We start from the raw sequence: 139,192 nt of genomic DNA, 5'->3' as shown, positions 1-139,192 counted from the left end.
ACAGTCCAGGATCTTGGGTTTACGGTTGTGTGCGTTGTACCTCTGGTAGCAGATCTTGCACTCCAGCTCGTCGCTGGTGGACTTGGCCTCGCAAACAGAGTGGTTGCAGCTCATTGTGGCTTCAGGCCCTGCGTAAGAAGGTAGGGAAACTTCAACAATCAAGAGCGATTTATAAAAAGTCCACATTTTAAATAGTGCAACATTAGAAACATCAACATCCAAACAGCCTAACAAATTATTAATTTTATTGTACTCTTTAGGTTTTTTTTTTTTTTTTTCGTGCACAGTGAGCTGGGGGAGTTTTTTGTCTCTCTTTCTCTATCTTTGCAGTTACTTTTCACATTTCCAGCCTTCCACTGTTTGAGGCTCTTTATCTTATTTTCAAAGCAGTGAAAATATGTAACTGAATTGCAGTTTTCCAGTATATTTTCCAACATGAGCAGCCACCTCTAATAATTGAACAGGTCATGTAATATGAATCAAGCCTTAAAATCATGTCATCCCTGAAGCTTTTCCTAGCAACTGTGTGCTCTGTGGATATGGAAATGTAATAAGAGGCTTTACTGCCCTCAGGGAGTCTGAGCCACTGAGGACTCCAACAGCCCCATGGCTGCTTCTGACAGTTGTCTCATCCAATTGTGCAGATGCAGACATATTCATCATGCATCCTAAATGTGGAGCTCTTCTGAGCCAGCAGCAGCTCTCTGACAAGCTCATCTGGAGACTGGAGGAGGTTCTGGAGCAACTTCAGCGCTTCCCCGTTTCAATGCAGGCACCCGAATGCAAAGCTTTGGTTCTAACTTTGCTTCTCAAAAAGCACTTGTGGTACGAGTCGTGTTCATTCCGTTGATGTTGTCCAGCTGTGCAGGATGTCTTGCCTTTAGCAAGGTCTTTGTGACCCACCTCTGTTGCTGGGCTTTTTCCAGACTGGCTGAGCCCCTCCAGATTCTGTGGTGCATTTATTGTTTGTTTAGTGGGCTGAGAACACGACGTCAGAATGGTAAACCCTGCATGATTACTATTTCTGATCATGCCTTCCTTTTTGCTTTAAAGATACAACTGGAATACATAGAGAGCAGCAAATCCCTTCTCCTAGAAATCGGATTTAGCGCTTTCTGCCCCCCCCCGCAGTCCTCAGCAGTCACTGTAATACAAAAACCAAATCATAAAATTATGCAGATTTTCATGGGTGGTGTTTTGTAAATGGAAGGTGTTTTCGCATTGAAAGAATAAAATAATGACCCAAACGTATTTCCACATAGATGTGTGTAAACCGCTACAGCGTAACTGTGTGCAAAACAGAGAGGAGAGAAATTATATGGCAGAATGCATTTCCTTTCCCTGTAACCCTGCTGCTTCTCACCACAAGTGTGTTTTCCATTGAATTTTCTCATCTGACTAGTGGGTTTGAACCTCAGTTCTGTGCTCCACTTGCAACAGATGTGAAGCACAGATATTTTCATCTGGAAAAAATGCTTGTGCATTTGGAAAATGGGCTAAAAAAAAAAAAAAAAAGAAACTGATTCCGTTTTATTTTACACGCACGCATTTTCTGAAACCGCTTGTCCCATGCGGGGTCCCGGGGAGCCGGAGCCTAACCCGGCAACTCACGGCAGAAAGGACACACCCAGGATGGGACGCCAGTTCATCACAAGGCACCCCAAGCAGGACTCAAACCCCAGACCCCCCGGAGAGCAGGACCCAGCCAAACCCACTGCACCACCACATCCCCCTAGTTTTGTTTTAATATTCTGACATATAATATTAATGCATTTAATATTTTAATTTTTGATTTTAATTCTTCCTCAGTCATTTCAGTATACAAAATGTGTGTTTTGGGTAAATAACATAGCCATCCTGAGGGCACCTATCCACTCTTTGGTTTCTGCCATACATTCTGGATCACCTTAATCCAGTTCTGTAAGCCCCTGGTACTGCCATCGAGGAGTTATGGTTTATTACTGCAGTTTCGTTTACCCTGAGCTGCCTGTTGCTTTTTAAGGGGAGCACCTTCCGAATGCATAAATGTAAATACGAATGTGAGGGGCACGCATAAATAGATACGAAATTCAAAACCTTTGAAACGGCTTTGTTATGTTTTTCAATAATAATGTGCCACTGTTGTGGCGGAGTTGCTATACGTGAAAAATGGTGAGTAATAATGGTAATGATGTGTAGTTTACAAGAGACAACCTCAACCCCCTGTGTGCATCACAGACACCTACGGATTTAGATGTCGTTTGTCATGCTTTACCTTGCATACTTTTTGCTGTAAGAAAAACGTGTTTGGAGTCACTTGTAAATGTCGTCCATTAGGTGTCATGATGACTGATACCGTGTGTGTGTTTGTGTGTGTGTGCGCCACTTATCTTGCCCCTGACCTGCTCCCTCCATGCCTCTCCCAGAGCCTCAGATCAGTGACGAACAGTTTTGCGGGATGCAGTCCTGGTGAATGCCAGTCACTGATTTTTTTCTTAGGCTGAATGTTTCTTAGGGGGGATGGTGATGAAGTGGCACAGTGGGTTTGGCCAGGTCCTGCTTTCCGGTGGGTCTGGGGTTCGAGTCCTGCTGGGGGTGCCTTGCGACAGCCTGGCGTCCTGTCCCGGGTGTTTCCCCTCCACCTCCAGCCTTACGCTCTGGAGCTCTGTGACCCTGGATGGAACAAGCGGTTCAGATTGTGTGTGTGTGTGTGTAAGCCCGTCACAGGTACTGTCTTTATCATGTCCAAAAAGACACTTAATTCAAGAGCAAGTGAATAACTCCGTCTCTGTTTCCCTGTCCTTTAAGTCGTAACGTACTCAGGTGTTGGGGTTATAGCCATGCCGCTGTAACGTGCACAGGGAGAGAAGTGCGCACGCCATGTGAAGGTCCTTGATTGAACAAGTCGCCGCTCTCCGTTGTTGACCTTTACATTCCTTTTGTCTGAGCCGGGTGCGAGGCTGCGGTTTGAAACAATCAGATCGGTTCAGATGCGTCTGGAAGTGAGGACAAAGTGTTGGGGTTAGACATCCACAGGTGTCCAAGATCCAGGTATCGCCGTTGTGCGCGAGCAAGCGAGCTGTCCTTGTGGAAAGAGTGTTGTAAGTTCTTGCTGCCATTTGCGTACAGGCGGCGGTACGGCGTTCTGTTTCTCAAAGCCGCAGAGGCGACCTGCTTTCGGTCATGCGGGACTGGAAACGGCAGCATCGCGCGACGTGTCTTCCGCGCGCTCTGCAGCCGTACTGGACTCGGGCTCACCTGGACGCAGCGATCGCCAGGAAAATCACAGGGAGGTAGTGCATTCTGAAAGATCCAGAGGGGATCTCGTAATGTGCTTATACTTACTGTGTGTAGTCACACAAAAACTGTCTTATTGCACCGACCGTTTCTCGGAGTGCGGCGGTTTGTGATCTTGCTCGCTGCTATGTGTAGTCTTCGTGCTCCTTGTTCAACCCTCAGGGACTGTCATGCTATTCCCCCGGCGCGGTTGCGTCGGACCCAAGTGCGGGGCACAGGAAGCTTGGTCGAAGGGCGGTTCAGTAGACATTGTCAGGGGACAGGCAAAGGGTCACCGATGTACAAGCAGAATCCAAAGGGGCAAATCCAAGAACCGTAATCCAAGAAACAGGCGAGTGATCAGGCAAACCAGTGAGTCGAAGACGAGGAGCAGGGCGAGGACGAGGATCGAGGAGCAGGGCGAAGAACGAGGAATGAGGATCGAGGAGCAGGGCGAGGAACGAGGATCGAGGAGCAGGGCGAAGAACAAGGAATGAGGATTGAGGAGCAGGGCGAGGAACGAGGAACCAGGATCATGGAGCAGGGCGAGGAACGAGGATCAAGGAGCAGGGCAAAGAACGAGGAATGAGGATCGAGGAGCAGGGCGAGGAACGAGGAACCAGGATCATGGAGCAGGGCGAGGAACGAGGATCAAGGAGCAGGGCGAAGAACGAGGAATGAGGATCGAGGAGCAGGGCGAGGAACGAGGAACCAGGATCATGGAGCAGGGCGAGGAACGAGGATCAAGACGAGGAGCACAAGTGATCAATAAGGCTGAACAAGATTTCGCATCGGGCTGTGTTCCGCAGCCCCTTTTTAAGCTTGTGCTTGTTAATTTGACGCAGGTGTTCCTTGTTGCGCAGCCGTGTGGGGGTGAGACAGGGACACCCCACAGAGAGTCGTATCTATAGCGGTAAGAGCACATAGCGCTCCGCTGCCCGACCCTATGGGGCCCGATAAATGGCAGTGCCGGTGTATATGATATATTTCACACTTTTGCTCCCCTCGAGACATCAGGGACACCCGTGTCGCATCCACAACAAAGAAGCAGCGCAGTCTGAGCATCAAGCTTTGGGTCACCGTGCTTCTCAGCCGTATCTGAAGGGCAGTTGGTTTCCTCCAGTTTTGTCGATGTCCAGTTCAACCGAGGAGCCGTTCTTGGGTTTTGATTTCTCAGTGGCCCTTTTTCTCTCCCTCCTGAGACGGTGTTGCTGTGTATGTCACGTACATGGTCGTTCCATATTGTTCGGTGCTCTTTTGCCCTAAATTAGCCTTTTCCGCCAGTAAAATTAGCTTTACCTCAATTCCTGCTTATTTTATTTCTGACGTGCAAAATTGAATTTTTTTTCCTTTTTCTCTCTATGCAACATTCTTCCCTTTTTTCTGAGCATTTCAAGTGGACAGTGTTTAACCTTGATGTGTGCCCTTGTTAGGTACTTAGTGACGCGTCACGAGTCCCCGTGAACTTCCCCGAAGGAGAACAGAGGAGGTGCTGGATGAAGAGCCCATCAGAAGTCTTGTTTATCCCCACATCAGCAACGTGGCAAGACAATCGCAAGTGAAAACAAGAAGTAGCTTTTAGTAACACACAGTCGTTCCAGTCTCTTTATAAACCTCTTGTAGCACTTTACATATATTTGCATACTCATTTGCATCGAGAAGACATAAAGACTACGGGATGTGCCGAGGCACAAGATCAGAGGGGTAAAGGCTCCCCGAAGCTGATCTGAAGGCAGAAGTGGAACCTTCAGCCATCGGCAGTTTTGAAACCCAAACCTGAGAGAATGCAGAACGGAGGCCCCGAATGAATCAGTCCCAAAGGACCCAACGGACCTCGGGAACCTGGCGTCCGGAACCAGTCGACTGGATTCTGATTCTCTGAGCGTCCACTTGTGCAAAACCATGGTAAGAGGAAGGAGGAGCAGCTGGGAGGAGAGAAGGGTGATGGCTCAGCCGTGTAGGAGAGCAGCAAAAGCAGAACATGATCCAGTTGAAGTCCTCAGCTGGAGAATCCTGCCTTCTAGCTTTCTGCCTGTTGGACAGCGCTGAGCGGTGTTGGGTAGCGTTGGGCGGTGGGGCGGGACAGGCTCTCCTTTGAATAAGAGACCCACCGAGTCTGGTGTTCATTAGCCCGTTCTCAAATGTGGGGGGCTGACATTCAACGTTCAGCCTCAGTGCCCTGGGAGCCAAAGGGCTTCTCTGTTGGGTGTCAGCGAGGGAGATGCTGATGTTTAGGAGTGCGGTCCTGCACGCCGTGTGGGCCGTGTGCTCCGCTGCGACGAACGTGACCTTTCTGGGAGAGACAGGCGACACCATCGTCACACGACAGCAAAGTATGGCTGAAAATCGCCTTCTGCAGCGACTCGGAGCCCTGCTGTTCGTTCCCCGCAGAGCCAGCAGCTGTCAGGACCTCCCATTCTGCACCACCCAAACACGCTGATTGACGTAACGCGTACGTGCGCTGTGCACCCGAGTCCGAACCGCAGCTTTCCCGTTACGTCGGAAGTGGGACTGAATGGCTCGGGGTGCTCCGTAACCACAAGGCGTCATGCAGTGTAGCGTGCGCAGCGTCACTTACCGACAGGATCCTACCTGTTGAACCCGTTTCTGTGCTGCCAGAGAGCTGCTGCACATATCTGTCCTTTTTCGAAATGTGATTTCATATATTTCTAACATATATATCGTCATGTACGGGGAAGCAGGTTTGATAATGAAATGTCACCGAAGGCAGCTGAATGACTGTTCATAAAACACAGCTGTCGGAACTGCCGCGTTTTATCCATCTACGAAAGGAAGTCAGTCATACTCTAAGCGCCGGTACATATACGCTGTGTATTATTATTTTTTTAATAAAAGGCCACCTCCGGAGGATGTGCACAGAGCCACCGCAGAGCTGCGCCTCCAGCCAGCGGACGTTCACACGTCCTGTGTCTCCCGGGGCGTGTCGCTCACACCGCACCCTCGTGGGATGCTGTCGATTCCAGGACCATCTGTCCTTCATACATAATTAAAGGTCCTGGAGGTCCGGCAGATCCTGTGCCGCACCACGGGATAATCTATAGATTCTGCTGAAGAAAGTGGAAAATTGTAGCTTGATACACTTTTCCTTAGTGCAGGTGGGCGTGGATACGAACGCACGGGTACGCGCACTGCCTCCGACACGTACGGAGCTGTAGTGCAGACGGATGGGCGGGCGGACAGGTGGATCTGAAGACCGATAAGAGAGCCGGAAAGTTCCGGATGGTGCCAAAACACCACCTCGTTAGAGCCGTTTCGGAGCGCGTTAACTTCGGCGGCACCTCTCACCGGCCCGTTTACCGGTGTAATCGCAAGCCGTCACGGGATCAAGAGCAGTAAATCCTCCTCATTACAGCCCACTGCGAAGGAGGAAGCGAACGCCTCCCGTAAATCGTCTTCCTGAGGAACGCATGATGCGTGTAGCACTCGGAGAAGGACCTGTTTTCAGTTCGGGTGTTGGCCGGGAGATGCCTCTAGTCAGTCCATAAGGAAAGGCAACAAGTAGCGGGCGCTGATACACATTGAAGCAGGTGTTGTCGGCATGGTGCGGGGTACGTGGGTCAGTCACACGTCGAGCGTGTGCTTTTCGCGCAGCGTGTGCACGAGTATCTTCAGACCTGACACATTCAACATTATACTCATCTTATATGAAAATGTTTCAGATTCGAGAAAAATTACAGACTCTCTGCTGCTGATTAATTTGTTATTTTAGGGTTTCAGGAAATTGTTCTGCTTTTTTTTTTCATTTTAAAAAATCCTTTGAGCGTATTTCAAGGGCATGAAACTGATGAAGTTTGTAACATGCAACCTGACATATCCCTCTGTGCGTGTGTGTGTGTGTGTGTGTGTGTGTGTCCATCGCTGATCATCTCTCAACACCTGTCAGTACATAAGCACACAGCCACCAGCGTTCTGTGCGAGTCCGCTCACGTTTGCATCCTACCTCACGGCTCCGTGCTGCAGGTCTTCCCGGGTCCCCCGCCGCCCTCAGTGTTCTCCACTGTGCCCCCGTCCCGTAGATGCCATGTCACACGGGTGTCGAGTCGCAGCGCGGCCGTGCACACGGTGGCGGCCCGGGACCCTAGGGACGGCCCGGCGCGCTGCAGCGGGGGAGGAAAGCAGCCAGACGCGGGCAAAACAAGCCAATTAGAGGGGAGCCGGTGGGGGTAGGGGGTGGAGACACAGACTCTCTCTCTCTCTCTCTCTCGCCCGCCCGCCCGCTCTCTCTCTCTCTCTCTCTCTCTCTCACAGTGATGCCCTCTCTCCTCCCCACCTCCCCAGCCTCCCTCGCTTTCCTTCCCCTCCTGTCTGTCTCCTCATTCTCCTGTGTCTTCATTCCCCTTTTCTTACATGAACTAGTCCACCTCTTCCTCCCATTGTCTGCACTGCCTGTTTAATCCATTGCTCTGATGAGCACCTTGAAAATAAGAATGAAAGCAGTCAGATCTTGTGCTTTTTTTTTTTTGATTATATGAACATCTTTATATTAAATGGAAAATAAAAGCTATTCTTGACCACTTAATTTTCTGCATGTCCTCTCCGTTTACATCTGTACCTAACAGGCATTTTTTACATATACAATTGCTCTGTGTGCAACTTCATGTTTTCAAATATCCACTAGTTTAGTGTCTTCTCTTCCTTAATTTTGCATTCAAAACTCAAGTCTCATAAAACAATAAAGAGCGACTGATCATTCAAGATAATGGGAAGAAACCCATTAAGTGGGATATTGAGACATCAATTACGGGCTGAGCAACACACACACACACTTTCTGAACCGCTTGTCCCATTCAGGGTCACAGGGAACTGGAGCCTAACCCAGCAACTCAGGGCATAAGGCCAGAAGGGGAAGGGGACACACCCAGGACAGGATGCCAGTCTGCCACAAGGCACCCCAAATGGGACTTGAACCCCAGACCCACTGGAGAGCAGGACTGTGGTCCAACCCACTACGCCACCACACCCTCCACAGGCTGAGTAACCGATACTGTGAAATGTAAACACTGATTACATATCATAACTGTCCCTTTTTTGCTGTTGAAATTACTAAATTATGAGGCTGGCATGATACTACCCTAACCCTAAACAAACTCACAGCCTAAAACAGCAGCTTTGTGATTCAAACCTCCTGTAAACCTGCGGCAGCTGCTAGTGTAATAGTTAGAGCTGCTGTCTTTGGACCCAAAAGGTTGCAGGTTTCAATCTCACTGCTATCTAAGTACCTTTGAACAATGTGCTTACCCTAAATTGCTCCGATACAGTTGATCAGCTGTGTACATGGGTAAACAATGGCACAGCGAGTTGTGCTGCCGTCTCACAGCACCTGGGTGGTGTGAAAGGACATGGGTTTGATCCCCACTTGGTCTGTGTGGAGTTTGCATGTTCTCCCCATGTCTGTGTGGTTTTCCTCCCACAGTCCGAAGACATGCTGTTCAGGTTCCCACATAGTGTGTGAGTGACACAGAGAGAGTATGTTCCATTGATGTATGGATGAGTGACCCAGTGTAAGTTGTGTATCTAGCAGTGTAAATCACATTGATGAATATGGTGTGTGGGCTGATAACACTACATAGAGTTCACTGGAAGTTGCTTTGGGAAAAAAAGCAACACTGGGTAAACAGTTCTAAGTAGCTTAGAGTATCTAGCTTCTTAAGAGAATAGCATAATCTAAATAACAATTACATAATTTCATTTAGCAGACACCTTTTTCCAAAGCGACTTCCAATTAACTCTATGTAATGATACCAGCCCACACCTTATTCACCAAGGTGACTTACACTGCTAGATACACTACTTACAGTGGGTCACTCATCCATACATGAGTGGAACACACTCTCTCTGTCACTCACACACTATGGGGAACCTGAACAGCATGTCTTTGGACTGTGGGAGGAAACCAGAGCACCCAGAGGAAACCCACACAGACATGGGGAGAACATATAAACTCCACCTAGCATGAGCAGGGATTGAACCCACCTCCTTTCATACCACCCAGGAGCTATGAGAGCGCTCACCTCCAAGACTCTCTCTCTCTCCGTGCTCTTGGAGGAACTCGGTGCTGCTGACGCAGTGCTTGTCTTTCACACAAAGCTCATCTCTCCTCCTCACTCCTCCTATTTATATGACACGTGGAGACTGAGCAGAGAGCATCCACAGCACACTTGGAGCTCATGTCTTATTTATTTTCAGTCCCATCCATGCGTCAGGAAGGACTGTGCCACGTCACCCGAGTGCCTTGCTCTTTGATATTTTATTACTGTCTTTTTTTGCTTGAAACATGCAGCTAAAGAAAGACACAAGGCTGCCTGCATAATGACGTTGTCCCATCCGGTTCCTTCATCACTGTGCTCCCGGAGACATCCCCGCCCCCCCGCCTTCGGACCTTCAACACCTGCTGCACCAGGCACAATGCAGTGCGTGTTTCTGTAATGCAACATTCATAATCAATATTATGGATATGCTGGGCACCCTGCTAGTGACCCCGGGGACCGGCGGAGCCGCTGACTCGTGTGATTGGTTCCGACAATTCTCCTGCTTGACAGGATCCCTGCTCCACAGACTATAAATAGTGCGTTTTACCTGTTCGGCCTGTGCTCTGTGCTCTCCACATCCACCCCAACACGGCAGTGTTTTCCACTGTGTCACGGTCACCATCATACTGGGGTGGAAGTGCAGCAGCTGCTCAGAGGGCAGCTTTTTCCCACACTCTACACGACGATCCCTCGACATCACGCATCGCATCATTTGCCATCTTTTTAGGAAATATAGGCTCATTGTAACAGAGACTAAACTCCATCTGACACATCTTTGCTGTAAGGTATGATAGCAGGTGACGTTATGACCTCCTTCATGAGTTTTGGGAGGAAAGTGATGGCTTTCTACTAATGCGAGAGCTGTTCTGCTGTACACGCGAAGTAAACATGAAATTGCTTGCAGAGCTTGTGGAGTGGAAGCAGTTATCAGAAACGGTTCAGTAAGATCACGCTTTTGAAAAAGTTCATGGGCATCTGCACCAAGGTGGAGTGGCTGCATATTCCTGCATCGCCTCATACACTTTATCCTCAACGTGATGACCGTGACAGGGTTCTGATGTCACACACCTGTATCCTGCCTTCTCCCGCTGAGTGCACCGCTCACCATTTCATATCCAGCGACAGTCAGTGTTAAATGTCAGCAACAAACATTGGAATGATAGTTTTAATCAGGTGTCTTCCTATCGCTTCCATCAACAAACCAAATTGAGCACGTGTTTTCAAAATCGTTCTTCAAGCTGTTCCCGTAATATCATTGCTGGAGTGTTAAGGGGAGGTTCCACGTGCTCAATTACAGCCCCCTGTTCTCAAGGGTCATTCATTGTTGCCCTTCTTTTGGGGTCATTGCAGATGGAACCAATCAACCAACATCTACAACCGCTCGTCCCGAGTGGAGTATAACCCGGCAACACAGGACGTAAGGCTGGAAGGGGAGGGGGCACAGCCGGGACGGGACACCAGTTCGTTGCAAGGCACCCCAAGCGGGACTCGAACCCCAGACCCGCCACCCAGTGGGCACTAGCCAAACCCTCCGCCGGTTTTAATTTATGGCCCTGTAAAGCACAACGGCGACTGCCATGGTAGCAGCGGCTGTGACACATGTGTGTTTCTTAGATTGACCTGAAGGACTGAGGTTCATGGTCCAAAGCCAAATTATCATTAATTGTCTTTAGCCAACAAGCCAAGAGGACCTGTTATTACAAGTATCAGCTCAGTAAATTAAATACTGGCATTTTAACTTCTGTTTTTCAACTGTATCTGCAACAGAGAGATTTTATTTGATTTAAGACAAATATGTATTGATATGACAAACTTTAAAGTAATGTTGTAGTAAGAAGTTCAGATTACAATTACATAAATTAAGTAACGTAAAATTGCCTGAATAACTAATGCATATTTTCCAAAATTGCTCTTTTATTCAATAAAGGCAGCCAGTTATATTTATTCATTGCTATGTCTTTCACTTAATAGGAATTTGGTGAACACTATTTTCAACTAGTTTTCAAGTACTTTCATTTGATTTTAATAGTTTTTAATTAATTAGATTTAATTAATAGTTTTCAACTACTTTCATTTTGCCTTCTAGTAACTAATAAATACTTTGGCAATAGTTATATGCTTATCATAGCTGCAGTGCTGTGACTATATACAGTACACTGACTTTTTCAGTTCGGTATGTCTTTTCTCAAACCATCAAAGGGCAACAGAGCATCACGGTTTTTTGTTTCAAACCTCTCTGCTCCAGCTCGTCTTCATCTGCTTGCATTTGTTTATGTTGATCCGCTCGTCCTGTAACTGAACTATTCAGTTGATATTGCTATAAAGGAACAGGACAAGGATCTGCAGGAGAGAAAAAATACTGTATGCATTATTAATGATTAAATAGTTTTCACAATATACACCATGAGTGGGAAATATGCTGTAGGTGGCTTTACTCCTGTGGCATTTGTGTCATATTGGGCTTATGTTGCATGGCAGAGCATTTGTAAGGATGTTAAAATGTTTTCTCCTGTTTTCTCCGTCGTCCACCTGCTTTCTTGCTACCACAGTGCCTCCCTCAGGTGACGATGCCGTTCCGACAGACTGTGCGGTTGCGCCCTTTAATGGCACTCACTCCTTGATGAATCTAATGTGACTCAATGATTCAACAGCCAGAGGAGCTTCCAGATAAAGCCATGTTTTGCGCAGGGGTTCCAGGAACATCGTGCTGCCATGTGAATGGAAAAGGTACCATGAGAGCACTTCTGAGTTTCTTGAAGAATGCAGCGTTTGTCTTTCCACTTTTTTGAAGCTTAACCAGTTCTCACTTTGGAATAATGAAGCAGGCAGACACAGCAAGTGGACCCCGCTTTTCAGGTCACGGTCATGGCACCTTGGGGTCAGGGTTGGAGTTAGATTTGGGTGGTACATGCCACATAACCTGATTTTGTATTTCAGTGTTTTACAACTTCCTTGCTAATCACCTAAACTCCTATTTCCTATTATTTCTATAATTTTTCCAAAATTTTTTTCTATTACGTTTTTCCCTGTTACATATTAAATATCAAACAACAACTGGAAAGTACCCTGGTTTCCTCCCACTGGGATAAACTCTAAAATTTTACATTTTACTGAGGAACAGTGAAATTGCAGCTCTTCATGTTATTCTGACTTTTATATCTGATTTCTCCCTGGTGAGGCTAGGAAGAAGATAAAAACCAGGGTTTCAGCAGATGTTCTATGGCAAATGCTGGCCAGAAGTGTACTGATGAAGCGGTGCTTGTGACCTCGGATGAAGGCTGCAGTTGATTGTTGCGTGAGCGTCCCCATCTTCTCCTGTGGTCTCACTGCCCAGGTAGCATCCAAAAGAACGTAACCGCAAGGACAAGTGCAAGTGAGGTCCCTCTGCGGGGCTACACACCTGTGACAGGGTGCGAAGCCCAGTGATGAAGTACCCTCTTGGAGAAGAGTCATTACTCATCCGCTGTATCGCATCTTGCTGGAGGTACGTGGCGCTGTCCACTGGGAGGAGGCACCAGGGAAGAATCACAGTGTGCTGAAAAAATCTGGGCCTGTTACTGTGGGAATGGAAGTATGTGCACCTTGGACTCTTGCCTCTGTAACCCTCACCAGTATAAGCAGGCTGAAAATGTATGGATGGGACGTTGGTTGGTTGGTTGGTTGGCTGGGTGGTTGGTTGGATGGATGGATGGATGGAAGGATGGATGGATGGATGGATGGATGAAGCTTGACAAGACAGGTTGATATTGAAGCATGTTCCACATTCCGGTTGTTTAGACTATGATTTGTCTCTAGGAGCATCAGATCAAATGTAGAGCTGGAGGCAGAGGCTCAGTTTGGAGAATAACAGTGTTCACTACTCATGGTGGTGGAACAAGAGTTTAGGAACACAGTCATCATTCTGAAGAGTCTCGGTGCAGCTTCTTGGAGCACGTTATTGTTCACATTTTTCGAAAGAGCCCAACATTTTGGTTTAAGGACATGATTTGGATAAGAAACATAGAATAGAATAATAGAATAGGATATACTTTATTGTCCCATTTCTGGGAAATTTGTCTTGGACAACCATGACATGGCCAGTGCACAACTTTGGACTCACATAAAACAATACATGCCATAACATACAATAAAAAAGAAATGAAGCAACAATCAAAACATATTAAAAACCTACTGCATACCAATCTAAAATCTCAGTTTTGGAATTCTTCATTCAATAATTTAACTGCAGCTGGCACAAAAGAATTCTTATAACGATTTGATTTACACATCAAAATTCTAAATCGTCTCCCTGAGGGTAACATGTTAAAGTTCTCATGTAGAATATGTGTGTCATCAGCAGCAATTTTTTTTACTTGTTTTAAAATAGAAACCTCGTACAACTCCTGTATGGGTTGTTTCTCTTCCCACCCTAAAATTTTTAGAGCAGTATGTACTAGACGTGCAAGTTTCGAAACATAACAGCAATTCCAGCGAATTTCGATGTTTGATTACTTTTTGGACTAGAACACTATTAGGGACTTAATGTGTTAACAGAACAGACTGAGAATTTGGTTCAATGAATTTGCGATGCATAAACCTACAAAACCATTCACATATCACTAGCTGAGGACACAAAGTAAATGAATGAAGAGTGTGTGTGTGTGTGTGTGTGTGTGTGTGTGTGTGTGTGTGTGTGTGTGTGTCAAAGGAACAACTCTCACAGGTCACTCACACAGCACTTGACAAGGAAGATTGATCAGCTGCTCTGAAGCTGTTGCTGCTGCTTCATGCAACACTGATCAAGTCACACAAGATACAGTAAGAGGCTTATGGCTGGGAGGTATGTTCTTTTCAGTGTTAATCACCTACGGTTGGTTAATGATTAACAGGTAATATATGTACTCTATAGCTGGGTTTCAGTACATATCAACAAGTTAAATCATATAGACCTGCTTATTGTCTTTAAAGTAAATACAATGCAAAATGCATTGGTGCGTTGGTAGATGTGCAATATGTCTTCAATAGGCATATACATAATTTCGTTGCCATACATTTGGATTTCATATTCATACAGCAGAGAAGGAAGGTGGAATTAGGAGAGTTCGAAAGTCACTGGTCAACACAAGGGTCAAGAGTACATAACACACTTTGTTCTCCTGTGTTATTACTGCAACAAGAAGAGTACAAGTCAGTAAGAGTACAAGCAAAAGTACAAGTAAGAGTACAAGTCTTCAACAAGAGTAAACACACTTATGTTCGCTGTTTTATTACTGCAACAAGAGTGAGAAAGGTGTGAGTGGAGGGAAGCATAAACTACACAGACCTTTACTGGTGAAGCCATGCCTGCTCTCCCATTTGTGTATGGGCGTGCGTGTGTGCGCGTTTGCATGCACATTGGTCTAGGGAGGAACACTAATTATTAATAATTAAATAATTTTCATGATCAATCATTTTGAAGTTAGATTATACACATACAGTCTACAACCGCTTGTCCCAAGCAGGGTTGCGGCAAACTGGAGCCTAACCTGGCAACACAGGGCGCAAGGCTAGAGGGGGGAGAGGACACACCCAGGATGGGACACCAGTCCGTCACAAGGCAACCCAAGCGGGATTCGAACCCCAGACCCACCACATAGCAGGGTCTTGTCAAACCCGCTGCACCACCACACCCCCTAAAATTAGATTAATAGATCCAATTTTATAATTGTTTATTATTAGCATCATCAGTACTGCTTTTGACTGATTCAAAATACTGGAAACATATTGAAGGTCTAACAATGTGTCATGTAAATATGTTAGATGTGTGACAATGGCAGCCAGTGACAGTTTACATGAAGTGAAAGCCACAGTGGTTTTTTTTTTTTTTTTGCCAGTGTAGTAAAATTTGCACAGTATATTAATGAGTAAATTCTGGCACTAAGCGAATAGGGTGCTGTGAACAGCGGATGCCATTCAAATTTCTATGGCGAAAGAGGCGGACAAAAAGGCAGTGTGTATTGGAGACCACCAGATGGAGTATCTTTGCTGATTTAAAATGAATCAGTAGATAAACAGTTTTGTGCTGGACTGCATTATTGAGTGGTCATCCGAGATAACATTTTAATGATGTGCATCGTTTGGATCCCCAGCAACTGAAATTTGAACAACCTAAGCACTGGTATCTGGGGACTGTCATCCTCAGTCAGTTCACTAATATCACTACATTTGTTCATTCAGCTGATGTTTTTCTCCAAAGCGATCTACAACGTTAGGCCTAGGCTTCTTACTGTTATTTACCTATTTATACAGCAGAGTAACTTTACTGGAACAATTTATGGTAAGTACCTTGCTCAAGGGATCTATAGCTGGAAGGGGGGATTGAATCCACGACCTTTGGGTCCAAAGGCAGAAACTCTAACTACTGCTCTACCAGACGTTCATTCGAACTGTCTGTTCTAACTTAAGACCACAAGAACATTTTATGTAATTGCATTAATGTTTTACTATTAATGGACTTGTGGTGAACAGATTAATCACCTTACCTTCCTCAGCAGTTAAAATAGGAGACCCAACCTATTCAGGACATTCTTAACTTCTCACTAATACAGACTTGAAAAGTAGGCTATAATCTTCACAAGACCAGTCTTAATAAAAGAAATCATTTTCACTCACTATACTTTCAGTTTACCTGATCTTGACATGCCCTGACCCCCCACTGTCATAAATGTGGGATATATGGAAGCAAGTCAACATGGAAAGCATATGATCTGGGAAAGGAGGAAGAAGCTCAGCAACTCTGTGGCACAAGCAAAGCATGTGATGGAGGATGTGAAGGCAACTGTCCTACAGAAGGAGGTAAGCATGGGCATCACTGTTGTTTGAGGGATGTTCTCATGATGCATCATGGAAAATTATGACATGTTTTTTGATGAACTTATATAGGACTGAATGACCACCTGGGGGTGCGGTGGCGCAGTGGGTTGGACCGCAGTCCTGCTCTCTGGTAGGTTTGGGGTTCGAGTCCCGCTTGGGGTGCCTTGCGACGGACTGGTGTCCTGTCCTGGGTGTGTCCCCTCCCCCTCCGGCCTTACGCCCTGTGTTACCGGGTAGGCTCTGGTTCCCCGTGACCCTGTATGGGACAAGCGGTTCTGAAGATGTGTGTGTGTGTGTGTGTGTGTGTGTGTGTGTGTGTGTGTGTGTGTGTGTGAATGACCACCCCTGTTAAGTATTGCAGCCCTTGAGTCGTATTATGTACCAGAATGTATTTGCTTTTGCTCAGTATATTGACTCGGTCTCTATATGGTTGTGTCCTGGTCCTCTCGCTAATCAAAAAAGTTTCGGGGGGCCCAAGAAATCAACAGGTTTGTAGTCAGACCTGCCCTGAAAAATGAAAGAAGGGTATGACTGATGGAGATGATTGCAGAAATTACATCAACCAACCAACCAACTAATGTCAACGACCGCTTGTCCCGAGTTGGCTCGCGGCGAGCCGGAGCCTACCCTGCGACAGAGGGTCCAAGGCCGAAGGGGGAGGGGACACAGTCCGTCGCAAGGCACCCCAAGCAGGACTTGAACCTCAGACCTGCCACACAGTGGGCACCAGCCAAACCCGCCACGCGAAATTACATCAGCAATTCTTTAAAAGGCAGATGACAGAACACTGAGTGAATAACACCGGACTGACAATAATAAATGTTACATACAGTATGTCCAATATGTTATGTTAGACTTGAATTATGTTGTTCCATGAGATAAGTGTTGTGTGTGCAACAGGTGGGCCTGATTAGCGCAGTCTGTGTGACCATGGGAACGGTGATCGGCTCCAGGATCTTCATCTCCCCGAAAGCCATGCTGGCCGACTCTCCCTGTGCATCTGTGCTGCCTATGGCATTGTGTCCACTCTGGGTGAGCTGAGTGCAGAAGCAGCAAGGACCACCGGCATGGACATGTACCGATTGCTGCTTCAGGGCCCTGCTCATTGTGTGTGTGTGTGTGTGCGCTTCCAGGAGCTCTTTGTGATGCAGAGTTTGGCACCATGACTACGCGGTCTGGGGGGAGTACTACTGCCTGATGGAATCCTATGGGCCTATCATGGCCTACATGTTCTGCTTGAGTTCCATCATAGTTCTGAGGCTGTATTCATTTGCCATCATTTGCCTTACGTCTGGAGAGTACGCCGCAGTCCCTTTCTACCCAGGATGCGGCCCTCCAGAGTTTGTTGTGAAATGTCTATTGGCGTTAGCCATCTGTGAGTAAGCACTACAAACTTTCAGCTCTCCAAATGGTGTCCTTAAGATGCAGTGGTCTCAAAACATTTGTCCTAGGTACAAGGAATGAGTGGTTTGGTCTCAACAAACCTCATCCTGAACATTCTAGAAAAAAAAGGGGACAGTGTCCAAACATGATGTTATTTTGCACAGTGCTCTTACTCCTAGTGAACTGCATGAGTGTCAGGTTGGCCAGCTACATGCAGAACTTCTTCACTGTGACCAAGCTCCTCGTCATCTTCATCATTGCTGTCACTGGGATTGTGCTGGTGGCACAAGGTATGCTTAGCTAGTCTGTAAGCATATAAAATGAGTGAAAATAAAAAGGTAAAAATAGAGGTTCTGTGCCGATGATGTGGTTACATGTTAATTTAAACCCATGTAGAGCTAAATTTAAGCATTGTTTGATTTTATCTCACTTTAAATTTTTCTACATTTCAGCTAATGTCAGAACAACTTGCTAAAGAAAAACTTATAACTGACATTAATAGAATAATTCAAAATAATATTGCACTGCTGTGCTCTTAAGGAGTGTGTCTTATTACACACACACACATTGTCAGAACTGCTTGTCCTATACAGGGTCGCGGGGAACTGGAGCCTACCCAGTAACACAGGGCATAAGGCTGGAGGGGGAGGGGACACACCCAGGACGAGACGCCAGTCCGTCGCAAGGCACCCTTAGCAGGACTCGAACCCCAGACCCACCGGAGAGCAGGACTGTGGTCCAACCCACTGCGTCACCGCACCCCCATTGGCTTATTACAGGAAACACAAAATCTAGCTAATGCAGCTGAAGGTGTATCAACTTCTTTTGGGAATCTTGGATTTGCATTTTATAATGGTTTCTGGGCATATGACGGGTGGTAAGCGAAGCTTTTCTTTAATTTCTGACTGTGAATGATAAATTCTTCAGAAATACCACACGGTTAGATAATGTCCTACAGTTATTCTAGCACTTGAATACTCATGTTGCTTGACCTGTACTCGTGATGTTTCTCTCTTTAAGGAATCAGTTGAACTACATAACAGAGGAGCTCAAGAACCCATACAGGTACATTTGTTGTGTAATGGAGTACGGTGAACAGTGTTTGCGGTTTCATATTCTAAATGGAAATGCTTAATGTTAATAAATGACCTTTCTGTAATAAATAATCTCTCTGTTTTATGCCACAGTTTATGTTAAGTAAAGGACCATGGACTCTCTTTATGTCAGAAATGTGCCACTGGCCATCATTGTAGGAATCCCCCTGGTGTCCATCTGCTATGTTCTAGTCAACATTGCTTACCTCAAGGTTATGACCCCCACTGAGCTGCTGCAGGTTCCAGCCATTTTCATGGACCATCCCTTTCTTTGTGGCCTCTTCTGCTTTTGGAGCTGCCAATGGCAGCTGCATAACTCGTAGCAGGTGAGAAGATCTCAGAAAGCCTGCATTCAGCAGTGTCCTAAAAGCAGAAATCTTGTATATGTTTGGTGTCTAGTCATTTTCCACTGACACATTCATTCCAAATGAAAAATTGAACAGCAAAAATACTGAAAATCAGAAATCGGGAAAATGCTAAATATTAAAACAACACTTAAAATTTGTGTAGTATTACCATGTTTGATGCTTTTGCTTCTTATTTCAGCCAGTCATTTGTCTCATTTCCCATTTTATCCCTACAGGACCCATTACCATGAATCTCCAGCTATTAATAGAAGTAGTTCCTTTAGAGGAAGCTTAATGACACAGAAAAAATAGCTCACATCTGTGCAGACAGTACTGCCATTGGATATAACTTTTGTAGCAGTGCTCAAAGGAAGAACAGTGCTCATGTCATAGAAAGAAAATGCGGTATGCTGGTAACACTGAAATCCATACTCATGTGACCATGGCTCATGTTTGCTAATGTGAATTTTCTTCCAAAACATGCCGTCCACATCCAAAAAAGTATTATTCAACGAGCTCATCTTTTTAGTAAGCCCATGCATGATACAGTACCTGCCTTGTGCCCCCACCTGCCTGGCAGCTACAGCAGTTCTAAACTGTCATCATCATTGATCCCTGAAGGATGTATGTTTGATTTGAAGGCATCCATAGATCAGCTGGCATTTGTGCTGGGGTATGGTCATGGATGCAGTGCAACATAACACTTTTTTGTTTTGTCAAGCAGTGTGGTAGTGGGATACACAAGTTACAAGTGACTTAAGCTTTGGAAAGAATTCAAAGGTATACCAAGGTCTACAACAATGATTTGTGCTCCTGGGAGCTGCTCAAACTACAGAATGACTGAGCATTGAAAATTAAAATGTTCTTGTTCCTCTTCCAAGGTATGCTGAACATAAGCACACACAGCTATAACCAGTGTTTGCAGAAGATGTGGTAAACTGTGATTACATTAAATTCAATTTTTTTGGACTCAATTAGATCTGTTGTTCACTTGTGTTGAGTTGATATTGGCTCTTAGTGACTACAAAGTGTATATAGATTGGCCTGTACTATACAGTCCTCCACTTGTGTTTTTGAACATGAAAGGGGGAGCATCCATTGTAGCTCTGTTGAAGTGCATCCACCTGGCTGCTGGTTCTTCTCTTTTCTCAAACAAGACTTTATAACAATATACATTTTTAAATTGACTACGAATGAGGCTTAATCACCTGACAATAATGGAACGTTATTACTTCCCTATACAACTTAAAGGTGTTGAAATGTTTTAGAGTACTTTACAACTTCAAACAGAAACTACTTCTAGTGAGAACACAACAGAAGTAGTACAGCATTTTATAAATTCTTAATATTCAAATGAAAACAGTGAATTTCAGCTTGATCAGAAGAAAGTTTTGTAGAGCTGAAGCATGGAAGTGCAGCAGCAGTATCAGAACCAGATCATAAACCAATTGTTTCTGGTTCGAATCAATTCTTTGGGGAGTTGGCATGTTCTCCCAGTGTTTGCGTGGGTTTCTTTTAGGTATTCTGAATTCTGATGAGTGCATTGCAGAATGCCCTGTCCTCTGGATTGACTCTGGATGTCTGTCATCCTGATTTAAAAAATAAATATAGGAAGTTAATGGATAGACTTTGTCATCGAAGTCAAGCTCATCAAAAAGAGCATGCAAACCCATTTTCACACATCTGACTGAAAATGTTTACATCTGGTAGTTCAACTTAATTAAAAAATTCTCTCACATTGGTTCATTAGCTAGTGCCATATATACTCCATTTTACTGAAAGGGTTCAGTACTACCTTAATTGAAATTTAAGCACTGTCTGTCAATCTTAAACAGATTTTTGCTGTCTTGTACCATGCCAACTGGAATTTTAGTATGTTCAGTACAATCTTAATAGAATTTTTTAAGTCAAAACCCACACACACACGTTGACTGAAGCCGCTTGTCCCAAGCGGGGTTGTGAAGAACCGGAGCCTAACGTGGCAACGCAGGGCTGGAGGGGACACACCCAGGACAGGACGCCAGACCATCTCAAGGTACCACAAGCAGGACTCAAACCCCAGACCCACCAGAGAGCAGGCATACGCCAAACCCACCATGCCACTACGTCCCCCTCAAGTCAGATCACATCTTCCCTATATTTTTATTATGCCCAGTTGTACAGTGACTCCTTTTTTTCCAGTACTGTGATGATTTTTCAATTGTGTTGAAAGGCATTTTACTGGGGGGGGGAGCGTGGTGGTGCAGCAGGTTTGGCCGTCTGGGGTTCGAGACCTTCCGCGGCCTGGTGTCCCATCCTGGGCGTGTCCCCTCCCCTCTCGGCCTGGTCAGGCTCCGGCTCCCCACAGCCCTGCTCGACGATTTATCTTTTGATGGCATTTTACTGAAAATTTGGATGTTTTAACACACACCTCAGCTGAGTGTCTTTGTGACTTTGTACCAAAAATTATCACAATGTCATTGTTATTAAAGTGGCAATATTTGTGGAGACAACTAAAAGTTTAGTAGAAGCCACCTGTGACCTGGCTTGGTCAGGACTGACAGAATTTCATCTGGCAATTGTAGGCATATAACAATAGCGATATATAAGTATTTATATGGCCTCTTTAACCTGCGCTAGATATACATTATTTGACACTACTACTATGTTAGAGCTGCATTATTTTCTTTTTAATTTTTGAAAAAGCTACTGTTAAATTCATTTAAAAATTGAAGGGATTCCAGGTAACATCAGACAACCAATGAAAACGCCAGAAGGTCAAAACGTGTATTTGCATAAGACCACCTTATCATTCTGATTGGATGAATTTTACGCACAAGCGCGTGTACTGTGAACGGCACGTCCCGCGTCGGCGATCCTTGACAAGAGAAGCAATTTCCGCTGAGGGCAAAAACGTGACGTATGTACATACTTTTCATTCTTATTCTCATTTGTATTGTGATGGATATCGGAAAATTTTAACTTAACCTTTCTGTTACAGCTGGACGGTGGCGACCTTGCTCTGGACAGGCGCTTATTGATAGTGAGTGGATTCCTAATTGATCCGCTTGGCGATCGCGCGCTTCCCTCTGTGAACCGTACGATCTGAATTCGTGAGGAACAATAGTCTAGAAAATAGAAATAACTACTGAATAGAATAAGTGAGCAGTGGTGAAAAAGCAAGATGTTTCCATCTTTTGAAATCGCTGCGTAACGTAAAATGCATAAGTGTTGAGGAGAGGACGGATTTTGTGGCGGTGTTTGACATCGTTCGTTTCCTTTACAACTTATTTCGACGGAAATAGACTAGTGACTGTCGCCGTTTCTTCGCAAATGAAGTGCGCGCGACTCGTTCACGTGGAGGAGAAAGACGGACGCTCAATGAGTCCGTTCCTTCGGTGAGCCGAACAGCAGCAATTATTATTTAATTATATAAGATAAGGTGCCATGGCATACGCGTTACCCAGTGCACCACTGAACTGAACTTAAAAAAAAAAAAAAAGAAATATAGCGACCCGTTGTTTCCTTTTGGTTTTTTTGTAGAAAAAAGTCGAATTTTGACCGGCTACGCCTACGGTGTCAGTCAGTTTTGTAACCGAAAAACACCTGAGGTGTCGTCACTTGGAAAAATATCTAGATTTTTTTTTTTTTTATTATTATTTTTATATAACCATGGCATTGATTGGTTTGTTCGGCAGAAATTATGCTTGTATTATCTATATTCTTTAGTGGTTTTGTTGTGTCTGTCCGCCCGCAGTCTTTTTACACCGAACAACACCTAGTATGTATTATGTATACACACCCACGCAAACTGTAATGGTAATAATGGAAGTGGTTTTAAATAATCAGAAGTCTGCTTTTCCTATACTAGTGTAAAACATGAAGATTACATAACAAGGTAGAGATTGAAACAAATTTTTGACTGACGGAATTTTTTAGGTGACACTGGAGGAGACGACAAGATCAAGATGCTGGAACTATGCATTCTGAAGGTGCGTTTTTATGATATATAGTGTATTCTTGAATTTCAGGACGAATTTCTTAATTTTTTGTGACGGTGAGGAAGGTTTCTGTCCTGCTGCCTGTGTCCCTGCTGCGCAGGTCGACGACCCCGGCTGCTTCTGGGGCCGGATCGTGAAAGGTGCCGGCGTGTGTGTCGAAGACCCAAAGGAGTATGAGGAGTTGCATATCCAGATGAACCTCTTCTACCATAAGGTCAACTTGGATATTGAGAAAATGAGACTGCCATCCCTGGAGGAAGGCCAGGTACTGCGGCTAATGGCCTTTCACCATGGCAGACCGCTCAAAGAGCGTATGATCTCATTGCTGTTGTTGTCGAAAGTGAACTGCAGCGTTTCGCTTATTTGTACAGCAGCGTATTCTTACTGGAGTAATTCGGGGTAAATACCTTGACCAGTGGTGGGTGTAGGTTTTGAATCGGCGATATTCAAGTTACGAGTCCATGTCCTTAACGCCTATGCCGTCGTCTGATCGTTATGTAGAAACTGTGAGGATGACTGCAGCCTCTGTTGAGCTTCAGAGGTTTCTTGCTTGGCGATCAGCTTAGTTGATAGAACTAAGTTCTGTGCAGCTACTTGTGTGATGAATGTTGGTGCATGTGGTGGAGGAAACTACTTAAGTCACACATCTGCAGCTATGTCTCTTTCTCCTGATGTAATGCACAAATTGTATTTTTTATGGGTTGTACGTCGCTTTGGAGAGAAGCGTCTGCTAAATGAATAAGTGTAATGTAACTTAGTCATATTGAGCTGTATATTTTAGACCCTGAATGTGGCCTTGATGTCCCCCACAGGTCTGTGTAGTCTACTCCGGTGCTCTGAAGAGCTGGTGCAGGGCGGTTTTGGAGTCCCTGTTTCAGGGTGCAGATGGCTGCCAGGCTCTGTGCTTTCTGGTGGACCACGCTAAGCGCATATCTGTAAACGCGGATAAGTATGTAGTCATAGGAGTTTGTCATACTGTCAAATATCAGATACCGATAATGCTGGCTACTGCTCGATTGTTCCAGGTGTTGCCCTTCCAGTTAAACAGAGCTTCTTGAAAGTATGTAAACCTTGTAGGGATGGTCATTGTTTTTATACAAAATATTAAAATGAAAAAATGATTGATTTACATGCCCGATTCTACTTACCTGCCTGGTTTAGTCAATGCACCTTGGGGTTCACTTATTTTTGTAGCTGCGCTACTTCCCTTTTTCTACTACACAGGATTTCCTCTAAACTAACATATGGAATTAGTCATTACACACCTGTTATGTCAGATGAGAAAGACTGCTTCCCATTCATTAACCATTTTTGGGTAAGACTAATGCATGTAAGGGGTTCACATACTTTCAAGCAGCACTATATATTGTGCATTTGTCATTCAGCTGTGACAGCAACTTTTTTTGAATTCAGAGTACTAGCTCCTCTGGAGAAGTTTTTGCAGTTACCCTTCTGGGTGAGAAAGTTCCAGCTTTCTGGCATCCACCCCATGACGCTTCAGGTGTCTGACAGCTTGGAGAAGGCTGAACTCGTGTAAGAACTCCCCGTTTCAAATGCGCAGCGATTAAAGGTGCAAAATTAAACACTCAAGACTGTTTGCTGACTTTTTCCTCTTAGGCCATCCAGCCACTGGGACACCTCTGCCACAAGGTACTTTCGCAACCTTTTGCAAGGTAAATAATGGTGTATGCTGCTTAGCTTTTGATATATTTTGTAGTAAAAACAGTAATGGGTAAGCTTTACTGGGATTGCCTTGGTATTTATTTTTTCCAAAAATCATGCTGAATGGAATGTGGTAAAACTGGGTTTTGGTGTAGCTTCTACTCTGATGGAGGCTGTGCTGTGTGACGAGCAGGCTGAATCAACAGCTGTTGAGCTGTATTTGACCATCGAAAATATGAAGGTACTGTAACAAACTTTGTGTTCTGTTATTTTGGCCTGTGAAAGTAGAATAGAGGTATGTAACTCTACTGACATTAATATGGTCTGTGCTATTTCCTTCAGTGTATTAGGTATTGAACCACAAATGTAATTGCAGTAATTGAATAACACAAGCCTCTCTTTTCAGATCTCTGTTAACGATGAGCTGGTAATTAAGAAGTTTGCGTGCTTCTCAAGCAAAACAGGCCTGACCTGCCTAAACGGTACAGGCAGAGGCTTCTTTCCGGACATCTCAGCCTGCGACATCTTCTCCAGTCCCGGAAAGTTTCTGTTGAATGATTGTGGCAAACGGTCCACATTGCCTTCCATCTCACCAAGAACAGATAGCAGGGATGTTGAACCTGGTGAGCATCCATAGAATCCCAAGAATATTACACTCAACATTTTTTTTTTTTTTTTCCTCCCTCCCTCTCTGTCCAGTGATGGAAAATTCTAATGTTGGAAACTAATGTTCAATGCAGAGGCAGTTCAGGAAACAGATGTAACTCGTGCCCTGGCAAAGCAAGAGGTTTACCATGCAGGCCAAGAAGAATATGGCCTGAGTCTTCGTGCTCATTGTCCCAAGTTGGAGGTGGCATTTGCAGCAGTATGCTATAACAACAAATAACATGCTAATAAAAATGAATGAACTTCTGCAAAATTTTTTTTTTTTTTCTTTCCCCTTTTATATCAGAGTGTACAGAATGGAAGGGAGAAGAGTGAGAAAACAGAGGCAGAGACAGCTTTGTCAGCTGGGGATTTTAATAAGGCAATGGAGAGGTAAAACATGTCCTGTAATCAAGTTTATTAACTTGAACTAGTACTTTTTAGCTGTAATTTGTTTCTTGCAAGTTATAGAGGTAATTTCACTCTGAACAAAAATATTCGTTTGAGTTTATTCACAAGTTGCTTAACTGCTTTACAGCTTGGAAAGACTACCTTTTAAAGTGAGTGTATATCATAGATTTACAGTGGTACTCTGGTAAACCATTAGTGTCATGTTTTCTTTTAGTTGTAATGAAAGGATTCCAGGGACATCATCAACAGAGCAACTTTCCCAAGACTTAAACTTAAGGTAAATGTTTGATTTATTGAGATAGGGAAATAATTTATAAGTGGTGATTTGTGCACCTTATATTTTATATGTAATTGAAAATAATTCATTACATATCATTCGGATACATCATATGGATATTAGTTCTGAGTCTTGCAACTCTGCACTATTGGGAACTCTAGCAATTTGGATATTATTGCCATCTTAGATCACTATATATTTTATTAATTCATTGTGTATGTTTAACAGGTTCAGGAAGTTTTTGAATCCTTTGCTAGACAAATTTGTTTCGAAGGTGAGTTACTTTCTTGGAAAGTAGTGATTGAAAGTGACATCTATTTTCACGTTAAACATATTATTCCTTGCAAAAGTATTCTGACCCTTGTCCAATACCTGTTTTTTTTTAATCAGAAATGGTATGCTGCTGTCTTTTTTTTCATTTTTGTCATTTTATCTCTAAATCCTGAAAGTCAAACTTAATTAAGGTGACATTTTTTTGTGTTTAAAAAATATTTTTTAGAAAATGATTGAAATGTCTTGTTTGCATGAGTATTTAGTCCCTGTGCAATGATACTTTTAAGAGCCACCTGTAGCCATAATAATGGGTTTAACTTGTGATTGGGCCCATTCTTCTTGGAAGAGGTTGTTCATGTTAATCAGGTGATGCTTGTTAACCACAGTTTTCAGTTAGTGTTATTGATTCAGTAGCACTGAAATTAAGGCTTTGAAACACTGTAGGGCATTCAGTTTATTCTTCTTAAGTCATTGTGATGTTCAACCATTGTACTGCTGAAAAGTGAACTTTCCAGTTTTTTTCTTGTTTCAGCCAACTGAAGCGTTTCAGTTTTTTCATGCTTTATATGTGCTGAATGTTAGGTGAGCTTTGAGGAGAATATCCTTGAGGCTGCAGGTGAAGAAGCAGAGAACAATGTTTCTCCACTGGCCAAGCAAAGCTCTGCACTGCTACCAGAGGAAGTGTGGTATGGATGTGTCAAACGCAGGGCAAATGGTTGTACTAATCACATGGTCTGCAAACTGTGGAACAGTTGATGTTTCCTTTATCAGTTGCATAGCGATTTTCTGTTGTTGTTGTTGTTGTTGTTGTTGTTGTTGTAGTACCCTTAAACAAGGTACTTATTCCTTGCTGCCTAAATGGGTAGAAAAATTTAGGTAGCTTAATTTTTTTTCAAAGGGACTGACTATTATCAGCTAAATGAATAAATGTAAATTGATCTTCCATTATAGAGGTAGTCTGGTGTATTTACATTGATATAGTCAGACTCCCCCTCCTCCTTGCAGAGATGTCTTAGAATTATTCTTTGAAATGTTTTCTTTAATTGTGTGATATGGAGTATTATTTTACTAAAATTTGTTAAAATTGAATATCCCTAGATGTTCACATAGAAATGGTGGTACGGTCATAAAATGGTGGCTTACTCAGGTGTATGTCCTGGCCACATCCCTAACAGTGCTGTTGCTGGAGATCAGAGTAAGTGGGCAGCTTTTCCAGATCCTCGAAGGATACAGGAGGAGGTAATCTGTGGAAGGTCTGTGCATCAGTTTTTTGTTTTTGTGTGATCTGCCTTTGGGATTAGCAACAGCAGCTGTGTGATCATCACCATTCAAGTTTTATGAAAGAACCTTAGACATGTCTTCGTTGTTTAAATCTTTTTGTTGCTGCAAACATTTTTCTCATCTAAAAGCACTCCTTGCAAATTAACAATGTCATTTTTCCCTTGTCTTCTGATGTATGATCTTGCAGGAAATCTATCATTGATCTGAACACTGATTAAACATAGTTTTTATTTTTTATTGAATAGGTTGTTGCAGTTTCTTCATCCTGCTCCTCTAGTTCTTGACTCTGAATCGTCAGCTCTCACTGTAAGAACTTGCACAGATCCAAAAAAAAGTGTAATGACTTTAGCTATCAGTGTTTTGTTTTTTTTTTTTTTCGGGGGCGGGGGCTGGGGTATGTGTTGTTTGCAATACATGCCCTTCTGTATACTACATTACTGAGAGCACACCCTGTTCCACTGACAGTTCGGTGAGGAGCCCAGGATGGATGTTTTAATACACTCTGCTATAGACATCCAGCCGTGCAACAGCCTGGCCTCTGCCCCTCTTACGGAAGATGTCCAGAAGGTAGTTGCCTCACATCTCCCTTACAGTCTGGTTTAGCAGGTGGTGTTTTCTTTAATTGTATGTCACAATGACCCAGTGTTTGTTTGTAGTGATAATAATGAATGTTTATGATATATAAACAGTTATACTGCATATTATGTTATACCTTTTGTGTTTGTATAAATATATACAGTATAATTACACAGACATATATATATATATATATAACTGAGGTAATGGAGGTATTACTGCCTGGTGCTGAGGTTGTATTGAAGATGACTTTAAGTGCTTGTGAAAATGAATCAAGTCATACCCATTGTGTTTGGTCCCAGGCTCTGAGTCAGTGGAGCTACAGCAGGCCAGGGGTGACAGAGTGTTACTGCTGGCCAATGGTGGCCCGTGGCTGTGACACTCTGATTGTCTCCAGCAATGGCGATGATCCCTTGAGCTACCTCCCACCTTTCCTGACCCATCTGACCCACCTGATGCTGAGTTCTGTTTACAGCACTCTCACCTCACATACTGGAGTGAGCCGTTTTCCCACTGTATTTGGCATTTAGTACAAAATAGGTATTTTATTTCACAAGGAACTTTTTGAGATTCCCTCTTTGCCCTCTTTAGTGTTCTTACCTCTGATGTTGTCACAATGATTTCATAATGAAGCACCATCATTGGATTGTTATGCTTATTGAGAAAAATAAAAAATAACGAGCAGGTTATAATAAAGATGCGCTTTATCCACTCCATTTATTATGATGTCAAATTTGCTGAAAGACTGAACTTGTTGGGGAAAAAATAGCTGATCATTGCTATGCGCTGATAGTGATGCTGTTTCTCATGTGTCTTACATAGCCCATAGCCGTGATCCTTTGTCCAGGGTGGAAGAAATCACAGCATCTGTCTGACATGCTGGAGATCTCTGCTGCACGGTCACTCAATCCATTGACCATTCTGGTTGGACACAGGAGAGAGGAGGCCAAGTCTGTCAAAATTAAGAACTGTGAGATATTTTTAAATTCCTGTTTTATTTAAATTGAGCTTCATATAAATATATCTGTGAGTCTTTGGAACATATACAGGTGAATTGATTAAATATGAATTGCATGCCTTGTGTGTTCATACCTAGTCCTAATCCTTCATTGTTTAGTGCTTAATCATATTTAGTTTCTCATTAGTTTAACCAGTGGATTCCTTTTGCATTATCAATGGTTAGCAGTAATAGTAATTTTATCTTGTCTTTGCTTTTGTTTTTTTCTTCACTGATGTGCACTACCTAGTGTTTCTTTAATCCTGCTGTTACCTGGAAAATTTGAATTGCTCTGATGCTCAAAATTTTATGAAACAGGCCAGCTCCTGGTGACAACCCCTTTCAGTCTTGTGCGACTGCTTGTTTTCCACACCTTTCTCTTCCTGAGACTGTGCCACCTGGTTCTGGATGAGGTGGATGTGCTTTACACTCGAGCCCCCGAGGAGGTCAGCTCTGTCCTTTTCTTGTTAGAGATGCATGCCAGTACTGTTTGTCATTTCAAGAATGTGCTTGATTTCAATGAACACTGGTCCCTGAACTTAGTCACAGGTCTGACTTTAAGGCTGTGTGTAACTCAGTTTGTTGGTTAAGTTCAGAGTTGCTTTTACTACTTTGCAATTAATAAAAGCTGAAAGATGCACAGCTACATCCAGTACTTAATAGGTTAGGGTGTGAGAACAGCATACAGCCTCTGGAAGTGACAGAGGTACATTGTAGTATAACACCTGTTTTTATTTTTTATTTCAATGTGCACTGAAATTATTGAAAGTAAAACTGGGTAATCTGTACAGCCTCCCATTTCATACTGTCAACGAGTTTATAATGTAAGCATTTATGGTGTTTGTTGTGTTAAGTTGACTGATGTTCCTTGATTTATTTATTGGTAAGGTTATGTAAGAATTTGGTATATAATAACAAAAGTGAATAAAAATTCTTTTGTAAGATTAACATTTATTAACTTTGACCTGCATTAAAACTAAAATTAATGAAAATAAAACAGTTTTGTGTAAAATAATTATTCATATTCATCTGATACCAAGGAACACGAGATTCAAGCTGTAAAACTGCAGTTACATCTGTTTTTTCCCCTCTCTTCCCCGAGTGAATTTCGGTGCCAACTAATGGCTCCATATGGAAATGCAGGTCATTCTTATTCTGCAACACAAATTTTAGAAAATGGAATGGTGAGGAAAAGAAAATACTGCTTAAACTGGAAAAATTGTACCTTTTGAAAAAACCATAACTTGAGCAATTGTAATACTAGGAACCAATGTTTAACTTGTTTGGCAGATGTCCACCATCCTGCAGCACTTTGAAAAGGTGGCAGCTAGTGAGGAGCGGACTTCAATGCCCAGGCAGATTATCGCTGCAGGCAGGCGCTGGAGCCATCACGCTGAGACCCTGCTGACGGAACACATGAGAGACCCATGTGTAATCATCACAGCCCCAGAGGAGGCTGCCCTCTATGGCAAAGTGCACCAGGTGGGGTGGGGGCATTGTATGCTGGGGTGATACAACAATGCTAGATGGCAAAGTCCTGACTTGCAGGTTAACATGAGAAACAAATGATGCAATTTTGGTGTTGCCCATGGTTCACGTACAATATATTTTTGCGTATGGGTGACTGTGTAAAAACGATCATGATTTTATGTTTCTTTTATGAGAAATAACTTAATGCTTTGAATTTGCTGCTAATTATTTGTTGCATGGGGGGTGCGGTGGCATAGTGGGTTGGACCACAGTCCTGCTTTCTGGTGGGTCTGGGGTTCGAGTCCCGCTTGGGGTGCCTTGCGGCGGACTGGCGTCCCGTCCTGGGTGTGTCCCCTCCCCCTCCGGCCTTACGCCCTGTGTTGCCGGGTAGGCTCCGGTTCCCCGCGACCCCGTATGGGACAAGCAGTTGTGAAAGTGTGTGTGTGTGTGTGTGTGTGTGTGTGTATTTGTTGCATCAAAATTATTGTGGTACTAGCTATCATAGATAGTCACTGAGGATCCCCCATTAAAAGTTGTCATGTATGATACTGTTCCTCCGCAGATTGTCCTGTTATGTCTAGACGACACAAAGATATCTACATTACCTCTTTGCCTTAACTTCGCTTCAGATGTGGCACAGAAGACTCTCATTATCACTAACTCTATGGATGAAGTGGAACAGGTTTTTACGGTAACACGAGCAACTGAGCCTTCAAGCCAGTGCAGTCACCTTAATGATTCATTTTTAAATGTGTCTGTACTTTATAGTTTTCAGACTTATCAGTTGGTATTTATGAGTTAGTTTTAAGATACTATTTTAGTTTTGTTTTAATAAATTTTTAGTAGTACACATTTAAAAAGTTGTTTTCACTGTTGTAATGTCTTTCATATATTCATAAAAAGTGAAAAAGGAGCATATTTCATGGCAAGGAAATTCCTCCAGAGTACTTTTTTTTTTCTCTGCATTTCCAACAGCTAGCTTTCTGTAACATGAGCAGTAAAGCTAGCAGGAGGTTAGTTCCGTTGAGTTAAAGCATTGCCAGGTAAATGTCTTAAAGTTCAGAATTTCTTCTTCATGCTCCTCCACTTTAATTTTAATTGATGGAAGTGTTAGAGTATGTCTCTTAGTGCTCAGCCTTCGGCATAAGTACAAATAATGTAACATCTTATCCTGTGTATATTAAATGTATCTGATGAGTTCTTTACAGAACCTAACCCCTGGATAAGTGGAGAGGCATTTGTTATTTAGCTGTTACAAAGGGTCTTTGGCGTTATGAACAAATTGAGTTACCGCGAGACACATGGTGTCTATTGTTTTTATTTGTTTTATTGCTTAAAATTTGGTAGAGAAATTTTGTCAGTCAGAAAAATATACTCTTACATGTGTCCCTGATCAGAAAAACATCTTGGCAAATTGTGTGGCTTTGTGGACTTTTCACCCAGACATTAATGGCTTATTTTCAGTGTCTGAGTACCTGACCACTACCATGGTTGCACCCACAACCAGATAATGAGCTGCTGACCCCTGACTTCAAAAATCTCCTCTTTCTGTAGCATTAAGACTCCCCTTGTCTGTCATTCAGAGGTGTTGCATCGGTTTCCTCTGAAACAGTTATGACACTGTGCATGTGGGTTTTTGTTGTCGTTCCCCCCCCCCCCCCCCACCACCACCTTTTTAAACTGTGCCATTTAGTGACTTCTGTCATCTTGAATGATCTTGCTCTGACAGGATATCATAAAAGCCATTACAGCTGCGATTGCTTTTCTCCTAAGAAATGACTCTAAAGACATTTATTTTATTTGTTTTTCCACTGCTTGCTCAGCACACTATCCTGGAGTGGGTGTCAGTTTCTAAAAATATATAGGTGTAACCCATGTTTACTGCACGTGAAGCAGAGTTCCATCAAGTTTGGGGTTGCGGTGGGGTGGAATACTGAATCAATGTACTGAAGTTTTGATATACAACGATCAGAAGTGAAATTTGTGCAGTCTGGGTACTGTAGGTAATTTTTGTTGTTTGCTGGTGGGGGTGCTGCCATCCTCTACATACTCCGGCACTCTCCTTGTCAGTTGCCAGCATTCTTGAGGTTTAGTTTGAACGTGTGTTAAGCCTGGTATCTTTACAAATAGTGGTTTGCTTGTGTCATGACGCATTTAACTTTGCTTCTTTCAGGCAGTGAGCAGCAGAGGACTGTTCGCCTGGAAGCTTCATGAGAAGCTCATTTACCAGTTTGACGTTATCATAGATCAGTGGAGGAAAGTAAATGATCCAGGCACTCATATTGTTTTGGGTAATTACATTCAAGCATTTGTTACTCTTGGGAAAATACAACTTTGGTTGCTTAGATATTTTGGCACTTTTTTTTTTATACAAGTGTTTTATGCTTTCTCAATCTGTGAATTTTTCAGTAAAGCTGGAAGGATGTATTTGTATGTATTCCTCTAACTCTACTTACCAGTTACCACCAATCACTGTGTGAAGGCACTTGACATTCAGGATGCGACCTGCATTGTGCATTATGGTTTTCCAAGCACCCCCAAGCAGTTTGGACAACGTCTTTTCTACATGTCAAAGAACTTCGGGAATCTGTCAGACAAGGTGCAGTAAACCAGATATTGAACAAGTTCTAGGACTTCCCAGTGGATATTTTATCTACAGGTTTTGACAGCATCTTAAAGCCCTCTGCTGCTTTTGCTGCTGGCTGCTTTACTCTGTGTAGATTTGGCTCACTTTAACTTGCTGATGGCAGGACCGTGCAGAGAAGTTGTCCCACTCGGCCAAGTCTGTGCTGTTGCTTTCGGAATACAACGCCAGTCACATCAACGGGATCCTGCGCTACATGGAACGCGCAAATGCCGTTATACCCCATGAGCTCCAGGATTTTGCCAAGGGTGTAATGCAAGCCAAGGAGAAGCAGAAGGCACAACGACCACTCTGTAGCCACCTCAAGAGCTTTGGGTTCTGCAGGTGGAGTTCTGGTGCAATATGGTGCAGATCCTGCAATGAAAAGAAACTGCGAATGAGATGTTTGAAGGGGTCTTTCAAAAAGACTTGAGGCTGAATATAAGTATATAAACTGTTGAAAGAGAGTAACACAGACTCAGTATGTAAACAGCAATATGCAGAATTCTCAAGTTAGGCAGTAGGATGTGCATTTTAAGTTTGTGCAGTACATTTTCCCCCCCAAGCAGCAGTGTCTTATATCTTGGTTTTAGAAAAATCTTCACCCTTCAGTCAGTTGGCATCCACTTTTCGAGTTAGTCATTAGTCATTCTGTATTACAGAGATTGCAGAGTATGTCCAGACCGACACACCGTTGACCCTGTGCAGGATGCTCCACAGCACATTAACTCCAGAACCATAACGGTGAGCCATTATGAGTTCACTTTATCAGCATTTTCATTGTACAGCCTTTCAGTCTCTCAACCAAACAAGAGGTCAGTATAGATTTAGAAAGTCTGTGAAGGTGTTGAACTATAGGTTTAGGATTTAAAGGAAAAGTAACCATCTGTCCTGATTTAACCCAATGTTTACAGATCCTACCACTCTACATCAAGAATGCTTCTTGTTATTATGGCCGCTTAGTTAGTGGAAAAAAAGACGGGTACAACAGCCTTGCAGCGCAGATGGCTGAGCACTATGCCATTGAGAGGCTTCATGCCACCAAAGTTGTAGAGGGAGGGATTTATGCATTACAGGAAGAGGATGTCTATCACAGGTAAATAGCTTTTATGCAGAATATGGATGTTGGCTGTCCACTATTTAAGGTACAGAAGTAAACTATTACTTTTCTTTTTAGTCATAAATATACATTAACCCTAAGTATACATTAAATAACCTTAAAGATACTGTTTGATTTGTGGTGCAGAAACTATTTCTACTCTTTCATGTTCAGTATTTCTTGGAACAGTTTGACCCATCCTTTGGACTGGTTGAGAATTAATGCCATTATGTTTGTATGAATATTCTCAGACTGTTCTATTCTCTAATTTTGCTGAGGAAAACATTTTATTGCTCATGTATGAAATGTTTTTTCTCTGAAAGAAGTGTATTTGAATGTTTCTCTATAGACTTGTCTTTTTGTTCATCTGTGTGTATGTGGCACTGATATTTATTGAACATTTTCAATACTTCAGTGGCCCTGCTGGCATGGTTATTTCTTTTCTTATCTGGAGAATGTTACTGCAATGCTGTGCACCCTGTCCTGGCAGGGTTCGGGTGCAGGCTGTGATGGAGAGGGGAGAGAGGCTCTTCTACAGCGTGCTTGTCTGCTTTTTGGATGAGGGCCACCAGAAAGAGGTGAAAGCCCACCAGTTGCTAATTCTGCCCAGCCAATTCCAGATCCTGCCACCACAGGCTGTGGAAATCATTGTGTGCAGAGTCCAGCCTATCGATGGAGAGGTGGACTGGAATCCTAAGGTCTCTATGTGACTAATACCATTATACTGTACACAAAGGCCATGTCATGTGAACACGTCATTGGGAAAGGACTGAATTGTGAGTTGTAATGCTGAATTGTTGTAAAAATTAATTTAGCCATGATATATTTATACTCTGAACAGGTCAGCTGGCACATCAGTCAGAAAATTAAAGGTGTGCAACATCAAGGCAAAATTGTGCTTTGTCTGGGGAACACAGTCTGGGTGGATCCCATGGTAGGCTGCAGTCTGTGCTGCGCTTGAAATGTACAATTTTTTTTCTCAAGTTCTTGTTTCTTTAAAAATAGGAAAGAACTGAACCTTAATTATAAAACGGAGTGAGGTGATATTCCTATCCACACCTTATTTCTGGACTTTGTTCCCATCTGATAAAAGGTGCGAATCACCTCTATGCCTGGACTGAAGACCACCATCAATGAATATGACATCCACTCAGAGATACTGGCCACAGGGATGGGCACTAACAACCCTCAACATGTGGTGCTGCTGAGAGAACTCTGTCAGAGGGCTGATGTGGAGAAGATCCCTTGTACGATGTGAGTCATAGGCACTCTGTCCTTATCTCTCAGTTCTTGGAACCAGTATTTCAGCACCTGATTCTGGTTGACACTTCAGTAAACGTGTTTTTTTTTTTTTTTTTAAATCTAATTTTTAAATGGATTCAGTTTTCATTGAATTGTGAAAAATATTAATTTAGATGTAGTCGATGCTGATATTTCTCTTCAGCCGTTTAACTCAACCTCTGCAATGCAGGATTATTTATGGGCTGTCCATTATCAATAACCTCTTGTCCAGCGCAGGGTTGTGGTTGCCTAGAGCCTATCCCAGAAATACAGGATGTGAGGCAGGGTACACCCTGCACAGAATGCCATTCCATCACAGAGCAATGACACACACACACACACATTCTCACTCGAACTCGAAGGACAGTTTAGTTGCCAGTCCACTTGAAACACATCTTTGGGCTTTTTGAGGAAACTAGAGCACCTGGAGGACAGCCATGTGATCACAAGGAGAATGTGCAAACTGCACATGAACCAAGCTGCGTGTTATGTCACAGTGCTATTCTGTGCCACTGCTGTATACAAGTAGTCTAATGGTAAATCTAATAATACATAAACTGGTTATTGTGGATTCCTATTCATGTCCCCCTTTTGAGAGATGCCTTTGTCCAAAATGATAAACAATATGCAGAGAAATATAACGTGTGATTTTCTGAGTACAGAGAGCAGAGACACTGGGGGGGAACCCTTGTACTCTCTGTACTGCCATTCCTCATGACAACTTTGAGTCACTATGTAATGATATCAAAGCACTTCTTTTGTAAGTTTGATCATGTTTTACAGCAATTTTTGTTATATCTATTATTCAGTAGGCCCAAGGCCCTTGAGCAAATTCTGGAAATAAGGGTGAAGGCAGAAGATGAAGGCCTGGCAGACCAGGTGGTTTCTGCAAAGAACTTTCAGTCCAGACAGGAGACAGCTGCACAAATTTTGAGAGATGAGTGGGAAAATGCAGCTGTGGAAGAAAAAGGTTGTCTTGTCCCATCAGAAGCCCCAGAGAAGGATCTGCATGCTAGTTTGTCCAGTAAGGATACAGCCATCACTGTCCTTAGTGGTTTTAGAGACACTCTACAGAGCAGGCCACATCCTCTTCCCGAGAAGATGGTGGAGACCGAAATTGAATACCTTGAAGCATCTGTGAAGGATGAGCTGGCAGTACAGTCATCTGTCCATTCTGTAGCCATCCACATGAAAGAGGAGCATGCACAGGTTCTAGGGTAAGTGTGCAGACCACTGCTGAAAAGAAATAATTGTAAAGATTCTATAATACATATATCAGTGTTTTCCTGCCTGTTTTGTTCAGAATGTTTTGCAGTTTTCTATCTGGTAGTGCCAGTAATATGTGCTGACAAATTGCATTTTCACATTGGTGCTGAGAATTAGTATAAATCAAGTTCTGCCTTCATACAGGCTTTTGCCACTGAAGTACTGCACGTCAGATGGTCACGGTATGTCTCTGAAAATGCTCCTGTACTCTGCAAATTTTGTCAGTTTATGAATTAAATCTGATTGCTCTCTCACTGTCATTAGGCTCCATTGCTGTTAATGATGTTTTTACACAAAGGTATGTCCTTTTTTTTTTTGTTTTGTTACTAAGATGGGTGCCATTAAAATAATAAAATGGATTTTTTTATGCTTTGCTCCTGTGTAGTCTTAGATATTGATTTGACCAATCATAAGTACTGAACTGAAACCAATTTTCATTCTCCTCCAGGTTCCACCCTCTGATAAAATGGTTTCAAAGAGAAGATTCTGTTACATTGACCATCAAACTTGTTGACCCTGTGGGACAGACATGTGAATTTTTCCCTCACAGAGTTCTGTATAGGTATGTTTGAAGTGTTGAAATAGGCTTCACCTTTTTTTTTCTCTTCAATATCAGGAAATGGTTTAGAAATACTGGAAACTGAAATATAAACAGGTTTTTATGTGGGCAGTTGGGGTGCTTATGAGAGCACTTGATCCATTTTGGTCAATAAAGGACCATAATGGTTTAGTCTTCTTTTCTTCCATATTTGCCTTTGTACTGTGAGAGGAAACCCATGTGAACTTCATAGACTGAGCTAGATTGAGGATCTCTAAGGGATAAGCACTACCCTCTGCTTCTCCATGTACTCATATGCTTGTGGAAGCACATGTAGTTCATCTCAAGCACCTCTGTATGTACAGACCTAATGAGTCATCACTACTGCCATTGTGGACCAAAGAAACTGAATAATCTTCTGAATAATTGTGCTGGGAGTTGAGGTTAAATCATGGTGTCAAAGTTAACTGCTGCTGACTCCTTTTGCAGCGGCACAGTTAATGACAGGCATTACCACGCAGACCTGGAGCTGCATAACGGGATCATTCCAGAGAAGTCCACCTGGAGCATGAAGTGCAGCACGCCAGTGATAAAGTTGATGAAAGCCGAGAAAGGCTTTTGGAAAATGCTGCTTAAGCAAAAGGTGACAGTCCTGTTCTCCCGCTGCTTTGGAGGATATTTATTTTCCTTTTATGTTTTAACCTTTAGCTCATTTATAGAATAACTGGAGACTAGTTCAGATTTTTTTTTAAAATCCCTAAGCTATATGTACTACTTTTGAGATGTATGCATTTGTAATTTTGTTGAAAAGTGCTGTATGACTAAATTCTACATTTTTCAATACCTTCTCTTTTAATTTACTTCTTTAGAGTGTATTTGTGAGCTTGGACTTTGACCACCTTGAGGAAGAAGCTGAAAACCCTGGCAGTGGTATGACATGGCAATGTGGATGTCATTTATGTTGTATGTTTATGTCCTTCCCACAAGCATTCAAACTGCATTCCATTTGATATGTCACAGCAGTTGTGAGTAACATGTCTATAATTTATTAAAGCGATGGTGAATAATGTAGCAGGGGGCTAAGGGTGCTGTGTTGTTTAGGTCTCTGCTTCTTGGAAGACCCTGGAGAGGAGGGACGCTACAGTATCCCTGGGAGTGAGAGTGCTTCTGACAGCGACAGCGACTCTTAATTCCTTGGTATTTCAGAGTTTCGTTTTTTCCTTGTCTAACTTCTCGGTGTGACTGGCACACAAAATGCGTTCTATCATCTCCCTTCAGCAGATTTCCTATTGCATAAAGTTTGAAATTATGTTGTATCCTAAATTTAAGTTTTGAATTGCCACCAGTTTAATACCTTCATGAAAATGTAGTGCTTGCCACTTAGAAGTAAATATTTTACCTGTGAATAAAGTTGGGAATCTAGCCCAGCCTTTCCTATTTGTTTATTAACCATCGTTATTAACCACATGCTTCCTGATGTTTTTCCTCCAAAAACATTTGATGTGCGCTTTAGATGGTCTTAACCAGCAATAGGTTGTGCTGAATTCTTTTTGGTTGTATCATTAAAATGTACACTTGTATTTTAATACTTTACCTATTATGGTCTGGGGTTCAAGCCCAGCTTGGGGTGCCTTGCGGCGGATTGATGTCCCGTCCGGGATGTGTCCCCTCCCTATTCAGTCTTGCGCCCTGTGTTGCTGGGTAAGGCTCCGGCTCACCGCGACCCCCCTCAGGACAAGCGGTTGTAGGCAGTTGGTTGGTTGGTTTCCTATTTTGCTTAGTCGTATTACCAGCAGTCTATTACTGGTTATGTCAGTAACCCATATTTGTAAACATTTAACTACTCTGTTCTGTGCACATGGTTTTTGATTGGTCTGTGGTTCCTTTTTAGTTTAATACTGAGATGCAGATTACTTTCAGGATAAGTAATGTCAAAATGTAAGTGCTGAAAGTGAGCAGTCTGAGAAAATACAAGTTTTTCTTCAGGAAATCCCTGTATAGTTGTGTTATCGGAGAGGGGAAATGAGCATTTACCTTTGTTCAATGTATTGTATTCTGCATAATTGTCAAAACTGTATGGCTGTAAATAGTCATTGCTGTATAGAAACATTTGCAGTATGTGTTTGTACTCATATAAATGTCCGAGGTTGTTGTATTTAACTACAACACGATTGTTGCAAAATTGTGCTGTAGCATATATTTAACATTAATGTTATGTAAAAATCATAAGGGACAATTCAGAATTTTCTTCCCCCAAGATTTCATATGGTTCTGAAACAAATTGTACTGAAAGAGCGATGTTCAAAGTTCATCTCCTGTGTTCTGAGATCTTGTCAACTTTTTGCAACTTTTATTAATATCGCACAAAAAGGTGGTCATCCTAGCACATAACCATTCTGTATTATAATCATCAGTTTACTCATTTCAAACAAATAATTATAAGGCTGGAGAAATGCTCATTGGAATCTACTGGACTGAGAATTTAAGAACTTATTTTTTGCTAAATAAATGGTTTGGTTCCATACAGCAGCAAATATATAGAACCATATTGTATATCGCAGATTAAGTGTCAATGAAGACAAGTTATGGCTTTTGTTGCCAGCGGAGAGCATGACAGCACATTATTTGCTAAAAGTTTGTATTGGTGCTTAAGTTGTACAATTCAAAAACAAAATAAAGTAATGTTAAACATTTTATGCTACATTTAATGGCGTGAAACGATGGTTATTGCAACAGGTTCTTATCCTTCCAGGTGGTTTGGAATTTTAACATAACTAATAGTTTGTTCACATATGCTTCTGCCTCTGATGAATTGCATACATTTTGATATGTATATACCCTTTCCCCAGTCCCCTTACGCTGGTAATTATTAAGAAATTGCTCAGTATCGTATGCGGTAATTTCTGTAGACACTTTGGATGGTAACCATGGCAGTGCAGATGAAAATGCATTGCATGCTACCTACTTAAGAGCTAATGACCATCTGCCTCCTGAGCAGAAACACATGAATACAGCAGCTTAGGCCAGGAGTGTGTGTCACAGAGGGTCTTCATTTAAAGGTTTGTCTAATTTCACCTTGTTTTTGTTTATTGGAGTCATGAAAGCCAGTGGGAATGCTTTGTCTCTGGGGTTTTCAACCCTGCATATTTTGACTTTTTCCAGCTGAGCTTCTAATTAAATGTGCTCAAATGAACGATTAAATGACTCTCATCATAGAAGTATTAAAGTGACCTCAGCTGAGGGATTTCTGTAGTTCCTGTGTTTTATAGCAACAACAGTGACTTGTTTGGCTTACATTGTTGATTACACTAGTCATTCATTCACTGTAAATCCCAGCATATCCCAGCTTGAAAAACTTCTACACAAAATTTTATTGAACAGTAAACTAATTTTGAGGTGTTTGCCTGGTCACTCTAGCACATTTTCAATGATAACATGTATGAATGCTGAGATTGCCATTTGTTAACTACTTGTCTGATGTAGGGTTGCAGTGTTCCAGAGACTATGCTGCTGACATAGAGCATGAGGCAGGGTACACCCAGGACAGAATACGAATACATCCTGACATACACGACAATTTTGGAGTCCCCACTCCACCTGAAACGTGTCTTTGTACTGTGGGAGGAAACCTACATGAGCATGGGGAGAACCTTCAAACTGCCCACAGACTGAGCTGGATTCAAATCTATGTCTGAACCTTCAGTCCAGGCACTGTGAGGCACCAGTGCTACCTGCTGTGTAGCCATGCTGCTAAGTGCCAAGATCTGTTTTAAGTGAATTCATTGCATTTATCAGTATCTGACACTTTTCACCGTGTCAGAAGCACAGCTGCTGTATTTTGACTTTTGTTTAGCAAGAAACTTATACAAATATCATGTCACTTTCAAAGGGGAAGGTGTGGATGTCAGCAGAAAAAGGTACCATTTGCTTCAGAATTGTCTTTTTCCTGCATCCCTCCAACCCCCCCCCCCCCCCGAAGTCAACTCCGGATCAGGGCTGGACAGACGCTGATGTAGTACGTGTGCTGGGAAGGTTGCAGCACTGCACCATGCATTGAATGTGCTTCCCTTCTGGCAGCAGTCAGCTGATGAAAACAAGGTGTTGATGATGGAAGACAAATGTGCATATAGCCAAAGTGCCACTGCAGAGCGTGAATATTTTACAGCGCTCAGCATGCTTTTCAATATCCTTACGTTTACCTCATTGGTTACAAATAAGGAAACGTAAAACTAAACTACCTGGGGCAGCGATTGGAGTCGACACCTAATTAAAGAGCATGGGTTCAAATCCTCCCTCCTGCTGTAGTACCATTGACGAAGGAAGGCACTAACCCTGAATTGATACAGTAAGTATTACCCTTCTGTATAAATAGGTAAAGCACTGTAAATACCTTACGGTGTAAACATACTCTTTTAAGCCAATGTGGAGAGAAGTAATGATTTAAAGAATGAAAAAGTGAATTTGTTCATTGATGGGACAGTGGTAGTGGTTAAAGCTGCTACCTTTGGACCCAAGGGTTACAGGTTCAAATCTCACCTCTGGCTGTAGCACTCTTGAGCAAAGTAGTCACCCTAAAATTGCTCCAGTAAAAACTACCCAGCTACACAAATGGATAAATAATTGTAGGTATCCTAACATTGTAAGGCGGTTTGGAGAAAAGCATAAGCTAAATGAATGTGTTCAAACTGAACAATGACATCAGTCTTGCAACAATTTAAATTATGTGCATGTTGGATTGATACTGAGCAACTTCTCTCTCCTGGCTCTGACTGCAGCCACTGTGGTAGCTGATCTGCCTGAACATGTGTGGAAAAGAGGGAAGGAAATCTCTGGCCTTTTATGGCAGTCCACCTGCATGGACAGGCATCACCTTGGCAGCGTTGTCTCGGCTATCTCTGTCCCTTCAGGCGGGATCAGCCGATGCCTGTTTGACAGCCTCTCGCTTGACCTTTTGGCTTCTTGAGTTTTTCTTTACCCTCTTACATCTTCTCTGTGGTAAGCCTGCGATAGGAGTTGGATGGGAGGCTGTTGCACGTCCTGCCTCCTGTCCTTATTCTAACCCTTTAAGTACCACAATGTCCTAATCCCTACCTTAGCAGACCGACAGGTGATCACGCTTGAACACAAGCATATGGAGAAGTAAGTGCCAGTTGACATTTTTATTGAGATTTATGGTTATGCCGAGTGTGACATGGACATACGAGGCAAAGTTCAGAAGAAGACTTTAAATTCATTTGTGTTAAGTCCCAGTAGTTACATAATAGCATGCCTTCTAACCATGCATATTTCATGTTGGTCCATTGCTTTAAAATATTTTCCGCTTCCTAATGCACAGTTATCTCCTCCACTGCCTTTTCCTGTTCTTAGGACAGTCAAACCCACATGCTGATTCAAGCCAAGAGATCCTTATGTTTACGATTAAACTGTTGTATACATAAGTATATTTATCATAATAAATAGTGAAAATAAGGATAAGCTTTATATGAGTGAAAATCCTCTTCGGAGTTCTTAGTGCGCACAAACATTGTGTACAACTTGCATAACAGCACACTGCAAGCTCTTGGGTGCATATGGCTGTCAAGTGATGGTCCCTGTTACACTGGTACTCTTGAAATGTAAAGAAGCTGTAAAATTATAAAAGGTACAACAACTGACATGTCTTTTTGGCTAATAAATTCAATACTGCAACAGGCAACGATGACAATCTATGGTGTACTATCCTCTGTCACAACCTCTTCCCAACACAGATGAATCCCTACAGGCACACCACCATTCCCAGCCTCCACTAAAGGAGCCAAAGCAGCAACCTGGCTCAACTTATCCATCATCAGCAGTGCAGCAGCTGGTGTGTTTAGGGTTGTCACCTTGCAATCTGACTGTCCCAGGGTTGAACCCCCTTCTGCTGTAGTACCCTCGATTAAGGTACTTACCCTGAACCGATACAGTAAAAATTACCCCCCTATATAATTGGGTAGATCAGTGTAAGTTTAACACTTCAAGTCACCTTGGACAAAGGCATCAGCTAAATAAAGAATGATAATCTGGGTGTTTAAAGAAAATGCAGACACTAATCTGATCATTCCCCGCATTACATGTTTGCAAAAGAAACAACAGCATTTGGGAAACAGCTATAGGCTACATGCTAGAGTGTATTTAATTCTTCTTACCTAGAATAACTGAAAGCCCTTTATGCTCCTTTGAGGAGCAAACACCATGGCATGAACACACAGTAAGTAAATGCCCTCAGTCTGTAGGAAAGAGCACTGGAGTGAGTGTGGTTCCAGTGCATGCAGCTCATGATCTATGAATCCTGCACTGCACACTGTCAGTTACAACGCAGCTGAATGGACTGGGATGCAATTGGGTGGCAAACTAAGCTCAGGAAAGTTTAATGACACAAAAGGCTAGAATTCCTGCCATGAGAATGATGGCTGTGAAAATGATCCCTGCAAAGACCTTCTTGAGGCCAGCTTCACTGTCCATTTCCTTAGGCTCTTCTTCACAGATTGAAATCACACCGACAGAAGAATTGCCCACGCTGACTGTGGACTTGAGCTCAGCTCCTGCCTCCTGCTTGGCCTCCACAGCCCACGGCGCCACCTGGACCTTCATCTCCATTTCTTCCATCATCTGAACAACTTGGGCTATTTCAGCCTCCAGCTCCTTCAGGTCGGCCGTGTCGATGTTGCTGTCAGCCTCGTACTTCATGTTCTGCACACTCATGGCCCGGGCGGCAACAGTTGTGGTGCTCCCGCTCATGCCGGTCTGGATGAGGTGGCGGGTCGGCACCTGCAATGGGAAATCCTGCCCTATTTCTAGGGACCTCTTCATATCCACATCCAGGAGCTCCATGCTGCTGGTGAAGAGCACCCATAGGCGCTCGTACTCAGAACGGTCCTCCTTGCTGATGCTCTTGTCCTTGAGCAGAGCCGTCAGCTTGGTCCGGTTGGCTGCCGCCAGTTCCTGGGCTTTCTTACGGGTCTTTCTCAGCTCTTCGCGCAAGTTCTGCGAGTCTGAGGTGCTGCCCAGGGTGATGACTAGATGCCTGTAACAGGCAGTCACCCTGTTCAGCGCATCTAACATGGTCTTACATTCCTCTTTCCCCATGTTTTCCTCTTTCTGTTGCTTTGTACCTCCAAAAACTGATGAGATGTTTGAGAGGATGGGTGAGATGCACAACCCGGTGGGCTCGGCCTCTCTCGTTCCGGATCACCGTCTTTACATCCAGGTGCCCCTACATTCGAAAGCAGCTCACCTCGGTGGATCCCTGTCCACCCAGCCTCCCCGTGCAGCTTGGCTTAGTCCCGAATGGCCCCAGTAACCTGCTTTACTCGCTCGGGTTCCCCTTCCAGATTAGTCGGGATGAAAGCATGCCGCCATCAGATGAATTAAATGCCAGATGAAATCACTGCTGCTAGTCTGTATCAGAAAGCATGCAGCATACCTGTCAACATGTCCATCAGTGCACTGACAGGCAGGTGTTGGCCAGAGCCCCTCCAAAGTGGTAGCTGTACTGATTCCTTACCCCACGGTGCTGGAAAATCTGCAGCACAATTTCTTGATTGTGTGCTTCCCCCCCGCAGGATTTAATCCGATTGTAGGGTGATGAAACGGTCCTTTTTTTACCGCGCTGCGCAGAGCAGGATTGTTTGTGCGAAGACGAACCCACTGATGTGAATGAGGTGATGGCTGCTGGAGAAGGAAGAGGACGTGCTGCCGCCTCTCTCCAGCCAGAAGGACCATCCGCTCGAGATGCTCCAACATGGGGTTTAAATAGCGCCGAGCGCTCCGGCGCACTCACATGCGCACACAAAGCGGGGAGAAAAGCGCACATCTCCCCTGTCAATCGTATGGGAGGGAGGATTACACCTTCTTCTGGTTGGTAGATATCACGATACTAATTTGAATGTCGGATTCCATTGGCTGTCTTTACGTCACTCTGGCGCAATCCCCGCCCCTTTCATAGTCGCTCTGGAAGTGTAGGGCGCCGCCGCGGAATGGAGGCGCCTCGAAGCTCGCTCGATTTCGGCGGAGGGAAGCAGTGCGCGGTGCGCGACACGTCTCCGGCGCGCGCGGCCACACGGGTGAGTGTCCAGAGCGCGGGCTTTTTTTTTCCCCCCACTCAGTGCAGACGGTGCAGGTGGTGCCTGAGGCCCGGCGTCGGTTGTTCACTTACAGATACGACCTTCAGACTCTTCTCCAACTTTGTTTCTTGTGTTAAAGAGTGCAAGTTTAACTGTCAAGCGGCGGGCAGGTTTAGTGCAGTGAATTTACACACACAGCGGCGCTCGAGTCGAATGTGTTAAAACTGACGTGTTAATACCACTCTTCAGGAACGCGAGCTTTCCAAATTCCATTATAACACCTCATCCTTTCCTACGAAATTGTTATTATTGTTATTAGTTTGCAGAAATTGCTCCTCAGGTGTGTTTGTGTGAGTGTGTGATAGAGAAAGTGCATAAAGTATAAAACTAAATCATGACTTCCAGCCAGTCCAGTGTCACTCACTGACTTAATTTTTTCAAAAGTAAAAAAGTAAGAATATGAATATTTAAACTAAGCTGTGCACAGTTGAACTGTCTTTAAAACATTCCTGTGTAAATAAGTGTTTTTCTACTAAATTACTTTTATCTTTATCCTCTCAATTTTGTCTAATTGGTACAAGTTACCCACAGCGTTACAGTAAGTAAGTAATGCTGCGCTACTCAATTTGCTGGACCGAGGCTTGTTTACCACGTTGTACTTTGTTGCAGGGGTCGTGCTCTATGTAAGATCTGGCAGAAATGCTGTAATAATGAGATTTGGTTCGCAGAGGAACACATGACCCTTGTTTTGAGATGCTCTGATCTAGGAGACACGTGTTTTCTTTACTGGGCCACCAACTTTGCCCACTACTTCATGTTACTTTTCTACAGTAATTGACACAGCAGGGTATTCTTACACTGACCCTTGAGTTGCTGTATGTACCTTGACTGAGGGTATTACAGCATCATCTGGGATTTGAACCAGGAACCTATTTCAAAGATCATTACGGAGACAAATGGGGGGAGGGGATCTTAATCTAACCACCTAGCAGTGAGAATCATTCATCTGTGATGAAAATGTAGAAATGTTGCAGCGGTTTTGTTGCTAGGGAACCAGGATGCCCTTTGGCAGCGCATGGCGACTGTGGCTTGTCCTTCGCTCCGGCTGACCGCACACGGTGGCACCTCCCGCTCTGTCTGATCGCATGAGGCCGGCAGTCGCCACACGTCCGCGTTCGCAGAGGTGTAGCTTGGAACAAAATCGGTTTTATCTTGGCCGCAAAGCTTTTCGGAAAAGGCTGAATGCTGCTTTGATGTTGACCTCTTTGCTGTGAAACATTACTCATATTTTAAAAATTTATTTTAGACATTGTGCAATACAGAAACCACAGTGCATGACCTCATATTATACAAAAACCATCCCCAACCCTCCTGCCCCCCGATGAAGGAATTGAAATAGATAGCTAGGTAGATGAACAAAGAAATAAATAAAATGGAGTAACAATTAATAAGAAACACTGGAAAATTCTGCAGAGGAGCCCTGCAATATGTGTCTTGTCCAGTTTTGAAAATTGTTGCATCAGGTCTCTGACCCAGTGGGCATAGGAAAGGGGGGCACTATATTTCCAACATTTTAAAATTAGGTGACAAGCCAGTAAAGATGCAAAGGTGCTTAGGTTATGGTGACTATTCGTCACCGTCATCCCTTCAGGAGGTGACGAATAGTCACCATAAAGTGTGTGAAATGCTTAGGACCAAAAGAAGGTTTATTCAGGACAGGCTCAGAAAGTATGCCCTGGAGAGGCCAGGATTTGGTTGCATCTGTCACATGAAGAGTCTAGATCTGGGTGAATCCTAGCCAGTTGGGCTGTAGCCATGTGCAGGCAGTGCACCACCTTGAACTGGATCAATTTATGATGCCCACAGGTAGAGGAGATATGTATCCGACTGAGAGCAGCTGACCAGTCTTGATTCGAGAGGGTAAATTGGAGACCTTCTTACCAGGCAACTCCAAAAACAGTGAAGGAGGGCATGTGTAATGTGTGTGAGTCATTGTATATTACAGAAATGGCTCCATTCCTAGTAGAGTCTAATGCAAAAACAAAATCAAACAGAACCGCATGAGGAGCCGTAGGAAAGTGGGGGGGGGGGTAAATTCTTAACGAAATGTTACAGTTCCAAGCACTGGTTAAAATGGCATTTTTAGATGGTAAATTTGCCAGATAGCTGATCGAAGGAGGCAAAACAAGAGTCAGTAAACAAATTGCTGAGAGACCTCAGTCCCCTAAGATGCCAGGTATAAAATGTGGATTCTAAGAAACAAGAGGGAAAGGTGGTGTTCATAGCAACTGGAAAATGTGGGGAAAATGACTGGAAACTGAATTATCTTCTGAACTGAGCCCAAATTTTAAGGATGGCAGTTAGTGCTGGGTTGGAGCTGTAATGGACAGTTGATAGAGCAAGAGGGGCACATGCCAGTGCCAGAATGACATTTGTTTACAGCTTCAACAAGCTTCGGGATTCACCCAGGGTGGCCCAGGTTCTTGTAGATGGTTCTTGCTCCAGCAGCTAATGCAGTGAATATTCACAGTCCGATAGTAAAACCGAAGGTTTGGTAGTGCCAAAGCTATTATGTGTTTTGGTCTTTGAAGAAATGATCTACATTTTTGAAGGACTTTTTTGCTCCAAACGAAGGAAGAAATCAGGGTTGAATAGCAGCAAAAAAATTAATCTAAATAAACAGCGGACTTTGGAAGAAATATTCGATTTCAGGTCATTGATGCGAGCTGACCATCAGCAATGGAACATTCAACCATCGTTTCAAGTCTTGCTTCACCTGTCTACCAGGTCTGAGATGAATAGCGAAAAAGATTCTTACGGCTGTTGTTCGTGTTTTAATACATGTTCCCAGGCGTACACTTGTAACATTTACATTTGTTAGTTCTAATGAAATGGAAATTTTCCTTCTCCCTGAAGAATTTAGGTCTCCAGTAACTGTAAAGTGATATAATAGGTTGATTAAAATCTAGTAGACCCTTTTTGTCCAAAGTGACATAAAGTCGGTAAAGAAAAGTGCATAAGTAACAGAGAAATGCATCTACAGACAGGCGATTGTCAGTCACTGTCACTACAGTCACTGTAGTCCAGCAGCACTGTTTCTGCCTGCACACATTACAAGGACAGCTGTATACACATTGGATGAGGAATATTTTTTGAGCAGAAAATGTGAATGTTTATGGAGCTGACAGGAGATCGAGAGAGAAGTGAGTCGGAAAGAGGTGTATTTTGAGACCTTTCTGGAATGTTGAGAGGGATTCAGCAGTTCTTGGTGAGACTGGGAGATTTTTCTGCCGCATCCGAATCAGAACCGAGAAGCTTCGGGCTTTTGATTTTGGACCTTTTGAACAAAGGTGGAGCAGAGCGGCAGATGAGCTGGAGCGGTAATGTGAAAATCTCTTCCTGCTTTGCCTGCTGTCTCGCTGTAACAGTTTGAGTTTTGAAAAACTGTACAGAAAAAAATGAAGATTCTTAATTGCCTTTTCTTTGTCTGGATAAAAAGGATTTCTGTCTGTGGCCTGTGGTGCATCAGCTGCTTTCCTGAAAAATGATTTCACAGATAAAATTTGCTGTGGGCTGACCCACACACACACACAAGTCATGAGTGTGAGGACCCCGGACTGCTCTGCCCTTAGCAGCTGTCTCACATCACATGGTGCATTCCCAAGGGCTGCAGTCAAACATCCCCCTGACAGCCGTGAGGGAAGGCTGGACGGGCGGTGTCTCGTGCCTTGCTTTGCTGGGAGTGGGGGGTCCTTCCAGTGGCGCAGCAGTATTTCAGTGCAAGCAAATTGTGTTCCCCATCCAGTCTTGAAAGTGATTTTTGATTCTGTGAAATTATATTATTGTGAACATACCTAATCCTCTTGAGTCAGCTACAACAAGTGAGTAAATACTGTAAAAATACAGTGCATTTTTAAAGTGTACGTGTGCGAGTCTGCCGCTGTCCGCATTGATTTTCAGTTATTGCTTTAGGACTTTAAAGCTCTCAAATTCTTCTAATCTTTCAACTTTGAACAATACTGTTGTGTTTGGTAAGTTCCTGCCTATTACTCCATTTGTGAAATATGTAAGAAATGTGAGGAAAACGCATCGAGCGTTTCTGCTTGACATCCTGCTGTGGCCTAAGGTGACAGTTATGATAAGATATGACGGAACACACCCCACATGTGAGCGGCAGAAATTTCAGCATGTGACACCAGTTTGATTCAAATGCTTGGTTTCAGTCATTGTGTGGAACAGCGATCTTTAGGCCTTTCGCCTGGGGCCTCTTCGCACCTGAGTTCAGTAAGCTGTCTGGACTCATAAACACATTTTCTGCTTGTTGGCTGAATTTTTTTTTTTTTTTTTGCACCCTGAATTTTTGTGTTTGCGAACACATCAGGAGAGGCTTTGTTATGCCTGAATCCCACTGGGGGAGCAGATGGTTCCACGGTTTTCCCAACTGTCCCCTCTCAGGGCTGGATGTTTGAATCCCACCTGTTTGCATCTGTTTGTTTAGGAGGCACTTTTTCTTCAGAACAATCTGCGGTGTGACCTTTGTACACTAAGCTGCTTTCAGTGCTTACCCACAGCGTGGTAATTTGTACTCTATCAGTTTTGGGTAAGTACTTTGTTCAACTGTATTACAGCAGCAGACATGAGTCCGCTGAGTGCAAAGTAACAGCTCAAACCGCTACGTCACCTGATGTCTGCTTACTGTGAGTACCTCGAGTAAAAATTAGTTGTACAAGTCAGTAAATAGTTGTAAGCAAAAGTGTCAGCGAAATGATTAAATAATAATGACAGCTGTCCTCTGCAGTACGAACTGCAGCACTGTAAGTGCAAATTTTAAGAACAGAATATGCTTTTCGGTTGAATTTCTTGAGTGTGTGTTTCTGCATGTCGGGAAAGCAGTGCAGCAGGAGTGCAGGAGGCTGGGTTCACTCATTCTGTTTTCCCACGTTCTGGCTTGGGTCGTCTTTTATCTACAAGGGACGTGACCCCATATCATGCCCAGGTAGAGCAGATTCTCCCTCCCTTACTTTTCTTATTGTCACAAGTTGCTTGGCCCCTCTCTTTCATCTTACTTGTTAGTTGTTTGTTGTGTGTGTGTGTGTGTGTGTGTGTGTGTGTGTGTGTGAGAGAGAGAGAGAACCTTACCTCTTTCCTTTCCTGTTGAGCTCAGATCCTATTAGATATGTCTGCAGTAATCCGCAAACCATTAGTTCAGTTAGTATGACCTGTTCGCTTCTGAAACGTGTATAAAATTAAACACTTTTGACAGCAAGGGAAGGCTGTAACAGATCTTGCTGCCACTGAGATGATGTGTAAGGACTGTGTGTTTGTTGTCTGAATATGTGTATGTCCACATTGCAGGAGCATCAGTCCCTGTTTCACATGGCTCTGTATGATGAAGACGTCCTGAAGAACCCTTTCTACCTCTCCCTGGGGAAACAGAGGCCAGACTTGTGCTCCTGGGTTGCAGAACGTAATGGCATTGTAAGCAGAAATAACAAAAGCTGTTTATTATTTTTCTATTTGTTTAGATTTTTTAAAAATTACATTTACAAACAGTGCTCGGTTGCAGCAGGAGAGGCGAAAGCTGTACACCGAGGAATCTAAATACAATATATTCACATACGTAAAACGAAGGCTGAAAGTCAAGTGGTTACAATATTTCAGAGGCACGAGAGCAGCTGAGATCTCGTTCAAAATGACCTGATGTGCACGGTGCTGTACTTAATGTGTTTATTCTGAAGACACTTGTCATCAAAGTAACCTGGGGTGATACCCAGTTGTACAGTGCAGCACTGCTGCCCTTTTGGGTTCGGCTTTGGCAGTTCCTGCCCAGGGTTTCAAGCTTCGACCTGTTGGTCCACTGTCATAACTACCAGCTCAGTGACCCAGGCTCGACAGTGAGCAGATGACATGAAGGAGGGTCAGGCTGAACCAACACCCTGTCCTCCACAGCACATCTGTGGCTCTCAGGACTTCAGGAAGACCTGCAGTGAGGAGCACAGCACATGGCACTTCCCTGGGCCTTGTGCTTGAACCTGTACGGTGCACACTGCTCTTACAGCTGACTGTAGACCCTGCGGCGCTCAACAGGTTCATCACAATGCTGTAATACACCTACTGTACACGAGGATCTGTTCTGCAGAGTGCTCCTGAGGTTCCACAAGCCGCTAGTGGAGCTCAGACATTGTGAGAAGGAGCTCTTTCAGTATTTAGTAGAGTTGATGGTGTTGCTCCTTGGACCGTCCCTGCAAGAAAAACCACTGGGCACAGAAGCCTCTAGCAGGCACATTTTGCATCACAAACACTGTATAATATAAAGCTGTGAGGATAGTGGAGGTTTTGTGAAGTTAATTTCCTTTTTTTCTTTACATAGCTGAGATAATACAAGTGCCATTGGACGAAGGATGATTTTTGAAGAGCCCACTGGTTCTGGACTTGATAACTCTCAGTAACTTGTGCGATTGAGTGTTTTCCAGCAAAAGCCGGACTTGTCTTGGTGTGACACTGCGTGGCCCACGGTTTCACATACACGCAGTTACAGGGCAGACCGCTGCTTGCCTGAACATTATCTGTCCGTTCCAGAGAGTCTCCTCGTTTTTCAACACCCCATCATTGTGTATCATCAACCGCTTTGGTAACGCATCCATGCTTGGGCATGATTCGCTGTCATACTCCGCCACTGTTTGGAAGATATACACTGTAAGAATTCACTTTTCTTTTTAGTGAACACACCCTAATACACTTAATACAGCTCATATTCATCCCTGTTGGCGTGTGTACGTGAAGCAAAATATTATGAAGATTATTCATGCAAAAGGTTGCTGTCACACAAGCAACAGGCGTAAATGTCTCCCTCGGCCATGGAAATTTCAATCTAGTAATGTCAGCGTTGTTTAATTATTATGACTGGGATTTGTAATTATTTTTAATAACATTTGTTTTTGTTAAAATGACCACTAAAGGTTGTAATAAATTACCCATGGAGCTTGATTCTAATACTATAAAGTCCCTTTAAAGAGAAGTTATTTAGTTATTTTATTTCTTATTCTAGGGAACAGCAACATGAGAAACCAGACACCTTGAAATAGCAGTCAAGCTTATTGGTAAACAACATGTGAAGGCAACGTTACAAAGTGATACAGCGAGCGCAGCTTATTCTCTGTTCATTTGTTCCAGTTCTGCTCCTTATAGCGGGAGGTTCTATTCCCTGTGGCTCTGCTTTGTGCATTTGATACACACGTACAAGCTTTGCTCTCTCCAACTGATACACACTTCACGTGCTTTGCTGCCGTAGTTCTGTTGGGAGACGTCACATGTCCCGCTTGCGGCTGACAGCTCCTGGAGCGCCATGAGCAAAGCACCAGTCGGTAATGTTTGTAAGCATTAATAACTGTTGTGCCGCATCGCGCTGTCACCCTCGCACGCAAGCAGACGCACTGTCCTTTTCCGAGGTAGATGCTGCAGTTGTGTCGATTGGCAGTTTTATCCATCTGTTGCCCGTCATGTGTCCCACTACAGGTCCTTGTGCCACGATGTGGGAGTCTTCACACGCGCTGCTTCCCACCAGGCTGCTTTGAGGACCACATCCTGCAGGCAGTAGATGGCGGCTACAGGACCTGCTGTGGGAAGGTGAGTTAAAGTGGCAAGTATTTGCATCTCTCTCTCCGCACTGCTGACTTTTATCATCTGAGCAAAGTCACCCATTGTAGAAGAAAAGACCAAGCTAGCAAAGAGAACAGGAAAATGTTGCACATGCCATGTTCACCAGTTTCTGCTTAAACATGGTAATCAGCTCAGCTTCTGATGCTGCGTTTGTTAGGGGGAGTCGGGATGTTGTATAATCGGCTCTTTCACCATTTACACATATCAGCAAATTTACCGCTTTATGCAATTGCTTTGTTTTGTCCCGCATTGTTGAACGTTTCTTCAAATGGCTGTTAAAGAACTTTAATTTAACTAACTAAACTTTCTGTAGGAAGTTCTCATTGAGGACCGTCTAGTTAAGCTGGGAGAGGGCTTCCCGGTGCCTGCCGCAGTGCCCGTTCTCTTTGAGGAGACCTTCTACAACGAGAGGGAACAGAGCTACAGCATCCTTTGTATAGCTGGACCCATCAGCACCGTCCACAGCGGAGTCAATCTAGTGGGACGTTTCTCCCAAAGTCCTGCAACCCCTTATTACGGGCCAGTTTTGTCGAGCCCGACAAGGGTCAGCCACCCCACAGCGCAGCCCGCCCTGGTCAGCATGGTATGCCGCCTCAAAGATGCTGAGGATGTCAGGGACTTTCTGGGGCAGCATGCCGAAAAACTGGACGAGTTGATTGGTGCTTTTTGTCGTGCCTTCAGGGAACAGGAGAAGAAAGGTCTTCAGTACCATATTGTAAGTCAAAAGGACTCTGTATGAATGTACTTGTGTACAACCCAGTCCCTGTGGCTGACCTATAGTTGTGCAGCTTTTGCAGCTTGGTTGTTATTTTAAGAGCTGATCCATCCAAAGTTCAAGTAGCAGGTCTTAGCACCATGGTAGCTATGAGCTCCCATGTGTCTGACGCAGTGGAACCGTTTCCTTTCTCATCCAGATTCTGAATTTAGACTATTAAACCACATTAAAGGCAATGCATTGTGGGAGTCCAATGAACTAACTGAAAGGGCTTTGCAGCTCTGGCACCCATCCCATGTCGGGTGGCTGAGGGCTCCTGGCTGGGGTGCGGGGAGGTCAAACCCACTTCCATTCATAGAGCCCAGGCTCCCTGCTGTGCCACCAGTGAGCACGATCTCTGAAACCGCTTGTCCCAAGCGGGGTCTCGGCAAGTCGGAGCCTAACACGGCAGAGGGGGAGGGGACACACCAAGGACGAGACGCCAGTCCGTCACTAGGCATCCCAAGCAGGACTTGAACCCCAGACCCACCAGAGAGCAGGAGCCGTCCAAACCCGCTGCGCCCCCTGCATGAGCGCAAATAGAATTATTATATATATGAAAGATGAGCATTTGTGCTGGACACATTCAAATTCTTACAAAATTCAGAATACAGCATTGTTATCTTTGAACCCATGATGTATTTATAGTGTATAAAAGCCGAGAACTGAAGTCCGGTTTAGAACTTCCGTTTCAGCATTTTTGAGCTGTCTTCTTGCTCTGCGTAACCAGAAGAAGTGATGCCGTATGGGGTGTGTCTAAGCTGTGCAGCTGTCATCTCCCCGCAGGACTCGGTGAGCACGCTGTACAGGAGGTGTCTCCAGTACCTGCTGAGGGACTCGTCCCGCCTGGTGAGTTGTGTGTATGTATGTGTATGGCTGCCAGCTGTGTGCTGTCCTGAGCGCTCGTGACAAGCCCTGACGCTCTGCTGGTCCATGTGTTTCAGAGAGCGTTGGCCAAGCAGGAGCTCCAGATGATGCTGCTGAAGCAAGCTGTCGAGGTGGGAACTCCTCGGTCACCACCCACTGTTTCCCGTTTCCCATGGAGCTTCTCCACATGACACTTCACTGGTTAATTTCATGAATCCACGACTCTCTACTGAATTGAAACTGTCAGTCTGCGTGTTATGGTTGTTACTAGAGAGCCTCCAGCTCTCTGTAGGATAGTTCAAGGATGCACTTTACCCTGTAATCAGCAGTCGTATATGTTGTCACAGTGTCCTGATATGCAGTCCTGATTTGATGCTGAGTGCATATTCTGCTTTTCTTCTGTAACTAGATATACGTACATCACGGAATCCATGACTTCATCTTTCAGTACGTAGGAACCACTGAAGCAAGTCAGGTATGTGATGCTTCTGTAACTCTTCATTTTACCATTTTGCCATTGTGTGTGAAGAGCATGCGTGTGCTTTTATGTGTACAGGATGCAGTGTTCAACAAAACCACAAGAAGTCTGCAGGATCTGCAGCAAAAAGACTTGGGTATTAAATCCGAATTCAGGTCAGATTTCTTTTAATTGGGCTAAATCCCGCCTTTGCTTTGTTTCCCATGAGCTGTCACCATTGGTAACACCATTTTTGTGTGGCTACCCAATTGTTTCTTATTTAAAAAGGGATTTGTGTCACTGATCCGCTTATTTTCAACATGAAAACCCCCCACAGATTTCTTTTCACTGAACATAAACAATGAAAATGACTCAGACGCACAAAGACAGTGTCTGTGCGGGTAAACTGTAACTGGCTGCTTATACGTATGAGTGTGTCTATGCGTACTTGTCCCTCTCTCTGCAAGTGTGTATGTGTGTTAGAAGCACCAAGAGGCCCCTCTGTGCTGATGTAGACCTGTGTTCCTCTGTGACATGCAGCGCTAACATCCCGCGAGCCAAGCGAGAGCTCAGCCAGTTGAACCATTGCACCTCCCCACTGCAAAAGCTGCTGTGTCTGCGCAAGGTGGCCCTCGTGGTCATGCAACCCCCCAGCGGCACAGGTGTCCTCCCAACCCTGGGCGCCGTGCCCTCGTCCTGCGGAAGTTCCTACATCCTACTGTCATACCAGATCACAGTATCAGATAAATGAATAAATGTGATGTAGTAGTAAAGCCATCCTGGTATTGAAATAGTCAGATGTGTTCGTAGGCACGTTAGTGTACGAAACAACTGGGTATCTGTTGTGGTCAGTGCCCCCTTCACCAGGCTGCCCTCTGAGAAGTTCTGCACTTCCCATTAGACCCTGTAGCCCCAGCACCTTGGGTCTATTAAGAAGGGAAAAAATTTAAAAATAAGGAGGAAGATTGTGAGACAGAAATTTAATGGAACAAGAATTTCAGATTTTCGTTTGAAAAACATAATTCCAGAATTTCCAGGCGTTTAAGAAAGTTTCTTTCTTCAGCTTCTCCATTAGTCCATCTCCCATAAGATTTAGCATTAGAATAAAGTGTATCCTGCTAGTCGACATAATACAATTGACATATACCATCTTTTTGCAAATTTAGAGTGAAAGCTCCTGGGCCTAAGGCAACTCAAAAATCCGGCCCTGCCTCCGATGGTAGTGTGTGTGACACCATAGCCTCTAATGGAATAAACTGTGAACAAGTAGGAGAACAATCCAGTGATTGTTCACCAGTATTATGTTCTGCCTTTGATTAATGAGCTCTATCTTCATCTTCTATCTGCCTGAACAACATCCCCCTCTGTGTGGAACGAGTTAAAATCTTTCTATAAATTTTTGTTTATCCATTTACTCATGAAGATGGTGACTCAGTCGATTATGGCTGAAGTCTCCATGTCCTTACAGCTCCCTTTGCAGGCTGTTAGAAGGGCTTCAGTCTTAAAAGTGATGCTTTCTTATGCCGAGATTCCTCTTCTGTTTGTCCACAGTGAACCTGGGGGCCATGTGTGCAGATGACCTTCTCTCAGTCCTGCTGTATTTGTTGTTGAAAACAGAAATACCAAACTGGTGAGTGAAACCAGCAGCATAAGAAAGAAGCTTCAACTAATGTATTGAAATGTGGTATATCATTTTCGTGCAGTGCTAAATTTTTGACGGATATTTGCATGGGGAACTCTTTCAGGGTGGCCAACCTCAGCTATATCAAGAACTTCCATTTATTTCACTCAGCCGAGGAGGAGCTCAGCTACTGCCTGACGTCGTTTGAAGCTGCGGTGGAGTACATCAGCCAAGGCCACCTCAACCAAGCTCTCATGGTGAGAGCTTACTGGCCAGCGTACCCCATCAGCAGGTCACCGATGAGCCTTTCATGATGTTAATGAATGCCAACGCATTATAATTAGCATGAGAAATAACACTTAATTGTTTTGCGAAATTGCAGCATGACTCCTTTTGCACTTGTGTTACATCAGGGTTTTCATTGCTGTGCCTTAAATCACTTGTAGCCATTGCATGGCTGTACCGAACATCCTCACTTTTCCAGATATATTTTACGTTTGGTCATCTTTTCTGGGGTGCAAGATGGGCTCCAGTTCCTGTTCGGTTCAGAGGAAGACAGTAATCAGTTCTTCACTGAATTGCTCCTGTCTCTCTGCTGGCTGTCCTCGCCACAGTAATGGCAGTAACCGGCCACCAACGATGCGCTCGACATCCCGATACACAGTGAGCACCAGGAGCTGAATTAATTACAGCCACATTTGCTGTCTTGTTTTTCCTCTTTGTTAGAAGCGTTGAGGTGATTTTCTCCAATAACGTTGGCATTACTTGGAAAGAGAGACGCACATTTTCCCTGTAAATCAGATTTGAATTGTGCAAGCCTGGGCGCTGGTGCCGCAGTAAGCCACTTTCGCTGAGAGCCTCCGAACAAGATGGCCATTTCCAAAGAGCAGAATCAGGATCAAACTCGTATAACTCCTGGTCTGTTTTGTAAGTAAATACTGTGCTTTTGTAATGTAGGAGTAATAGAGCACGGTTTTTTTTTCAACACACACTTATTCGTTTAGCTGACACTTCTCCCAAGCAACTTACAATTATTTACCCATTTATGAAAGTGGGTAATTTTACTGGAGCATTTCAGGGTAATTACCTTGAGAAATGGGGGCACAGTGGGTTTGCTGGTGCCTTGCTGCATGGCAGGTCTGGGGTTCAAGTCCTGCTTGGGGTGCGGTGGCCCTGTCTTTCTCCCTGTGTTCGCCTCCCCCACCATGCAGAAGGAGGACCTGGCAACCCACCTCTGTTTCCTCCGTTGACTTGCCAAACCACGTGAGAGGTCGCTACGGGTCGGCTTCAACTCCACACTTACCGTACCATACCACACCACACCACACCTTGCGTAATGGCACTACAGCTGGAGCTGAGACTCAAACCTGCGAGCTTCAGGTCCAAAGGCAGCAGCTCTAACCACTACACTACCAGCTGCCCTACCTCTGTGCTCTATTGGTTCAGTTTAACTGAGTAAGCCAAGGGCAAGTCTAGTAGCACAGACACCGAAACACTCTTGACCACCCTGATAAAAGAGGAAGTCACACTGATTTTCTTCTGTTTTCCCCCCCCATTTTATTTTTATTTATTTAATAATTAGTTAAATAATGGTGCTTTGTTGCCTTCATTACTTGCCTGTTGTCTTCAGTTACAGGACTCTGGAGAGCTGGAGCACAGGGCATTTTTCAGACCCTACATGAGCTTGGTGTCTCACAGTGCATCTAGTCCACTTGACTGTCTGTTTGAGGTGAGCCGCTGCCCTGAAGCCTGTCCAACTTCATTCACAGAGAAGGATCCCTACAGGAAGGGGTGAACCTAAAATTATTATATAAACTTCAAATTATTTCAATTAATTTTCTGAGAATATCTTTTACAGATAAACTGCTGCACATTGTTTGTTCTTTTCTATTCAAATGGTGCCTTGGGGGTATGGGTGTTTCTCTGTGTCATTGGTCCTGTGTGTTTCTGTGTGTGTCACACATGCACCGCTGCAGCACATTGCCCGTGGGAATGAGGCAGAGGTGCGGCGTTTGCTGAGCAAGGCTGAAGCCAGTGACGGTGCGCTGAGGATGTGCCACCCGCTGTGCTCCTGTGAGCGCTGTGAGCACTGGCTCTCTGGGTGAGTTCCCTGTCATGCCTGCTAACCTCTTTATGCTCCTTCACACCACCCTCCTCTGGCAGCAAGCTTTTACATTCTGTGTTTTACTTTCTTTAACCGACTGCATTTACCTGGTCTGGAGATGTTGGAGCTAGACCTGAAACACCAAACACCTGCAGATGTTGCTGATATAAAGCAGTTCTGCATGAAGGAGTGGGAAAGAATTCCAATGTGACACCTTGGCCAACAGCTGCAAAAAACATTTCATTGCAGTCATTACAGCTAAAGGTGACACAGCCAGTTACTGACTGTGAAGAGGCACTTACTTCTTCAAACTTATCATTGCTCATTTCATTATTTTCTGCACCAAGGAAATGGCATAAAAACTACACTGCTGTCACATTTTACCTCTCAGGCTCGTGAACCATTTGTGTACTACTGGGGCTGACAAAAAGTTCTGACCAAATTTCGTGTCACAGAGCTGCGAAAAAGAGAACACTCTAAAAGAGGTTAATAGTTTTTCACAGCACTGTAATTTGATTCTCTCACCATAGGACTTTACCTTATGGGGTGACTTCACACAATGAGTTTACTCCATTGTGTGAGCGGCCGGTGTACATGTTGTCTGTATGTCACAATTGTTCCTGCACTGGGTGAATGTCCTTTCTTAATGTCATCAAGCTGTTTTTCTACCTGCAGCAGATCCAGTGACCCATCTGTAGTCACACCGTCCTCCCAGGATGACAGGGGGTACACGCCTTTGCATGTGGCTGCGGTTTGTGGTATGTGCTGTGTGTGTGTATTGTTGTGCTATGTTGTATTGGTTTAACCTTTAATTTTGGGTTCATTTGGTATGTGTCGGATGAAAAATTGTTCCTCTACCTAGGTCAGCCGCTACTGATCGACCTGCTGATCTCCAAGGGAGCGCAGATCAATGCCACTGATTACCATGGCCTCACTCCCCTACACCTATCCTGCCAGAAGGGTTTCCAAGATGTGACGGTAATCACAGGGTGTGTGAGACCCAGGCTTGTTGTAGAGATGTCGCACAAGAGCCACTGGTAACCTCTCTGTGAATGTGTCCCAGCTGCTGCTGCTCCACCACAAAGCTGACAGAGACGTGCAGGATAGCAATGGAAACACTCCTCTGCACTTTGCATGTGTCCATGGCCATGAGGACGTAAGTCACCCTAGATGCAGGACCAGCTCAGAAGTTCACTTCCAGAAATTTTTGTTTTGCTTTCATTTTTCCCCCTCCACACTTCATAGTCACATTTGCTGCTAAGGCTTGCTGGCAGTCTGCTATACAATTTCGGTGAAAATGTCCTGTTGTTTTTTTTTTTTTTTTTTTTTTTTTTTAAAAAAAAAAAAACCCTCTTTCCAAACTTGGTTATATCTGTGCTTTTCAGTGGTACTGTTTTGTGGTAAATGACGTATCCTGAGAAGTAACTTGGCTTCTGTGTTAGGTGAATGTGTCCTCTAAACTCATGTTCATATTCATATATTATGTCTACAGTTCTAGGAATATTTTCTGTTGTGGCTTGCTTGCTTGACTCAAAGACATGGTGTATTAGTTACTGTAGTAATGAACAGGTCATGGGGGGGTATTACCATTGTTTCTTTCTTCCACTCTCAGTGTGTGAAGGCCCTGGTGCACTATGACCTGCCCTCAAGTCGTCTCGAAATCCAGAATGACAAGGGGGACACCCCCCTTCACATTGCGGCCCGTTGGGGCTATGATGCCATCATCAAGGTACTCCTGGAGAATGGGGCAAACACTGCGGCACAGAACAAGGCCAAGGACACACCTCTCAAATGCGCGCTCAACTCCAAGGTCAGCTGCAGGACCTCTTTCCAACAAACACTCAGACCTTGAAAGAGTGTAGATGTTGACCTTGAACATTCTCTTCTTCTAAACTTCTTCTGATTCCAGTGTGTAATATTGCTTTGCATTGAAGATTATTAAAATTCTTTTAATGGCAAGTACGTTACGTTCCACTGCTCCTCACAGTTTTCCAGTGTACTGCGCTGTGTTATCTATGTGAAGGGTGTGTTTGTTCCAGATCTCAGCCCTGCTGGAGCTCAGCTACCACACATCGTCCAGACGGGATAGCAGCAGTGAGGTAGGACACACAGCTGTCTCGCATTCTGGAGAAGAAGGAACTCAAGCAGCAGCACACCAAGATGGCACTGATGCTGTGTTAGGGGTAGGGTTTGGGTTAGGGTTACATCTCCCACATCCACTCACTTTGTACTGGTGGGTGCACCTTAGGAAACGGGTGGGAATAATCCCTGAATACATAGGAATTGTGTGCTGTACTTTTCAGATACAATACTATGCAAAAGTCATAGGCACTTAGATGTTTCACAGAAATATTTATTTTAGACGGTTATTTAATGTCTTCTACATTAGTGTCAGTGGGAAAAAGTATATTTTAGATTTCCAAGCATTCCTTTTGCTAAAGTTACAGTATTACAGTAAAGGTTTTGTATGGTGGCACAGCATGTAGCGCTGCTGTCTCACAGCACCTGGGTGGTGTAACAGAACGTGGGTTTGATCCCCGCTCAGTCTGTGTGGAATTTGCATGTTCTCCCCGTGTCTACGTGGGTTTCCTCTGGGTGCTCCGGTTTCCTCCCACAGTCCAAAGACATGCTGTTCAGATTCCCCCATAGTGTGTGAGTGACAGAGAGAGTGTGTTCCACTGATTCCACTGATGTATGGATGAGTGACGCAGTGTAAGTAGTGTATCTAGCAGTGTAAGTCACCTTGGTGAATAAGGTATGTGGGCTCATAACATTGCATAGAGTTCATTGGAAGTCGCTCTGGAGAAAATCGTCTGCTAAGTGAATAAATGTATGTTGTTAAAGAAAGAAAGTACACACACACACAGAGTCTGAAACCGCTTACCCCAACCAGAGCCTAACCCTGCAACTCAGGGCGCTAGGCTGGAGGGGGAGGGGACACACCCAGGACGGGACACCAGTCCGTCGCAAGGCACCCTAAGCAGGACTTGAACCCCAGACCCGCCAGAGAGTGGTCAAGCCCACCGCAACTCCGCTAGGGACAAGCATTTGTTGACTATGGATGGTTACTAAGCTTTGTAAGAAGCTTAGTAATTAAGAGCATTATTTTTAGAAGCATTCTCACTTAACAGCTTTTTTCCCCAACCAAGTGCCTAAAACTTTTGCATATTACTGTACATAGTAGTATTGGTTACTTACAGTTATACCAAGTAGCACAGGGTTTTGTTTGTGGTGTACACAAACACAGTGATGTACAGTATCTGAGCTTGGCGGCTGGTGGAAATTGACCATCATTTCTTGTACCCCATCCTCCATCTTCTGCCCATACCCAACTCCTCCAGTGCAGGTCTTCACAATCCTCTGGTGACTCCAGAAGTCGGCATTCCTCCTTTTCGAGCACCTCCTCACTCATCAGTGACGCAAGGCCTGAGAGCAGCATGGTTCGCAATAAAGAGGTGCAAATCACAGAGATGTGACCCTCTTACTGCCTGATTGACTGCAGCACAACAAGCTCTCACGCTGAACAATAAAGTCCTGAGATGGACAGAGTAGAAGTAAATAGTGCACCATTTAATGCAAATCTGCATGTCCTTTTAGCCTCGGTGTAGCTCGTGTTTATGGTAACGGACATCATGAAAGAAATGTCCCTTCTACTGATTTGTCATATGCAAACACATATGCACCTATAACTTTCACATTAATCTCTTGGCAAGTATGTAATATAACCCCTCTGAAGGGTTGTGAGCTCAGGGTCCAGGTCAGGTTTGGGTTCACAACACCTCCATGCTGCTTTTTGTGCTGCTGTGAGAGTGTGAACACTGCCACCCAGCTGGACGCTTCCAGAGGGATACAGAGAGCTCCCTCAACCTCGGCTGATCTGCTCCCCCTCTAATCCGGATTAGGAGGCTCGCGAAAGGGCCTTAGATTAGCAGCGTAATGCTCCTTAACGCTGCGTTCTTTCTTTCCTGTCCCGCCGCCCTTAGGTGGAGAGGCTGCACCGGGCCGTGGCGGATGGAGACGTGCAGATGGTGAGCCACTTTTGTTGTGTACGCCGCCTCGTGAACAGCAACGACCTTCGTGCAAACATATGATACCCACATGTTTGATGTTCTACCAATGAAAATACACCTCTAGAACTATATGGTGAAACTCGCTATGCAAACTATGGTGAGCTCGCTGTTGCTGTTACACAGTCAATCTCAGAGTAGTTGGGGGTGCAGCTGGTAGCTTAGTACTTAGCGCTGCTACCTTTGGACTCAAAGGTTGCAGGTTTGAATCCCACCTCGAGCTGTAGTATGCTACAGCGAGGTACTGACCCAAAATTGTTCCAGTAAAAATTGACCAGCTATATAAATAAATAATTGTAGGTACCTTAACATTGTAAATTGCTTTTGGTGAGAAGTGTCAGCTAGGTGAATAAATGTAGCGTAAATTAGAAGGAAAAGCTAATTTCAGCTAAAGATTAAATTAATTTGCTTTTGGTCAGTTGTTGAACTCCTGTAACATTTGTGCTGCTGTTTGGGTATTGCAAGCAGAGCAAAACGGATTTTATGCCAGTAATGAGACGTATGAAAATATGGAGGATTTTTTTTCCCTCTTTGCTTGTATTACTGCTTAATACAAGCACACCGGTGCTGCGTACGGTGGGTGTGTATAACAGACGGGATGTGTGTGAAAGGATAAGATGCACTAAGTGCACAGTAAGAAGGTTAATGGGCATTGGCGCAGGCTGTCTAGCAGCCCCCTACATAACATGAAGCCGTTAAGTGGGCTATTCTGAGCTCACTGCTGCTCCATCTGCTGAGGCCACCAGGTCTTTCAGCCATCACATTTCACCTCGGCCCTGCTTTTACCGGCAGCATGTGGAAATAATTTTAAATGGACACAGTGCAGAGGGTGAAAAGCACGACGGAGGATCGAGCGAGGCGAAAGCGGCGCATTGGCCAAAATTACTGATGTATTTCCATTCGTGTGCGAGACTCCAGCCCTTTATGGGAGGAGCCATGACCCTACCCCTGCCCGGTGTCATCCACAGGGATTTGCAACAGAGATGGGCGTGCTGACCCTGCTTAGGCAAATGCGAAGAGTGTGAATACGAAGAATGAACAAAAAAAAGTGACTCTAGCCTTCGTTGTTTCAGAAAATTATATTTATGGTGTGTTTACATACAGAGGGCAGCCGCTGTTTAAAAGTGCAACTTTCAGCCGTTCTCGCTGTAAGCCTCTTTTGGCAAACGACGAGCTAAAGCGAGATAATCCGAAAGAACCACTGCGTCTGCCGTAATCTCATCCTGCATGCAGCAGCCTGCTGGCGGACAGCGAAAGTTCAGATCCTACTGGAAACACTGCTGTGTCCTGGTCACACCGTCTCTACCTAGCGCTGGCACGTGTGTAAGACCCCCCACAGCTGTGTTGTGGGGCTCTTCCACTTCACTGGAATGACACCTGCCAAACATGTCAGTGTTAGTTACAGGCCAAAGACGTCGCAGTCTGCTTTGCTCACTACCGGTTTTGCCTTACTTCTCTCATAGCTGTCGGCAGAAAGCTTTTCAGCTGCCCTCTCCCCTTTTTATGTACAAATCCCCTCGGAAACGCTGGGCTCGGATTTGCCGAGGCAGAGAGAAAAGAGCAGGGATTATATTAGACTCTCGCAGATTTTGGATCGTTTACCATGCTACGGTCATAACCTGCGAGGCCCCTGTTGAGCTGTGCTAACATTGGTTCATCCGGGGGACCAAGGTGACGCTGTTATTTAGGTTCCGATTGTCCTTCACCGCATGCTTCCAACACCATGCTGGAGAAGAACACTTGCATTGTGACCAAATGTGCCCCCCGGTGACACAGCCCCTTTCCAATTCCCCTCCCCTCATTAAACTGACCTTACTTACGTGAGTTGAGATAAATGATACACGTTTGACAGAACCTTTTCGCTTTCCCTCTGTGTGTGCGTGCATGTGCGCGCGCTGTAGGTACGGTACCTGCTGGAGTGGATGGACGAGGAGTCTGGGGACGAGGAGCCTCCGCAGCCGCAGTCTGATCTGTGCCACCCGCTGTGCCAGTGCCCACACTGCCACCCTACGCAGAAGGTGTGCACACACATCGCTCACACACTTGCACAGCCTCTGGAGCTATACTTGCCCTTTTTTCTCAACATTGCAGGACAGGAGAGGATGAGCCAGTGCTCCAGCACTGGAACACCACTCCCCAGACCCTTGAATCCTTGGTAACTACAGTGCACAAATAGTCACACCAAACACTTTACACCAGAGGTTCTTCTTGCACTGGACCCCAGTGAGCAGCTGTTTGACCATTATTGTGTGCGTGTGCACGCATGCACGCGCGCGCGCACTGGCACGATGACTGGCCAGGCTGTGGTGTTCCTAATAACGACCTCTCCACTTCTTCATGATCCATTGTTCTTCTGCAGCCTCTGAGACACTGCTCCACATCTGGTCTGCGCCTCACTGCAACCCGTATTATTGCAGTGCAGCGACAAAGTATTCAAACCCATGAGCCAAGTTCTGGCCGACACTTTAAATCTAGTTGATCAACGGTTTGAAGGTTAGAAAAGGTGGAGGGAGAGCTTTCCCAGGAAAGCAGCCCTTTTGGCAGTATAGCATGCAGAAATATGAACATCAGTAATATTTCTGGTGTACTGTGTTACGTTTATATACAGCCTACAGTGTTTAAATGCCTGCGTGTATATGCAGAAACGGCAGGCTCTTTTGTGCATTTGTTTCTGACAGCCAATAGAGGATGTTGGGTTGGGATGTTCAAACCCCTGTGTTTTGCGAGCTTTGCAGGAACATGACCTTTCCTGGTGGACGCACACCATGGTTAATATGGTTAATGCTATCCTAAATCCCGAGTCGAACGTTACAGAATAAACCAGCATGTTTCATAAGTTTCTGTATCCAAAGGCAAACACACAGCCGCTTGTATCTGGTGCTGGAGGGATTGTCTGTTGTCTTCACTGTTATATACCTGCTGCGATTACCTGTGCGTGTGTGTCTGTGTGTCGTCTGTGCGTTCTGCAGCCAGCCAGCTTGCCGGGGGGTGGGCTGGATGTGAACAGCAGCAATCCTGACGGTGTCACCCCGCTCCATGTGGCAGCCCAACACGGTCATGCCTCGTTGGTGCGCCTGCTTGCCCAGCGCGGTGCCGGTGTCAATGCCCGTAATAGCCAGAGCGCCACCCCGCTGCACCTCGCCTGCCAGAACGGCCATTGTCAGGTGGGTGTGTCTCCAGCTCACAGTCCCCGACCACAACTCCGTGCTTGTTTCCACAGCAACCCATCGTCTGTGTTATTATGGACACTTTAAATTATTTATCTGGCAAATGCTTTCATTGAGAGCAACCTTCACAAAAATGATATGGCATTTTCTAAGAATAACTTGCAAAACATCACAGTAAGGAGGTAAAACTCTTTTGTTTACAGTTACATTTATTCACATAGCAGAGGAAACAAAAGGACATTTTATAACCGACAGATAAATATGCAGACACGAGATTCTCGAAGTACAGCCGATTAACCATGTTTTACTCTCTTCATGTAATGTCCGTAGGTGTTAACGAGTTTGTTTCTTTCGCTCCAGCAAAGCAAGACATTTCCTAGTCTTTCGCTGTGGCTCACGTTGTGCACTCTGACGGTGTTCTGTGCACATTGTATGTGCCGTGTTACTTGCAGAGCGGTGCTCTTCCTACTTTGAAGCACTGTTACTGACAGACATTACAGTTGTCCATGGTCGTCACATTTGCAGTGCAATTTCTCCCTCACAACAGTGACAATTTCCTGTCACATTCTGATGATGACGCCACAGGAGCTGATAGTAATTTTCGGGTAATATCGGTTCTGGACATAGTGAAACGTGTGTCTGTGACAGGTTGTGACATCATTGCTGGAATTCAACCCCAAGTTGAACACGAAAGACCAGCATGGCAATACAGCCCTGATGTTCGCCTGTTTAAGGGGACACATGGATGCTGTGGCCATCCTGCTGCAGGTAAGTGCTCATCCCTAGATTAACACAGGGTCGTGCCAGGTCAGCTGGCTTGTTCCACTCGCGGCGCCAGCTCGCCTATATAAATGTGCCTTTATAAATACCGCTGAGCAGCTGAAGAGCAGTATGTAATGCCATTATAAATATTGCTAAACGTGGAAGAGCTCGAGTACTATTTATACATTCTGTACGATTGTTTCCGTGTGCCACAGGGTGGAGCTGCAGTCAACACTGCAAACAACCAGGGAAACACAGCTCTGCACCTGGCAGTTGAGGGTGGCCACAGAGGTCTGGTGGACAGACTGCTGCAGGCTGGGGCCTCCGTCCACCTGAGGAACAGCAGGAACAGGACTCCCCTGGACCAGGCGCAGGAGATGGACGGAAAGGTGGCCAAGGCATTGCAACTGACCTTCAGTAACTGAACAAGAAACTGTGTCATGAACCAATTATTGTGTGCCCTGCAGCCCCTTTCCTCCCACTCTGTGGGAACATTTTCCACCCTTTTAAGGAAAGAGATCTGTCTCAGCTTACAGTACAACAAAGGAGTACAAATACATGTTTGACAGCATCATACATTTTACTGTTTTCACGTGAATGAATCCAAAAACAAAAGCACAGCTAAACTAATTGTATCCATATTTCGTATAAGTGTCATCTTAACTAACATTTGACAGATCCATGAGCTACATGATCACCTAGGAGATGCAAGTTGGTAACTAAATGAATAAGTTGTATGGCCTTTATTGTCAAAAAGGTAGCGCTTAACATTTACTTTGCAGCTTGGAGACCACAACACTTATTTCAGTGATAATGATTCATGTATAATCATTTGTATTACGTGTTTAATTCAATTTATTGCTTCTGTTTTATGACAAATGGTAGCCTCTATAAAGCAATTTGCAGGAGCTATTTTTGCACAATTCTCTACACTCTGTGCAAGAAGAAAGAAGAGTTCTGTGTTAGTCAGAAGAGGCAGAATTGACCAGGGAGCAATGAGCAGTGGACACATCCCTGGTGCCACTGGTTTACAAGTTCACGTTGTGAAGTATTAGGACCTTTACAAAAAACAGCAGTTTCCATTGATGAAATGTCTGTAAAACAATGCTGTGTGTTGCTGTAATTTAATTTGCTTCACTTTGCTTTAGAAATTTGTACAACTTGCAAGCTGAATGAGTGTAGAAAACAAACACACTCGTGTGTGTGTGTGTGTGTGTGTGTGTGTGTGTGTGTGTGTGGGTGTGTGTGTTTGTGTGTGTTTGTGTCCACTGAGGGATGGACAGGACTTTTTCTCCACTTCAGCCTTTAATCTGCTTTAGTGGATTGTGGTGGAGCTTTTAAAGTGGGTATCTCAAATTGGACAGAAATCAGGGCACTAACACTGTAAGCACGTGCGTTCTCTCTCTCTCTCTCTCTCACAGACAGACAGACAGACAGACAGACACACACACACACACACACACACAGGGTTACTTGTTCTCATGGTCTTTTCCAACAGGACAAGGCTGGCTAGCAGGTTGTTGCATTTTAAATCACACACTTCATTGTATTTTTTCTCTCCCCAGAATGGAGAGATGGTGAGACTTATCCAGGTTGCAGTGGGCTGCTCTCCTGCAGGTGGTGGCGTTGTGCCTGTTTTTGAGCCCCAGGTGACCCTGCCAGACAGTGAGTATCTGTCCCCGACTTGCTTTCTTGTGCAGCTCTTCAGACCCAGTGAAGATGCTGTCTGTCTGTCTGTCTGTCTGTCTGTCTGTCTGTCTGTCTGTCTGTCTGTCTGTCTGTCTGCCTGCCTGCCTGCCTGCCTGCCTGCCTGCCTGCCTGCTTAAGAGTGCACAGAGAAGTCCAATTTACGCACCAAAGGCACTGTCACTGCTCGAATGTCTGTTTGCCACCTGTTCTGTGCTCAAAATGTGTGGTTTTCTTAGGAAATGTTGAAATGAGATGATGTGGAACTCATCTTAAAATGCATTATCTTAAAATACATAGCTCTGTATAAAGTGTGGGCAGCACCTGGGAAACAGCTGTATGGGAGGAACTGAACAGGGGAGTGGAAGCAAAGCAACACCCAGGTGTTCTGCATGTGTACGAAGTGCTTATTCACCAAACTGAATTTGAATAAAACCTTGTTTCCAGTAAACGTACCCCCAATTTACCCTGCTACTGTAATTATACATATATGAGCACAGTGTGTTCTCTATCTCTGACATCAGCAATGGTGTTGTCTGTTTTAGTGCAAGCATCAGCTCAGACAGCAAAAACACTGGATAGTCCCCACTGCGGGCAGCAGGAAGCTCTGGAGCCAGGACACCGGTAACATCTCATCTTCTGCCTCAGAACATGAGAATCTCAGTGTGACATTAGGTCTCTTTCTCACAGCAGGACTGAGGATGTACGGCTCTGTGGTGTTATTTAATGTTCTGTAATGTGCTCGGGTTGCATTACCTATTGTTTTTCTTGTTGCTGTTCTAAATGGATAAGGGGGCGCGGTGGCGCAGTGGCGCAGTGGGTCGGACCGGGTCCTACTCTCCGGTGGGTCTGGGGTTCGAGTCCCGCTTGGGGTGCCTTGCGGCGGACTGGTGTCCCGTCTTGGGTGTGTCCCCTCCCCCTCTGGCCTTACGCCCTGTGTTGCCGGGTAGGCTCCAGTTCCCCGCGACCCTGTATGGGACAAGCGGTTCAGAAAATGTGTGTGTGTGTGTGTGTGTGTGTGTGTGTGTGTGTGTGTGTGTGTGTGTTCTGAATGGATGTAAATTTGAATAGTATTAAACAGCTTAATAGCGCCACTCTCTGGAAGAAACCATACCACTGCAATAAGAAGCAGCAATCCCTCGATTTACAAAATTAATCATCAGTTTGTGAAAACAGCGAGGATGTTGAAACTTTGAGTACTGAAAGCTTATTTCCCATTATTTTAAATGGGAAAAATAATAATCTATTCCCAGCCCATTCACAAACCCTAAACCAATTTTCCCAAATATCAGTAAAATACTGTAAAAGACCTATATGACTATCAAGTGCTGATTTCAGCATGATTTTAAACACTTTGTGATTATCAGACACTTAATGAGGTAATTAATGGGTGTGTTTCCAGGTGGTATGTTTGGAAACAAATTGTTTTCCTTATCAAGTAAATGGTGAAAGAGCAACAAACATTGAATAATGAAAATTAATATTTTTAGAAAAGTGCAGACAATTTAAGGTAAACAAGGCAATTTACTTTAATGAACTTACTGTAACGACTGAGTGAAGAGAAGAACAGTTCATTGTGAATTTTGGTGGGTGGAGAAGGGAGGAGACTTAGCAGTCATTCTTGCACAGTCACTGCACAAGTGTGTCAAACCAAAGAGAACACATAACGGGAAACTAAAAGGAAAAAGCTAATGGTACCCTAGTGTCAACTACAGTACATTAATGCACTTCTGCTTCACAGCCCAAATTTTTTTGGACACAATTCACATAAATTTTGTTTTCATTTTATTCTGGAAATCGAAAATTTGGTATCAAAAGCCAAGAGCTGTTACACTGAAATTTTGGTACTGAAAGTTTGTAAATCGATGGATTCCTGTATATTCATCCACCCACCCATCCATGCATTATCAATAAGTGCTTGTCGGATAGGACCCAGCTTGTCCAGAGCCTATATATGAAAGGTCATTGAAAACCACGTTCCAGACCTTGTGCACATTATTTCAGTAGCTCCTGAAATAACTCTATGAATACACATGCTGATGTTATTGTTTTATGAAATTATGTAGGGGCGAACAGGAGAAACATTCCAGTGTCCATAATTTCAAGACAGCTATCACCAGGAACAACAGTGTCTCTTCTGCTGATCCAGCGAAGCAGGTAATGTTTTAAGCCTATTTTTCACACAGTATCTTTGTAATATTCATATGATCCTTCGTGTTTTATTAAATGTTGTCCACATAAAATTATCAAATTCTAATACAACATCTTAATTCATTGGTGAAGAATGTGATGGCAAACTTTGTGTGTTGATCCAGTAAAAGCAGCAAGTTTTGTGCTTTATTCCTTATGTCTCTCTATAAATTGGGTGGAGCAAAGTTTTGTCTGCTGTATTTCTGTTATCCCATTTGACTGAATTTCTCTTCTGTCTTTTACTGTATGTAGCTCACTTCCCAAACACGGTCTGAACTGCACAGTTGGTATTGATCAGACCCTGGGGGCACCACACTCCTTTATATTATGGAGTGGTATAGGGTTTCAGGACTGTATACCACAGCTCCAGGTTTCAGTGATGCTGTCTGTGTTTTAACCAGCTGTCCCTGAGACGGCACTGGAGAAGGACACTGCAGAGAGGAGAGACACTGCGAGCCAGTGATCCATCCACTTCACTGCAAGACCCAACAGATGGAACAGAAATAAGAAGCCCAGAGCTGCAGACAGTTCCTTCAAGTACACTGAGAAGACAGGCCAGGTGGGCAACCATCGGCTAACTCAACAGGACGTGTGTGTGATATCTCAGCTCTCACCAGATTAGGGTCTGCATTGAGAGTAAAACTCTGAGCGGCAGGCTGAGCAGCTCAAGATCTTCCACTAGAGCTGAAGACAGGGGGGATATGGAGACATTCAGATACCAAGAGCATCTCTCTGGTTTTTTCTGAAGGTACTGCTCCAGGACACTTCCTAAACCTTACCCTATCAGGCCTTAAAAAGGGATTATACAACTTGTAAAAGCTCTCACTGTGGCCCTTTTTGTTTTCATAATGCTGTGACTTGGAGGAGTTTACACACTGCCTTAGAACACTCAGAATCCCTCTCTCTCTCTCTTCCATAAATTCAACTGAAACAGTAAAAATTACTCAGCTGTGTAAATGGGTAAATTGTTGTAAAGTATCTTGAGATTCCTTTGCAGGAAAAGTGTCAGCTAAATGAACGACTCAGTAGTAATCACACTACTAATACTACTAATTATAAAATAAAGGAACACTGTTTATTATCAGTTCTAATGAAATGCTAAAATTTTTAACTCTCCCTGAACAAATTTTCAGTTCTGATTTGTAAGCGGACAGTGTGTCTGTCGTCAGCGTTTCTGTAGTCCAGCTCTCTAAGCGAAGAGGCCTTATGGTTCATCTGCTTTCCTCATGCATCGCATCCCACTCGCACCTCTAGTACCTTCCCTCAAACCACATCCCCTGCCATGGGTGCATGCACTTCGCAGACACCTTACTCATACTAAATGTCTTTCCCATCATGATTAAAACTGTTCTGTTCAAATGTATTTTAGCAGTAATACTGAAAAATGTGCAGAATTATTCAAAGGACAATTTTCAGATTGTTATAATCATGAGATGCCAGCAATTACTGAAGTGCAGACTGAGTGATTTTTTTTTTTTTTTTGGTAACATGTTTATTCAAGTGCTGATTATTATATCATAGTTTTATATCATATTTTCCTGTATCTTAATTTGAGACTCTAAGATATACAAATAGTTTTTAAAATAAAATATAATTCCCAAATGAGAACTGATTTGGTACTCTTTACCAAGGTACGTAGTCTGAATTCCTGTGGCAAATCAATAACAATACACTGGGTCTTCAAGTTATGAACATAATTTGGACCAGAAGTCTGCTTTTAACTCTCTTTGTTCATAAATCAGACCACTACATCACAATCCATAAAAACTTAATATATTATATTCCTTGATTTATTCAAGTCTAAGCTTTGTAAAAGCCTCAAATAAAGCTATAATGAATTCAGAATTTGCTGTGGCACTTTGTTTATTCCATTTTCCTCAACCACAGGATTGCTGTGTTTGAGAGCCTATCCTGCATACATACTGAGTGAAGCAGGTTGACTGATCCATCGCATGCAATGTTCCTCAGCATTTGGCCCTTTCCGTTTTGTTTTACTTATAACATCAGTAAGAGAATAATAATCGAAACCTCCTCATTTTCTGGGTATGTTCTGTAAAAGTCTTGAATATAGCTCCACTATGCCATAAAGTGTTCACTCTGGCTTTGGGACCAGCTGGTAATATTGCGGCTACAGCTATATCCTTGCAATTTGACTCTCCCAGGTTCAAATATCACTGTTGCTGTAGTGCCCTTAATCAAGACACTTACCCTGAACTGATGCAGTAAAAATTATGCAGCTGTATAAATGGGTACTGTAAGTTACTTTAGACAAAAGTGTCAGCTCAGTAAAGGTTAATACTGTGAACACTAATATGTACTTGTATGTAATGTCATGTAAGTAAATTTTAAGTGTAAGATTTGTGTACCAAGCAGTGCCTTTACTTGCCTAAAATATAACCTAAGGGAGTTATTACAGCCTTAATGGGTTATTTTCTCTCGTAACATCTTTAAACAATAGAAGTGCTATATGAATTTGTAACATTACACATGATAAATGTGTCATTTGCAAGTTAATGAATGTACTGGATGAACTTTGAAAAGGTTTTGCAGAGACATGGATTGAGGATATGTACACCTTGCGTTCGTGTTTCATTTGGCCCTGTTTTGGTGTAAATGTATAAGAATGAGTATTTCTGTACTTTTGACCTGATGTTTATCACTGGGCCGTGTGTAATCCAAGCAGTTTGCTAGATGGATATGTACAAAGTCAATGCCACATTCACTATGTTCATAACCGATTTGTTTGTAATATAGCGGCTGGACTTACAATCAATATAAGCTTAATAATACAGTCTAGTCTATGACCCACTGTTCAGTTTTACAGCACATTTTTCCAGAACCCAGATTGGCTGTTTTACCTCCAAGTGCTGGAGGTGTTGGAGCACAGATGATTTTTAAATAGCCAGATGCCCTTCATGACATCAACCCTCACCATTTTACCTGGGTTTGGGACCAGCACTGCCAACCACTGACTTGGCCTATGGGTAATTCAGCATCACCGGTTCACCAGCTAGTGGGAGGGAACAAGAGTACACCGATGTGAATGTGGGCAGAACACGCAAACACACAGACTGAGCAAGGGAGTGAACCCACGTTCTCTGGCATAGGACCCACTTACCACATAAACAAGTGCAACATTCAGCAGCATCTTAGACCTGTCAGTTTGCTTTATCTAGAACAAAAAGCATAGACACATCTCAATCTATCCATCATTAATACATTCTGTAAAAGTCTTGGATATAGCCATAATGTGTGAAATATACACTGTAAGACATAGCATTTCCATTGATTTCTAATAATTGCTGTACACACTGTAAACCCAGTTAGAAATGTGTACCCCACCAGTACAAACAGCATTTATTAGCATTATTTTAAGTAATTCTGCTGTTAAAATGCTGTTCATATGATAATTCGGTTAATTTGCATGTTTCTACTGTTTCTCTCTAAAAGTTGGTATCGGTCTACCATAATAAAATCACAGCGTTACCGAGAGAAAGAAGTCTTGTTGCTCTCATTCTCAGTAATCCTGGTGTGTGGGTGTGTGACACGTTTTCCCAAGCCGTTGTAGCCGTTTTTCAGCGTACGGGAAACCCGGCCGTTATACGAGGAAAAGGTGTCGCGCGCGTTCGTTCTTTCCTTCCTTCCTTCGTGCGCGCGCGCCGCTCCGCCCCGTAGCCAGACACTGGAACCCGGAAGTGCTGTTCGGTCTCTCTCTCTCTCTCGCTCGCTCTCTCTCGCACCCCAGTGACACCGCAGCGGACCCCATGGAGGGCTTCGCAGCACCGCTCGGGAGCTCTACTTGAACAAGGGAACCACGGTAAGGACAATGTTGAATGTCGCGGAAACACCTTTCTTTCATTAAGCGTTCGCGTGTAGCGTTCATGTGTGCCCGCGCGCCGCGGCAGAGTTTGTAGCACGGGTTTCCTTGCCGTGTGTGCAACTTAGTCTTAGCGGCACCGGCGACCGCGCGTCTCGCGCCGACTGTGTTTCTCTCTCTCTCTCTCTCTCTCTCTCTCTCTCTCTCCCCCGCCGAGCGACGGCGCCACCCGCTGCCCGGTCGGTAGCGAAGAAAAGGAGCGCGAGGATATATGCGGTGCAGCCAGGCGCGCGCAGTCTCAGTCTGTGTGTCGGAGCAGATTGGCTGCAGAAACGAGCTGCGAAAGTCGTGCGAGCGATCGCTGTGTATGAGCTCGTGCTCACCGGTTCCGCTGCGGGTCCTCAGCGTCACACACTGAACGTGCGGCGCAGCACCGGCTTCACGCTTGTCAAGTGTGTCCTGTGTCGCTGCGCTACGCTACGACCTGCTGTGTGACTGTCCTGCGATCCGGCAGCTGCTCCTCTGAACTCCTTCGGCGAGGGATGCAGTGGCGCCCCCCGGAGGCGCGAGGCGCCAGCTGCTGCCACCTCTGCTGCTGCCCAATGGCCTCGTGCGGCCGGGAGGAACCTCTGCGGTTCCCCTCTCAGAGAGCGGTGTGTGAGCAGCCAGCCCTGTGTGCGAAGCGCAGGGTTTGTAGGGTACGCAGGTGCTTCGCTGCGGTCGCCTCCCGCGCACCTCTTTGGGTTGCGAACCCAGGGGGGGGGACGTGCGGCCTCCGCGAGCCGCGTTCGAACCTGCGCCCGAGCTCGGCCGCTGTTGGGCACCAGCGCTACCCGCTGTGCGCTCTGACCCTCTGAGGGTCGAGAGAGAGAGATCTGAGAAGTGCAGGTACGCTGGCACCGTGTGTGTCCGTCCGCACCTGGTCGCTGTCGCTTCGCTGCGGTGACACGCCTTCCCTTCCCCCGCCTGCTCGGACGACAGCGGGAGGCGGCCCTGCGAGGAACGCGGACGCACCTGGGGGAGGAGTCACGGCGAAGGTGATTAACGGCAGAAAGAATGATCACCATGCGGCTCCCTGCCGTTCTGCTCCGTCCTTGTTCTGTGTACTCTGCTTTCACCGCACTCCATGGTATTCCGCACTCTGATTGGTGCGGCGCTGGACAGCATGCGCGGCGGTATGGAGTGGAGCGAAACGCGGTTAAAGCCCTGCCGTGGCCGAGCCCAGCCCCTCGTATTGACACCCTCCTCGACACACAGAGTAGCGGAGGTGGAAACGGCTCCATTTGCCCGCTCTGCTCTCTGTGGGACCAGCGGTGTCACTGCCTGCGTGAAGTTTACATGTTTACATTTGCGTTCGTTTAACTGATGCTCTTTTCCTAAAGTACTTTGTTATTTACCCATTTATACAGCTGGGTAATTTTACTGCAGCAATTTAGGGTAAATGCCTTGTTCAGGGGTACAACAGCAGGAGGTGAGACTCGATCCTGCGACCTTTGGGTCCAAAGGCGGCTGCTCTTCCTAACACTTGACACTCAACTCTTCCTAAATCCAGCCCTCAGGGATCAGCAATCGGTGCGGTGTTGGGTCACGGTGGTCTGGAGCCTGTTACTGAAACACAGGACACGAAGTAGGGTACGCCCTGGATGGGATGTCAGTCCATCGCAGGGTGATCTCTCTCACACAGACTGAACTGGGTTCGAACCTACCTCCAAAAACCCCAGCCGTGAGCCGAGAGTCACCATCGTCACCCGCTGCTGTGCCCCCCATTAAGGGTCACATTTTGTGTCCCGTGAGTTTGTGTCCTCCCTGCAGTGAAAAGTCACTTCAATGTATTGGGGACAGCTGGTCATGCAGTGGTTAGAGCTCCTGTCTTTGGACCCAAAGGTCACAGGTTCGATTCCCGCCTGCGACTGTAGTCCCCTTAAGCAAGGTACTTACCCTGAATTGCTCCAGTAAAATTACCCAGCTGTATAAATGGGTAAATAATTCTAAGTACCTTAACAATGTAAATTGCTTTGGAGAAAAGTGTCAGATAAATGAGTAAAAGTGAATATTTCTGCCACGCAAGAAGCCAAAGAAAACCAGATAATTGCCATAAGAGAAATCGTTCTTAGGCCGTGTTTCATGTTTGATACTGTATACTTTGTAATGAAAGTGTCCTTCACACAGCCAAGGGTGGTCTCTTAGACTGCTGTCAACTCCAGGGAGCGAAACGGGCCGAGCCGGCCAATTACCGTGCTCCCCTAACGAGATGGGCTCTGAACACACCCGTTACGGCGTGTCTGTCCAGGAAGCGCACTCCGCGGTCCTGGATCCTGTCTTTGGAAAGGTTACGGGGCAGGAAGTGCTGTCCAGACTTTGACCTTCAGCAGTTCTCGTCCCGCGTTCAAGAAGGTGTCCTGCGCTCGCCGCTCGGCACGTCCAGCGTTCTAGGAAACGGGGTTAAACGAGTTGTGATTAAATCGGACCGTTTTTTTGCGAAGTTTTCAGAAGGGTGAAAGCAAATGGCAAAGTGGCACTGGGCAGATACAAGGCACATGGTGCAGTGCTCGGAGATATTAAATTAAGAAAGATTTTTCTAGAAAGCATGAACTAAAAATCACACGAAGAATACCGTACTCTCCAGGGTTTCACGGATGAGGGTGGGATGACTTTTGGTCTTGGTCCGCAGCGAACGGAAATGAACGGATTGCAAAATTTGAACATTTTAGCATTACCCCGCTTGGGGACTGCCGTGGTGGTCATTGGAGTGCTGCTTCCTGAGTTTTACACAAAGTCTCGCAGAGAATTTAAATTTGCTTCCCCTGGCAAGAGATATCAGAGAGTTGGAGCTGCACGGAGGATGACATCTCTACTGTTCCTCCCCTCTGTGCTCCTCCATCCCCCAGGGAAGAATGCAGTCTTCAGCGCACCGCCTGCGGGATGTGGAGCAGCACCACCCCCTGCTTGGGCCGGAGGACGAGCTGGACGGGACGTCCCCGGAGGACGGAGAGCGCATCTGGTTCATCCAGGACAGCTGCGGCATGATCTGCGCTGTCATGACCTGGCTGCTGGTGCTCTACGCCGACTTCGTGGTCACCTTCGTCATCCTGCTGCCCTCCAAGAACTTCTGGTACGCCCTGGTCAACGGGGTGACCTTCAACGGCCTGGCCGTGCTGGCTCTGGCCTCGCACCTGCGCACCATGCTGACGGACCCGGTGAGCGGGCAGGAGGGCTGCGCGGGGGCGTGGGGGTCTCGGGCTTCGGACGCTCCGTCGCTTACGGGACCCTGACTTCCCTAAACAGGGGGCCGTGCCCAAGGGCAACGCCACGAAGGAGCACATGGAAAGTCTCCAGCTGAAGCCTGGTGAGGTCATCTACAAGTGTCCCAAGTGCTGCAGCATCAAGCCTGAGAGAGCCCACCACTGCAGGTGGGAGTCGAACTCGCGCCGCACCGCCAGCTGCCTTCACCTGGGGCTACTGGGAGGGTTCTCCATGTCTTCCTTGTGAACACAGTGATAGTGACAATGCATTTTTAAAAAATATATTTGTTGTTGGGAAGCATATTCTATACGCTTTACAGGGTGAGCTGGTCACACGCAACTGTCGTCCTTCCCCTCCATAAGTTGCTGCTCCCCTCTACAGTAAAGCGGGCGGTGAAAGTGGACACATTCCCTGCAGGGGCCTCTGTGCCAGCGTGTGCCAGCTGCTCGCCGTGGCATCGATTCCTCGGGTCCGAGTGACGGATCCTGTGTCGGTTTCGGGCCCCCCGGCTGATACGGCACATCTCTCTTTAGCTGAATTTGGACTTTGGAAACATAATGACAGCTTGTTAACCGCGTTCCTCTGCTGAGCTAGCAGTGCGGTCAGAGGTCAAAGTGGGCAGCTGGCTCGCGTTCAAAAAGTGGAGGACGCAGCGAAGGACAGAGCGGGTTTGTGTCGTCGGAGATGCGCTGTGGTGCCCTGATGCCCTTGGTGTTTTTTTTTTTTTTTTTTTTTAAAAACTCCAGTTCCCTCTCGAGGGAAGCTCCTCTGTAGCGCTGCGGTGAACAACTTTTCCCGTGCTGTGTAATTCGTACCAGTCGGACACCGACAGCTTGTCGGAGCACATTTATAAGGTGCTGTCTCGCCTGACAGCGCTGTGCTGACTTTTCTGCTTATGCCCTCCCCCCCCCCCACTCCTTCTCCAGCATTTGCAAAAGATGCATCCGGAAGATGGATCACCACTGTCCCTGGGTCAACAACTGCGTGGGAGAGAACAACCAGAGGTTCTTTGTCCTCTTCACAGTGAGTGCAATCGAACCCTGCAGCCAGCATGTGCGTAGAAGAACACGTCTGGTTATTTACTCCACTTACCGGTTAGCGGAGGCTGTGCAGAGCCTGGAGGGGTGTGTCTCATGTTACTGGCACATAGTGAAGAGAACACAATTACTTTCATTTTTTTTACTCTGCTCTTGACACGACACCAGGCAGTTCAGCGGGACAAGAGGCAGCGGGTAAAGCAGCAATTACTAAAGTGATGGTTGCTGGCTCAAATCTCTGCTTTAGTGCCTTTTAGCTGAATTGTTCCAGTGAAATGTCCAGATGTTTAAAACTTCTTTACGGTTACCCTTTGTTTATCTTTACATTTATTAATTTATCAGATGCTTTTCTCCAAAGCGACTTCCAATGATCTCCATGTAGGGTTATCAGCCCACACACCTTATTCATCACCGTGACTTACACTGCTAGATACACGACTTGCACAGGGTCACTCATCCATACATCAGTGGAACACACACACTCTGTCACTCACACACTATGGGTGAACCTGAACAGCATGTCTTTCGACTGTGGGAGGAAACCAGAGCACCCAGCAGAAACCCACGTAGACACAGGGAGAACGTACAAACTCCACACAGACTGAGTGGGGATCGAACCTATATCCTCTCGCACCACCCAGGCGCTGTGAGACAGCAGCGCTACTCGCTGTGCCACCGTGCCGCCCTGTTTAGCTGAGAGGGCTACTTAAAATGTTAGACAAGCAGCTTTTTCGACGATTCACCCATGTACATGGCAGTGTTTTACTGTATCCCTTCAGGGCAAGTACGTTTGGTCATGGTCAAGAGATTCTAACCAGGAACCTTCAGCTGTCAGTATAACAGACCTAAACACGATGCCACCTACTGCCCCATAAATACTTCTGAACAAAAGCATGAAAACATAATGGCATTCCTAAAAATTTGGCATTGGGAACCTGTTTTCTCAGTTTTCCTGCAAGGAATTTTATGTGTGTGTGCATGTGTGTATGTGTATGCACACAGAATGAGCACGAGTGTGTCAGCCTTCGTCCTGATGCCTCTCTCTCTCTTTTCTCTCACGAGCTCCTGCTCTCGTCTCTCTCGCACAGTCTCTTCTTTTCCAACACGCAGTCCTTCCGATCTCTCTTTGGTCCTAGAATATGGAAACACCCCTCAGTAACTCCGATTCTGGAAACAACGGGAGAAATATTGGGTCCCTTCCTCTCTTCCGAAGGTTGCTGCACATGTTACCTGCTCATTCCTGCTTGGCTTTTCTGGCTCTGACAGATGGACTTGTTCTGGGAGGGAATGCGGAGGAGCAGGACGGATCGGCGCGGAAGAGGCCGTGAGAATAACTGCTCCGTGTCGTTCCCTTTTCCTCCTCTCTCTGTCCACAGATGTATATCGCTCTGATCTCCAGCCATGCCCTCACTCTCAGTGGCTTCCAGTTCTTCACCTGTGTCAAAGTGCAGTGGAACGGTGGGTGTCCCTCATCGCTCCCGCACTCCTACACGGGGTTTGCCGCTGTTGTGCCCTGAAGCGCGGAGCTTAACCCCCGGTTATCGTGTTTCCTCCCGAACCCCCAGAGTGCAGCGACTTCTCACCGCCCGTCGCCGTCATGCTCATGGTCTTCCTGTGCCTGGAGGGGCTGCTCTTCCTCACCTTCACGGCCGTCATGTTCGGCACACAGATCCACTCCATCTGCAATGACGAAACGGTGAGCTCTGCTCGACACGCGCACACCCGCGACGCGGCTCGGTAAGCGCCGGGGCCTCGTCGGTCGAACCCCTGTTGCTGCGCTGGGAAGTCAGAAAAGCAGTCGGGGTCGTGCGTCATCGCGCACGAAAATCGGGAGCTTTTCGCAGACGTGCTTTAACGAGGTCTGCCATGGAGTGGTGAAACGTAACGGCTCTTTCAAGTAGTTGAGTCTTATTGATCACCGGATGGAATTTCAGTCATTGCAGGACTCTAGGCAATGGTGGTGAGTCACCGCTGGGATCTCGCGGCGATATCGGAACGGCTCTTTCTCCGTCTCTAAGAAGCGCGGCGAGTGTCACGGGAAGAAGTACGTCTCTGGGACACAAATGGCAAATTCCAGGGTGGTAGTTAGAGTGATTCTGTTGAACCTGAAGTCCTTGGGTTCAAACCCCGCCTCCTGCTGTAGGACCCTTGATCGAGGTTTTTACCCTGAACTGATGCAGTGAAAAAGAGCCAACTGTATATCTGTATTGGCAGTGCAGCCTCTCTCAACTGGGCCGTTTGTGTGCTGAAGTACAGGAAATGGAAAAGGCTCTGAGAGCCTCCTCTTGCACTTAAATACAGCAGTGTGTCTAAAGGAAAGTTGCTCCACAAGAATGACAGGGTGGGAGCAGTTGGCACTACATGTGGCACACCCAACAACGGGCATTTCCTGCGAGGCCCTGGGAGGCCAGCAGGAGCCCTGCCCTTTGGCCCTCTGCCATACTGCCGCCAACACCTCTGCTTTGGCTCCCTTGGCACCCAGGCACGATGTCGCACGATAATGGTGATAATCCCACATATAAGCAAGATGACAGAAGGTTTGCAAGTTGGTTTAAAATCTGTATTTTGTGTTTTCATCTGTGTTTCTCCACTGTAAGTGATTTCTCGCAGGGCTGATCGTAAGTGCCATTTCCTCTCAGGATTAGGCTTGGTGAAATCACTTCTCCCCATTACTGGAGGTGTAGTCATCACCCAGCTACTTTGGCAGTTTTGGAGGAACTGGAACAGGAATTGGAGGAACGCAGGCTGACCCCTCTGTGTTTCCTCTCTGCAGGAGATTGAGCGGCTCAAGAACGAGAAGCCCAGGTGGGAGCGGCGCATGCGCTGGGAGGGCATGAAGAACGTGTTTGGGGGGCAGCCCTCCCTGCTGTGGATCAACCCCTTCGCAGGACTGGACCTGCGGCGCTTGCCGGCTTTACGCTCGCGCCGAGGCGGGCCCGAGTTCTCCGTGTGAGCGGCGGCCCGTCCTCCGCTCGACTGCGGCTCACCAGCCTCGCTCCCCTCCACCCGCTCCCCTACCGTCTCGCCAAGACACCTTGGCTCCCCTTGTGTGGGCGCACCGCAGGGGGCGCTGCCAGGGGGACTTGCACCTAGGACTGCTTGACGCGGGCAGCTGGATCTTGTACCAGACGCCCTCTACGTCATACACCTGCGGATGTGCGCGTGAACATATGCACGGACGCTTTGTTCAGTTTTTGGAAGAGCTACAGTGCAGTGCTGAAAACGCACCGACACCTGTATGAACCTCAGACTGTGGACCTTTATGGCATTAATGTGATGTAAAGGGGACAGATGCAGTATTCTTGCAGGGGAGAGGGATGAAATGTGGCTCACGGGAGGCTGGCTCATTTGACTTTTACCTTGTATTACGTCGGCCGGCCCTCATCCTGGTGATGATCGGGTTCCGCGCACTTCTGTCGCAGCCTCGTTGGCTGCGCAGTTGGGCATTTAAACCACTTTCGGCACAAATGGATTGTAATCAACGCAGTACTACGACGCTGCAGCGGCTTTCTCGCGGGATGTGAAATTACACTGCGATCTGGAGCAAAAGCGAGTATCTGCTGAGTTAAGCGCTGAGGCTGAAATGCTGTCACCGCTGTCCCAAAGGTTACACGGCAGCGTGCGACTGCTGCTCGGCCCACCTTTTAGGAGATTAACCACTATACTTATGTCCTGGGACAGTCGCTGCGGTGGACGACGCGCTCTCTTTGTTAACGCCGTCCTGTTTTTGTTACACCGTATTTCCTTTTTCTTCAAGTTAATGCAGGAGAGTAGCGTTTAGATCCTCACATAATTCAGAGAAAAGCCTTCCGCTGGTGTGTTAAAGCTCTGTCTTGCGTTTCGTGTTTAGGCGAAGAAGAGCGTGAATAGCAGTTGGCAGCTAACAGCACCTCGCCGTTAGGTGGTAAGGCTGCTTGGCTGCTGCCGGCAAAACTGGGCTTCCCCGCCGCTGTTAACGGGACCACTTGAGCGCACAGCGCTGCATTTGGCAGCCTTCGGGAGGTGCTTCTGAAAATCTTCTTCCGGGAGCCTTTAAGTAGAGAAATGCTGCAGAAGAGTTTTGGAAACAAGGCCAAAAGCCTCGGGTCACAGACGTAGCGCCGAGAGGCGCGGCTCCATGCAGGAGTTTCCCCGAAGAGATGCTGCACGTCTGCATAGCTTCCCCGGTCTCACGCCTGGTCTTTGTAACCTCACCGTCCAAGATCGCAGACGGAGCAGCACCTGTCACGCGGCCTTAACGCGCACCGCGGACACCGCGTTGCGTCAGGAGCTGTTTCTGTCCCACAATCCGCATCCGCGGTTGGGTCGAGCGAGGTCGCTACGAGGCATCCTGAAATATACGGGATGGGCGAATAAATAGGTTCGTTGGCAGTTGGCGCTCGGCAGATGACAGGATGGTGCACAAGTGGAGTCGTGGCTCGGAGCTCTGCTAGCTGAAGCCGCTGAAGTGTGGAGCAATCGGTGGCATCAGTCCTGCTTCTGGTTTTGGCGAAAGAGCCAAATGTAAAAGTACTAATGCGTCCCTGCCGTATGTATATGAATTTTAGGGAACTATTTACTTACCAAGGCCAAACCTGTCTTTCGGTCATTTAACTGCTTCTTGCACCAGTTTGGGTGCGAAGCAGCTGTTTTTATTTTGTATCTTTGCCTCTGAACAAATTCCCATGTCTTCTGGGTTTTTATGGCTTCTATCACTCGAGTAATGAAAAACTTTATAGATATTACGCAATATAGATTCCTTGGAGGTAGTTTAACTGAATTGTTGGAATGAGAATGTATGCCATGATCTGGAATGTATTATCAGTGACATCTAAACACGCAGGGAAACGTCTGTTTTAACAATCATGATATAAGCAGTAACTAAGTTTTCTGACCAGAACAGTGTAAGCTACTCGTTGCTGTGCTTGCCGTGTCATTGAAAAGTGCGTTACTGGGAACAGATGCCGGTCCTTTGGAAGGCGGCTCTTCAGATGCAGTTCTGCGTGGCCTCCTGTCCGCGGAAGGAGGACGCACATCTGAGCCAAACCACGTGCTTCGCGGATGGGGGAAACGGCAGGATTCGTACAGCGGTTATGATGGCCAATCCCGCATAGCGACAGAATGTCAAATATATGCCATATCAAGCTCTTTCATCAGAGCTGGAATCTGGGTTCTTTAAGTGTTACCTAAAATGTGGTTTAGCTGAAGATTTTTTTTAAAGAATGTATATAATAAATGGTCTGTAAATGCTACGATCGGTATGGGAACAAGAGTCATCGTATACTTCTTTCCGTTAAGGCTTAGTACAGCTCTAGTATAGCATTCAATGTGCCTGTCCTTTATCGTACTGCTCCAGGGTAACCCCCATCAATCAGTCAGCAGTATCTTTCCTCAGGGCACTCGCCCTCCTTTGACACCTGAATGTGGAATACTCTGAAAAATAAAAATCAGCTTTTTTGAAATGTTTTTTTTTTTTTTTGGTCTTTGCAGTATTTTCGTTGTTTCACGTCTCTGTGTTCGATGGGAAGGATGAAAGGAACCTCGCGATGGTTCGACTGCCCGAGCCCCGTCTCTGCGGTGCTGGTGTAGCCTTCCTATCCTCCTATCCTCCCCCCGTGACTCAAAGACAGCAGCACCTCGGGGCCTCGACCCAACCGGCCCAGTTCCATGTCACCGAAAACTTACCTGCGTGAGCGGTTCTGAACAATGGGTGGAAAATAACACTTTGAGGAAAGGTAGTAACATCGCTACTTGCAAGACGTAAAGAGTTGGTGTTTCCCTAAAACACTGATTCAGGTAAGAACTAGGAAAAAAGAAAAGAACCACCAACACCTTTTTTGTGCACTTTATTATTGCCCCACTGTAGGGCAGGTCCAGGGTTGTCGTTCTTCTTGGGCTGCCTTGCAATGGATTGGCGTCCCATCCAGGGTGTTTCTCCTCCCCCTTCAGCCTTGTACCCTGGGTTTTCGGGATAGGCTTCGGCTCGCCACGACCCCACTCGGGACAAGCGGTTGTTGACAGTGGTTGGTTTTATATTCCCAATCTCAACATTTTTACCAATCCACTGTGTCACATAAAAACATAACTACTTGCACCTTTCTTAATTTGTGTTTTCAGTTTGTGTCTCTTCTACTTTTAATGGCAACGTGAGTAATAGGAAGGTGTAACGCTGCCGTGTTCTACTCAAGAACATGCCAGGCCTCTTCACTTTTGGCTAAAAGCCATTCTTCAGACATCCCACTCCATACCTGACATCGTGTAACAGAAATAACAGTATTTAAGGGAAACATAGATTCTGAGTGTTCCGTCTCATGCTATCACAATTTCATAAGCTGGACACTAAAACAATGAGACACCTAATAAACCATTAAGGAAGACATTGTACATTTCCAAGTAATCCTATGGTAAGTATAGAACCTTAACCTGAAAAAAGACAAAGTGCTTGGTGGAAGCGGGGGTAGTGCAGTGTGGAGCCTACGGAGCCATGGATAAGGTGAGAGTGAGGAGATGATGATCATCATCATTCTGATAATCCTGAGAAGTCAGACTTTGCACGAAATGTGGTGACAGCTGGATGGCTGTGGCTCATTCTTAAAACTGAATTTTTTTTCTGTTGCTCTCATGTGACGTTGTCTTGTTTCCTTCAAGACGCTTCTTCCAAGCTTTTCCTGAACTTTCCTTTTCCGTTCAGCACAAGGAAGTTTATCGCATGCTTGTTACCCATACTTGAGTCTGAAGTTGAGACGCTGTATTCAGTAAAAGAAAAAAAAAAAATCACATCATCAGGCAGAACCGCGCAGTCAACGCACGTCGGCAGAGCAAAGCACGTGATCAAACGGATTCGGCTGCAGCACGAAGCGCTTATGAGCGCGTGTCGCGTTCACCTGTTACAGTGCGGCGCAGGCATAACAGCGTTTCATAAACACGCGTTGCAGAACAACAGACTGCACTACGCTGCCTGTTGGTGAAGCGCATGCGCAGTTCTTCTACGTCTATAGAGCAGAACCCTTCAGTGCGGCGCTGGAGGACATGACATTGTTGACCTTCCCAAAATGGCCGCCAGCGTCGTTCAAAGCGGAAGTTTTTTTTTTTTTTCTTCCCCGCGCGCTGCGTTAGTAATCATGGCGGTAAATGAGAGGGATTTTGATGCGAACAGAAACGAGAAGAGCTGTAATTCACATCTGGAGTGTATAGTGAACCGCTGGAACGTGGACTATTATGTTTATTGCGCGCTGGAATCTTTCAGGGATGGACAGTACACGGATTTTTGTCAAATTAGGGACATACTGCAAAGTAAGTGTCGTTAGCTAACAAGTTAGCAGCCAAGAAGTTTACGAATTTGTGCTGTGGAGTTTCGCCTGGGAGGTGTGACCGCGGTACACACACCTCATCGCTCCTAGGGCTTCGTTCAGCAGAGGCCACTGTACTCAGTCTTCCATATACTAGAGAGAGAGTGAGAGACGACTCTGGAACCAGCAGCACTTGTCAAGAAGAGCTGTGTGTGTGTGAGAGAGAGATTACCCTGATGGACTGCTGTCTGGCGTCCGGGGTCTACACTGAGTGCTATTACACCCTGAATTTCCAGTATACGTTCCAGACCACAGTGACCTGGCAGGTGGTTACTAATAATTCATCGATGGGTTTTGACTTCTCTCAAACATTTTATTTACATTCTCTGAAACTCACTTTTTTGTGGCTTCATCTGAGAGGGACGGATTACCTTGGCAGCACAGATTAACAGGCCGCTCTCTTCCGATTTCTTGTTCGACTGCAGACTACTGTTTACATTTACGTTTATTCACTTAGCAGATGCTTTTCTCCAAAGCGACTTCCAGTGAACTCTGTGTAGTGTTATGAGCCCACACACCTTATTGACCAAGGTGACTTAGACTGTTCGACACACTACTTACACTGGGTCACTCATCCATACATCAGTGGAACACACACTGTGGATGAACTTGAACAGCATGTCTTTGGAGTGTGGGAGGAAACCAGAGCACTTGGAGGAAACCCACATAGACGCGGGGAGAACATGCAAACTCCACAGAGGCTGAGCAGGGATCGAACCCACGTTAGTGTACGTGTTAATGGTGATGCTTCTGCTCTGCCCCAGGTCTCATGGCTCGTCCCCTGGAAATGACAGATCAGCTCAGCAGGAAGTTGCGCGTGATGCAGTTCCTTTCCCGTATTAATGAAGGAAACACACTGGGTGAGAAAATCTTATTTTGCTTTATGGCCTGCAGATGAGTCCCGCTACAGAAGGACCTGAGCCGCGTGCTACGTTATTGGAAGAACACTGTTCGGGATTGAAACGCCACTGTTATGAACAGTTCTTGTTTTCATGTACAGTTTGTGATGCTCTTCTGTTGCTCCACAGACTGCACCTTTGAATCGCAGGGCTCCGCGACACCTCTGGAGTCGGCTCTGACTGTGCTGGAGTCCCTCAGCCAGGAAACGCAGATTCCACAGGAGGACGTGGAGAGGGTGCATACGTCGCTTCGGGAAATGGTGAGATGCGGTGTTTAGCTTGTCATGGACACATAGAGGTAGAGACGGAGAGCCGAAATTATGGAACACTTGGGTGATGTGAATGTTTATGAAGTTAAACCAAATGCCTTGAGACATCAGCCTAACGTTTCACGTTTTGCTCTTTGGTTGCACTGCGGTAGGAGCTGGTCATGCGGTTCTTGATTTCACAGTTTCACACCAAGACATATTTCAGCCATGCTAATTATAATGAAAACAATGTTGTGACACTGGATGGCTAATGCACAATAAGTTCCCACACACCCTCATTATATAAGCAAAATACACATGTAGTTTTTTTCTTTTTAGCAAATACAGGTGGTCCCCGATTTACGATGGGGTTGCGTTCCGTGAAACCCGTCATAGGTCGAAAATAGTGTGGGTCGAAAATGCATTTAATACACCTAATACACAGCTCTAGTGACAGACTGGGAGGTGCAGATCGCTGCCCAGCATCGTGAGAGAGTATCGCATCGCATATCGTTTGCCAGGGGAAAAAAATCAAAATTCCACATTGGAAGTACGATTTCTACTGAATGTCTGTCACCAGCTCACCATTGTAAAGTCTAAAAAAATCCTAAGTCAAACCATCATAAATCGGGGACCAACTGTATATTATAAATATGAGTAGCGTAGCTATGGTATATGAACCTCTTCAAATCAAACACCTCTCCACAAATGACAGTGACATTTCCTGACATTCGCATATTAAACAGTGAGTTTATACAAAAATCGTTATTCGCATCTTGATTTGAGTATGTGATATGAATGAAATGTTAGATGTCATCCCTTTATTTGAATGTAAAGATGAAAGGTACATATGATTGGCCACTGGTATCTCTCAGCTTTCTAAATCCTTTTTTGATTGCAGCTGGTGGTAACTTGCATTAAGAGCGGGGAGTTTGAGAAAGCCAAGAAAATGCTAAACAAATATTTTCCGAAGGCCTTGTCTGGTGAGGTGAGTCCATGAATTACAGACGGCAAAGACATGTGAGAAGGACCATCCACAAAAAGACAAGAAATGTTTGATTTATTTTATTTATTTACTTTTTTTTGGCCGTGTTTAATGTGCCGGTCCAGTTTGCTGTAGATGGCTGTCGGCTCTGACCCACATTCATTGTGCCCTTTGGCTTCCCACAGAGACGAGTGTTGATGAGCCTGGCACAGCAGAAGTGCTCCTCCCATGCAGCCCTGGAGGAGGTCACCTATGAGGAGTTCAGGAAAGAGATGCTGCATTTCTCAGAGAGCCTGTTGCCCAGCTCTGAGCCCTTCCTTTTCAAGGTACACAGCTGAGCATCTTCTAAGTTTTTATTTCTTTGCTTTGAGGCAAAACTGAGGTGTTTTCACTGAATAAAATTGCATGTATTCTGCTGGAGAGGATGGCGCTGAGGCTCAGAGCTGCGCTGTCTCACCTGTGGCGGTGCACATTGTAAGAATTAAATGTGTCCCAGGATACTGTGGTTTCCTTCCAAAATCACAACTCAAAGAAGTGTTTCTATTGTACATTAGTGACACCAAACTGCGGTATCTGCGGTACAGTGGCATGGCGAGTAGCATTACTGTGTCATGGCACCTAGGTGGTGTGAGAGCAGGTGTATTTGATCCCCACTCAGTCTGTATAGAGTTTGTATGTCCCGTGTTTGTGTGCGTTTCCTCCCACAATCCAAAGACTTGCTGTTCAGGTTGGTTGGTGACTCTAAATAACCCATGGTGTGTGTGTGTGTGTGTGTGTGTGTCTGTGTGTGTGTGTGTGTGTGTGACAGGAAGTGTTTCACTGGTAGATGCATTGTAAGTTGTGGGCTTTTCCTAGACGGCACGGAAGCTCGTCTCTCTGAGGCCAGCTGTAGAGGAGAGCAGCACAACAAACCCAGAACCAGAAGATGGAGACTCTGAGCTCTTGCAGCCTGCAGAACCTGCAGAGGCTGAAGAACCTGCTGGACACAGGTACACCACTGTGTGTTGTTCTCCCTTCATTTTTAGTACATTCAGTCATCATCCACAGAATTAAAACTGAAAAGTTTTGACATTTTGAAGATTTGTTCATTACTGACTTCTGTCAACGGCAGTCCATATCGTGAGATTAGAACTTGTCCCTTTTCGGGACCAGGCCTAACAGTTATCGTAACTGTGTTCAACTGGCTCTGCTTGCTCTGATTCCACCTGTGTGCAGAAGGACTGTGTCAGGCCAAGCACAGTTGAAGCACAGTCTGCTGAAGGCGGCCTACTGGGAGCTGGCAAAGGAACAAGGGCTCAGCACAACCTTTGCCGAGCTGGAGGAAGAGGTCTATCAGGATGTGCTGCCTCCAGAGCCCCTGTCTCAGAGCCTCTCCACCCCGTTGGCCCTCTCCCAGGCGGGCTCTGGGAGCCCCCGAGAGGCTGCTCAGGCAGAAATGGGCCAAGAGAGACTGCACACCATTGCCAGGCTTGTTATGGAAGAGGACAGCCAGCAGGATGAGCCAGAGTCGTCGGCCAGCCAGGAAGAACCTGTGACTAGGAGTGCTCCCCAGAATTGCTCGCTGGGAGAAGGACCTCAGCTACACAGCGGGAGGAATTCGCCATTAACGGGGGATGAACAACCTTCAGAGAGCTGCGAGGAGGCCATGAGCCCTCAGGCGCTCTGCTCCCTGCCCCTTAGGCGTCACAGGAGTCGGCATGCACACCACACGTTATACCGGTGAGATGAACCAGCAACATTTGTTCCAAATACAGTATTTTAAAACAGTCCTGCCAAAAGCATTGCTTTTTAAGTAAAACCATCACAAATGCTTAAATCTTTTAGGGTAAGAATGTCTGTATTTATGTTTGTTTTTATTGGTCATTCCTTTCCCCCCCCCCCCCAGACGTTTCCCAGACAGTGATGAAGACACTTCGGACTCAAATACCCCAGAAGGCCTGGACCAGGCTAATAACCCAAAAAATTCACCATCTCCAAGGAAATGGTCAGTCAGATGTGGCTCAGCCTTATGGCTTTTATGACTTTAGTTCCAGCGATGGCTTTTCACCCAGGGCCTGTGCACATCCTCTGTTTTTCACTGTAGGCCCAGAATGTTCAAAGTTGTTCAAGAAGTGAAGGACGACTGGAGTGATGAAGAGTCCTTATTCAACTACCCCGCAAAAACTGGTAATGTTGCTTTAAGGGGCTTTGGCAAAGGGAGGTTCTCTTGCCCGAAAGGTCATTTTTCTTTGATGGAAATGAATGACTTTCACATTTTTTTTACCCTGATTTACTTCAAATAGACTCCAGACAACATGGGAGCAGTGACAGCAGTACAGGGCAAAGCCTGAAGAAGGTAAGGGATGATCTGTGGTATCAGCTAGCAAGATATCATAGATCGTTTTAGTTTTAATTTCATATAAAATGTTGCAAAGCAGTTTGTTTTACCGGAAGATAAATCAGATGATATGCAGTCTGAAGTTTGATTCTCAGTGGTGGTTGGCACCAGTAACATGCCCTTTACTTGTGCATGTGGTCAGCAGGAACATCAGTTTGATAGCATATAACCAGAAGAAACCCTCACAGTGTGTTTGGGATTGATGGTGTCCTCTTTTGTTGTTTCAGAAGTGGACAGTGGAGGAGAGTGAGTGGTTGAAGCAGGGTGTGGCAAAGTTTGGCGAAGGCAACTGGACACGCATCAAGAACAGCTACCCCTTTGTGGGTCGCACCCCCGTTAACCTGAAGGACAGGTGGAGGACCATGAAAAAGCTGAAAATGGTGTGATTAGGAAGGCGAGCACCCTTCAGGCATGCAGGGTACAGATCTTTCCAGGAAAGACTGTCACATGGATTCCAGAGAGGCTCAGGACAGCATCTAAACAAACCCTGGTGCAAGAGGTCTTTGGTTTGACAGTTTTGGTTTGTTCTCATTTGGTCTTCTTTAGTGTAACCCAGCTTTGCCAGGTGATCACTGAGTGTTAATCTGTGCAAGTCAACGCTTTGTATATATACCCTGAACATGATGCTTTTTTGAAATTGATACGTTTGGTACCCATTTCATTAAACCGTCTTCTCTTTAAATTAACTGCAAAAAATTTTGAACAGGATTGCTTTTTACTGATTTAAAAAAAAGATGTAGATATTATTCTGAGGGTTAAAAACACTTTTTGCTCTCAGTTTTTAAAAACAATAAAGATAAACTTGTATAAAATTTTTATGGAGCATGCGTTTTTGGCAAATTAAAACCACATAATAGCCTGTGGATGTGTTATTCGGTTTTTCCATATTCATGGCCACATATATTTTACATTTAGATATTCTTTCAAGGTAAGATCACTTTCCTGCAGTTTCCTCTGCTCTGTGTTGGAATAGAGGCAGGATCAGCCTTCTCTGCCCTTTTTCTGTTCCACCCCTTGCTCTGCAGGCAGGGAGGACACCGCTTGTGAATTTCCCACACCCTGCGCTGCGAACATGTACAGCGGTGTCTCTGGCCAAGGCTGAGAGGAGTTAATATTTTCCCAGCTGTATGTCTCCTCAGTCCAGGGGGATGCGATTGTGAGTGAACGTCATGCTGAGCACGATCTGCTGCTGTGTGCTCCCGCTGTTGGTGCTTCTGGGCCCTGCACATGGGGGTCCTGGAGTTGCCGACGTCAGGGCCTGGCTCATCGAGAACGAGAACACCCTGTGGGGTGCGGACCAGTACGACTTTGCCATTGTGCTGCCGGCCTCGGGAACGGAGTGTATCTGGCATTTTGCCCATCGTGGAGGACGCTTCTACCTAAATTACATGGTGAGGAGCTGCTGCATGCGCAGTGAAATGCAGCAAACGCGGAGCTCCGGGGCCTGAGGTGCACATGTGTAGATACCCATGCGAACCACGTAAGAAGTTGTACTCGGATATGCTTCACAGCTGTTTGTGGGACGTGTGCTCTTGTTTGTTCATTTTCATTATGGAACTGTTAAAATCATTTGGTTCTTGACGCATACAATCACATAGAAATGATTTATGAGGAAATATGTGAAAAATGTGCAGAATATGGAAATATATGAATATACTGCACAGTAACTGGAAAATGTTTTGAGAAGAATCCGAGAAAGGCATGTAAAGGCAATGCATGATTGTGGAAAGTAAGCATCTGGTCTGCAACCGTGTGTCAGCTCGCCTCGCTCACTGGCTTCTTCGCCTTGGCCAGTACAGAATTTCACTGGATATAATCTAACTTCTGGCCAAGAGCTGGTGCACCGCCAGCCTCAATTCCACCTTTATGTCTACAGAGAATAAATTACAGAATAATTCTGTGCTAATGAAGATTTCTTGTTTCGGTAACACCCCCCTCCCCCCGTTCGGAGGAGAATACGTAACATTTGGTAAGATGGCGGCTGCTGGCGCTTACTGTGTTTGTGTGCGCAGGTGCAGTGGGTGACGGGGGTGGCCAATGACAGGCAGCTGTCTGTTACTGTGAACGCTCCTTCGGGCCTCCTGGTTTCCACGGCCGATGATGCCACCAAACAAATAAACTTCCAGGCTCAGGAGAGCGGTAAAACCCCAGCTCTGCTACTGCCAGTTTTCATCTCCGGAGAGCGCTTGTCAAATATCAGCAATACCACACATAATACTGTACTGCACCCATACTGATGGCACTTTTAAAACAGAAACATTTAAAAATCATGGTTGCTGTCTTTTTTCGGTGCCTTAAAAATTAGTTTCCTAATTGAGGATCCATTGTGCTACATCTACATATAAGTATGAAAATCACCCTCTTCCTCTCAATCAAAAGTTCAGCGGATTCCCTTTGCTTTGTCATTCCGGAATGTAGGTTTTTACCAGATGTGTTTCAGCAACTTCCACAATCGCTTTGGGAGCATGCAGATCTTCCTCAACTTTGGCGTGTACTATGAGGGCAAAGAGGAGCAGCAGAAGCAGAAGGAGGAGCAGCAGAAACAGCTGAACGACACGCTGTCCACCATCGAGGTACGAGCTCCCCCATCGGGAGCGGCACAGGCTCGGTGCGCAGCGCTCTGAGCACTTTAAACACCATTGATGCAATTCTCATTCTTGGACACACAGTGTTACTGGCAGCCAAAATGGATCCTCTTTTCTAGGGCAGCTCCAAAAGGCTGCAGCTCTATGTGTTCCACATGTGGCGATTCTACAACTTTGCCCGCATGAGCAAAGGGAAGGACTACTACGTGCTTCTGGCCAACTGGCGCTACGTGACCTGGTGGTCCGCTGCTCAGAGCGTGGTCATCCTGGCGGCCGGATACCTGCAGCTCTTCTTCCTCAAGAGGCTCTTCCACAGCCGGACAGGCGCGAAGGACAGCAGGCCCTGCTGCTGAACCACCTCCAGGGTTATGTATGTGAGCAGTCTTGGGTGCCTCCCATCGGTTGAAGTCAGTTTTCCAAAATTCCCCTTTTAAATACTGCCTCTGAATGGGATGTTTCACAGCTACTACCTGCAAAGAATTGGTGGAACTGACAAACAGAGCTTGGAAAATGTCCCAGTATGAAAAACAAACAAAAGGACAGAGGAAAGAAGTTGTAATTGTAAATGTAATTCTCCACTATATGTGAAATACTGCCCATCCTGTCCATACTTTAGCGCTTGGTACAGTAGAAATGCTCTTTTAAACACGGATGGAGAGGCATATTAACTCTTCTGGGTCCAAATGAATACTGGCCGTTGGGAAAAATAATTACCAGCTGATGCTAATTTGCAACGTCTGTCTGGAAGGGGTTAAAAATAGAAATAATGAGTCAAAATAAATGTTTTCTTGAACTGGCACTCCTGTCTGTTTTCTGTTTCCTTTGTGAAAGCGGTGACTGCTGCAGCGTGAAGCGATCAGCGCTAAAGGGCTTCACGCCAGGAGCGGTTAATGATTAATGAAATGGGCTGTGAGAGGGGCTCTGACACTGTCTCCCCCACGGGACTCTGTGTGTGTGTCTGTGCATGAGACCGGCACGCCATGCTCGGCACCCTGTGCTGCTCTCTGCTCCTGCAACTCGCTCTGCTCCTGGGGGCCCATGGGGGACTGAAGACGGAGCCACAGCTCGACGTCCAGGAACAAGGCCTCTTTCGGGGATCCGACCAGTACGACTTCGCCGTCGCTCTGTCCGCCTCGGAGCTGCGCTGCTTCTGGCACTTTGCGCACCAGGATGGCCGCTTCTACCTGACTTACATGGTGAGTGCGAGCGCTGCGTGGAACAGGAGAGGTGCCAGGTGAGACCTCCTTGTGTTCCTTTTGACAGCAGAAGCCCAGTTTTACCGGAGCTAGAGGGCGAGCTGTTTAAAGACGCCCCAATTCTCACGGGACAGTGTGTTCAGACTGGATAATGCTGAGCTGCTGCTGAGCCCTGTCCTCATTATAAACAGTTTGACATGTTTATTTAAATGACTTTGGTGTTTGGGAGAGGATGTCAGGTATTTGTGGGATCTTTGTGAATGCTGCAGTTTTTGTGGGGGGGGGGGGGGGGGGAATCTTAATTTCTGTCAATAATGTAAAATAAGCAGTAAGCATAAGATTTAAGAAAGGTGGAAGATTCATTAAAATCCAGTGTTCCTTGCACTGGCCATTTACAGTATGCTCAAGAACCATGTTCTCCTTGGTCCCGCTTTGAGTAGAGGTCATACTGTGCATTTATCGTATCTTCCGTCGCTAATGTGTTGACATAAATTATTTGACACAAACATTATTTGTTCACTACTTCACCGGAGCAGTTCTAGCCAAGTCCTGGCTTCAGGGTCCTACGGCAGGGCCCCAGGGCGCCGCTGGCCTTTCTAATGGAACTTGATACGCATGTTTATAGGAAAAGCTACTATTCAGACAGAGTTAACCATCTGAGAAGTCTGTTTTTAACCTTCTCATTCTCTTTATACCCATTTGCAGGATATTGACTTTGAAATAATAATTGGACATGAATGACTGAGCATTCCCCATTTCTCCTGCAGATCCAGAGGATGAGCGGTTTTGCCAGCGATAGACGGGTCTTGGTCACTGTCCTCACACCTAAGGGGTTCCTGGTGACCTCATCAAATGACGCTGTACAGCAAATAAACTTCCAAACCCAGGAGACAGGTTAAGAACAGAGCATACAACCACCCCAGAACTACAGCCCAACAGAATATATTGCATTGCATATAGTATTGAACACCTCACTAATCTCGCTCCATAGATACTGTTTTACTTCCTAGGGCAAGATGTGCAGATATGTGTTTACCAGTTTACTGAAGCAGTGTGGAGAGTCTTGCCTCTATCCAAGTATATCTTTTTACAGACAGGGTTACAGCATCATCAGAAAGGATTGTTTGGATTTATCCTACCAGTCACACGATCTTTGCTTTTACATTACTTCATTTAGCAGATGCTTTTCTCCAGAGACTTCCAACTGTAGTGTTATCAGGCCACACCTTATTCACCCAAGGTGACTTACACTGCTAGATACACTACTTACAATCTATACCCCAGTGAAACACACACTGTTACTCATACACTTAGTCACCGATCCACCTGAACCGTATGTCTTTGGACTGTGGGAGGAAACCAGAGCAGCCAGAGGAAGCCCACACAGAGGTGGGGAGAACATGTAAACTCCACGCAGACTGAGTGGGGATTGAACTCGTCTTTTCGCACCACCCAGGGCTGTGAGACAGCAGCGCTACTCGCTGTGCCACCATGCTTGAATTTATACCAGATATACTTTTAGTCCTCACACCAACTTTGAACCGTCATTTACCAACATTTAACACAGACTTCTCTCTTCATTCAATTCTCTTGATGTAGGTTTTTATCAGATGTGCTTCACGAATATCTACAACAGCTTTGGCAGCATTCAAGTCTTCCTGAATTTTGGGGTGTACTACAAGGGAGTGGGACGGGTGCAGCAAAAGAACAGTGGAAAGGACTACACTGACACACTGCACAGCATCGCGGTAAGACCCAACAGAAAGAAACCACACGTACTAACTATAAGAACTATTTATCCATGCAGGTAACATGAAAGATGGGCTATCTCAAACATGCTACTGTAGTTACTGTAAAATAGAGCAGCTTTACATGCAGACAGTATTTTAATTTCTGATGAATGCAAAACACTGCACAGATTAAATGAATCTTAAAATTCCTTTTGGCTAAATCCTTCCAGATATATTTTCTAGAGCATTAAAGTTGTTCATCAGGTGTAAATGGAACAGCAGTCATTCAAAATTGGTTTAGCATGAAGCCAGTTGAAGAGTCATGCTACTGAAATACACATTTTTAATTTGTACTTTATTTCAAGGGTAGGTGGAAAGGCTCGGAAATCATATCACATTCGTTTAGGTGTTGCTTTTCTCCAAAGCAACTTAAAATGTTAATGTACTTGCAATTATTTACCAATGTATACAGTTGGGTACTTTTACGGGAGCAATTTTAGGATAAGTACCTTGCTCAAGGGTACTAAAGCTGGAGGTGGGGATCGAATCTGTGATCTTTGGATCCAAAGGCAGTAACTCTAACCACTATATTGTACTGTAATGATCGGAATGAAAGTAAGGTCCTGAGGATTTATGTAAAGTTGCCTTTTCATGAGCCTTGTTTTGCAGGACACCTCCATCAGACTGCACGGCTTGGTGTTCCACATGTGGCGCCACTACAACTTTGCCCGCATGAAGAGAGGCACGGACTATTACGTGCTCCTGGCCAACTGGCGCTACGTGACCTGGTGGTCCGCCGCTCAGAGCGTGCTCATCATTTTGGCCGGATACCTGCAGCTCTTCTTCCTCAAGAGGCTCATCCACAACAGGATGAGCAAAGTGACCAATAAGCCCCGATGCTAATATATATTATATACTGTAACGACTTGCATTACTGTTGTAGGAGGGAAGCATGTGTAATGTTAATAGTTGCATTGTGGGAAAATGTGAAGTGTGGGTGTGCAACCGCCGGGGGCGCTTCTGGGGAAAATTATGGGGTGTCTGTGTTTAGGATTGCATTGGAAGAGAGTCGAGGAGCGTTAAACAGGATGGAAACGATGGCTAGGGACCGAGAGTATCATTTCCCTGGTGCTGGTGTTCAAATAAATTGTTCGTGACGAGCGCTGTCTCTGTGTCTTCCTTCGCCCCCTCCAAACCCAATGGTGCTGCATGCCACAATACATGTGTGTGTGGTGTATATATCAATGGCATTGACAGAAGCCAGCAGCCAAGGTTTTTTCTTTCCACTTGCGAAATGTACAGTGCCAGTGGGAACCTTTAGTACACTTGCTGTTTTTTGTCTTTTACATCGTACACATTTCTGTACATTCTTGAAACGCATATGTCGTATTCCTCTGGAGAGCCAAGTGTCAAGTGCGCTGCGAGGTGAACGGATCTGAGCAGGTGTCCCGTCCGCTCCTCACCGTCTCTCGGGCTTCACGAAACACAAACGCTCCCTCATCTCGATGTGATGTTTGCAACTTCCTAAAAAAAACTACAAATTAAAGAAGACGGTGTTGAACCAGGATGTAGAGTTTGCTTAATTTCTTTGTGTCTGGTTAAGGATAATTACACGCCGCAGTAAATTAAGACAAAAGCAACATTCATTCTCAGTAATAACAGCAGACTTTGACTAGTATGTGAAGAGAACCGAGCTCGAGGACAGCAGAGACGTCGCTCTCACTCTCGCCTTCCCGCCATTTCCAATTCCGATTCTACAGCGCAAAATGTGGCCTTTTAACGACAGGTGCCTGAAATACACAGACGAAAACACGTTACTCCATTTATCCTTCAGTCAGCTTTTTTTTATAATGTAACCGAAACACGACTAGCAAACTTTGAGGTGTCACTCGTGTGCTGTTCGGAAGTGGCGCTTTTTGATGACGTAGCACTTGTTGTTTTCGTCGCTGCCGCCGCCGCCGCCGCCGCCTCGCCGCATTGTGGGCAAAATGGCGGCGCGCTGGAGCAGCGAGAATGTTGTGGTGGAGTTCAGGGACTCCCAGGTACTTGGGCGGGACAGGGAGAATGGGCACGACTGCGAACCAGCCGGGGCAAAGTTTCAGCGCATGGCAGGAGCTAAGTGCAGGAACTGTCATGATGAGATATCCACGGCGTACATCAATGCCTTTTCACATCATTGATGATGATCATCTCATGATCTCTTCAGAAACGCTGTGTGACTTCTCCAGTTTGTTTTTGTTTTATATTTTTGGCGATGTAATGTTCTGCGCTGTTTGAAATAATTTTTTAAAAATGCCAGTACTTGCAATAATCCCCACTACACAGGCTAGTATAAAACGAAGCATTTAGATTTACTCACTCAGGAGGCGAAATGAAGTTTGAGTCTATGCCTCCCTGATGTCTCCTAAATACCCTGGAACTCTGCTTTTAGATCTTCTTTTGTCAGCTATTCCCTAATATGAAGTCACTGATAGTTTGAGATGGCAGCTATAAATTAATGACCATTTCCTTTCTTTAAGTAAGTTTTGTATGGATGACAAATATAGGATTTTCATTAATTTACTTGAACTAGACACTCTCTAACAGTGGAAGTAATGGGCAGCTGTGACCATGGTTGTGTTGGGGGGGGGGACCACCAGGTTCGTACAAGGAGGTGTTTTTGCGTCTCTAACGTCAGTGCTTTGCTTCTGCAGGCGACCGCCATGTCTGTGGACAGCCTGGGGCGCCACGCGGTTCTCTCCGGGTGAGCCCTGCGCTCGAACGCTGCGTTGCACTGTTTGTCCTGTCAGTGCGTCATGCTTCTTCGTAACGGAAACACGCCACGGTGCCTGTGAACAAAAAATTGTTCAAAGCGCATCATACTCCGGGGCCTTAAGCCATAGCACCTTTACAAGGCATTACATTTGTGTATCTCCGTGTGCCGATCTGTCCTTTTTCTTTGCCCCGGTCATTCCTCATGGTCTTATGAAAAGTGACTCGCAGTGTTAGACAAGCAACTTCACAACTAGGTGCCTGTGTATACAGCAGGGAATTTTTTTTTTCTTTTACTGTGTCAGTCCAAGGTTGGAACATTGATCAAGGGCACTGCAGCAAGAGTCAGATCGGGGATCTTCAGGTTGCAGGACAACAGCAAAAACCAGTGCACCGCTCTCTCTTCGTTTGGTTTTCTCGCTTTTCCAGGCGGCGCTTCCTCTACGTCGTGAACCTTGAAACCCCTTCTGAGGCCTTAAGAAAAATAGCCCGACAGAGCAAGTGGGACGTGGGGACGGTGCAGTGGAACCCTCACGAGTCAGGGGCCCACCTGTTTGCTGCCTCTGTGAGTCTCTGGCAAAAATGTGTGCAGAATGTGTCTGTTAGAGACATTGCATTTAGGTGCTGTACGGCTGTTGCTTCGGCAAGAAAGAGTTGTTTTGCGGAAGGAGGAGTAGTCGATTAGTACTGAATTGTTTTCGCGTGCAGTGATCCGAAGGAACAAAACAGCACGTCCCAAATAATGGACAGAGTTCTACGATAGGATAATACTGTTTTTGTTTAACCTTGTTCTTGCCGTTACTGCAGAGTAACCAACGTGTGGACTTGTACAAGTGGCAAGATGGGGCTGGGGAGATCCACACATCCCTGCAAGGACACACTCGTGTCATCAGGTGATCCTCAGTGGTTACTCTGAAGCTGCCTCATACAATTACTGCCACATTTAGTTTTTTTAAACAAGTCTGAGCTGTATAAAGTACGTCACCGTGGGTAATGCATTCAGCCGCTTCAAATAAGCGGACATACTGCACTCACATGTCTTGCTGCTTATGCCACACCTCTAAACGTGACTTGTTCTTCCTCACTTTTCGCACAGTGACCTGGATTGGTCCTGGTTTGAGCCGGAATTTCTTGTCACTAGCTCTGTCGACACGTACATCTATATCTGGGACACTAGGTAAGGCTTTGCTTAAAAATTGTCTCGTGTGACACAGTTGCACACCTCAGTAGCAGATCAGAATCCTCTTACATCTGCAGAGCAACTCATAAATCACACATATATGTTGTGTTTTTCAGAGATACTCGAAAACCTACTATAGCTCTGTCTGCTGTTGGTAAGTGTGAGTTTCTGAATCTCAGATTATGGTATCTTGGTGCAGTGGGGCCAACAGCATAGTCAGCACTCAAAATATGTGATGAATTTATAACACAACTGTGGTGAACTGGATTTTTAAATCAGAAACTACTGATTTCAAGGTTGTAAAACAAAGTTATAGTTAATTGTGGATATGAGGAAAAATACTTGAGTGCATGTTCTCTGAAAACTCATGGAAACTCTAGGGTTTGTGTACAGCTGGTAATGTAGTGGTTAGAGATGCTGCCTTCAGACCCATAGGTCACAGGTTTAAATGCTACTTCCAGCTGTATTCCCCTTGAACAAGATACTTACTTGTAATTTCTAGCGTAAGATTACACAGCTATATAAATGGGTAAATAATTGTAAGTAACTTAACATTGTAAGTTGCTCTGGAGAAAAGCATCAGCTAAACGAATAAATTTAAATGTGTACGCCCAGAAATTGGTTATTTTCAGATTATTTAGATGTTTTCTTCCATGCGGTTCTCCAAATCAGTGTTTTCTTTAAAAAACCTGAAGTGGATATGCAGACCTCAGATTTTGGGTGTAAACTTAAAGACAAAATGTACCTGTTAAGTTATGGTATTGTGCCAAATTGTGATCTGTTGTCAGATGGAAGAAATAACAGAATTTACAGTTTTTTTTATGCGTAGTTTAAAGCCCTAGATTAATGTGTTGTAGACCAAATAGTCAGAAATGTTCTTGAATAAATTTGAGCGAATAGCTTTTTCTTTTAATGAAGGAATTTTGTTTATTTTAACCAAGTCTGAGGAATTACTTGCTTCATTTTCTGTGGTTGTAGCTGCAGTCAGAATATGGTTGCACACCTGGTTACTTGTACACATGGTACTTTGTGTATTGTATATAGTGTAACATATACTGTATTGGTCAGTTTGGGAGACCTGACATCTTCTTGTCTGTTTGTCTGGTGCAGCGGGAGCCTCTCAGGTGAAGTGGAATAAGCGCAGCCCCTTCTGCCTTGCTTCTAGCCACGATGGGGATGTTCGCATTTGGGACAAGAGGGTAACCGGCGCTTTTGCTGTGGCAGTCCTTGAGTGTTCCGCTGCCCGGTTGCCTTGTCATCATGTAGTGTCCCGTCTGCTGCCCAGAAACCCAGCACAGCAGTGGAGTATGTGGCAGCCCATTTGTCGAAAATACACGGCTTGGACTGGCACCCGGACAATGAGTTCATCCTTGCCACATCCAGTCAGGACAACTCAGTGCGGGTGAGCTGATTTAATGAACATCGACTCCTAAATTATTTGCTGTTGTCATTCTGTTGATAATGATATGAACTTGGACTTTCTCTGTGTCTAGTTTTGGGACTACAGACAGCCAAGGAAGTATCTTAACATTCTGCCATGCCAGGTGCCCGTGTGGAAGGCTCGATATACAGTTAGTATCTCCACAGCAGACCGTATGAGCGTGAACCATTTCCTCTTCTCGAGACCCTGCAGGGAATGAGTGGTATCTGTGTTCCCATGCAGCCCTTCTCCAACGGTATGGTGACGGTCATGGTGCCCCAGCTGCGGCGCGAGAACAGCCTGCTGCTCTGGAGCACCTTGGAGCTCAACAGCCCAGTGCACGCTTTTGTCGGCCATGACGATGTTGTGCTGGAGTTCCAGTGGCGGCGGCAGAAAGAGGGTGAGTTTTTTACAATGTGATGCAAGCTCCGTCCCCATATGCTGCAGTTTTGTCAGCTGTTATGCATGTGCTTGCTCCAAAGCCGAATTGCTGCTGTGGCGAACACAAGAACTTGCTAGTCCTGCTGCAGTTGTGATGTGGAATTTAGCTACAGGAAAGCATTTCTCCTGTTTGCTATGCTTCTCTGAGGAAATGGCAATTTGTTGGCTAGGGTCAAAGGACTACCAGCTGGTGACCTGGTCCCGGGATCAGACCCTTAGAATATGGCGTGTGGATCAGCAGTTGCAGAAGGCAAGCACTGTGGGGGGAAACTGGGCTTTGTTTCTAGTCTGACAGCGAAAAAAGTTTTTTCTTTGAGAGGGTCTTCAGTTTTTCTGAGTGGAAAATGCCCATAGTAGATGAGTTTACATTTTAAATGTTTACATTTTAAACTGCTATAATTACATCATGTCGGTTGCTCTTTTGTAATCAATCCGTCAATGTGTCCTGCAGCTGTGTTCCAATGACATCATGGAGACAGTGGATGAACTGGAGGGGATGCTGCTCACCCCAGAGTTGGAGAAAAACCTGCAGCCTCAGGTCCCAGAGTCACAGCAGAGCCCTGAACACGTAGCAGAAGAGCCAGACTGTGAGTAGCAGGGGTTTGTGGGCGGTGATAGCGTCAGTGTGATTGATTCTGATTCCCATCATTCCCGAGAGAGGAAATACTCATCAAATACTCCTCCTGTCATTACATAATAAACACTGAGATGCTTTTTCATAAATGGAAAATTTCATTGTAAATTTGAAATATAGCCTTTTTTGGTACATATGGATTGCTCTGCAGTAATAATGATCACGGACCACTTAGCTGAAAGATGCTATTGTTTGTATAGAGAATGAACTAATGCTTTTTGTAACATTGTGTTGGAGATGCTCCAGTTTTGCTCTAAGTGAAAATGATGGCAAAAGCAACATTAATTCTTACTTGATTATTTTAAGCTGGGTCAATAAATCTTTCTCCTGTCTCCGTTCATTACAGTAGATTAAAAGCATGACTTCCATCTACTGAGAGAAGGTTTTGACAGTTTGTGGGAATCTGAGATCTGTAAAGAGTTAAGTGTCTGAACAGAAGGAGTGGAATCTGCTTGTTGCATGAGCTCTAACTGATGAGGAAATGCACTGTTTCTTTTGTTGTTAATTGGTCCCAGACCAACTAGACAGCCTGCAACCGGTCCACACATCAAACAGTAAGCAGGAGCCACCCGGCCTCCCACAGACCCTTCAGCAGGAGTTCTCTCTGGTCAATCTGCAGATTCGCAACGTCAACTTGGAGGTGAGGTGAAGCGCTGTGTCCCCTCATCACCAGCAGCTAGAGAGTCATGAATCTGTATCCCTTTTTTAATTGTCAGGTAAATCTATTGCAGCAGATGTGTGCGGTAAGCAAATGAATTCCATGAAAATGCCATTTCCATTGGGATTAATAAAGTTTCTGTGTCCGTCTGTCTAAAATAGTGTCACTATTGTCTGTCACTTGTGTGATGAACTGTTACATGGAGGTCATCACTTGCTTTTACCAGCGCTTTACTGTATTCTGTGATCCATGATCTGTGTAAACAGAGAATGAGATGCTCGTGTGGCTTGACAGGCCTTGTGAGACGAGGCACACTGCAGTTAATGCCGCTGTGTCTGTGTACAGATGGACGCTGTGAACCGCAGCTGCTTTGTGACAGCCCGCTGTGGCCCCAACCGCGTCCGCCTTGTGGTCAAGTTCCCAGCTCAGTACCCAAACAATGCTGCCCCTTCCTTCCAGTTTGTGAGCCCTACCACCATCCAACCTTCTGTCAAGAGTAAGATTCAGAAGGTAAAGATGTTCCTTATCATCACTGAGAAGGGGGGTGTGTGAGAACTTAGATGAAAATTACTTTAGTTTAACATTTAAAGCATCTTATTTCTCTACTTGCTGAATATTCTGTTAATCTGCAGTACCAGGATAAAGTGAAGAGTCTGCATGCTGGAAACAAGTCCTCCCCCCCCCCCCCCCCCCCCCCCCGCCAACATTCAGTGTTAGGGGACCAAATGTGATGAAGACATGTCGCTCTGTGTCTTTGCAGCTGTTATCCAGCGCTTCACATACATGCAAGACACCTGTGCGTTGCTTTGTTTCCACTCCCTTGTCCAGTTCTTCTCCTACAGATGTTTCCTAAGTGTTGCTTAGGTGTTGCTCACACTTTACTCTGGTACTGCATGTCTTGGCATTTCTCTTTTACTCTTTTACCTGTCTGGGCTTGGTAAGGATATATTGAACTCTTATGATGTCATCTAGCCTTAATCCTTTTCTACATCACAGATCGTGATGTTGGCTTGGAAGCTGGGATACAGTTTTATGCAGAAGAACTTAGCAGTGCACACAGTTTAACTTGCAAACACTGCAGTGCTCTCTGTCTTGACCAGTGGTAATGCTTTGTTTCCCCATCAGATCCTGACTGACACGTCCCTGCAGAAGGTGAAGAGGAATCAGAATTGCCTGGAGCCATGTGTGAGGAAGCTGGTGTCCTGCCTGGAGTCTTATATAGTGAGGGAACTCTTCTGGCTGCCCTCTGTTGTCATTCTCGCACAACTGCCCTTGTGAAAACACTCCCCAAACACTGTGACCATCACATAGCCGCTGGTTATCAATGAATATCTACACCTGACAGTGATGAAAAAGTGTAGTCTATAATGAGCCGTTCCATCCCAGCTGTTGCCTTCATTTGCTGATGTCCACAGCCGTATGGGTGCAGGAGTTTAGCATGGTTAAGAAAACACAAGAGTTTGTTTCCACGTAGGGCACATGGCATAACAATGCTTACATCTGTCATGTATCCAGCGGTTTACTACTGTTCTTTTTACAAACCCTAACCCTTACAGAAATTTCCTCAAGTTCATATGCTGAAGTTACACTAAAGTTCTGCTGGTGATTCTATATGTGCATGTATATTTAAGCCTCTGTTCTTGTATTGGTCTATTTTAGCAGTTTTATCATAACACAAGAATAAAGGCTGCAGTGTGTGGTGTTTGATTTTTACAGGCTCAGGAGGACGGCAGCTCGGTGAACCCATATGTGCCAGTGACCCCACCACCTCTGCAGGCCTTCTCTACGTACACATATGGCTCCTACCAGGATGCAAACATCCCCTTCCCTCGCACCTCGGGGGCTCGCTTCTGTGGCACAGGTGGGTAGAAATCCACACTTCAGCACCTGGAGTAAGACACAGCTTAAGCCTTCTGACATCAGGTAGCATTAATGTTTAATTAAAATCTCTTATTATAATTCACTGTAAAAGGGTACCAAAAATTGACGCTTGCAACCAAATGCCAAACAGAGTGAGGTCACAGCAAGGCTTTAACCCATGTTTGACACTGATTATATGAATTAGAAAAACTTAGGACAAATCTGTGTGTATCTGCACAGGCTGTCTGGTGTACTTCACAAGACCAATCACAATGCACCGCTCAGTGTCACCAACGGAGCCCACGCCCAGGTGAGCTGTCCTCTCTGATGGGGCCGCTGTAGTCACTACCTCTCTTCCGCTTCACCTCGGGGAGTACACCTGATCCTTGACGGCTCTTTTTAAATGCCCGAGGAGTATCTGTGCACGTGTGTCTGTGTGTGTGTGACCTTGAGCAGCAGTGTTGTCCCTGTGCCCCCAGGTCCCTGTCAGCCCTGTCAGCCTACCATAGCGGGGTGATGACCCCCATGAAGATGCGCAGTGAATCCCAGAGCACCCTGCGGTTATACAGTGGCAGCCCCACACGCTCCGACAAGGAGCAAGTGTCCATCTCGTCCTTCTACTACAAAGAGCGGGTATGAGTGGCGAGGTGGTCCTCTGCTCTTTCCCATGTGTTGGCAGTCTGTGTATTTTAACTTTGTTTTTATTTGTAAGTAGACTGATGATGAGTGTTGTCCCTGTATTATGTGTTTCCTTATGTCCAGTGGCTGCGGTCTTTAACCATAGTTTTTCTGTGTATATTTTAAATTTCTGTGAGTGTCCTGTTCTGTCTCTATGCTGGTGTACTCCAGCTGTTCCCCACCCTCCATTCCTTCCTTCTTCTGCATGTTGCTCAGGTCTTTTTTGTCCTGATCAGAAGCAGCCGCTGTGTGGCCCTCGCCGCTGGTCCGTTCAGACCATTCACGACTGTCTGGTACCGGCTCCACTCCCTCACTGTCCTGCTCCTCCAGTTTTTCTTTTTTTCAAATCCATGGCAACAGTTAACTTTGATTCCAGCTACAGGTGCACTCTGCACAACTGATATTGCACACAGTGTTTCTTGAGATGGGCTCATTGTGTTGCATGCGCCACACAGTGTTGTGATCACCACAGCTTTACAGGCAGTTGCTAATTGGCAGCCCTTTCGGTGCTCTGTGTCACACACTCAGTTGTTGTTACTTTTTCAAGACCTTGCAGTGCCTGCAGCTTGTGCTCATTCCCTCTTTGACTGGCTTTGTGCTTCTTTCTGTGCTCAATCCTCTCAGCATATTGCCTCTGCTGAACTAATTTAGATTTGATAGCCACTTGCCTCTGATGTTCTTTACCATGGTAAAAGAAAGGGTTGGTCCACCTCTGCTTTTATCGACATATTTAAAGTCACAAATTCTAAATATATAATACAAAGTTTCATCAAAGGGTGAATGCGCCAAAGACAAAGGAAATAAAGGGAGACATTGTTCCAAGTGCTTAAATGTACTTCTCTTTCCTAGCTGTCAGAAGACACTAATTGGAGCGCTGATCAATCCCTCTGGTTTCAATTCTGTTCCTTCTCTGTATTAGAAATCACGGCGCTGGAAAAATAAGCGTGAAGGAGGAGACGCTGCCAAAGGGCCCATAAAGTTGGCTGGCAAGGTCATCATTCAGGAAATCTCCCGGCTGCTGCCTGTGCACAAAACACTGGGGGAGACCTACATGTGCGTGCCTCCATGCTCCCGCCTGCTGTTACCTTCCCTCCACAAATATTTGATGTGCAGATTGGTTATTTTTCATTGGGGTTACTTATCTGTGGGGGGAGAATCATTTTTTCACATTTATTTAGCTGGTCATTGACTGTAGTGCAGGATATTTTACACAAAGCAGTTCAACATGTGGATTTTGATGGTTCTGCCTTTTTGCCACCTTTTATTTCAGCTCATTTTCTAAACACCACCTGCCTCTTTGAGTGTGTAGCTGCATCTTCTTTTTAGTGCACTGGCTCCTCTACACAAACACAGTTCAGACTGGAAGTGTCTTCGTAACTCCATAGTTACTCAGACCGCTAATTCACAAACATTAAATAATCACTCCATTTATTAAAACGTTGGATTCTGTAGAAATCTGGAAATAAAAATACGTCATCGCCACAAACTCCTGTTCAGTGTTGACTGTGGCTGTAAACGGGCAGTGTTTCTCAGAAACACAGGACAGGACCTGTAAACATTGTGGAAGCGAATTGATAATGGAGTCTCACTCCTATTTCGTTTGATCAGTGTGAGTCTATTCTATTGCGTACTAATGGCTAGATACAGAAACGCAAGCTGTTTTTGCTGTACAACAGGTGTATTTTGGAAAACAGAATGGTGAAGAAAATGCAAATAAACTAAAATGTGATCCAGCAAACTTTTTCCAGTTTGTTGCTGCTCTCCACGTGGGCATCCAGGGCTGTCTGCTGGTCCCATTTTGTACGTGTGCCCTGAATCGGCCCTGCCTGGTGCGTAATCGGTTTATGCACTCCCAGCAATGTTGGTGTAGCTGGCTTCCAGGCGGTTCAGAGGATGACACTGGGATGAATCTGTGTAGCCATGAGTTGCCTGTCTTTGTCCATTGCTTTTGCCACTCAGCTTCCGCCCAGGCTTTCGGTGATAGTAAGAGAGTTCATCCTCTTTCATCCCTGTGTGTCAGGCTTATCAGTTGGGGATGGGATGGACTGAATGTCAGTGCTCTTCCTGACATTCTGCCTGTCACTCTGATTTCAGCCTCAATGTGAATGACATCCAGGAGACGTGTCACAGGAACGCCAGCGCAGCCCTAGCTGTAGGCCGTCGGGACCTTGCCAAGGTATGTCCTCACAGAGGTGTCTGCACTGCCCGTTCTGCTAGTGGACTATGCTGATGCTGGTCAACCTGGTGCTGTGCCAGCTGCTCCCGCACACGCTGCTGCTACAGCTGCCATTTCCCTGTCGTAGGTGTGGGCCCTAGCATCTGCTGCAACAGGCTGCGACCTCAGCCCCAATGCAGACCCTGACGCAGACACTCCCTGGGCGAGACACCCCTTTGGGCGCCTTCTGCTTGGGACGTTGTGAGTGCCGACAACATGTGTGCAAGCTCATGGGACGTTGCTTTGCACGCACAAAGTGTTTTCCTAATTCTTGCCTTCTTTTCTAGGCTTGACTACTACAGTAAGATGAGTGATATCCAGACTCTGGCTATGCTGTGCTGTGTGTTCGAGGCACAGGGAAGCCCCCAGGATGGCTATTCTCTCTTGACACAGCAGCTTCAGCGCTCCTCCATCTTCAACCTGAACCACTTCCGCTTTGTGAGTCTTCTGTGACCTGAACACCGAAGGCAAATGCAGTGATCGTCAAGCATAGTTCCTCTTTAACTGTCTCCCTTTGTGCCCCATAGCCTAGCTGCACTTCTGGCTCTGTCACATCTGGAACAGGCTCCAGTGCCTCGGACTCGGGGCTTAACATCAGTGCCTGGAATGTTGGTGAGCAAAGGAGCAGCTGAGGAACGTGCTACACTGGGTCACACCTGTGTTCACAGAGTTCAGTTCTTCACCCTTTGAAGCAGAAAGAAGGTTATTCTGTACTGTGGTTAAAAATCCTGCTGGTAAAACACTTTTATGTGCATCCAAGGGCTGAGACAGTGTTGACTGAACAGTTTTTGTGATGCAAGGGAGCTGGAGTGAACTAAACCTTTTGGTCACACTTGTTTGTTGTGAAAAGATGTACTTAGACACTTTCTGTGCTATGGGAAAACCCCAGAAACTCTGCTGGAGAATCTTCTAGGAAGCTTACAACCAAAGTTCTTTCTTCACCTTGTCTTCATCTTTCCAGAACACACACACCTGGGCCTTATCTGAAAACAGTATCTGTGCTTTCTCAATAGGCCGGGACCCGGAGCACACCGCACCCTGGGGAGAGTCCTCTCCTGACGAGTATCGCTATGGCAACCAGGGCTACACAGACCCACGAGAGCGAGAAAAAGAACAGCACGAAATGAATCAAAGGTAAAAATGTCAGCCGTGAATGCGAATTGATGTGGTTCACGTTCATGGGAGCCACTCTGTCAAACCCCCCATGCAGGTGTTCGCTATCAGCCTAGCTGCTGATTTTTTTTGTTTCAGGCTCCTTGACCCAGCAAAAGTCATGCAGTTTGATGACTTTAAGAAGTGCTACGGTGAGATTTTGTACCGCTGGGGGTTGCGGGAAAAGCGAGCCGAGGTCCTTAAATTTAGCTCCTGTCCTCCAGAACCACACAAAGGCATCGGTGAGTCAGCCGCCCCACAGAGGGAGGAGATGTGGGATACGGGTAGTTCAGATTCTGTTCAGCGAATACAGAAATCCATCCTTTGCCTAGTTTGTAGCATAAGACATTTTTGAGAACTTCTTATGAATGAAAACCTTATAAGGTGGGCTCAAACCGGCCATAAATTTAAGGGGGAAACTCTTGTTTTACTCCCAAGTGTGTTAAAAATCACCTGATTATATAAACGGTGACAAAAATTGGCACTATCGGGTGCTGGTTATCATAACACCACCACACCCTTGGTTATGAACCTTCTGAGGTGATAACAGTGATTTTTTTTCTTTTTTTTTTCTTTTTTCTACAACGTTTGCAAGAAGACAATCACTTACATGATAATCAATTATATAAACTTTAACAACAGGTGTAATAAGGTAGTGATTTTTTTTTTTCGTTCTTTAAAATTCCAGTACAGAAAAAACAGATAAGACTCTTAGGATGGCCTTTACACATTCACAAGGAGATCCAAGACACAAGAAAGAAGCACCTGTGTGTCTGATGTCCCTCATACTATTTGTATTGCATTATAATTGTTTTGCTTGTAAGATGCTTCTCTCAAAACATGGGCTGAGGTTCACACTGCTGCAGATTAAATCCATGTCTTCAGTTTTCATGTGTGCTCTTTGTTGTAAAGCTTTGCCATGCTTTGCAGTGCTTCGCTCTCGCCCGCCATGCTGCTGTGTCTAACTGGCCACCTTTGCTTCCCTAGAGTTCGGCCTGTACTGCTGTTACTGCCGCAGTGAGGTGCGCGGCACACAGTGTGCCGTGTGCAAGCGCCTCACCTTCCAGTGTGCTATCTGTCACGTGGCCGTGCGCGGCTCCTCCAACTTCTGCCTGAGCTGTGGACACGGTGGCCACACGAGCCACATGATGGAGTGGTTCCGTACCCAAGAGGTGTGTCCCACAGGCTGTGGTTGCCACTGCCTCCTGCAGAGCACCTTCTGAGCGCCGCATCGGGACTCCTGCCTAGGGAAAAATGGCAGTAACCACAGTGTCAGATACTGTGGCACCATGTTCTCGAGGGAAACACAGCCAGAAGTGGATTTATTCACCATTACTATTGCACACTATAGACCGGAGAATTAGTGTTTTTTTGTGGAATGCCCTTTGCTCTTGTTGGGAAGTCAAGGCAACACTTGAAGGACGGCGTCGGCTTCCAGGGCCACAGCTACCTCCCTCTCAGCTTCATGCAGGAGCTGCAGCACGAGATGCACCGACACCTTTCACTCTCTGAAGGAAGGATCTTTTAACTGACCTCATTCAGCCCCGTTTGAGACTGACGTGTATATTTTTTTTCCCAGTGTAAAACTACTAACCTTTATTGAATACGAATGTACATACTGTTTGCAAAACAAAATAAAATGATTAATTATACTTTCATTGCCTTTTCTGTAAGAATGGGGAAGAGGCCAGGACAGTGGGGTAATACCATGTTTATCACACTGCTCTTTCAGTGCCCTTTTGTTCGGTGCTGCATTTAGACTGAACAGTGATGAGTCAAAGGGAGCAAGTAACTGCACAGCCCAGTGACAGATCGATGGCCAGGCCTGGAATTTGTGCTCTAGGGACTGGAGGTGTGCTGGTCTCCACTGGGAGAAGTTCATGGGAAGCACCTTCCACACCCAGCTGCACACCTGACTTGCAGAAGTTCTTCTGTCCAGTAGAAATGGTGGGCCTTGAAAAAACTCTTTGAAGCCCGGTCCTTGGTGGCTTTGTTCATTTACATTTATTGTTAGCTGATGCTCTTCTCCAAAGCAACTTACAATTATTTATCCATTGATAGAGCTGGGCTGTTTTTTACTGGAGCAATTTAAGGTAAGTTCCTTGCTTAATGGTACTACAACAAGAGATGGAGATTGAACCTACAGCCTTTGGGTCCAAAGGCAGCAGCAGTAACCACTGTGTTCCCCAGAATTACAGCGTCTCTGCAGGAAGAGTTTAGTCAGCTGAGTTTCTGGGACTTTGCATCACAGTGATGTGTGACACGGGGCAGGGATTCCTGTCACTGTACTGGTAACATTAATGTAATAGTTGTAATATTACTGCCAGTCTGGTCCCAGCAGGTGTAGTTAATAAATACACTTCATACTAATTTAGCAGACGCTTTGGTCCAAAACGACTTAACGTGAATACTCTGTAGTATTTAGCTGACACATTTTCACCCGACTGCGAAAATGCTGCAGGTGAAAAATGTTATAGTCAATACATGTTGCGATAGCGTGTCAGTGCCAATAGTGTAGGTTAAAAAATGGCATCAATGGCAGCCTGTTGTTCCCGCTGCGCTTTGACTAGTTTTCCGGAGGGGGAGAAAAGATTTCTCTCTAAGTGTTAGTCTTGCTATGTAACGCACTGCTATACTTTGCATTTTGGGATTGTACCTCTCTAAATAAATAGATGTAAAGGTCTTGTCTTGCGTGCTTTTACTGTAGTGAGGCTGGTGCAGCCGAAGACGGTGAGCGACTGTACTGCTGTACACCTCCGGGATGCAGTTTTACTGAACTATACATGGTGTCAAAGTTAGTTTTAGAACAGCTTGATTTTAAGTGATGCAGTGAACGTGTATTTCAAATTTATATCAATTGTCAGGTGTCTTTATGGCCTTTATTGTAAAAGACAGGGGACACCTTCTCCCAATCCACATTAAATTCTTTTGGCAGGTGTTTCCTAAGAATGGTAATAACATGGTAACAGCAAGAAAAGGCCATTGGGCAGCACAGAGTTCCTCCCTTTGTTTGCTTTCTTATTGTTATTTTTATTAATACTGTGTTACTATAGTCTACAGGGGCTCCAGTGTGAGCAAGCGTGTGGCGAGGAGCTGCTGGGGGGCGGGGCGGGGCAGGGCGGGGCTGGAGCCACGCTGTCCAGATATCCTGTGGTCTCCAGCGCTGTCCATCCTGCCCCCAGTTTCACGGACAGAACAGGGAGGACGTCGGCCATGACATCCCCTTAACCATTTCTCCAAAGGGCACATTTAGATGGTTAGAGCTCGCACCTTGAAATCCTGTTTCCAATCCCGACCTCGTTCCAATTCGATTGCAGTTAGTGCGGAGTAGTGAGTCAGGGTTAGTCGGTGCTATTATAAGTACACTCAGTACAGTGGTAGAGTACCTAGTTCTAAGTGTAGTGAGTACAGTGACTGCAGTGCTGGAGTAGCCAGTGCTATTATAAGTATAGTCAGTACAGTATTACACACACACACACACACACACACACCATCTGAAAATGCTTGTCCCATTTGGGGTCGTGGGGAGCCAGAGCCTAACCCGGCAACACGGGGCATAAGGCTGGAGGGGGAGGGGACACACCCAGGATGGGACGCTAGTCCATTGCAAGACACCCCAAGCGGGACTCGAACCCCAGACCTACCGGAGAGCAGGACCCAGTCAAACCCACCGCGCCCCCTCATACAGTATTAGAGCGGGTTAATTTCAGAATTCCAACATGAACCTGCAGGTGGCAGTGGGACCTCAGATTCTCTTCTCTGTCCAGGCGGTTGGAGTGTAAGGTCGCTTTTCCCAAGTCCACCTTGCCGCACCTCAGCGAAGCGCAGCACCCATCAGTCATACTGCTTACTGATGCGTGGTTACTGGAGAACCGGAATTTAACATTGTTACACTGCCAATTCTCTTTTTTTCTCTTTTGCCTTGTGGCTAAAATCTATGTGGGCCCGGTAATGAAACCTCTTTGTGTTTCTAAATGATACTCCTGATGTGGTCCTTCAGCAGGACAGGGGTGGTGACAGTCTAGCTGCAGAATCGCAGCAGGACGGTGCCCTGACGACATCTCCCCGTCCCTTCCCGCCACCCAGCCCTGCGGTTACTGCGTCCAGCTGGGAAGAGGGACAAGGTCCCGTCACACTTGGTTCATTCGCAGGTTGGCGGCAGCTCCGGGGCTGTGGGTTCGGACCCCACGGTGGCGTCCTGCGATCCTGTGGACGAGAGCGTTCCCAGACCCGGGTTTGCTTCCTCGCACCGTAGCGCCTGTCCTTGTGTGCACTGTGTGAGCTTGTGTTTCCTCAGAGAGATCAGATTGTCGCCAATAACCTCAGTTAAAGCAAACATAAAGTGGCTCCAGTAAGCTTCCAAACTGTTTATATGTTTTTACCAAATAATCCTCATTGCTGGCACACAGTAAGTGCCTCCCGAGATGCTGAAATTTAACTAAAAAGTAGATAGCGACCCGAGGACAAAATGATCATGAATTTCTTTTTCTGTTGTTAAAAAAAAAAAATAAAAAAAAAATAACGGATGAATAATTTCACCGGTCCATGTTTTTGCATACCCGCTTAATCGCTAGGTTTTCCGCCCTGTCCGGGTCATCCTGCGCAGCCTGGTGTCTGTGCGCTCCCCGTAAAGACACCCTGCGGCCCCAGCCCAGACAGGAACAGGCATAGACGCTATGACCCTCCCCAGTGCCCCTCTAACTCATGTACCTTCCTGGAACCCTAGCAGTAGAGTGAGACTTTTACTGCCTCCCTTAACTAGTTTGCGCAGTGTGTGTCCAGTAGTCCGCAACACTGCTGCTCATAAGTGTGATCCTATACTGTACCGGTGCTGCGATGCAGAGCCTTAAGTTCAGCAGCATACAGTACAGCTGCGTGAGGCCTCGGCGATTCTGCAGCGTCTCGGACGTCACGAGACTCTACCGGGGAACCACAGAAATGATATTTTATAAAAGTCTTGTAATTCCTTTCCGCTTCCAAGAGCGCGGCGAAGATGGTTATTCGCGCTTTCGATAATTTGCAAAGTATCGATGTTACTGCGGGGGGAATTAATGCAAAAGCGGTCGTGAAACTTCAGTGATTTCAAAATGTTTTTGTCCGGCAAAACACAACGGCACCCCTCTGAATCGATACTTCTCATTTATTTCCTGTGTTTCCACCATGAAGTGACGCTTGCGTTGCTGAGATAACGCGAGCCGCGGCCGCACTCGTCCCGCACAAAACGCCTCCCTGCCCGATCTGCAGAGTCCTGCCTCCGCGGGGCTTTCTCGCCCTCAATCCCACTCCGACGCCCAGCTGCGGACCTCCCGCAACGTGCGGATCGTTTGGAAACCCCTTATCGCTCCATGCCGCCGTAGGCACGCTTAGACTACACACAACAGGCAGGAAACAAAGTGAACAAAGCAGAAGCTGCGGCAGCTTCGTGGCTCGGCACGCGTCCCGGCACGCGTCCTAAAGCACCGGGGGCGCCGGCCTGGGAGCTTCCTTCCCCGCAGGGGGCGCTTCGGCTCCTAGAAGTCGTACGGAGAGACGAAGAGGGTGACCTTGGCGATGTAGCGCGCCAGCGGGGCCCTCTTCTCCAGCTCGACCGTCTCCAGTTCGGCCTCCAGCGTGGCGGGTCCCCGCACGGGGCTCACCAGCAGCAGCTGGCCCGTGTTCCGGTCGGCACGCCGCACGCCGAAGTGGCGCCGCCAGCGGCCGCCCAGCAGCCCGAAGCGCAGGCTGTCCCCCAGCGTCCGCGTCGCCGACACGCGGAAGAGCACGCGGGGGGCCGACAGGTTGGAGGTCACGGCCAGGTAGTGGAAGCTGACCGAGTTGGGGGCCTGAGCGCAAGCCCCGTCGTCCAGCCTGCAGGGGTTGCGTTCGCAGCGCCTGTGTGCGAGAGGACAGAGCAGAGCGCGCGGTCGGACTCCAGAGGGTTGTCGGTTCGCATCCCCGGAACGCAGCGCTCGACTGAAGTGACCGCGAAAGTACGTGCAGTTGCTCCGGAAGCAGCTCAGCACTTTGCTGCTAATTATTAACTAGTATTCGTTAACCAGTATTAGTCAACACCTTTTTCCAGGGTGACGTACAAGCCGATGGTGTTGGTTTGAGACGCAAACGTTGAGGATTTCGTTACGACCAAGAGAATATTTTGGTGCGAATGCTGGGTGTGTGATGATTTTCTTTTGCATTTCCTTTAGTTACAGTCGGAACATGTTAATTGGTCGTATAAAACATAAGTGTTTTAGACACGTGGCGGTAGAGGTCATGATTGCGCAAATGGAGCAATACAGCTTTTCAGATTTTCAACGTTTCACGCATGTGGCTGAAGTTTGCATCCGTTTCCAAATACTCTATCAAGCGCGAGCACGCGACTGGCTCCTCGAGAACGGTCAGGTTACGAATTCGGAAGGCACAAACTTTTTTTTCAGTTTCCTTTTCAAATGCATCGTCTTATGTTCCTCTATCTAATTTCTAAACCCAACCCCGAGCACAAAGGCGACGGTGAAATCTGGAGCCGCCTTAAATTCAACTCTCTTCCACGGTGTTCACAACTCGTTCTGCTCTTCCCGAGTGCTCGTGATTCTCACGGCGCCGGGAAGCAGAGGCAGCTGTTACCATGGAGACGAACGTGGAGATAAAGCTGAGCGCGGTGAGAAAACACTGCATGTGTTCAGTGGGGCGAACTGGTCAAAAACTGGGTTTAGGAGTTTGTGGAGGGGATTTACGGTTTTTGTTTTCAGGTTTCGTTTTAATGAGGCTCAAGTTCAACATTAAAATATGGACTGGCAGAAAGTGCAAAGAGTGGTTTTTCTGCATTGCAGACCAAGGTTCGCTGATTGCGGCTCGGGGGGGTTAAGTTAAGGTGACTTTGGAGTTACAAACAAAACAAAATACGCTTCCAGCTGTGTTCGTAAGTTGAGGGGTGCAGCACGTGTGGGGGTGAGCCCAGGCATGGCGGGGGGTGCGGCTCTGCTTACACCGGTGATGTCTTCGCATAGGTGGCGTTGCGGGTACGAGGACACTCCGTGCGCACGCACCGGAAACCTCCGTAGGTGTTGACGCACAGCTGGTCCCGCGTGCAGTTGTGTTGTCTGCTGCTACACTCGTCGATGTCTGCACAGCAGAGGAGACCCACGGTCATCATCATTTGGCGCCCATGGAAATTGCTCACGAGCGGTGAAAATCTGTGCAAAGTCTTTGCTTGACTTCTGAACCCCGGCCCACCCGCAGCGATGCTCGCGCTGCGTCCCTCCGTCCTGCCGTCTGAACTCGCCCCGGTGGTTCTGATCGGCGGCGCCTCTGAGGAACCGTTTGGCCAGTGCAGCTCCGCTGAGTGCGATGCCCCACCCATGTGCCCGGGAGCTGTTCTCCACGATATCCCACTGACCTTGGCAGCTGCGGTCGCCGTCGGTGACCTCGTAGCCGGGGGGGCAGGCGCAGCGGTAGCTGCCGGGGGTGTTGACGCAGACGTGCAGACACAGGCGCCCGTTGCGGCTCGCGTGGAACAGCTCGCACTCGTCCACATCTGAAAGACACGGTCGCGCAATCACGAAGACTGACCGACTGACGGCGAGACCGCGAACACACGCCGCACGGGGCAGTCGGACACTCGCGCGTCCCCCTGCGTGTTACCCCTCGCTGAACAAGACTAACAGGTCACCGGGGTCCGACCTACAGCCCTGTGACATTCACAGGCGTCTCACCGACGCAGAGGCTGCTGTCGCGTCCCGACATGGTGAATCCGGCCTCGCAGATGCAGTGGGTGGAGCCGTCGACCTGGGAGCATCTGGACGGCCTCTCGAAAGACGAGGAGGAGGAGGAGGACCCACCAGAGGAGCTCGATGTGTTTTTCACCGTGCTGAGGACTGGGCAAAAACATGGTAAGGATAACTGCATGTGAAATAAATTACTTTTCCTTCTAAGTACTTTGGTACTGCACAGCTTGGTGTGAAAAGAACTTTTCAGGGCGGCACTGGAGCTGCCTCCGACTGCGGCGGCAGGGCCGTGTCGCGTGTCCCTCCTTGCGCTTATCGGCCCCTCCGTCTTCACGTCTCGGTATCCGGTTGGTCGATATGCGCAAACAGGTTTATGGTAGTAGTTTAGTGTTTGATATGTTGGTAAAACACACACGCATTAACTGAAACCGCTTGTCCGAAGCGGGGTCGCGGTAAACCGGAGCCTAACCGGCAACACGGGGCGCAGGGGACACACCCAGGACGGGACGCCAGTCCATCACAAGGCATCCCAAGCGGGACTCGAACCCCAGACCCACCGGAGAGCAGGCACAGGCCAAACCCGCTGCGCCACCGCACCCCCTGCTGGTAAAACATACACTTAAAATTATATACTGTATATAATACATATTATCTGTATTGAGTGTGAGTCCCGAGAACAGAATGAGGTCACAGTTTTTTGTTAGTGCTCTTCTTTGAAGTCCTGTTTATGAGGTTTTATTAAGGGGTTGTTTCAGAGCTCCGCTGATTCTCGGACTTTATTCAACGTGTTGAAACCACATTTGATGGTGTCGGGTGTCGCTTGGGTGCCATCTGTCTTTGCCCGTGCCGGATCCGTGACGAACGTGTCTTCTGGAGGACTCCGGGCATTTGGCTCAACATGCGCGTTGAGGCACAGAGGTCTCGCGGGCGGTGCCCGTCGGGCCTTCGTCCACACGTACGCGACCCGATTCGCACCCCCTTCGCGTGTGGCTCCGCGGAGATGCGGCAGCGAAGCGCGCTCTTTCACGTCCGCCGAGGCACCGTGCGGGACAGCGGACGGAGAGCGGGACGAAGACGCGCTTCACGTATGACTGAGGCTTGTTGTGGAATCGTCACATGGTGCAGCGCACCGCTGCCCCACGGCGGCAGATTCCACCCACCTTAAGAGGAAACTTTATGAAAAGTAATGGGAATTTTGACAAGATATAGGAAGGGCGGCGGGGCGTAACGCTGCTCGCACCTCGAGCTCATTACTCTCCCGGGACGGCAAGGAGACGGGGAAAGTGGAAATTTAATCACAGAATCGCTTAAACGTGAACATCTCCTCTTGCAGAATATATGAACATAATGGGAGAGATCGGGGCCTGGGGGGCGAAAAAGTAATGACAGGGAATTGAATGGAAGGTGGCAGGTTGTGCCATTGTGGGTAAGAAGCAGGGGATGGGAGGAGGTGGGAGGAGGGAAAAGCTCTAGGTGCGGTACGCTGCCGGCACGTGCTGGGAGACGCGACCCACTCACGCAACTCAGTCCTGCAGAAGGGCTGCTGGCCGCTCCAGCTCAGCGATTCCTGGCACACGCGGCTCTCGGAACCGACCAGCTCGAACCCGGGCTCGCACAGGAAGTGCACCTCGTGTCCCACGGACAGAACCCGGCCCAACTTCCTGCCGTTGTCGGGCGCCTGTAGCTCGGGGCAGGTTGCTGGGCGCAAAGCAGAGCAGAGCAGCAGGTTACGCAGACGAACAGCGGGTGTAAACGGACCACTGCTTGTTATCCACGGTGATGTAAAAACGTGTGAAAATACTAATTTTTTGCGCATTCCTCTCTCAGTACGGCAGCAGGTGCAGAACCTGGTGAATTATACACACCCGAGGTTCCCTTTGATGACGCGAGAGCAGATGTGTAACTCTTCGGCGGCTCGGATGGTGACTCGCCGCGTTCCGCTGCAAGGGCCGCAGCGTGGGCCCAAGGTTCGATGGCGACCTACCGTTGTTGGGCTCGGCGCCCAGCCTCGGGGCTGCGCTCTGCATGACGCTCAGCTTCTTCCTGAGGTTGCGCAGGCTTTGCAGGTAGGACGCCTCGTGTGCCGACAGCAGCTTGTAGGCCCTCCGGAGGGCGCTCCGCAGCTCCTGCCGACTCGGACACTCCTGCAGGACAGAGCGTCTGAGCGCCACCCTCTGACCGCCGTCGTCCGCCACGGCCCTAGACTCACCGTGTGTGCGTCCTCCAGAGCCCCGCAGCACCGCCGATGTTCACCCCAGCTAATTGCCAGGAACCAAGTGAAGTTTTTTGAAGAATGAAAGTATTCTTTCGAGTAAAAGGATTCGTATTTGTGTCACGCCTTTCACTAAAGCACCTTACACTGATTTACCCATTGATACAGCTGGATAAGTACCTTGATCGAGGCTACTAACGGCACTAGGTGGGATCTGAACCCGTGCCCGTTACGGCCGAAGGCAACCACTACCCCGCCTTCCGGCCAAATATAGACACATAGCGAAGGTGGATGATGCTGTCTGGACACAGTCTGTGGTTCTGCAGGCTCCTCACGGGAGCTCTACGGTGACATATCTCTCCGGTGTCTCTCTCTGTGTGGTCGCTCTCTCTCCGGGGTGTTTTACTGCCCGCTGCTGCGCTGGGGAGGGGAGGGGAGCCATTGAGCTGTTTTCCTGAAAGCTTACGTTGTGCCTCGGAGCAGAACGAGCCTGTGTGACGCCTGCAGGCCGCAGCGCCCCGGTGGGAAGTGGCCCCCGCAGTGTAGAATACAGCAATTTACAGTGTTTTGTACACTCGACTTCTTACAGTAATGTATCTGTTTGGTCACCTGGATATCAATTGACGGTGAATACCTTGCTCAAGTTTAAGAGGGCAGGAAGAGGGATTCGAACCCAGGACCTCTGAGCAGAGCTGCTCCCGTTGACAACGCCACACTCTGAGGGCCTCAAGCTACAGTGCCGCACCGTGTCCACACACACTGCGCGACACACACCCCTCCACACTCGCATTCTGCGTTTTCATTTAATGCTCGGCGCTGGCAACGGTATTTACGTATCGTACATATTTTCAGTAATTTTGCGCTTATAAGAATGTGCATAACTGATCCTGAAACCCGATTAAACATCCGTAATCTCTGCAGAATAATTGTGCTTGAATCCTGCAAAAGCCACATTCTCGGAGCGGACAGCTGCGTTTGCGCAGTGTGGCACGGTGGAGTGGCCTCTGCCTCGAACCTCACCATATGGCCAGGCATTGTGGGTGGTGACCTCGGTGTGTCTTTTGGGGAAACGCATTGCCTGCCTGGGTCATGCAGAATCGTGTGTGTGTGTGGGTGTGGGTGTGGCGTGGAAAAGGTAAAACATGAGATGCACTTCGGAAACTCAGTGAGCTTCTTCCTTTCCTTCATATTTAAGCCTCTCTTTATGGCATCTCTGCAGATCGTTTGTGATGTGAGACACGCGACGTCATGGCACAATCCCACAGGCGATTGTCACGGGCTTGGGGGCCCCAGACGTTTCCGATCGGAGCAACTCGCGGCGCCAGATCTGGATAAAACATGTCGAGTGACGATGGTATAAATTTAAATGATTTAAACTGCAAGGATCAGCGAGGAAAGCGGGTTACCCAGCAATGTGCGAATGACTTGAATGAAAGCCAAATTACTATGACCGTTGACCTGTTGGATTCGCTGAGAATTTCGGCGGGCGCAGAAATGAGAGATTGCATCGCTGTGAAAAGTACGCGGAACTGCAGTCCTGCAAACTCTGAGAAAACCGTATTTATCCGTTATTTGTCTTTTCCCGTCGGATCGCGGGTCTCACGGTCGCTGAGCCAGCAGAAACGTGGCGTGACCTTTCGCTCCTCACAGAGCAGAGCGCCGCCGGGCTTTGTCGGAACGCAAGTTTAAAGCCGAAAGAGGGCCGCGTGCTCTCGGACCCGAGCGTGATTTTGCAGCTCTGATGTAAAGTGGCACAGGTGTGTGAGAGGGATCGAAGCGCTCCCTGTAAAGGCGTCCGAAACGCAGATGTGCTGCGGAGCCGCCAGGCTGCGAGCCGGTGTGGTGTTGACCGGTGCTCCAACGCCGATCTATTCGCGTGCTCTTGGAACGTTCTTATCGAGCTCACCAGTACAGAGCTCGTTCTACGGAGGAAAGTGTTATATGGAATCCCGATCCCATCAGGATGCGTCTGAAGCTCAAATACCTCCGTGGCCTAAATTTGCCCTTCTGTAAAAAACGTAATTTTGCTTTTTCTTATCGTAAGAAGTTGACGGAGCGTCGGCTCTGTTTATCAATTCGCCGTTGAGTTGGCGCTGCTATCCGAAGCAGGGTGCGGCGTTCGAAATTTGAAACGCCGTTACCGTGAGAGCGCTCGCCGATGCCGGACTCACCTGGCCGAGAGTAGCGTGGATCTGGCACACGAGCAGGATCGCCATGACGACGCGCGTCCGAGTCATCCTGGAAACGCGGGTCCCTCCCGCAGTTTTCCGCTTTCGCTCCTCGATTCGTAGGACAGGCTCGCGTTCTCCGGAAGGTTCTGCGCGCGCTCGCATTTGGATAATCAGATCAGTCTACGGCAGGAGGTCTCTGGCACGTTCCAGGCAGAGCAAATCAAGAGATATATGTGTGTGATGTCCTGTTAGTGGGCGAGCGAGTGGGCGAGCGAGGGCTCCAAGGTGCGCACGCGTCTCCTTCCCTCTGCGGAACACAGGCCGCATCTGTACCGCTATGAAAGCCGCCCTGTTCAGCTATTTTAAGCATCACGCCAAAACAAAATCCACCACTCGCTGCCTGGATGCTCTTACGGTACGTGGAAAGTTCCCCCGGGGCGCTTCGAGACAGTCTGACGGCGAGCTCGGTTAGACGCACAACATTACTCTTATATTACAGGCTCCCACTTACAGATCGGAAAGTAATTCTTTTATTATACATTCCCGACGATCTTTATTAGGCAAAGCAATAGATACGTTGTTGAAACGTGCATAAGAAAGTGCACTGAGGTGAATTGAAACTAATATTTCATGCTGTTTTGAATGCAATTTTAAAGGTCCTATGAAGTATAATTACTGTCACCTGCATGGATTAAAAAATGTAATTATTTAGCCTACTGTTAAAGCCCAGCCAGGCTGGTAGAAGCTTTTGCATCCCATTTTCCACAATGTGCAATGGCTGTAATGAGGCTTTAATTTCAGCCTCAAACATATCACCGCGTTTTACTGCTTTCGTCCGCATAAAGATTACAGCGTTTTGGAGATGATTAAAATAGCAAATGTGAGCTGCGATAAAAGTCATTCTAAAACCATGGATGTTTCATCCGTTGGTGCTAAATTGCGACTTAATAGAATTTTGCCTTTTAATATGTTATTATTTGAAGCTTTCCACGTTGTTAAAGCTGTCTTTTACGAACGAACGATCCCGATGGCTTCGCTAAATGTGACGCACACCTTCGGCAGACGGCGGAGGTCATGTAGTGTCTCACGATGAAACTTGGCAACCTCTTTGTTACTCGCCCTTCATAGTTCTTATCTGCCTTGTGGCTCAATCTGTAGCCCCATCGGGTGTTTTAACCTGCGACGGGAATTCCTGAACTTGCTCAAGTTTGGAGTAGATGTCTAACCCGGCGCTCCAGGCAGCGCAGAGCTCCGTGCCGAGGGTAGGCTTTCGCTTTGCCGGAGAATGCGGCGCTCGGCCCTCTGCGGGGTCATCCTCCCTTGTTGCTTCTCTCTGCACGCCGGCACCTGTCCTCACGAACACAGTTGGGTCTGCAAACGTGTTTGTCTCTCGGTTTGCTCGTAACTGGGAGAAGGTGATCCCGCTTGGTTCCGGCAACGATGTAAGAGACCGTTTTCGCTGACCTCAAACATCATGAAGAGCCTAGAAAGGCTGGTCTTGGTGCACCTTGAACCCCTGGTCTGGATGGCACTAGACCCTCTCAAGGCTGCCTGTGAAGACTACACTGGAGTGGACAATGCAGGCATCCGCCTGTTGAGGAGTGCTTACTACCACTGGGGCAAGCTGGATGCATAGGGGTGGGCAGGAGGGGAGGTATAGGAACTTAGACGAAGACTGTGAGTGGTACATGTGGAACCAGCTCCAGCTCGACACAGGAAAGGCCAAAGAGGACGGATAGACAGAGGGATAGACGAGTAGTCGTGCAGAAGATCAACCCCCACGGCCCCCGTTTTACTCCGGATCTGAGATCCAGCAAACCGCCTGGATTACGGAGCCGCTGTAACTCATGTATTAGTTACTCGTGGTTGGTTATTATTTACTCTTGGTTTACCAGGTTAGAGAAATGAATGTGTTAAGGTTGCAGCACGTCTTCCTTTTTTTACGACGCGCACGCAGCGTGCTGGAAACCCTGGGTGGCCACTGTCGCTGCGAAGCCCCACGATTAAAAACACCAAGTTTAAAAGCTAAGAAGTTTTTTCTCGGCCAGTAGTGAGAACTTGAGCAATTCTTTGGCGCCTCTGATCCGATTCCGCCTGCAGCGTTTCGAAGGCAACGGGAGTACGAAGGCGCCCTCCTCGGACCACGGGAACACCGGACAGACGGGACATCAGCGCGTCCGACAGAATGCGATGAGACGGAGAATAATAGTTTTGTGCTGGAGTGTACAGTATAATGGGCAATTTCGTGAAGACTACTGTGAAATGTGAGCCGTGTTGAAGCGGGGTACTAAAGTGCTGGCAGACACATGTAAGCGGATTTAGGGTTTTGCGCCTCTGTGATTATCTCTAGAGTATTTGTGTTGAAACGAGTGCACGGCGTTTGATTTTGCGGGGCCGTAAAGGGACCGCACTCTCTCAAAGTGCTTGCGTTGTTTCTGGGCCCAGATAAAAGTTTGCCGTTGAACATGAGAATGGCTGTTTCTGGGTGAGAGGGGAACACGGTGGCGCGGCGGGTTTCGCAGGAGCCTGCGCTGTGGTGGGTCTGGGGTTTGAGTCCCAGGTGCCTTGCGATGGACCGGCGTCCCGTCCTGGGTGCGTCCCCTCCCCCTCCAGCCTTACGCCCCGTGTTGCCGGGTTAGGCTCCGGTTTGCCGTGACCCCACTTTTGTGACATGTTCTTTCAAACATTGTGTGTGTGTGTGTTTCTGGGTGCATGTTTGACCAACCGTGTCCTCGTACCCCCTGAAGGAGCAGAGCTAGTAGCTTCCTTTGTAGCACAACTGCTTCTCCATAAATGTACACTGTAAATTATGGCGGGGAATAGTCTCAGTACTTTTCCACACACAGCGGTGTGTGTGTGTGTGTGTGTGTGTGTGTGTGAGTGTGTTTTGGGGGAGTGTTACCTTCAGCGTTTTCGCTGCTCGCCGCGCTCCCGCTGTGCAGCGGCCGGAGACGTGAGGCTCGCTCTCTTATTTTACTTTTGCTTAAATGTCAGTTTGTGCGGAGCTCCGCACGTCTTGGTAACGATCGTGTCATAGTCCAAGTAAATATTTTATCTGGTCTTTTCGGGCCCCGTGTTAGCGGCGTGGGAGCGCCGGGCTCGTCGATTGCGACCTTACGTCTTGTTTTTTGCCCCACGCCGCAGGTATGCAGCTCGTCCTTAAAATTCCTGGAATCCGCGTCCGTAACTGTGCGCCTCGCGAGGGAAAGCGTGTGTGAATCCCGTGGAATTTTCTGGATTTCTGCACGAACGGCTTCGACGGCGTGATCTGATCTTCGCCTGTGTCGTAATAATACGTTAAAACGGTCCGATAAACAGACAACGGAAAAACTGTACGTCGTCGTGTCTTTATCGGACGTATCGGCTGAATGTTTAAGGTCAAAGATGGGAAAAGGTGGTGACCCCTTTGGTTTGTTAACGGGTGGAACCTCCTTGAGCAGCAGTGACTCGACCAACATCTTCCTGTAGCTGGGGGATTCTCATCTTGTTCTTAGAAGCAGCGGTCAGTGCTGTACGCGCGCTTGCGATGCTACGAGGACAGAAGTGAGCGCCTCGGAGGAGACATTCGGAGTAACTCGCTGCTGCCTCTGCCAGTCTGAGCTTCTGTATAATTTTGCACAAAGTGATCCATATATGGGTTTGCCCTGTGTCCGCAGTGTGGTGGGTCTGGGGTTCGAGTCCCGCTTGGGGTGCCTTGCGACGGACCGGCATCCCATCCTGGGTGCGTCCCCTCCCCCTCCGGCCTTACGCCCTGTGTTGCCGGGTAGGCTCCGGTTCACCGCGACCCCGCTCGGGACAAGCGGTTGTAGACGGTTGGTCGGTTGGTGGCCGATACAGTAATCGGGGTCGGTTCATTAATGGTGCCTTCCGGTGGCCTTTTTACTACGGTAAATAGATGATGACTGACCCACAGGAGAGGATGATGTGTTTGCTTGTGTAGTTACTCCGCTTCACCATTAGGCGTCCTTGCACTGTCCTTGCTTGTGGGGGGGTGGGCACCGCACAGGGGCGCCCTTTGCCAGTGCCTTCAGACGGAATGACCCGCACGGCACAGCGGCGAGCGGCGCACCTGCCCGCCTGCCAGGTCGCAAGCCGTCGGAGACCAGGGGCGATGCGGCGACCAAAAGGCTCCGATTAGTGCCCGCCGACAGCACCGTAAATCGTCCTATTTAATTGCTCTACCGAGTATTATTTCTGATGTGAGAATATCCCTTAATAATGAGTTATTATGAGAACTCTTTCAGCATTCTACACATGTATGGATAGATAGATAGATAGATAGATATACTTTATTGATCCCACAAGGGAAATTATTATGTTACAGCAGCAGAACACAAGTCAGATAAATACTTGCAATATATATTTAAAAAACATATAAAACAAGTGGAAAAATACAAGATAAAAATAAAAATATAAGTATGTACAATTATGTATACAGTTGGAAGAATAAAAGAATAAAAAGTATATTAAATAAATTAAAACAGTATGTAGTGCAACAGTAAAGTGCAAGTTGTACAAAACGGTAATTTAATCATTATGAAGTAGTAACAAAATGAACTAACAATAGTGCTGAATAGTTCATCTGTCACACGGAGGTGAGCTGTTGTACAAAGTTTTCGCGAACGGCAGGAACGATTTCCCGAACCGTTCTTTACGGCAGCGGAGCTGAATGAGTCTTTTAGAAAACGAGCTTCGCTCATTGAGGCCTACTTTGCTCGTTTACGGTAATTTTCACCGCGAAATTAGAATTTGCAGAGAGCCGGGCGCAATTTTAATTTCACGAGGGCAGCGTACGCTCGCGGTGACTTGCACAACATCACGTCTGAACATCAGAGTGCAGGGAGTCACATTTACGCACCTGCGCAGCAAGTTGAGCTCTTGCGTGCATGCGTTATATTGTGGGTCAAGAAGCCTCTTGTACCCTCATTGCCCGCGCACCTTTCGCACATCGTCGCGTTTTCCGTACTTTGGCGGCGTGACGGAGGCCTGAGAGCACAGCCGGTCGGAACGCGGGTCAATAAGCCCGACCGAATAATAACTGAAGATGTTTTAATGATTCTACGATGCCGAGGTTTGCACGAAAAAGCGAACGCAGCCCTTCAGGTATAATTAATGCTTATTACAAGGACTCTCGTTTGAGCTCATATTTTATTCGAAACCGTTCGCATGTTTACCTTTGCAACACGGAGCCTGGAATATGAGCGATGTAATGCGGTAAGATGACAGGTACGGTGCCGTGAAACAATATCACGCCCCGTTTCCAGACTTCTCTGTCTCTGCGGCTTTTTGACATTAAACGCGATCAGATCTTTACGTCAGTGCCGGTAGTACGCGAATGGAGCCCGAGAGAGAGAAAGGGACACTGGTGTTGTTTTTACGTCACTTCCTCGCTGTAGAAGGCAATGAAAGATACACTGATTGGTGTAAAAAGGTCATTGCCCTATAGCTTTAATGAATCCAATTAAGAGGTAAATAGAGAGAGCTGTTAGGATACAGTCAGGCTGATCCGGGCCGTCTTGTACAGTATAATTTTCCACCACTTAATGTTCGAGCAAACGTCGAGCTGGCAGGGTGGAGACTGAGGGAGGCTCATTGTGCCATTTGTGAAGACCTCGGAAGAAAAGAGCTGAATCCCATCGCTGCGTCTCACCGGTCTCTTCCTCTCGTACTTTGGCCGAACAGGAGGACGTGGATCGCATCCTGTCTTGGGAAAAAGGAGTCCGCTGCACTGGGGGGGGGAGATGCCTTGCTGTACTCAGGTTTGATTGTATCGATCCCAAAAAGCACCTTAAATCAAGAGAGCCCTACAAAACGACTTTTTAACAGCTTGTTGCTTAAAAGCTGCTTATTGGTTTGAATAAGATGACATTTAAAAGGTCTGTTTTCACAGCTCAGCGCTGAGGTGCCAAAGTGTCCTGTCCACGGCGTCAGAGCCTCAGATAGCAAAACGACCCTTCTGACTGGAGCAAGTGATTTACGATGGTGTGAGCATGAGCTGCGTTGGCGCCCTGCGGCCTGCTGTCCGCACACTCACCGATGGCATCGACGGGAGCCCAGGAACCTGATGTTCAGGGAACAAACGTGCCACCCGCTGCCCTGTCCGCCAGCAAAAAATGAAGCACTGGATGCTGAGATGTGGGGAAATTAGGTTTTGCCTTAAGGGGGGAAAAGACTTCTGGAATTAAATAAAATGGCTGTGATTTGGAATTGCGTAGCAGTCCTTGCTAGGAATTAGGCATTAAAGATGTTAATGGATGGAAGACTAATTTGGTCGCTGCCGAATCCAAGCGATCGCAGCCCTTCGTGTTGCGACTGGCTTAGTGTTGTGACCTGTCGTGGTCAACAGTTGCTCAGTCGGTCTCCCGCCGGTGACCTTACGCTGTCAGTGCGTGTTGAGGGCTGTAACATTTACATTACATTTACATTTATTTACTTAGCAGACACTTTTGTCCAAAGCGGCTTCCAATAAATTCTATGTAGTGTTATGAGCCAACACACCTTATTCACCACAGTGACTTACACTGCTAGATACACTACTTACACTGGGTCACTCATCCATACATCAGTGGAATCAGTGGAACACACTCTCTCTGTGTCACTCACACACTATGGGGAACCCGAACAGCATGTCTTTGGACTGTGGGAGGAAACCAGAGCACCCGGAGGAAACCCACGCAGACATGGGGGAGAACATGCAAACTCCACACAGACTGAGTGGGGATCGAATCCACATTCTCTCGCACCACCCAGGCGCTGTGAGACAGCAGCGCTACTCGCTGTGCCACCGTGCCGCCCCACTGTAACAGTAACAGTTCCATGTTGTGTAGCTGTGTGAGATGAAAGGTGTGGCTGGACCGTGAGCACGGAGCGCCGTTCTCTTCCACCTTCTCCTGCTCTTCCTTCTTTGGCTCCCGACTGACCCTCTGATTCTGGTGACACTTACACACATTTCCTTTGCAGACACCTCCGCAAAGTGACGAAAAGCTTTGGCAAGCAATTCTCATCGTACCAAAGCATGTGACGTGTCATTTCATGATGACCGATAACCGCTCAGTTACCGAACTCTCAGCGCTCCGTGAAGAAAAGCATCTGCTGAGCTGATGCGTGTCGGTAGAGACTCTTTTGCTCAGTGGCAGTGGGGCCTTTCCGCAGCTGTGCGTAGCAGGTGCTCGTGGGTTTGGTGTGCGAAGCTGGTGAAGCTCACACTCCCTGCTTCGCTCTCAGTTTCTGGCGAATATGAGTTAAGCGCTAAGAACGGACAGTCCTTCTCAAGCATCCGTAGCTCTGCCAATAAGGAAGTGGCACGCTCCGCTTTCACACCGATGTCCGGCAGCGCTGACGCGCTTCGGCGCGGGACTTGGGCTCAGCCCTCGCTCCGCCGCGTTTTCCTCCTGCTGCCGAGCTCAGCGTCCCACGTCGCTGCGCGGCACCTGCCGCCGTTTGGCTGCGCTCAACCGGTCGTCCGTCGCGCATGTGCGTTAATGATGCGGGAAAATTCATTCCCGGGCTAATCCTGACACGCCGGGGTCCCGGAGGCGACGGCCTCAAGGCATGGGGAGATATCGCCTCTCGCCGCTCTCCTCGAAATTGGACTCGTTCGAACCCATGTACGAACGGGGTCAGGCTGGTGTCTAACAGCAGCGAGTTTCCGCTGCGACCCCCAGCGCCGGTGTTGCTGGAAGTTGGCGCTACAGTTGAGTCGCCACTCAAGCGTAACCAGAGGTCTCTGGAGGTTGTCGTCTCGCCGGATCTCGTAACGCGATGAGATGGGAGCGTCACGCCCGGCCCTGGTCAGCTGTGCATTACGGGAGCCCCGGCCACCGAAAGGCCGCCGCGGGTCGAGGCGGAGCTTCGAGCCGCGACCAACCGTCCGTCGTGATGGGGAAGGAAGGCGCGATAACTAAGGCACGCTAACTCTTCACGTGTGCTGCAGCGCTGTAAGCTGCAGATAATGAGAAAATAAATGCCGTTCGTCTGATTTCGAACCCCCCGTAAAAATCAATTACGCTCCCTCTCAGCTAATCACGTGCCCTTTTCCCCGGTCGTCGGCCCCTTCGATAAACCCTTATCTCTCTGGAGGAGCCGCTCCCGCAGATGGGAAATAACAAATGAGCGCAGATAATTCCGTGGCCAAACTTGCCTTGTGCTGGGCGAACGTCTGAACTCCTCCATCGCGAGAGGAAGCCACGGGTTCCTCGGGTCTTCAAACAGATTCGCAGCCTTTCCATCTGTCCGCTCTCCTCTTACGTTTCCGTTCGCTCCGTCGGCTGCAGCCGCACGGCCCAATTTATTCCACGCGAAGCAATAAGCAGATGTTGTCACACCTCATAAAAGTGGGATGCATTTATCAGGCTATTACAGCCATGCAGTTTGAAGTCCCCCCCCCACCCCTCGCCCCACAAAGGGGGTTGGCATAAAAGGCACTCAGTATTCAGTATTCAGAAGCGCATTCACTTTATTATTTCGGTGCATCCATTGATCAGTATTCCTCCACACATTATATATGCTTCTTTGTGTTCGAGGGTAATTGTTTACTCTGAGATTTATACGATACCGTTCAATTTAGGTTGAGCACTTTGCTGAACGCCCTCGTGTCACGACGTCCAACGAAAATAATGAAAGCTGCCGGTGATTTTTTATCCCGCGTTTACGTTCGCAGGTCCGGAGGCCCGGCGCTTTGATCTTCTGTTATTATTTGTTTTCTTTTTATTTTCTTTACGGTTGGCTGTGGTCGGATGTTACGGGAATGGTGTCGATCGGTGTTTCGGTCTGTCGCGGCCCGGAAAAACCTGTTGTTCGCGTGAAAACGTGTGCTTTCTGTGCCTGTTCTCGGGAGCCTCTCCTCCCGCGAGGATGGACTTTGTGACATCGAGCGGCCGCGGCGGCCACCGGTCAGACCTTCCGCCGACCTGCTCCGTGACTCTTGTTTAACCGCATCTGCTTATCAGTGGATTTTCACCTTTCAGCAAGTTACTGGCTCAGTGCTGGTGTCCTTCCTTCCCGTGGGGACATTTGCGTGGAGCATGTCTCCAGAGGGACAGTAAATCCAGAAAACTAGATATGAAGACGACGTTTGCGCTAGATTACGTGTCTTTTTAAACTTTGAAGCGCTGCAGCCGATCGTTAAAAATGTGTTTCATTACTCGTTATTTAATTTAATGTCAGAGTGTGTCCCGTCAACCGAGAGTCAACGTGATGTTTTCTCAGCCGCAGTAAACATGTTTGTGTGGCGTCTCCACGGTTACCGGAAGTCCCGCGTCAGAATGCGGACAAAGCCGGCGATTGTGGCCGTGCGCTCCCCTTCCGTGACGCCGCCGTGAGAGGATGATGCTAAATTGGGGATCCTGGCAGCGGTCACGGCGGAATTAGCTACTATTGTCATGCTAATGGAGGCAATATTTTCCGCTAGTACTGGACACGGAGGCTGCATAGTATCACACGGAGGAGTACAATTTCCCAGCTGACAGCTGCGGGGCCGCGAACGACAATTACGGCCGTCTGCGAACAAACGTGTTCCGAACGGCTCGCTTCGGGCGCGGAGAGGAGGGCGCAAACCAATTAAAGTGTGTTCCGCAGCACACCGCGGGAGAGTCTGGCCTAAGGTTATTCATAGAGCCAGTTCCTTTCATAAGCAGATACTCTCAGGTGTCCTTACCGACGCGCACACACACACGGCAGTTCCCTGCCTTCATTGTCCTGCTTTAAAAAAAATCACAGTTTGACCGCAACCCGTCAAGAGCGATCATTTCCTCCTTTTCTTCTAACAAATCCCGATTTGATTTCATTCCATCCGCACCGAAACATTTAAGTTCGAGTGCGTTTTAATGCTATTAAGCTTATTCAGCTCAGGACAGCAACTCAATGACTCGATCCATTACGGTAATCTTTCTCCCATCTTTTAGTTATGTACTAAGACGCCTTTGCGGCCGCAGGGGCTATAATTACATTTCAGATTAAGGTTCGTACCTTGCGATCGATACGACGCACAGCTCTTTTTCAGCGCATGCTCAGACAAGGGCCTAAGTGCTTCGCATTAAATATTCAGCGTGACACGACGAAGAGCAATAAGGTCCGGATTAATTTAGAAAAACCATGCTGAGCGAAGCCCTGCGGCAACAGAAGCAATTACAAACCGTATTGAAGCCCGTTGTTATTTTTCCGCAGCTCTCGCTTGTTACGGTCTCTTACTTATATTTAGTGGCACATAAAACCGTGCGGGTGCTGTACAGCATCGCTCCGGCGTCTAGCAAGGGCGGTTCGGTTTGACGGAGGAGCCGAGAGCGAGCTCGCTGTTGCGTGTCGGGGAGTATGGAGTCGCCTGGAAATGTGCCGCGAAGGAGCGTATGAACGAACTCGGTTCCTCCGCGGGATGGAAATTCGGCAAAGGTCGCGACCCCGAGCACGTGAGCCAAGTGAGTTGACCTACGGAGGAACAAATGAACAGCAGTTATGGGCAGAAACGGAGCATCCTGACCTGAAGTCTAGTTAAAATTTTATCCATTATAACCTGCATGGGAAATATCGGCGACCGATGCTGCGTTCTCACAGGAGTACTGCGGTAAATGTTCAGCCGGGGGAAGAAACTGTAAGCCGTATAGCGATGGTGGCGCAAAATAATATAAAAGAGAAACTCGTGTTAAGACGGAGCTTTCTAGAACGATCCGTGTTGCTCTGTGGGAATTGAAATGCTCTCAGTCTGTCTGTCTCTAGCCCCAGGATTTCACCCCATGGGATATTTTTACAGCATCTGAAGGCTATTAATGTCGGCCATGCAACAGGAAACTGCCGAATAGTTGAAATGCCCACCTGTACGGCATAAAGAGGATGAGGCAGTGGGAAGTATTGACTCGATTTTTGCGGAAATTGACTGACGTGAACGCTGATGTGTTAATGCTCGATTTTTTAAAAATATTTTAATTTTAGATTAAATCGGCAAATGCGTTTGCCCCATTTGATTTTCTGCCCCGTTCCTTTCCCCTCCCTTCCTTTTACTGCAGCCTCTTCCTTCATCTGTGGCTCCTCGCCTTGTCTCTGGATGCGAGATAGAATTCGATAAGGTCTTATGAGAAAACAGCTCTGTGCTGGAAGACAATAGAGAGTGTGGTACACTTCTGTTGTTCTACAGCTGGTAGTGTAGTGGTCAGAGCTGCTGCCTATGGAGCTAAAGGTCACAGGTTTGATCCCCATTTCCACCTGTATTATCCTTGAGCAAGGTACTTACCTTAAATCGGTGCAAGTAGCTTAAACTGTAAGTCGTTTTGGAGAAAAGCAGCCGCTAAATGAATCAGTGTGAATGTCGTGCTTCTGCTTTGTGGAGGATGTGGAATTACGTATACCTTCTTGGGTCCGACGTGCCTGACCACCACGAAGGCCACGTTATTGTCTAGTGCGTTTACCATACTTACCGCCTTGCTGGGTGTGTCTGCTCGCTAAACAGAGAAGGACAAAGTAATAAAATAATTGCTCTAAACAACTAATAGAATGTGAGGAGCCACAGAGAAAGGAAAAGGCTGCAGTGAAACTAAGGGAGGAGTAGAGAAGGGGAGGAACAGGCCGGAACCTCAAATGGGACATACGCATTCGGTGATTTAATCTACAATCAAATTATAAAAATCAAAATTGTAGCATTGCAAGTCACTTTTGGAGAAAAGCGTTAGCTAAATGGGTAAAAATGTAAAAATCTAAATCCGGCTCTAAACTGGGAGAACTCCAGAGTGATCCTGTTTCCGGCAGTCTTTATTGACCTGCTCTGAAAATCACTGCCATGTGACACGTTAATCGCCGTGACACGTTTCCTCTGAGGTTGCGGATGCGCCGTAGGTTATAGACCCTGCCGACGGAGCGCTATGAGGGAGGCGGGGCTGACGGGTGTCAAGGTAAGAGCAGGTCCTCCACAGCCAGCTCTTTATCATGAGCTGTGACCCATCACTCTGCCACGAATTAACAAGCTTCTTTCCTCCCCGTGAAAAACAAGGGTCCCCACCATGCACATCCTTTCTGCAGTATTTTAAAGTGGGTGACAGCGAAAAAGGAGGGGTAAATAAATAAAGAAACCAAGAGTAAAAAGGCATGTCAAGAGTGTCATATCTTAATTACATTTGACAGCTGTAATTAAAATAAAATCGTCTTGCTAGCTACTTATTACTTGTCAGCAGTGTGAAGTCGGACGCATTAACTTCAAAGGCGACGTGATGGGGCCGCTCTTTGGCGCGGGAAACCGAGAGCGGCGGCAGCGCAAGAAGAGGGTGATGGCGACCTGGGGAGACTTCTCGAGCGTCTCCCTGTCCAAATGCAAACGCAGCCAAGAGCAGCACGGGGTCGGCGTGGCCCGACCTGGCCAGCGCTTTCTGAGCTCTTCACGCTGCCGACGAGTTGATTCGGTTCACAGGTCCACGGAGCCGGTCGTAGCCAGCTTTCTCAGATGGGTCGCTCGGCCGTGTGCTATTGGAAACATTTTGCTGTCCGGCTTGTTTATGTTCATGAAGTCATCAGTACGCTGGTTTACCAGCTTAGTCAGTTTGTTGGAGACGGGCTGTTTAGTCATCATACCATCTTTAGCTGATAGGACCGGCTCGTGGGTGTGTGCGGGACAGCTGGTTCAAATCCCCCCCCCCCCCCTCCTTGGCTGTAGTACCCTTGAGTGAGGTACTTACCTTAAATTGCTCCAGTAAAATAACCCAGCTTTACAAAGGGGTGAATAACTGTAGGTAATGTAACATCATAAATTGTTTTAGAGAAAAGCACCAGGTAGATGAATAAATGTAAGTATGCGATTAGGTAATGGTCCAACAGCATACCAGCTGGTTTTCCAGAACTTGCTTTAACTGGTGCGCCGGCTGAAAGTTTAACTTGAGATTGTCAAGCTGGATTGTTCAACGGGGGCGTTCGCAGGAGTTTTCTGCCAGCTCTTATGCGTAGCATTATTATACAGTTACACATTATCTGAACAGCTTGTCCCATAGGGAGCCGGAGCCTAACCCGGCAACACGGGGCGTACGGCCGGAGGGAGAGGGGACACACCCAGGACAGGATGCCAGTCTGTCGCAAGGCACCCCCAAGTGGGACTCAAACCCAGACCCACCGGAGAGCAGGACCCGGTCCAACCCACTGCACCACTGCGCCCCCCTGTTACACAGTTACAGAGACACAGAATTCATCAGTCCTCAGGTCTAGTCTGTTCTTCAGAGCGAACCTCATGGCATTATGAGTTACCCTGCAATTCACTCTTTAGGGCAAGTCTGTATCTTAATAATATGTGAACTCTTCTATGTTTATATGAACACTAGATTAATATTTATTGCGCATATGATCATGGATTGATCTGCAAATTTTAACCATAAATAGCTCCGTAGCTCCACCAGAAATTTGGATGACACAACAGTTATTTCGCCTGACAGTTGTTGCTATGCTTGTTGCTAGGGAAGCAACAAAGACACATGTGTAGCTTAGAGAAGAACATGAGCCACAGGCTGTTCCGGATTGTTCTCCGTGAGGATTGGCGCTGGTTCTTAAGCTGTCCTCACCAGTTTCGAAAAACACGTTACAATCAGTTTTGACTTGTTGTTTCCTAACTAGACTCCATGCGAGTAGCATTCGAGGGATTAACAAGGCGCAAACATTTAAAACATCTCTTTCTTCTCCTGAACGTACTGTTCACATTCGCATCTTCGTCAGTCACTTGAATTTGCTCTAGTAATACTGCAGTGTGCAGGTTCTGTGTGGCACCACATGCCTATAAATGAACCAGGGGTCCCACTGTATAGTGGTATGATGGGGAAAATGTCCTGCACACTTCTTGTACCCTTGCTACGGCTGCCAGGCCCCCTCTGTCATCCCCGGCACGACCCTCAGGAAGGATCAGTGCAGTTGGACTTGGGACAGAGCACCGAGGAAGTGTTGTGGTTAGTTAGGACTGCTCCTCTCCTTCCCCTCTACTCCTTTCTACGGAGCTGCTCTTCGGCTTCTCCGGTGATGCCTGTTCAAGCTGCACCGGATCATCTTCCCTCGCAGAGCGCGGCTCCGCTGGCACCGGCACGCTCATCATTAGTTGTATTCGCTGAGGAATTCCCCGATCCTTACTGCAAACCCAGAGGGTCCCAGGTCTGGCAGCAGAAGAAGACAGCTGTCATGGGCTCCTCTCTTTGTCACCCCAGCAACTCTGCATTTTTCATGCTCAGTTAATTGACACCTTGTGGGAGAAATTCCCCTGCTCCGGTGAGAGGCGACAAGATCATCTCCGCTGCCTACAAGTCGTCATACTGGAGAACATCTGTGGCCATTTTCCACTTTTCCCAGCGCAGAAGAGCCACGCTCTCCCAGCTTCATCTCACGTTTGCACTGCAGTCTGGGCTGCGTGGCTTAGCCTCCATGCAAGGAACGATCCTTAAATTTTGAGCCACATGGGAGCTCGTGCGCCGTTTCACTTTGAGTAAAAAGCTATAATGGCAATAAGTGTTCTTTTTGGAGCTGGGGAAGCGGAAAAGCACTGCACGGAGCTGCTACGCGAAAGGGATGGTTCAGCAACTGGCTAGCAAGCACAGTGCATATACAGTTTCATACAAATTCATACAGCAAAACCCAAAGGAAGCTACTTCGACCCCATGCAAATAGTTCACAGATGTTACTGTAGCTGCTGTTCAGATATTGAGAGCATATTAAAAAGTCAAGGTGGAATAATCCCTTTGTGGATAATTTGTGTGTGCGAGCGTGTGTTTCACGTTTGTGTGCATTACATCTGAACTTAGACGAAATGTTAGCGGGAATGTAAATTTGTAGTTCGTGCCGATTTAAGAAAAGATGACTCGCTTTGTTGGAATTCATATTTGCTCGGGTACATTTCTCCCTGCCAAATGTTCTAAATGTGGATCTATAAAGCTAATGCGTTTTTATGCATGTGCATATCTCGGATTCTTTTGAGACTAAAATTGTATTGCAGGGAGGGAACGTCTGAATTATTTTGCATTAGTTTGTAATGGCGGATGCAAATTGCACTTAAAAGGTGCCAAATCTATTCCACTCACACTGGAAAACAATTTTTCCAGTTATTATTTTAGAGGGTTATGGTTCTCCCTAGTTAATTAGTGACCACTTTTACAGAACAGAGAATTTAATGCAGAGAGATCATTTCTGCTGCCAGGAGAAGGGAATATATTCACTCTTTAGTAAGCTGGCAAATCAAGACCCTGTCTCTGTTTTTAAATGTTATTTTTGTTTTTCTCTCATTGCTGTCTGGAAATGTTTAAACGGTGAAATGTACATCGCTCCACAGTATACTCAGCCTGATGTATTCGCCCCTCGTTTTTTGGGATCTCACTTACCGGATTAAGAGCTTCATTTAAGCATCACGTGCTGTTATTTGTCTTGCACGCATTTGCATTTCAAAGAACCTTTACTCTGTTTATTAAATTGCAAATCCCACAACTCTCGGGAATTTGTCTTTACATTGACCCGGCTTGACCCTGTTTTACTGGGACAGGTTCTTCCATTAGGGTGAGGAGCTCAGTCACCCGGGAGGAGCTCGGAGTAGAGCCGCTGCTCCTCCGCATCGAGAGGAGCCAGTTGAGGTGGCTCGGGCATCTGTTCCGGATGCCTCCTGGACGCCTCCCTGGGGAGGTGCTCCGGGCTTGTCCCACTGGGAGGAGGCCTCGGGGCAGACCCAGGACACGTTGGAGAGACTATGTCTCCCGGCTGGCCTGGGAACGCCTTGGGGTTCCCCCAGAGGAACTAGAGGAGGTGTGCGGGGAGAGGGAGGTCTGGAGTACTCTGCTCGGACTGCTGCCCCCGCGACCCGGCCCCGGATAAAAGCGGAGGAAGATGGATGGATGGAGGTTCTTCCATCTGTGCTTTCTCATAAGTGTGCAATTTGCTCGACAAAGGAGGAAGTGCCGTCACTGAGGGATAGCGGGATGTTCAGGTGGAGTCCTGCCACCCTCACGGTCTGACCGGCGTGGAAGAGTTTCCACCCGCCCTCTTCGTCCCTTTTCGGAAAAAATTCCATAGCACTCAGCCTTTTCGGACCGAGAGCCTGCGTTAGGGATTATAATATGAGAAATGGAGCGCTTTGAAGGCCGTGGATTCCCAACTGTGCCCTGTCAGCTATCCAGACTGGAAATGGCTTTATTAACCTCTTTAGAAGGTACGCCTAAGGCTGAGAGTCACGAGGGTTGTCCAGCGGAGACAGAACTACCATGTTAGTCTCTTGGCGGCATACAGCATTGTTTCTCGCCCAAGGATCAGGTCAGAGCGTAACATTAGTGTGTGATGTGATCATCCAGAGGGGTTCAGACAGACCATGAGACTGTCCCCTACCGGCTACTCCAGTGTCTATCTTTACCCCGGAGCCACCGCTACCTCTCTGTGCAGTCGGTCGCCTGCATTCTCTCCCTTGCAGATGTAGACGAGATTTCAGCCGAACATCTCGCGTCTCTTTGACGCTGCCGTGAAGTCTAATTGGGTCCTTGGAAACGCGCCTGTACTGGAAACGACTCTGTACCGAAGATCCAGGTCACTGCAAGGCGAGACTAATTATACGATGCAGGGTAGTTGGGGTTTGTTCGTTCATAAACATTTCCCCAGTATCACAAATGTTTTGACTGCTCTTTTCAGGTGAAACTGAAATAATATGTCCGCCGAATTGCAGGCTATAATCAGAGCAAAATTGCTTTCTGCTCAATTTACAGAGGAAAAATTTGCAGTCAACTTTCCGCATTCATTTGTTCATGTCTTTGGTTACACGGTTTAAAAGCCCTCGGCTTGTCACAGAGCAGCCCCGGGTCGGCCTCGGGGTCGACGGCACCGGTCGTTCGCTCCTCCTCGTACTCGACCGCAATTCGGTAGGAGGGATGTCGAGACCCGCAACGCTGTCCGCCGGGAGCCGATCGACGGATGTACCGGGACCACGCGCTGCAGGGTCCAGCGGCCGATCGCCGCCTCTTTGCCGCCCTCTCCCAGCAGAAGGAAGCGAACCGGTGCCAATCCTGCTCACAGGCAGTGAACAACATGGCTCAGCATGACTCCTCAGCAGATTGAAGGAAAATACCTTATAATATGGATTTGTCATAATAAAACACATCTCTGTAACAAAAACATCTTTAGCACATGTCTTTATTGATTTTTTTCATATACAATTTTATATTAAATAATGTTTCTCCTCTCAAAATGCTAGAAAGCGTCTTTTGTAAAGGTGTAGCTTTTGCGTAACTATCTATTTATCTTGTTTTTTTTCCCCCTCATATTTGTAGGCGTCTATTTTTCTTGTTTCGTTTCTGGCTCGAGGTAATTACGGAGTATGATTGCCCCGTAAAAGCCGTAGATGAATCCGGCAGACAGGTTTCAGCCTGTTACGTTGCTTTGGTACCGGAGCGAGCGGAGGGATGGCGTCCCACCGGTGAACCTACACCCTGTTGTAATAAAACTAAACTGGACCTCACAAATAAACCCGAACGTGTACGGCACAGATGAAAATGTGCTGCTCCCTTTCTGCCCTTTTGCGCAGAGTATGGCATCCAATTTGCTTCGCAAAGCAGAGGAAACTTAAAAGTTATCTTTGGCGCCCGGTCATCAGCCCCGAGCCCGGAGGACGAGCTCTTAATTAAATTAATTGCTGAATTACAGTCCTCGGTGAGTTCAGTTTCAGAACCTTCCGCTGCGGGAGCCCAAAGCGGGGTGGAGATACTTCACGCTGAGCTGAGACAGAGCTGGCGGTGCTTCTCAAACATCCGTTGGGTCACATTGTTTAAAGAAGGCAACATGCCTGTGACCCGGGGAATTCATTACACGTATGAGCTCAAGCGACGTTACGTCATCTGTGGTCCGAACAGGTTGCTTAGCGCACTTTCGGTTCCCAAATTCTTATTGGGCGTTGCATGGACTGACCGAGACGAGGCCCGGGTGCCGGATCTGCGCGCCTCCCGTTCGCA

At 46.5% G+C, this 139,192-nt stretch overlaps 10 protein-coding genes, 1 long non-coding RNA gene and 1 pseudogene across 13 annotated transcripts in view; 8 read left to right on the top strand and 4 right to left on the bottom strand.

Annotated features, from left to right (window-relative positions):
* Positions 1-114, bottom strand: part of LOC108926236 (E3 ubiquitin-protein ligase RNF182) — a 720-nt gene extending 606 nt beyond the window's left edge. The window contains exon 1 of the mRNA XM_029253548.1: positions 1-114. This exon is cut by the window's left edge and continues 606 nt beyond it. Coding sequence (XP_029109381.1) covers positions 1-114 — 114 coding nt within the window.
* Positions 115-15,998: 15,884 nt separating this feature from the next.
* LOC108926235 (b(0,+)-type amino acid transporter 1-like) lies at positions 15,999-18,943 on the top strand (annotated as a pseudogene).
* A 2,846-nt stretch (positions 18,944-21,789) lies between these two features.
* On the top strand, positions 21,790-38,964 carry tdrd12 (tudor domain containing 12). Of its 2 annotated transcripts, XM_029253825.1 has the most exons (36): positions 21,892-21,982; positions 22,879-22,931; positions 23,041-23,205; positions 23,753-23,889; positions 24,354-24,473; positions 24,558-24,613; positions 24,758-24,843; positions 25,009-25,225; positions 25,343-25,452; positions 25,555-25,640; positions 25,873-25,935; positions 26,164-26,209; positions 26,791-26,894; positions 27,384-27,461; positions 27,735-27,795; positions 27,955-28,056; positions 28,368-28,562; positions 28,888-29,035; positions 29,381-29,508; positions 30,353-30,544; positions 31,095-31,223; positions 32,706-32,823; positions 32,992-33,131; positions 33,283-33,500; positions 33,818-33,899; positions 34,070-34,251; positions 34,745-34,952; positions 35,096-35,188; positions 35,348-35,508; positions 36,345-36,752; positions 36,946-36,983; positions 37,066-37,099; positions 37,250-37,363; positions 37,829-37,982; positions 38,209-38,269; positions 38,441-38,964. In XM_029253825.1, exons 2-36 carry the CDS (start codon positions 22,908-22,910, stop codon positions 38,527-38,529), a joined length of 4,347 nt encoding a protein of 1,448 aa, XP_029109658.1. In that variant the 5' UTR covers positions 21,892-21,982; positions 22,879-22,907; the 3' UTR covers positions 38,530-38,964. The 2 variants fall into 2 exon arrangements, with proteins under 2 accessions (XP_029109657.1, XP_029109658.1); XM_029253824.1 differs by lacking the exons at positions 36,946-36,983; positions 37,829-37,982; positions 38,209-38,269; positions 38,441-38,964 and adding an exon at positions 21,790-21,859 and having other exon boundaries at positions 21,941-21,982; positions 37,250-37,325.
* A 4,245-nt stretch (positions 38,965-43,209) lies between these two features.
* On the bottom strand, positions 43,210-44,508 carry LOC108926186 (regulator of G-protein signaling 9-binding protein). The gene has a single exon (XM_018738749.2). The coding sequence runs from the start codon at positions 44,444-44,446 to the stop codon at positions 43,718-43,720; it is 729 nt and encodes a 242-aa protein (XP_018594265.1). The 5' UTR covers positions 44,447-44,508; the 3' UTR covers positions 43,210-43,717.
* An 850-nt stretch (positions 44,509-45,358) lies between these two features.
* Positions 45,359-72,192, top strand: LOC108926187 (ankyrin repeat domain-containing protein 27-like). Its single transcript, XM_018738750.2, has 29 exons — positions 45,359-45,423; positions 50,779-50,901; positions 52,939-53,049; positions 53,396-53,567; positions 53,643-53,797; positions 54,623-54,685; positions 54,781-54,834; positions 55,113-55,178; positions 55,260-55,336; positions 55,701-55,822; positions 56,712-56,790; positions 56,906-57,038; positions 58,418-58,510; positions 58,758-58,882; positions 59,561-59,643; positions 59,748-59,863; positions 59,949-60,041; positions 60,498-60,695; positions 60,925-60,984; positions 62,227-62,340; positions 62,869-62,913; positions 64,854-64,970; positions 65,922-66,116; positions 66,768-66,887; positions 67,097-67,270; positions 68,447-68,546; positions 69,113-69,191; positions 70,634-70,724; positions 71,159-72,192. The coding sequence occupies exons 2-29, from the start codon at positions 50,800-50,802 to the stop codon at positions 71,333-71,335; spliced, it is 3,114 nt and encodes a 1,037-aa protein (XP_018594266.1). The 5' UTR covers positions 45,359-45,423; positions 50,779-50,799; the 3' UTR covers positions 71,336-72,192.
* On the bottom strand, positions 69,502-74,307 carry LOC108926188 (uncharacterized). The gene is made up of 4 exons (XR_001965459.1): positions 74,245-74,307; positions 73,876-73,929; positions 73,698-73,767; positions 69,502-69,536 (listed from the first exon to the last, which is right to left on the bottom strand). It is a non-coding gene; the product is annotated as an uncharacterized LOC108926188 (long non-coding RNA).
* Positions 74,308-75,570: 1,263 nt separating this feature from the next.
* On the top strand, positions 75,571-84,291 carry LOC108926206 (palmitoyltransferase ZDHHC7-like). Its single transcript, XM_029253296.1, is given in 7 exon segments — positions 75,571-75,611; positions 77,463-77,839; positions 77,841-77,984; positions 78,744-78,840; positions 80,231-80,312; positions 80,420-80,550; positions 81,628-84,291. Coding segments are annotated over 6 exon segments (1,005 nt in total). The 5' UTR covers positions 75,571-75,611; positions 77,463-77,468; the 3' UTR covers positions 81,808-84,291.
* A 1,653-nt stretch (positions 84,292-85,944) lies between these two features.
* Positions 85,945-91,450, top strand: terfa (telomeric repeat binding factor a). Its single transcript, XM_018738878.1, has 11 exons — positions 85,945-86,126; positions 86,947-87,042; positions 87,211-87,341; positions 88,231-88,317; positions 88,500-88,640; positions 89,170-89,303; positions 89,530-90,033; positions 90,200-90,298; positions 90,398-90,480; positions 90,597-90,649; positions 90,919-91,450. Exons 1-11 carry the CDS (start codon positions 85,955-85,957, stop codon positions 91,075-91,077), a joined length of 1,659 nt encoding a protein of 552 aa, XP_018594394.1. The 5' UTR covers positions 85,945-85,954; the 3' UTR covers positions 91,078-91,450.
* Positions 91,451-91,498: 48 nt separating this feature from the next.
* On the top strand, positions 91,499-94,020 carry LOC108926288 (transmembrane emp24 domain-containing protein 6-like). Its single transcript, XM_018738888.2, has 4 exons — positions 91,499-92,082; positions 92,704-92,830; positions 93,110-93,264; positions 93,396-94,020. The coding sequence occupies exons 1-4, from the start codon at positions 91,861-91,863 to the stop codon at positions 93,627-93,629; spliced, it is 738 nt and encodes a 245-aa protein (XP_018594404.1). The 5' UTR covers positions 91,499-91,860; the 3' UTR covers positions 93,630-94,020.
* A 150-nt stretch (positions 94,021-94,170) lies between these two features.
* LOC108926293 (transmembrane emp24 domain-containing protein 6-like) lies at positions 94,171-97,354 on the top strand. Its single transcript, XM_018738896.2, has 4 exons — positions 94,171-94,472; positions 95,240-95,366; positions 96,072-96,220; positions 96,872-97,354. Exons 1-4 carry the CDS (start codon positions 94,257-94,259, stop codon positions 97,103-97,105), a joined length of 726 nt encoding a protein of 241 aa, XP_018594412.1. The 5' UTR covers positions 94,171-94,256; the 3' UTR covers positions 97,106-97,354.
* An 825-nt stretch (positions 97,355-98,179) lies between these two features.
* wdr59 (WD repeat domain 59) lies at positions 98,180-110,800 on the top strand. 2 transcript variants are annotated; one of them, XM_018739029.2, is made up of 27 exons: positions 98,180-98,244; positions 98,896-98,945; positions 99,383-99,518; positions 99,761-99,846; positions 100,050-100,130; positions 100,250-100,287; positions 101,244-101,332; positions 101,419-101,535; positions 101,627-101,704; positions 101,797-101,953; positions 102,165-102,244; positions 102,446-102,581; positions 103,144-103,268; positions 103,632-103,796; positions 104,412-104,507; positions 105,003-105,147; positions 105,387-105,456; positions 105,626-105,779; positions 106,061-106,117; positions 106,744-106,877; positions 107,919-108,000; positions 108,128-108,240; positions 108,327-108,477; positions 108,567-108,651; positions 109,053-109,173; positions 109,291-109,433; positions 110,179-110,800. In XM_018739029.2, the coding sequence occupies exons 1-27, from the start codon at positions 98,191-98,193 to the stop codon at positions 110,412-110,414; spliced, it is 2,979 nt and encodes a 992-aa protein (XP_018594545.1). In that variant the 5' UTR covers positions 98,180-98,190; the 3' UTR covers positions 110,415-110,800. The 2 variants fall into 2 exon arrangements, with proteins under 2 accessions (XP_018594545.1, XP_018594546.1); XM_018739030.2 differs by lacking the exon at positions 106,061-106,117.
* Positions 110,801-113,813: 3,013 nt separating this feature from the next.
* On the bottom strand, positions 113,814-121,319 carry LOC108926233 (fibulin-7-like). Its single transcript, XM_029253547.1, has 7 exons — positions 121,275-121,319; positions 118,876-119,140; positions 118,410-118,589; positions 116,880-117,041; positions 116,564-116,701; positions 116,154-116,289; positions 113,814-115,062 (listed from the first exon to the last, which is right to left on the bottom strand). The coding sequence occupies exons 1-7, from the start codon at positions 121,317-121,319 to the stop codon at positions 114,702-114,704; spliced, it is 1,287 nt and encodes a 428-aa protein (XP_029109380.1). The 3' UTR covers positions 113,814-114,701.
* Between the last annotated feature and the right edge of the window lie 17,873 nt (positions 121,320-139,192).

This window comes from Scleropages formosus, chromosome 7, assembly GCF_900964775.1.
Source record: "Scleropages formosus chromosome 7, fSclFor1.1, whole genome shotgun sequence".
Lineage (NCBI taxonomy): Eukaryota > Metazoa > Chordata > Actinopteri > Osteoglossiformes > Osteoglossidae > Scleropages > Scleropages formosus.
This window is presented reverse-complemented; position numbering and strand designations above follow the sequence as displayed.

Coding starts and splice junctions, on each gene's coding strand:
- tdrd12 (XM_029253825.1), top strand. CDS start 22,908: ATGCTGGAACTATGCATTCTGAAG. Junction 34,252..34,744: donor GAAGAGGATGTCTATCACAG/GTAAATAGCTTT, acceptor CTGTCCTGGCAG/GGTTCGGGTGCAGGCTGTGA. Junction 37,983..38,208: donor AAATGCTGCTTAAGCAAAAG/GTGACAGTCCTG, acceptor TTACTTCTTTAG/AGTGTATTTGTGAGCTTGGA.
- LOC108926186 (XM_018738749.2), bottom strand. CDS start 44,446: ATGGGGAAAGAGGAATGTAAGACCATGTTAGATGCGCTGAACAGGGTG.
- LOC108926187 (XM_018738750.2), top strand. CDS start 50,800: ATGGCTCTGTATGATGAAGACGTCCTGAAGAACCCTTTCTACCTCTCC. Junction 55,337..55,700: donor GGTATTAAATCCGAATTCAG/GTCAGATTTCTT, acceptor TGTGACATGCAG/CGCTAACATCCCGCGAGCCA. Junction 56,791..56,905: donor AAAACAGAAATACCAAACTG/GTGAGTGAAACC, acceptor GAACTCTTTCAG/GGTGGCCAACCTCAGCTATA.
- terfa (XM_018738878.1), top strand. CDS start 85,955: ATGGCGGTAAATGAGAGGGATTTTGATGCGAACAGAAACGAGAAGAGC. Junction 86,127..86,946: donor AATTAGGGACATACTGCAAA/GTAAGTGTCGTT, acceptor GCTCTGCCCCAG/GTCTCATGGCTCGTCCCCTG. Junction 88,318..88,499: donor CGAAGGCCTTGTCTGGTGAG/GTGAGTCCATGA, acceptor GGCTTCCCACAG/AGACGAGTGTTGATGAGCCT.
- LOC108926288 (XM_018738888.2), top strand. CDS start 91,861: ATGCTGAGCACGATCTGCTGCTGTGTGCTCCCGCTGTTGGTGCTTCTG. Junction 92,083..92,703: donor GCTTCTACCTAAATTACATG/GTGAGGAGCTGC, acceptor TTGTGTGCGCAG/GTGCAGTGGGTGACGGGGGT. Junction 93,265..93,395: donor ACACGCTGTCCACCATCGAG/GTACGAGCTCCC, acceptor CCTCTTTTCTAG/GGCAGCTCCAAAAGGCTGCA.
- LOC108926293 (XM_018738896.2), top strand. CDS start 94,257: ATGCTCGGCACCCTGTGCTGCTCTCTGCTCCTGCAACTCGCTCTGCTC. Junction 94,473..95,239: donor GCTTCTACCTGACTTACATG/GTGAGTGCGAGC, acceptor TTTCTCCTGCAG/ATCCAGAGGATGAGCGGTTT. Junction 95,367..96,071: donor CTTCCAAACCCAGGAGACAG/GTTAAGAACAGA, acceptor CTCTTGATGTAG/GTTTTTATCAGATGTGCTTC.
- wdr59 (XM_018739029.2), top strand. CDS start 98,191: ATGGCGGCGCGCTGGAGCAGCGAGAATGTTGTGGTGGAGTTCAGGGAC. Junction 99,847..100,049: donor GGACACACTCGTGTCATCAG/GTGATCCTCAGT, acceptor CTTTTCGCACAG/TGACCTGGATTGGTCCTGGT. Junction 108,001..108,127: donor GCCGTCGGGACCTTGCCAAG/GTATGTCCTCAC, acceptor TCCCTGTCGTAG/GTGTGGGCCCTAGCATCTGC.
- LOC108926233 (XM_029253547.1), bottom strand. CDS start 121,319: ATGGCGATCCTGCTCGTGTGCCAGATCCACGCTACTCTCGGCCAG. Junction 117,042..118,409: donor CTTCTGCAGGACTGAGTTGC/GTGAGTGGGTCG, acceptor GTTTTTGCCCAG/TCCTCAGCACGGTGAAAAAC. Junction 116,702..116,879: donor CGACAGCAGCCTCTGCGTCG/GTGAGACGCCTG, acceptor CGTGTCTTTCAG/ATGTGGACGAGTGCGAGCTG.